General features: G+C 30.3%; 17 protein-coding genes across 24 annotated transcripts; 4 read left to right on the forward strand and 13 right to left on the reverse strand.

Annotated features, from left to right (window-relative positions):
• The first annotated feature begins 7,338 nt into the window (after positions 1 to 7,338).
• On the forward strand, positions 7,339 to 8,483 carry LOC114188743 (probable C-terminal domain small phosphatase). Its single transcript, XM_028077378.1, has one exon. It carries the CDS (start codon positions 7,474 to 7,476, stop codon positions 8,320 to 8,322), a length of 849 nt encoding a protein of 282 aa, XP_027933179.1. The 5' UTR covers positions 7,339 to 7,473; the 3' UTR covers positions 8,323 to 8,483.
• A 4,266-nt stretch (positions 8,484 to 12,749) lies between these two features.
• On the reverse strand, positions 12,750 to 13,557 carry LOC114188780. Its single transcript, XM_028077420.1, has one exon. The coding sequence runs from the start codon at positions 13,391 to 13,393 to the stop codon at positions 13,067 to 13,069; it is 327 nt and encodes a 108-aa protein (XP_027933221.1). The 5' UTR covers positions 13,394 to 13,557; the 3' UTR covers positions 12,750 to 13,066.
• A 3,620-nt stretch (positions 13,558 to 17,177) lies between these two features.
• LOC114188233 lies at positions 17,178 to 21,073 on the forward strand. Its single transcript, XM_028076800.1, has 5 exons — positions 17,178 to 17,533; positions 17,878 to 18,813; positions 18,996 to 19,196; positions 19,593 to 19,788; positions 20,674 to 21,073. Exons 1-5 carry the CDS (start codon positions 17,414 to 17,416, stop codon positions 20,853 to 20,855), a joined length of 1,635 nt encoding a protein of 544 aa, XP_027932601.1. The 5' UTR covers positions 17,178 to 17,413; the 3' UTR covers positions 20,856 to 21,073.
• Positions 21,074 to 23,892: 2,819 nt separating this feature from the next.
• Positions 23,893 to 27,260, reverse strand: LOC114188052. The gene is made up of 6 exons (XM_028076547.1): positions 26,397 to 27,260; positions 26,149 to 26,298; positions 25,856 to 26,062; positions 25,656 to 25,715; positions 24,832 to 25,355; positions 23,893 to 24,748 (listed from the first exon to the last, which is right to left on the reverse strand). Exons 1-6 carry the CDS (start codon positions 26,959 to 26,961, stop codon positions 24,077 to 24,079), a joined length of 2,178 nt encoding a protein of 725 aa, XP_027932348.1. The 5' UTR covers positions 26,962 to 27,260; the 3' UTR covers positions 23,893 to 24,076.
• Positions 27,261 to 28,305: 1,045 nt separating this feature from the next.
• Positions 28,306 to 30,334, forward strand: LOC114188062 (transmembrane protein 230). Of its 2 annotated transcripts, none has more exons than XM_028076561.1 (4): positions 28,306 to 28,524; positions 28,829 to 28,882; positions 28,979 to 29,265; positions 30,106 to 30,334. In XM_028076561.1, exons 3-4 carry the CDS (start codon positions 29,001 to 29,003, stop codon positions 30,183 to 30,185), a joined length of 345 nt encoding a protein of 114 aa, XP_027932362.1. In that variant the 5' UTR covers positions 28,306 to 28,524; positions 28,829 to 28,882; positions 28,979 to 29,000; the 3' UTR covers positions 30,186 to 30,334. The 2 variants fall into 2 exon arrangements, with proteins under 2 accessions (XP_027932362.1, XP_027932363.1); XM_028076562.1 differs by having other exon boundaries at positions 28,329 to 28,673; positions 30,106 to 30,313.
• A 7,355-nt stretch (positions 30,335 to 37,689) lies between these two features.
• On the forward strand, positions 37,690 to 40,731 carry LOC114188059 (heat stress transcription factor A-4a-like). Of its 3 annotated transcripts, none has more exons than XR_003605372.1 (3): positions 37,693 to 38,492; positions 38,632 to 39,650; positions 40,519 to 40,731. XR_003605372.1 is itself a non-coding variant. In XM_028076558.1 (2 exons), exons 1-2 carry the CDS (start codon positions 38,274 to 38,276, stop codon positions 39,571 to 39,573), a joined length of 1,161 nt encoding a protein of 386 aa, XP_027932359.1. In that variant the 5' UTR covers positions 37,690 to 38,273; the 3' UTR covers positions 39,574 to 39,729. The 3 variants fall into 3 exon arrangements, 1 of the variants encoding a protein (XP_027932359.1); XR_003605373.1 differs by having other exon boundaries at positions 38,632 to 39,646; XM_028076558.1 differs by lacking the exon at positions 40,519 to 40,731 and having other exon boundaries at positions 37,690 to 38,492; positions 38,632 to 39,729.
• A 4,793-nt stretch (positions 40,732 to 45,524) lies between these two features.
• On the reverse strand, positions 45,525 to 46,565 carry LOC114188610 (transcription repressor OFP3-like). The gene has a single exon (XM_028077180.1). It carries the CDS (start codon positions 46,563 to 46,565, stop codon positions 45,525 to 45,527), a length of 1,041 nt encoding a protein of 346 aa, XP_027932981.1.
• Positions 46,566 to 56,331: 9,766 nt separating this feature from the next.
• LOC114188053 (U-box domain-containing protein 17-like) lies at positions 56,332 to 59,138 on the reverse strand. Its single transcript, XM_028076548.1, has one exon. The coding sequence runs from the start codon at positions 58,715 to 58,717 to the stop codon at positions 56,567 to 56,569; it is 2,151 nt and encodes a 716-aa protein (XP_027932349.1). The 5' UTR covers positions 58,718 to 59,138; the 3' UTR covers positions 56,332 to 56,566.
• A 10,114-nt stretch (positions 59,139 to 69,252) lies between these two features.
• On the reverse strand, positions 69,253 to 70,412 carry LOC114188060 (fasciclin-like arabinogalactan protein 11). Its single transcript, XM_028076559.1, has one exon. The coding sequence runs from the start codon at positions 70,325 to 70,327 to the stop codon at positions 69,383 to 69,385; it is 945 nt and encodes a 314-aa protein (XP_027932360.1). The 5' UTR covers positions 70,328 to 70,412; the 3' UTR covers positions 69,253 to 69,382.
• A 1,693-nt stretch (positions 70,413 to 72,105) lies between these two features.
• Positions 72,106 to 73,353, reverse strand: LOC114188061 (fasciclin-like arabinogalactan protein 12). Its single transcript, XM_028076560.1, has one exon. It carries the CDS (start codon positions 73,205 to 73,207, stop codon positions 72,362 to 72,364), a length of 846 nt encoding a protein of 281 aa, XP_027932361.1. The 5' UTR covers positions 73,208 to 73,353; the 3' UTR covers positions 72,106 to 72,361.
• A 1,378-nt stretch (positions 73,354 to 74,731) lies between these two features.
• Positions 74,732 to 79,014, reverse strand: LOC114188054 (ankyrin repeat-containing protein At5g02620-like). Of its 2 annotated transcripts, none has more exons than XM_028076549.1 (6): positions 78,804 to 79,003; positions 78,557 to 78,625; positions 77,623 to 78,090; positions 77,378 to 77,470; positions 75,712 to 76,121; positions 74,732 to 75,563 (listed from the first exon to the last, which is right to left on the reverse strand). In XM_028076549.1, the coding sequence occupies exons 1-6, from the start codon at positions 78,856 to 78,858 to the stop codon at positions 74,871 to 74,873; spliced, it is 1,788 nt and encodes a 595-aa protein (XP_027932350.1). In that variant the 5' UTR covers positions 78,859 to 79,003; the 3' UTR covers positions 74,732 to 74,870. The 2 variants fall into 2 exon arrangements, with proteins under 2 accessions (XP_027932350.1, XP_027932351.1); XM_028076550.1 differs by having other exon boundaries at positions 75,460 to 75,586; positions 78,804 to 79,014.
• A 3,267-nt stretch (positions 79,015 to 82,281) lies between these two features.
• Positions 82,282 to 85,901, reverse strand: LOC114188058. Of its 2 annotated transcripts, none has more exons than XM_028076557.1 (6): positions 85,773 to 85,901; positions 85,480 to 85,563; positions 84,890 to 85,360; positions 84,698 to 84,790; positions 83,261 to 83,670; positions 82,282 to 83,083 (listed from the first exon to the last, which is right to left on the reverse strand). In XM_028076557.1, exons 1-6 carry the CDS (start codon positions 85,825 to 85,827, stop codon positions 82,697 to 82,699), a joined length of 1,500 nt encoding a protein of 499 aa, XP_027932358.1. In that variant the 5' UTR covers positions 85,828 to 85,901; the 3' UTR covers positions 82,282 to 82,696. The 2 variants fall into 2 exon arrangements, with proteins under 2 accessions (XP_027932358.1, XP_027932357.1); XM_028076556.1 differs by having other exon boundaries at positions 85,764 to 85,901.
• A 2,567-nt stretch (positions 85,902 to 88,468) lies between these two features.
• On the reverse strand, positions 88,469 to 93,279 carry LOC114188056. Its single transcript, XM_028076551.1, has 6 exons — positions 92,968 to 93,279; positions 92,727 to 92,786; positions 91,598 to 92,065; positions 91,399 to 91,491; positions 89,717 to 90,129; positions 88,469 to 89,375 (listed from the first exon to the last, which is right to left on the reverse strand). The coding sequence occupies exons 1-6, from the start codon at positions 93,044 to 93,046 to the stop codon at positions 88,692 to 88,694; spliced, it is 1,797 nt and encodes a 598-aa protein (XP_027932352.1). The 5' UTR covers positions 93,047 to 93,279; the 3' UTR covers positions 88,469 to 88,691.
• Positions 93,280 to 95,054: 1,775 nt separating this feature from the next.
• LOC114188057 lies at positions 95,055 to 97,853 on the reverse strand. 3 transcript variants are annotated; one of them, XM_028076555.1, is made up of 7 exons: positions 97,737 to 97,853; positions 97,495 to 97,599; positions 96,654 to 97,121; positions 96,426 to 96,518; positions 95,816 to 96,228; positions 95,490 to 95,737; positions 95,118 to 95,415 (listed from the first exon to the last, which is right to left on the reverse strand). In XM_028076555.1, exons 1-7 carry the CDS (start codon positions 97,792 to 97,794, stop codon positions 95,382 to 95,384), a joined length of 1,419 nt encoding a protein of 472 aa, XP_027932356.1. In that variant the 5' UTR covers positions 97,795 to 97,853; the 3' UTR covers positions 95,118 to 95,381. The 3 variants fall into 3 exon arrangements, with proteins under 3 accessions (XP_027932354.1, XP_027932353.1, XP_027932356.1); XM_028076553.1 differs by having other exon boundaries at positions 95,055 to 95,737; positions 97,495 to 97,575; XM_028076552.1 differs by having other exon boundaries at positions 95,055 to 95,737.
• Positions 97,854 to 100,004: 2,151 nt separating this feature from the next.
• LOC114188611 lies at positions 100,005 to 109,819 on the reverse strand. The gene is made up of 4 exons (XM_028077181.1): positions 109,409 to 109,819; positions 108,853 to 109,192; positions 100,201 to 100,325; positions 100,005 to 100,121 (listed from the first exon to the last, which is right to left on the reverse strand). The coding sequence occupies exons 1-4, from the start codon at positions 109,817 to 109,819 to the stop codon at positions 100,005 to 100,007; spliced, it is 993 nt and encodes a 330-aa protein (XP_027932982.1).
• A 176-nt stretch (positions 109,820 to 109,995) lies between these two features.
• Positions 109,996 to 110,619, reverse strand: LOC114188612. The gene has a single exon (XM_028077182.1). It carries the CDS (start codon positions 110,617 to 110,619, stop codon positions 109,996 to 109,998), a length of 624 nt encoding a protein of 207 aa, XP_027932983.1.
• A 5,088-nt stretch (positions 110,620 to 115,707) lies between these two features.
• On the reverse strand, positions 115,708 to 122,048 carry LOC114186591 (protein STICHEL-like 3). The gene is made up of 6 exons (XM_028074543.1): positions 118,968 to 122,048; positions 118,615 to 118,834; positions 117,804 to 118,352; positions 116,493 to 117,072; positions 116,259 to 116,322; positions 115,708 to 116,052 (listed from the first exon to the last, which is right to left on the reverse strand). The coding sequence occupies exons 1-6, from the start codon at positions 121,038 to 121,040 to the stop codon at positions 115,960 to 115,962; spliced, it is 3,579 nt and encodes a 1,192-aa protein (XP_027930344.1). The 5' UTR covers positions 121,041 to 122,048; the 3' UTR covers positions 115,708 to 115,959.
• Between the last annotated feature and the right edge of the window lie 5,031 nt (positions 122,049 to 127,079).

Consider the following 127,079-nt stretch of genomic DNA (forward strand, 5'->3'; position numbering starts at 1 on the left):
AATGTAATTAAATTAGTCATTACATTTTTACCGTGGTAAGGACGAAAATAATTATTACTAAGTGTTTTATTACATTTGATGTGTAAATAGAAATAAGTTTTTCATTTTTTTTCATTTCTATTATCAGTAATATTTACTATATTAAATGCAAATAAATTAATATTTACTATATTATAAAACTGAATTAATATTTAGTACTTACTGCATTAAATAGAAATAAATTAAAACATTCTAAAATTGAAAATGAGATTATTTAATTAGTCTATCCTCCTTGTACAACTGGGAGAATGTTTTATTAACACTTTATTTCTTAAACTTACTTCCTCTGTTATTGTTTATTTGAAATTACATTTTCTTTAAAGTGAATTACATATACTGTGAAATTGTGAAATTAGTTCAAATAAAGTTATTCATATCTTTTTTTGTAAGTGTCTCTGTGTTAGTGTTTGTTTGACTGGTTTAGTTTTGTTTCCCGTTTTATCATGTAATATATGTGTTTTGATTCTCGTTATACTATTATTATTTAGAGGCAATTTGTGTCATATATGTGCACCGACTTAAAGAAAAGGTAGGACTTTCTAAATGCTTTGAGAACCTTGGTTTTTTAGTACCTTCGAGAAGGACATTCTTGTACATACCTCTAACCATAAAAAGTGCATTATAAGATTAATATTAGTTATTTATTTTTATGTACGATCTCATTTTTTTTTATCTCTTTTTCTTTCTTCAAACCATTCACTGTGTTCGAGTGTTATATAGATGTTCACAGTCACCTAAATTAACTTTTATTTTTTTCTAGTTTATAGTATTGTAACAAAATATATATATATATATATATATATATATATATATATATAACATGAATTAGATGAAATTAGATTTTTTTTTAAATTTTACTATTAACTAAAGGTTTAGTTTATACCGTGTGTATTATGTATACAACCTTTTATGTCATTTGAGTAATTTGATTTCTGGGAACTTTACAGATAAATTTAGAAGTATATATTATGAAATACAAGAGTAATTCTGGAAACCTTACATTTGTTACGACATTATGAAACAAAAATTATGACTAATCCAATTTTATCAATTTTTAATCTCATCATGATAAGGTTAATTTGTTTATGGTCTAGTAAAAAATAGTCTCTTATTTAAGATTCCTTCATAAAAAAAATCTTTTCTATCTTCTATATGAGTTAGTAATTCTAGTAGAAGTAAAAATGACTTCACAAAGTTTGACAAAAAGTATCTTCAACTAATGTGTAACATTATATCCTGATATTACACTTCTTAAAAGCATAGTTCTCATACAATAAATAAAATTCATCGTCCAAATTCCATCCTATTTCACTTATTTTCATACTCTTAGAAACATCATTGTTTCATATAATACAATTTTTCTAATTAGTTATTCACAATTCAAACTTCAATTCACCGATAGAAAATGACAAACCAGCTCCATGAGTTTTCTCTGGAAAGACACTCACTCAACAACTTCAATTTAACAATTTTTAACAGATTTATTTTCTCACAAAATATCATGACTAGACCAACAAAAATTCACTTAAAGCATATTTGAATTACATGCATAACTATACATTCCTCGTGCAAACCAGGAAGTAAAATACCTCAAAAAGAATAAAAAAGGAACTTGCTCTATTCTTCACTTTGATAAGATAAATGTGCAAAGTGAACGGTCCTATAATTCTTTATCATTAAAAAGATGAAGATTGTGGTCACAAATCTAGAAAGAAGGTAAATAGAAAACTTTAAAAAAAAGTCTAGAGAGATAATAATTTTTATAAAATAAATTTTAATTAATAAAAAATCTAGAAAGATGGTGTTTAATTAAATTGAGAAGGATTTTGGATAAAAATTTTAATATATTAATTATGAAAGTATGTAAAAAATTCAATAATTAATCGATGATTCTGATTAAACATATTTTTAATATATAATCATGTTTTATTACGTCTATAATGTTAAAACACATTTAATTATGGATTTCTTTTTTCTCAAAAGGTATGTTATTTTTTAGAAATATAATTTATTTTTAACAAAAAAGTAATTTAATGTGTTTTAACTTAGTACTATATTACTCCAACCCGTGGTAGTATGCACGTGAACTTGTGAACTTATTCTAACCTTACCAATCAATAAACTTCTTTTCCAACCTTACCAATCAGTAAAATTCATCTTGAATAGTGATCTATTCTCGTGACTGATTATTATGAATGTTATTATTACTTCTTTTGAAAGCTAAACTTTACTCACAAACTAATCCTGAAGGATATTTTAATAAAAAAATATTGAGAGTTGCAGATGAAATTTTGTTTGTCACTTGATTAATAAAACCACCAGATTAAATAGAGGATAAAAGGTTGTTTCATTGTAAAAAAAAAAATAGTTTGTTCATAGGATATGGAGGATGAATTAAGTATATAAGCACTGTGAAAGCTGAGCTTTATGTAACCAAAATTGACAAGGAAAATGTTTCTAGTATATGCAAAACATTTTTAGGACTATTTGTTTTCATTACAAAATATGTAAAAACACTTATAAGTTTTAAAGGTATTTTTTTTATTAAAGAATTTTCTACTTGACGGACTTATATTATAAATGTGAAATACTATTTATATAATTATCTGTATCAAAGTTTCTTGTTATAATGTGATTTAATTTAAAACACTTATACGTTTTAAAAGTATTCTTTATTTGACTGACTTATATCATAAATGTGAAATACTATTTATATAAATATCTGTGTCAAAGTTTCTTGTTATAATGTGATTAATTTAATTTTCTGAAATAAATATTTGCATTAAATATTTATTCATATGGTGTAATTGTGAAAACATGAGTGTAATTGTAAAAATGGGAATGTCACGTATATCTTGTAGAGTGAATTTTACTTTTATAATTTTTCAGTAGTATAACTTTAACAAAAAATACATTGATAGGTCATTTTATTCCTCCATATTTTAGTTAATATTTTTATTTAATTTTTTTATTTTATGTGAAATTTTATATTGTGCAGCAGTATATATCTTGAATGCTTTGCCTTGTGTTATTTAAATGTCAACATATAATTTTGTATGATTTGATAACTTTTTTAAAATATTGAGTTAAGTGAAAAGATAATAGAAATTCAAGATTTTGTATGATTTTAAGAAATATAATTATATAATAATTTATCACAATAAAGTTGTGTTATAAAAGAAGTGATAAATTTGTATAAATATATATCCACACAGAAGTGTAGATGATAAACTTAATGTACTATGTCTATATTTCATTAATTATTATTTGAAATAGTGTAATAAGTACACAGATTTCATCACAAATTCATATAACATCACTTGTTACTTGGTACAAAATAAATAAAAGAGTTATGATCTTCTTCTAGCAACATTCTATTATTATTCACTTAAAGCCAAAGCATATAACATTTTCTTTCACTCTTTCACATGAGCCTTATTTGAAACAATTTGTAGCCAGAAGCTGTATAAAATTTTGATAATAGACACCGTTTAACTCGTGTCATATTATAGGCCAAAAAAATCTAAAGGTGACTGATTTTTCAATTATCATCTTACAAGTGAGACAAAAAGTACAATACATGGATGTTCTAAGAACACGCTTACATATGTAGTTGCATTTTTAATAAATTAAAAAAAAAACTGAATATATAGCACATTGTTTTCCGAAAGAATAAATAATTAGTATACATTTTATTTTATTTTATTATGTTAAAATATCAGATATTTATAGTAAATATTAAATAAAATATGAATTTTTCAATAGTTATCTTCCTTCTCAAAAGTGTCTTACTCCAATGAATTAGTTGCTAGAGTGTAATATCGTAAATGAAAAACTGCTTAACCAAACGTGACTGAGTTGATGAAATAAAAAAGTAAAATTTGTTTTGTTTTAAAAAAGACGTGTTTTAGAGATGAGATAAAGGCATGATGGGAGCCGTTGGTTTCCAATCTTGAGTTTGGCTCTTGAACAAAGAGAAGAAGAAATTGTATTTTGAATTCAACGTGTCCACTGGTATATTCATTTGTTCCTCAATTACAACTATTACTACGTCACACAACACAACAACGTTAAATAATTGATTGTTTTTATTGTTGTTTTGTTCATCATGTGGTCTGGCGTCGCAGTGACTTATAACCAATTACAATCTCTGGTCTCTTTCATTGCTTTTTTTACTTTGACTCTTTGGACCAGTTAGTTTTTTTTTTTTAATTAATGAAAAGTATTCCACTGATGTGATTCTCCACTTCAGGTTTAACAATGTAATGGTGGGCTATTTTTTTCTCTTTGAAGGTTTAGGAATGACATAAAAATAATTTATTTATCATTGATTACACTAATGAGAACTAGCTGGGAATGCAGGCCCAGAAACATTATGTGTAACTTAACATGGACCCAGATCATAAAACATCCAAGCAAAACATTTTAGACATATTCATCATTTTTTTTTTCATTACACAATACCATATATCAAAAACCTACGACTCAGTGTAGATTTGTCAAACGAAACATGTATTATTAATTAATTAAGACATTTTGAACCTACATAAATAGTAGGCCGAAATGTACTAAAAGAAATATTATTTAATAAAGTAATAGTAAAGTAATAAAAAATATATATACATCACTCGACTTAATTTCTTATGATACAGTAATATTTATCAATGTTTAATTTATAAAATAATAATATTTTTATGATAAAAATAATTTATATTTTTTATATTAACAATTTTAATGTATGAATTTAATTTGTATTTAAACAATAATAATTTTATTTATCATTGATAGAATAATCAGATTTCTCTTATTCTATCATGGCGTCCAACATTCCCTCTTGCATGTTCAGTGGTGTTTATATGTTTTCTCCTTTGTTTCTCCCTTATATATTTCTTATTCTTGTTCCTGTAAACACACATCAATAATATTTTCCCTTCCTCTTTGTGCTCCATACGTTTGCTTTCTTCTTCTCCCTTCTCTTTATCACACATATATTTGCGTTTTGCTGTTTGATGGCATATTGCAGAAATCTCAATAATTATACTTTTAAAAATTTACACTTTTCAATATGGATACATCATTTATCATTATATCCTATTATTATTGATAAGTTTGGAGTAAACTAAGATATTCATATTAAGATTTAATTCATAATGATTTTGTGTGAATTTTTGAAATAAGTGCTTAAATATTAAAATAAAGAAAATATATATATGATTATTATAAGAAATATAAATGGTAATAGATTAAGATTATCAGAAACTGTGGTCTATAAGTGACAAGCTATCAAAAAACTTGTTTTAAACCGGAGTTTCATAAACTACAAATTTATAACCATCAACTACATCTTAAAATAACCGTCATCTATTACATTTGTGTCCATTAATTATTATATTTTTGTCATAACCAATGTGATAATTATATCAATGACTTTTCATATATATATATATATATATATATATATATATATATATATATATATATATATATATATATAATTCATGTCCTTCAAATAATTATATGCATTAATTAACCATTAATATAAAAATTTATATTTTTGTTTAATTTAAAACATAAAAGAGAAGAAGAAAATACCACTTTATTAACAAGAAAATTAAACAATAATAAGATTAATAAAACACTTTAACTAAAATGAGTGAAAATACACTTTTATATTCATAATTAAAAATAATTTTTTCATCATAACAGTTATTGAAATAAAGAATAATTAAAAAAATAATTTGTACAATATTATTTTTATTAAACAAATAATTTTTATATTATAAATAGTTAATTAAATTTAAAAAAGTACGGTTAGAAGTCCTTTATCTATAATAATCTATAAAGATGATTTTTTTTTGTGTCTACATTTAAAAATATCAATTTTACCCTTTAAAATATAATGATTTATAAAATTTTTGAAAATTGATCGTTATTTTTATAAACTTTTTATAACACCATCTATTTCTATTTTTTTTTTTCTATTTATCAACAATTATTCTCTTAACTTTTCTGATATATTTCACATTTTTTAATAAATATAATTTATTTATATATTAACTTAATAACATTACATTATTATCATTTACTGATATAATATCACACAAATTTAAAAAATTTATTTTTTTACACCAGTTATGGTATAAAGTTATTAATGTTAAATGAAACGGAAACAATGTCTAACTTTCTTATTATAATCAATCCAACTCAAGAAATTTATCTTAATCAATACTAAATAAAAAATTATATTTTTTGTTCTCATTAATAATATTCACTGTATAATTCTATCAAATCAACGTTCCCCGTGTAAATATACTAACATTTTCAACTTTTACGTGTATCATAATTAAAGTAACGGTTAATTATGTTTTTTTTCTTATGAATTTTGAAGTTACTTTATTTCAAAAGTTTTAACCAATTTAGTCCTTCCTACTTTGAAATATGTGAATTTAATTATTTTAATTAAATTTTGTTAAGTTAATTTGACGTTTTAAGTGCGTTTCATAATAATATTTAACTTAACATTAAAGCAAAAATGTGTCAAATAATATAAACAAATCAAATACAATCATCAAATGTTTTTCATAATAGTATTTGACTTAACATTAAAGCAAAAATGTGTCAAATAATATAAATAACTCAAATATAATCATAAAATGTGTACCAAAAATCAAATAAACTTAACAAAAATTTGATTAAAAGGATTGAATCCACGTATTTCAAAAGATAAAAGACTAAATTGATCCAAAGTTTTGAAATAGATTACTTTTAAAATTCACTGAAACTTAAGAGACATAAAAACATATCTAACCCTAAGAATAATCTTCCCTAATATATATATATATATATATATATATATATATATAGAAACATAGCAAATTCTTTATTTTCTATAATGAGTCTTACCTTATATTCTTATATTGTAATCTTCTGATAGAAACTTTTTATTTTTCACCCTTTTACCTTCTATGTATTCAATTGAAGAACTATAGGCTCATCATCATCAAATTAGATAACTTAATCTTTCTAATTTTAAATAAAAAAATATATATACAGTCCCACTAATAATTTCAATTGTTTTCTAAAATTACATTTTCTGGGTGTGTAAATAACAATTTCATTAATAACAAAACCAATTCTTACACTCTTAGAATTTTCTTCCTATATTTTTATTAATCTAAAATAAAAAACAAAATTAAGGAAGTTTCGGAATCTGAAGTAAAGATAAACACAGCAAAGAAACAACATGAGTAACAAACCAAAAGGCAAAAATTCGAAACAAGAAAACAATAAGATAGCTTCGGTTCCGAAGCTGCTCGTTACCGTTGCACCGTACCTAGAGTTTAAAATTGGCCCCAATTCAACACAGACACAATCACAAACGCATCATTCTCTGCGTTTATCTCTCTTTCTCTGATATCCAAAAAAATTCCAAAAATGGTATCAAAGGTGAAGAGAGGACCAGTGAAGTCCATCAAGGACCTTCGTAACAACAACAACCGTCGTTGGCGCCGGAAAACTCCCATAAAAAATGTGGTGGCGGCATCCTCCGCTGCCCTGGCTTCCATCCGCCGCCGTATCACAAAACTCTTCTCAAAGATCGCGCGCATCAGCACCACCCACAAGAAAAAAGCAACCTCTTACAAGATCCTCAAAAAGACAACAACAACAACAGAAGAACACGAAGAACAACTCGATGCCATTCGCCGCACCCTGGTTTTCGACGACGCCACCGCCACACCACTCCTCCCTCCCTCCCTCTCCGTCCGAAAAACCGTGTTCCTTGACCTTGACGAAACGCTAGTCCACTCCCACCCCTCGCCGCCACCGGAGAACTTTGATTTCGTTGTCCGGCCGGTCATCGACGGCCAGCCCATGGACTTCTATGTCGTCAAGCGCCCCGGCGTCGACGAGTTCCTTGAGACCCTCGCCTCTAAGTACGAGATTGTCGTTTTCACGGCGGCGCTAAGGGAGTACGCGTCCATGGTGCTGGACCGGCTTGACCAGAACCGGTACATCTCGCACCGGCTCTACCGCGATTCATGCCGCCACATAGACGGGAAGCTGGTGAAGGACCTTAAAGAAACTGGTCGCGATCTCAAACGGGTGGTTATAGTGGATGATAACCCGAGTTCCTTTTCGAACCAACCCGAGAATGCGATTCTGATTCGGCCCTTCGTGGATGATATTTTCGACCGGGAACTTTGGAAATTGAGAAGCTTTTTTGATGGGTGTGATTGCTGTGATGACATGAGAGATGCTGTTAAGCGCTATCAGCAACGTTAGATTTCTTGGAATATTATTTGCATTTTGTTATTTTATTTATTCCCTTCCCTGTGTGAGTTGAACTGAGTGGTTTGTTCAATGTATGGTGAGAAGGGAGGGGAAATGCTGTGTATTACTAATTCTTAAGTTAACTTTAATTGATGCGTTGGTTATTGGTTCTTTCTCTGTCACTATGTTTCTAGTAATGGCTAAAATGGCTTCAATGAGGATTTGCAGCAAATGATAATCCTCTAATGTAAGAATCCTACAATCATGGTTGCATTCTTTGACTTCTATGAACATTTTAGGACAAGGAGGGAAATTTATTTAAACTTGAATTGAACAGATACTTTTGAACTTTTGCTTTTAAGAGTTAAACTTCTCTCTCATTTTTCTACCTTGTTCTCTTTAATCAAACAAATGGAATTGAACTATCTCATATGTTTTTTTTTTCTTTTCTGTATATTCTTTTCTTCTCATCCAAATATGTATCCTTTTCTGTGTATTCTTTTCCACACAAACTCTTAATAGAATTCCCCACCCTTTTCGTTTAGATTGCACTGGTTAGAGATTGATTGTATGCAAGACTGCTGCGAGGCCATGGTCGATGAAAACGCAATATCTAAGCTGTCACATAACGCTACAACAGTTTTGGCCCAAGGAAGGACTCAGAAAACGAAAAATGGTTCATGAATACCTACAATAATTATCAACACTTGAGATGAAGTGTATCTGTATCCATTTTTCTAATTCGTAATTATCACGAAGTTTTTCTTAAATAAAAAGGATCTTCCAAACTGATTAGATATGATTTCAACGCTCATTCTTGCATAATAATATCCTAGGAGGTCAATACAAAATTTCTCTCTAATTAATACAAAGCATATCAAAATTAACTCAATCAAAACTTTCACTAACTCATTCTTCAATATACCTTTTAAAAAGTTTTCAAAATTATATTTTTAAATTCGTTTTACAAAATTTGTTTTCGAAGTTTTTTTTTTTAAATATACATTTTAAAGTTTTAGATTTTTTACAAACTTTTTTGTCAACTTTCAAAAAATATAACTTTATTTTTTAAAGTATTATTTTTATGGATATCCATAAAAAAATGCTTGGATTGATTTTTATTAAATAGATTAAATTTTTAATTAACCAAAATGTATTAATGAATTTTTATATCTAATCCATTATAATTCGAAATAAAACTATATGTTCTATCCAACGTCGGCCTTACTGTAATTGAAGCTCACATTTTTTCACACACGAAACTTTCGTTTTCTCTTTTCATTTTTGAGATTGAACTTGTTGAGGAGCTCTAGGCCACCGCTTTTATATCTGGGCACTCTCTGCTGCTAGAAAGAGAAATTGCGTCTACAAAAAATTTGGTATATTCTTTTGCCACCACATTTTCTACCAGTGCTGGCTGATCCTTATTTAACACACACTATTGAGGTATTTCTGAAAATGAAAGATGCAGATGCATGTGAAGAAGTTAACTTGACATCTCTGCACAATTTGTAACAGATTAACGTAACACTAATTGTCATGAACAAACTGGGTTTTGAAGTTCTGATGATTCCTTCTCAACTACCACAACGTAATAAAAACTCTTTATTTTCCTTCAAAGCTTGTTTCTTTTCTACGTATTCGTGTTAATCTTGGTCAATCTATCAAATATTGAAAGTCCAGATTTCAGGCACCATATAAATGGACTAGCATAAACCTCTTTAGCTTACAATCCTTAAAGGGATTCTACTCTGCAAGTCTTCTTCCACAGCCCCTACAATCTTTTCTTCAACAGGTGCTATCCCAACTCTGCCATATAAGTTCATTTCTAATCCCATCATATCTAGTACGTTCATTCATTAAACGCAACATCTTTACCTTTACTGCGTTATTGAATTTATTCTTTTATTGGCTTATCCCAGTCTAACATTCAATTTTATAAGTTTGAGCAGTAGCAGTTATCATAAGCGTAACCCATTCTTAATTTGAATGTTCAAAATATTGTTTATTTTGGACTCGCATCTTATCACAACTGAGGACAAATCTCGTGTTACCGTTAACATGGCTATCACTCGAGCGTGCAGAGGGGCAAATGCTGTTCTGATGCAGGTGACCAGTGAGATGAAGACACTTGGTCCTCCCACGATTCTGGTCATGAGATTGTATTATTGGTGTCTGCGTGAAGGCGAGGGTGTTCTAATGCTAGTGTTTCATGAATCTGTTATATTCTCACTTTGATGACTGCTTTTTTTATTCAACCATGGTTTTGTTCATCATCTTAGCTTCAATTTTTATTTCAAAATATTATTACATTTATTTTTTCTTGTTGCTGCCTTGGTTGATTTACCTTACACGCATTGCTGGACCAAATTTTCTGATACACAACCATTGATTCTGTGAGATGGGGTTCTTTATTTCAGATGCTAACTCACACTATAAATAGCTATTTGTGTTTAGGAATGGTAGCATATCAAGTAACGTTAATTAAGAAACCCTCTTGGAGACACTACTACTTTGTCTATCTAGGGGATGAAATCTGCTTTTCGCAGGATAGTATAGCAGTGTCTCTACATCCATGTTTTCAGAAAGTATCTTCCTCGGAAACATACTTTCATAGATAATAACTTTAATTTCCAATCTTAGTGAGTTAAATATCGATATCTAGACTAAGTACTTGCAAATCTGTTTGAACAACATTACTATGTTATGTCCTAATTATAAAGATGAAACTGCTAGACATCTGATCACCGGTGTTTCTCTATTATCGAACTAGAAGAATAACCTCACTACAGTGGTTTGACAGAGACACGACGACAAATATGTAATACATTGATAAAAAGGAGTTAGAGTTTTAAGATCTAATATGTGAATTGTGATGATTAAATCATTAAAACAAGAATTGTCATGATCTTTGCTTCGCGCATTTTCAACTTCTTGGATTTCTTTTCTCTAGTTTCTTACATGCATTGCTGGGCCAATTTTTCCTGATATACTACCATTGGTTCTGCAAGACCCGGTTCCTTATTTCAGATGCCACCTCACACACCTCTGATAGTGCTATTGTGTTTAGAATGCTAGCTTGACAGGAAAAGTAAATTACACATCCCTGAGAGATGTTCTAAAACTTTAATATAGGGATGACATCCGTGTGGGTTTGGGTTGAATACTATAACAATGTCCCTACATTCTGTTTTCAGAAGCACCAAACCTCAGAACCATACCCTCATAAAGTCATTATAGGTTGTTTGTAGTATCTTAAACAGCCATGCTCAGACCAATTACTTGCAAATCTTTTTAACAGTTATTATTTTGTACCCATATTATAAAAGTGAAATTGCTAGACAGGCAACTGACAATGCTCTTTGACTGGAGATTTTGAAGAATGACCTTGCAATGACGTTGTGACATAGAAGTTAGTGTTTTCAATATAACATTTGAATTGTGAAACAGGAAATTGTTAAAACAAGATTTGCAAATTGTGATCAGAAAGTTGTACAGGGATGCATGTGTAATATTAGTTTTATTCTAAAATTAACATATTAAATATGGGCGAGTGTAAGATGACTGATTAGTAAAATCTGTACCTGCAGCCGCTGCCATAAAATTTTTGTTGATAAATAACCAAACCTGGATTTTGATTCAATTAGTGAGTATTTCCTCTTGTCCGTCATATAGGTATTTTTGAGGGAATCTGCTAGGCCTAAGTTTAATTGTCCTGCCTAGCGTCTTCCTTCTTTGCCATTGTTAGCCTTACCATACAATCTTTGATCACGTCCAACCTTCATTTTTACTGATGTCTAATTGACTCTCTTGGACTGTGTTTTATGTTTAATGCTCGAATCTGACATCCTCCCTCTCCTTTTAATTTCACATTGCTGTTTCTTGTGATTATAGCTGGATTGTTGTTATTTTGACTATTGTCACTCCATTAAGCTCTGTCTCAAATGCTGTCCAGCTTGGTTCCTAATCCTAGGCAGACCCAATCTTTTATATTTCTGTTGGAGATCTTACATCGACTAGATATAAGACGAATTTATAGTATATTAATGGGTACAAATCTTATCTTACAACTTGGTTTTGTAAATTATTGGAAGATTTGTTCACCTATTATTGAACTCTTATTGAACCATCATAAATGAGGGAGATATGTTGAAGGTCTAACAATAGATAAGCAAGTTTGTTAAGCTTAAAAGTCCACTTTTTAAGAAACTCAATTTCCATAGTACACTTCCACATTTAATCTCTTGTTTGAAGCTTTCATGTTGCTTTGGGGTATCTTAATTGATCTCTTAGGAATAAGTTTCCATTTTTTTCTCTTTTCACGTCCTTATTCTAATTATTATCAGAAGTATATCATTACAATGTACAGAGCTAAGTGTTTTATCTTTTGTATCACATCTTCACCTTAATATCAATATGATTTCGTTATTACTAGCACATTAAAGGAAAAATTGATGAACATTAATCTCATCGCACTGAAGCTTTTGAAATGTCAGTAGCTCGCCATAAAAAAAAAATCAGTTTAGAAGACAAAATTACTCGGCACAAGATCAAACGTAGTCCTCTCCTTCTGTTTCTCTATCCTAAACATGGTTCGAATCTGACAAATCATAGACCGAACGAACAAAACAACAACAATTACAATTACAACATCACCACCCTCCATCAACTCAGGATTTCATATGAATTGCAGCCCACATATTGCACTTTAGGGTGGCACAGATCCCGAAGAGAAAAAAGCAAAAGAGAATGGATCTCACCGGATCAAGGCGCAAGAGTAAACCTGTTGTGGCAACCTCCACGCCTCAGATTTGCTGAAACACATATCATCAAGGTCCTCACTGGTGCACCAGCTGCATTTTGAGTTCCGAGAGCACTGAGACTGCGCCACCAACTCTCCACAGTTGTTGGGGTGCTGAGTGTTCCTGGACTCCAACAGGTGCCGACTGGAACCATCCCCAGAAATTCTAGCGCGGTATCTGGAGAACCCGTGAGAGGATTCGCAGAGAGAAGCGTTAAGGAGAAGAAGAAGAAGAAGAAAGGTTAACACCAAAGTGAACGGCTGGTTGAGGGAGAACGCCATGGAGGAAATGTAAATCTCAAAGTTTTGAATTTGGTAAAGCTCTCAACAAGCATACAACGAAAAAATTAGAACTGAGTAGAAAAGGTTCTTTTATATTCGCATATTTGATTTTTTTTTTTTCAAAACGAATTTTTCTACCTCTTGGTAGATGTCGTAAATGTCGTTGAACACAAGAAACCTTGTTTCCATATAGCGACATTGTATCTGTTTTTTGTGATGATCACAAAATAGTTCATGAATTAGTTATTGGTATAAATGGCAAAACATAAACTAGGGGTGGCAAACGGGCCAGCCCGGCCCGTTTTGGCCCGGCCCGTATGTGACCCGTCAAAAAACGGGCCGGGACGGGCTGGCCCGTCAAACAGAAACGGGCCAATAGTCACAACCCGTCCCGTATAGGACGGGCTAACGGGCCGGGCCGGGCTGACCCGTCTAGTTTTTTTTTTTTTAATTAGTTTTCAAATTTTTTAATTTGTTTTATTTTTTAAATTTGTTTATATATACATATAAATTATTATTAAAGTCATAATTAATCAAATAAAATATTATTTTAACTTTTAATTGATTAGTTAATGTTTTTAATTAGATAAGTTAAAATAATTATTAAATTTACATATTAAATTATTCAATTATAACTAATAATTCAAACTTAATTTGTAGGTGTTAATGATTTAAATTACAATACTATTATATATTTATACATTTAAAATATATAATCTAAAAAGTTAATCTTTTTAATTATTTTTATTTTATTTTATTTTTATAAAACGGGCCAACGGGCCAGGACGGGCTGACCCGTACTTTGGCCCGTCAAGTTGACGGGCTGGACGGGACGGGTCAGAACGGGCTGACGGGTTGAAATCTTTAGCCCAACCCGTTCCTTTTAGCACGGGCTGACGGGCTGGCCCGTTGGGCCCAGCCCGTTTTGCCACCCCTAACATAAACCAAACTAAACTAAAGCGTTGGAATTTAAAATACATATCAATGTCTGAACATTTTTTATTTAATAATATATAAATATACCTCTGGTAATAATAGTTATAAAACTATTACTCTTTTTATTAATACATTCTATTTTCATTGTTTGTTTCATTATATTATAAAAATAATAATGCAAAAGATAAAAGGAAAAGGCATGTTTTTATTTTCACCAATTATTTTTGAAGTGGTATTACCATAACTCAGGAATTGTTACCAATTATTTCTGTAAAGTGTCATAATTTAATTCGAGCACTATTTGTATAAGCAAACATAGTTATCTTAAATGATTATGTTAATTAAATATTAGCTCATTAATAATTCACATATGCTTTTGTCAATGACACATTTTAGGCTATTTCTTCGTGCATTCCATTTTTTTTTAATGTTTAAAAACTATTAAAAATGTTAATATGAAAATGACATTTTCTTCACTCTCTTAGAGTGATAATATGAATTTGGTTTGTCAAAATAAATGTAGAGTGAACCAAGATATTGAACATGTTGGTAATGTTGGTATGTAAAAGTTCAATCCGCATAACTTGCAGTCTACGTAGGTTGGTCTGTGACTCGCATAAAAAATAAAAAACTTACACTTATGTATATTATTTACTTTACTTATGGACTTTTGCATGAACATTCCAAATTTTTGTTTGAGCGAAAAAGACAACTATTATATTTTTTTCAATGTACTAAAATTTGAAGAATACATCTTGTATGTCATGTATTGCAAAGTATGAATATAAACATTATGAAAATGTTGAATTATCAATTTATTATTTAATTTTCCAAAATATTTGTTTAATCTTGTGAACTTTTGTTAAATTTTTATTTTTTAATTTTTTGAACATTTAAAAGTTTACACATAACCAATTTAGAAATTGTGGGTTGTTATAACCGAAAACCTTCCTTAATAGGAAGAAAGATATAGAGTAAAGAGTTTGCCCTTAGTAAGAAGAAAGATATAGTGTAATAATAAATATTGTGTATTAATAATTGTGAATTCAAAAGAATTAAAAAATAAATAAATAAAATTTAAAAAAACCACAAAGTGACACGTGGTAGTTACTGTTTATGGACGTTAATGATTTAAATTGTGTTAGTACAAAATGACTCGATTAAACAAAATTGACGAAAATTTAGACTTATTTAAACACAAAACTAAAATTAAGACCTATTTAAAAAAAATTGACGAAAATTGAAAAAAAAAATATTTTAACCATTTGTTTTTCTATGTAAATACAACAAACACTCTCATAGTGAGGGAAATGTTTTTGTTTTTACCTGAATATTTATTGTTTAAATCAGACTATGAAGGTTCTATTTACATTCCATTTGTCTCGGTATAACTCCATTGAAATTTTTGCCAGAACAATTATTAATACACAATATTTATATTTTGAAAATAAATATTAATATTATGAACTTTGTTTCTATAAATATTTTTATGTTTACTGATATAATGAGATTTTCATGTGAATATAATATTTACTAGCCTTTATTGAAAAACAATATATACTCTTATAATTTAAGATTATATATATATATATATATATATATATATATATATATATTAATTTTAATTTATAAGTAACAATTTTTTTAAACAAAAATAATTATTTATAACAAAATAATTATCTACAAAATAAATAAAAAGTACTTATTATAAAATTTTAATTTTTTTATATAATAGTAATAATTTTCTTATTTTTATCATAAAATAAACACATAAATTATAAATTATGGTATATATGTTTTTACTAATATTTTAAAATAAATATAATATTTTATTTTTTTATTAAAAAATTCATTAGTTTTCGTAAAACATTTCTATTTTTATTATGAGGATAAAAACATTTCTTAACATAAATAATTTATTCACTTTGTCTGGTTTTTGTTCATATTGTTTGTTTATAAAACAGTGGTAGGGTGCTTTAACATTTTACAAATATTTTAGGATGCTTAATGTTTTCATGATCATTATATATATATATATATATATATATATATATATATATATATATATATATATATATATATATATATATTCTATTTTTTTATTACGATAGTCTCAGACTGTAAAAACACAAATTTTCAATTTCATATATTAATGATGAATTTTAACTAAAATCTTACTAATTAAATTAAATACATACGAGAGAGAAAAATAATAATCCCATCTAATGTGAGTTTAATCTGTCATTTTCAAACATTTTCCTTTTATAAAACTTATTTATAAATTGTTGTATCCATTTCAGACCACGTGTTTAGACAGTTTAGTTGTTGAGAAACTGGAGAATGCCTAAATTCCAGGAGTTTCAGAAAAAGGAAGTTGTTTCTTAACAACCTTCTTCCTCTCTCTATTACAACCTTGCACCCTGCAACATTTTCTTTTTCGGCCTTCGGTGTAGATTTTTGTTTTCTGTTAGAATTTAATTTTAATGTTTAATTACTATAATTTTAATTTAAACAATTGATTAAAGAATTTAAGATTTACGGTTTAAAAATTATGATTTCATGTATTCATTTGAATAACTTTCTGTTTTCATTTATTATCAATGTAAAATGGTTATTTAATTTTTATTAAAAGAAATTTCAAAAATAAATTATTATTATTTCTTTAAAAGGATTTTATTTTAGCACTTTATTTATTATTAAAATGGAGATCATTAAAACTGAAAAATGTAGGTGAGTACCTTTATTATATTTTAGTCTTTGAAATATAATTTTGATTTCTTAGACTTCAAAAGAAATACGTGGATAAAATAACAGTAACAACTAAAAACAAAAAATACAACGAGGATAGGGGGAGTTGGAAAATATAATAATCAGGGCAGCACGCAAGGGAGACGTACAACCTGGGGGGACTCTGTTTTGATCACACGCCATTGAAGCTCTAATTCCAATTCTATCATCAGCCCTTCTCCTTTGCTCTCAGATTTTCGTTCTTTTCCAATTCAGTGCAATTTTTTTTTCCGATAATAATTGCATATATTATACGCACATACATGCCCTAGTTTGGTGTTTGTTCTAGGTTTGCCAATGGAGGGCAAAATCTTGGATCATCAGAATCAGGTGCAAGCACAAGCTGTAGAAAATTTATCACAAGGGCTTTCTAGTTTCTCCGTTAGGGACCAGATATCCAATTCCGATTCTCCTCAGGTAAACTTTCTCCTTTCCTGACTAGATTATCCGCATGTGTTTTTGTTTAGGGAATTGGGAATTCCTGCGGCATTTCGGATTTTTTGTTGTCTCTGTATGTATGAAATCCGACCTTAAATACCTTTTTCTTTTTTGGATGGGGGTTGATGTGTTCATGTGGCATTTAAAAAGTGAGACTAGAAGAGAGAGAGAGAGGAATAAGGGAAATTATTCATGGATCATTTGCAAACATTAAATTGATATGTTACTTTGAAGTTAAAATTATATCGATTTTTCCTTTGAGTCTGGGTATAGTTTGGGTCTCCATGTTTGATTTTGTTTGTGGTGCTTAATATTATTGACAGGATGATGAGGTTGGTGGTAGGAGGAGGAATTGCGATACTAGAGAGTATTTTGATTCTTTTTCCTCTGATAGTACTAGTACTGGACGGTACTCTATAAATTCTACTAGATTGTATCCTGAATTCCCCGAAAAACAATTGGAAAACCATAACAAAGAGATGGAGTCTTCAGCTAATCTTCAGAAACAGGGAAGGTACTTCTATTACGATACTCCACTGCAGGAAGATACTGGAGTGTGGATACCAGTTTCAGTTCCACCTATGTTAGAAGATGATCATAAAGAGTGGGCCAAAGGTTTTCACTCAAACGGTGGCTATTTTCCTGATGAGGACTTGGGGTGGAATCAATATGTAGGAGATGAAAGGGAATTGACTATGTGGGATGTGCTAACAGAAATGTTACTTGTGGCTCGGGGAAAAGTGACTTCTTTGGCATCAGGAGATATTAATATGTGTAATTTTTCGTGGATATCCAGCCGCGTACTACTTGAACAAGCTTGGAGAGAGATGGCACAAACTCTCACAGAGGCCAATTTTGGTAATGTGAAGGAACTATTAGAAGCTGAGCCACCAAAATGGTTAGCTGATAGTGCTGCTGCTTCTTGTATGCTTTGTGGTGTGAGGTTTCACCCCATCTTGTGCTCTCGACATCACTGCCGGTTTTGTGGAGGAATTTTTTGTGGTGAGTGCTCTAAAGGGCGGAGCTTGTTGCCATCAAAATTCAGAGTCTCTGACCCCCAAAGAGTATGTGATGTATGCTGTGTCAGACTCGAGTCTGTACAGCCTTATTTGATGGATCATGTAAGCAATGCTGCTCAGTTGCCAACCCATGACCTGACAGATCTGAGCACTTTGAGATCTTGGGTTAATTTTCCTTGGGGGCAGTCCATGGAATATGAAATTTACAAGGCAACTAACACTATCAAGGCATATAATCAGGTATCGATTTCAATTGTTGAAGCAGCAAACATTTACGACTGGTGCTAACTATCACGGGCTTTACTTGCATAAAGAACTTTCTAATGCTGTTCTGAACTAGAAAATCCACTATTGTGAATGTGGAGATCTATTACATTATTTTGTGCTAAAACAAGTCTTTATTCAAAATTTCACTTTTGCAGATTGGTTTTCTAAAGCCCGAGAAGTCAATTCCAGATGTCATTCTAAGAAAAGCAAAAGGCCTTGCAATTATCACTGTGGTTAGAGTAGGAGTGGTGGTTACGTATAACATTGGAACAGGACTTGTGGTCGCAAGAAGGGAAGATGGTTCATGGTCTGCTCCATCTGCTGTGTCCACCTTTGGTGTAGGGTGGGGGGCTCAGGTGAAGTAACCATTCTGTAACAATATTGGCCAAACACTGCAATTACCAATGACTTTTCTTATGAATGACTATGGATCAATTGCCAAAATCTGTTACTATAGGCTGTGCATACTGTTTCCGGTCAACTGTAACACCATAACATTTATTTTGTTTAGACTCTAGAATTATATAGTAATATCCAGTAAAAAAAAAATAGTAATATCCAGTAAATTTATTGAACACAATAGCTAAATTTCCGCAAAGATATTATTCCATTTGACTCCTCAACTGTACCAAGCACTGACTCTGACTTCCTACTCCATACAAATGTTGGACATTTCAAGGTTTTGCTGATTTTTTTTTTTTTTTTTTATTTCTAGACATTCTGAAGTGTTGTCTTATTTTGTTTATGCACAGGTCGGAGGAGAGTTGACAGACTTCATTATTGTCTTGAGAACAAATGATGCTGTCAAGACATTCAGTGGCAATATGCATGTTTCACTTGGAGCTGGTTTGAGTGCTGCAGTAGGCATTGTTGGTAGATCAGTTGAAGCTGATGTTCGAGCTGGTGATGGTGGTTATGCTGCTTGTTATACCTACAGCTGCAGTAAAGGTATGTTATTTCTGATGACGTAGTGTTGTACTGAAAGCCTTGGTTCCTTTAGCGGTATTCAACTGGATCTTCTCTTTGGTTATTCTATGTAAAATATTTCTTAGTCTGGTGGTTCAACTTTCAATATAATCTTAGTGTCTTCCTATAGAACATACGATTCTTGTTTTCATCAACTACCTATGAATTTTTATATTTGAATTGGAATAGCTGTAAACTATATCAATGCTGCTGGTGAAAACTTTAGTTACTGAAGATGCTACCATTGCCGTAATTTTCTATGTATTGATTTGTAGATAAAATTCTTCGGTAGATATGTGTGCTGCTAATGTTCCACTCTTAAGTGAGCAATTAGGCAGAAAGTTTTCTTGAGGGTGGAAGAGGTGAGAGGAAAGCATAATCTGAGATTAACCCTGATTGCCAAATCCCATTTGTCATTAGCGTGCCCAACTTCTTAATTAATTGGTTGCTTTGCTACAGAAAACAGGAGAGCGAATCAACAAAGATTCCTCCCTTCTATTTTTCTTTCTTAACTCTTCACATTTTCTTTAGGTTTTTGTTACCACATGATGGCTAAAGTTGACTTCAGTATGAAACCCTTGGAAGGCTGATTGGGACCTGATTGTTTCTCACTTAACACGACCCACTGAAAATTGTACTTTAGCGATTACAAGCATGCTGCGAGTGAATCTCAAAAAACCATATTCGCTCATAAACTTCATAGATTGATGTTATGTAGTTAATATTAATGTAACCTTTATACCTAGAATCGGATGAACTTGATGATTCTCTGTTTCATTTGGAGGTTTTGCTTAGGTGACCTGACTGGAGTCTATTTTGTTTTAGTTTTATAGTATAGTGTTTGACCGACAATATTACTACATGCAGGTGCATTTGTTGGATGTTCACTTGAAGGGAGTATGGTGACTACTCGCACGCAAGAAAATTCCCGTTTCTATGGCAGCCAGTCTATAGCTGCAACAGAGATACTTGGCTCGTTGCCTAGGCCACCTGCTGCTGCCATTCTCTACCGTGCACTTGCTGATCTCTATTCCAAGGTTGATGGATGATTCAATGCTTCAACATCATTCCTTTCACCCACTGGACATTGCCATTAAGTACATATTTTGTACAGCTTCTAAGTCACACTCACTGTAAACCATCGCGTCATTATTTGTCTTGTAAATATATATACAGACGTTGATATTTTACACATTGTTGATCAAGATGGAGGGATTGGTGACCTGCTTTAAGGTTAATTTTATTTTGCTAGAATTGCCTTTGATGATTTTTTAGCCTCAACTTCCTCAACTATATTAATGTCCGTAAGAAAGGTTTATCAACTATATATATTTTTTATTTTAATTAACAATTGATAATATTTGGCTTTATACATTCAGTGGCATATTGAATTAAATTTCATAATGTAACCTATTCAATATTGACTTGATGATATTAATAAGTTTCAAGGTAATGTTACTTCTATATATATAAAGAATGACAATGATATACATTTATTTTCTTTTGAAAGTTACTTATCACACCATATATTTTATAAAACCATATGTTTTTGTTCTCTTATATCTAGATGGGGTGCATGAACAATTTTTCTGAAAAAAAAAAAACGCATTACTAGATGAAGAGTTTAACTAGACTAGATGACCAATTAAAAATATGGTTTAACTAGACTAGATGACCAATTAAAAATGTTTGGTTTGAATTCCTAAAAGCCCCATCATAGATGGCTAATTCTTGTAGGGTCTTTCTTCCTACACCTCCAAGCATTTCTTCTGCACCTCCAAAAAATCTTAAAATTCCCAAAATACCCTTTGACCATTTAAAGAAACGCACGGACATCACACCCCCAAAAATACTTCCGGATGTCGACTTCCGGAAGTCAAAATATATGACTTCCGGAAGTCAAAATATATGACTTCCGGAAGTCAAAAATCATCACCGGAAGTCGACTTCCGGAAGTCAAAAATCATCACCGGAAGTCGACTTCCGGAAATCAAAAATCATCACCGGAAGTCGACTTCCGTATATAAAAAAATATATATTTTATTTTATTTAATTTTTTAAAATACGTATACAAAATTATAAAACATTTAAATTTAAAAAATATTACTTTAAAAAATAAAAAAATAATAAATAATAAAATTACTAAATAAAAATTAAAAAACAAAATTAAAAAATAATTTAAATTCAAATAATAAAACTTTAAATAATTTTAAAATGAATATATATATATATATATATATATATATATATATATATAAAACGGAAGTCGGACTTCCGTATATATATACCAACGGAAGTCGACTTCCGATATTAAAAATTATAAAACATATATATTTTATAAAGTTTTATTATTATAATTTAAATTATTTTTGAATTTTATTTTTACTTTTACTTATTTTATTGATATTATTATAAATATTTTATTTACATATTTCATGTATATTATTTTATATTTTATTTAAATTTTTTAATTCTGTTTAAAATTTAAATATTTAATTTTAATCAAATTTTTAAAATTTTTTCAGTTATACATTTCTTATATTTTTAAATTTAAATTTATTTTATATAATTTATTAAAAATTTAATAAAAATAAAAAAGAATTAAAAAATTTATATTTGAAATAACATATATTAATAATCAAATTTAAAATAAATTATATATCACTAGAATTTGATTTTCAAAAATGTTTTTATTTTAAATTTGATTATTTATATATTATTTATTTATATTATTTCAAAATTTCTAAGAAAAAAAAAAAATATATATATATATATATATACACACGGAAGTCGGACATCCGTATATATATATATATAAAGGGAAGTCAAAATCCGTTTATATATATATACCGGAAGTCGACTTCCGTGTGTATATATATATATATATATATATATATATATATATATATATATATATATATATATATATATATATATATATATATATATATATTTTTATTTTCTTTTTCATTTTTTTAATTTTAAAGTTTTGTTATTTTAAACATTTTAAAACTTTTTCAATTATATATCTTTTTATATTTTTAAATTTAAATTTATTTTTTATAATTTATTAAAAGTTTAATAAAAATAAAAAATAATTAAAAAATCATATTTAAAATAATATATATAAATAATGAATTTAAAAAAAATATATATATATATATATATATATATATATATATATATTTTGTATATATATTTTCTTTTTTATTTTTTAATTTAAAGTTTTATTATTTTAAAATGAATTTAAATATTAAATAAAATTAAATGAAGTAGAATTTTTTTTATTTTTTTGTTTTTTTAATTTAAAGTTTAATATTATTTTAATTTTACTTATTTTTATTTTTATATTTATATTTATTTAATGTTTATATTTTTATTTTTATATTTATATTTATTTAATATTATTTAAAGTTAAAAAATAAAAAATACAAATTCTAAAATGAATTAAAAATGTTAAAAAAAATTTTTTTTTACCTTACGGAAGTCGAAGAATTTTTCTTTGACTTTCCGGAAGTCAAATATTTTTTAACTTCCGGAAGTCGACTTCCGAAAATTTTTTTTGACTTCCGGAAGTCGACTTCCGGTGATGATTTTTGACTTCCGGAGGTTATTTTTGACTTCCGAAAATCGACTTCCGGTGATATATTTTGACTTCCGGAAGTCGACATAATTTTGGGGGTGTGGTGTTTGTGGATTTTCTTAAATGGTCAAAGGGTTTTTTGGGAATTTAAAAAAAGTTTGGAGGTGTAGAAGAAATTTTGGAGGTGCAGGAAGAAAGACCCATTCTTGTATATCACGATAAAAGATTTTTTATTTTGGACTCAAATATAGCGACAATGATCTAATTTTTTAGAATGACAGTTGATTCTTTTAATGTTCTTGATTTCCTAAAAATAAAAATCTATTTTCTAGATTACCTTCAATAGTATTTATTGAAAATAGTGTTAATGCGATTAAAATAATAATTTTAAATAAAGTTGAATTAGTTGAAATTTATGTATATTTAAATTCATCAAGTATTACTATTATTATTCATATTTGAGTTTAGAGAAAATATAAAGTATGCTTTAATTCATGCACATCTATGTCCAATGGTGTTTATTTTAAATAATCCATACAAATATACAGTGCATGATTGATTACATCCTTGAAAAAGTAACGTGAATAATAAAATGTACACAACTAAAATAATTTACGGTTGAAGAAAAAAATATGAAGAAAATGGAAAAGGGTTGGGAGAGGGCACACAAAAATGATAGTGTTCAATTCAAATGTCCCATAGTTTCTTTTTCCTTTTGACCAACTTAAGCAGAAAGCGAGGAACTATCTTCTTAAGGTTCCTAATGACGCTACGAGTACATCCTTTGATGGCCATGAACAGAGGGAACTGCACCAATGCAAACATGCATACAGGGAAGAAAGCTGCACAATATGTCAAAATTGAAGTCCATGTCAAAGTTGAAGTCAATGTGTTCCCCTCTAACTTGAGGTTGATTAAAATTGTGGCGCTGAATGCCAGCATTGTTGTGGCCATGGAGAAGAACAACAAGGCAAAACCTGCCATTAATTTTCGAGGGAGAGACTTTCGAAAATCCCACATCTCGCAGGGTGATGTGAGGATGGAGAGGAACATAATCACAGAAGCCAGAGAACCTACAAGAGCCACAATATCCATGATTGTGAAGACCAAGAATATGGGGTGATTAAGGAATCTAGGGAAGCCACCGTCATCTGTGCCTCCAGGGACAGTGTATGCTGCTGCAAAGACAACGGTGGCAACAAGAACAGCTACTGCAGAACATGATTGAGCAGTTTCTTTTATCCATTCACGAGCATCCTTAAGGAGTGATGCATGCTTTTTCACAAAAAGTTGCTTTGCAGTTTGGTTCTTTTGGTTTTTGTGAACGGTATAATGATAAGGGAGTCTCTTTTCTATGCGCTGCATTATTATATATGATGAATGCAGACAGTAAATAATTGGAATATAATTTGTGATTATGACAAATTGAAAAGCATACTTACATCGAACCAATGCAACTCCTCTTGCAGCTGCATAGCATAACCAGGTTGGGAACCCCCTTGAAATTCTGCAGTGTAATGAAGGACAGTGTTATTGTCCTTGTCTATTTTTCCAGCAAGACTTCTCACCATTTTCAGTTTCTTTAAGATTCGATAGATTTCCTTCTGCCGGTGTTTGACGGCCATGTACAATATGTTTTGCTCGTCTTCACTAACATGCTCAATTGAATGAGGATGAAAATGAATTATTAATTCCACAATCTCTGTAATTCCATTGCAAGCTGCCATAAGCAAGGGGGTGTATGCAGTAGGTTTGCTTGCACCCTCTTGTTTCTTTTCTTCCTCTTGTTCACTTTTTTTCTCTTTGGGCGTTTCTTCATGTTGCGATCTCCCCATGGAAACTGTTTTATCCCTTGCTATGGCAGTATTTCGCCATGAATAGTCTTTTGGTGCTAGCAAGAACACTAGTTCCTTTGCTAAATTATGCATTTCCTTTTTCCTCCAAAGTTTATCAATCTCTTTCCATTCTGAACATCAACAAAGCAAACAATAAACACACCCCCATAAAAATTAAGTCTAAGCATATTGTATATAATTTTATCCATAAAAAATTTTACCAATACAAAAAAAAAATTCTTTCATAAATTAAAACTAACTCATGCATAAATTTAAAAATATAAAATTTAAATAAATTATGTAAGTTAACTTTTATAAATTAATTTTAACCTATACAAATATTTTAGTTTTTCTTTTAATAAAGTTTGTAAAACAGTTTTTCCAAACATGTTCTAAATAGTTTGTTTTTTGGGGAGAAATGTGTAGTGCACCTTTTGCTAGAAGCTTCCACATGGAATACCACAGCCATGAAAAAACTGCAGTTGACCAAGCTGCAAAAATTATATGGTATAGCAACAACATTAAATGAGTTTATCATTGTGTGCTCAAAACTTTCTTACAAAAACTAATCTTATATAGATATTTATCCAAAGATGTTATTTATATATGTTTTAACATATCAATTGGATACCTGAGAGATTCCTTTGAGTTGTAGGTGATTTCTTTTTCCCTTTCTTGTGATTTTCCAGTTTTTGTCCTTCTCTCATGCTCTCCTCATGCTGCGTTTGGGTTGAAGATGATTCATTTATGTTGTTTCTCCCACTTTCCAAATCTTCCCTTTTTGTATTGTACCCATTACTTTGAGAGTAGTATTTGTAATCTTGAAATTTAGGAAGCACTGTGTCACCATATTGCAACTATCAGCACATGCATGTCTGTAATTCAAAAGCTAAATTATATACATGGATGGAGAAGAAAACATACAAAGGTATGTTAAATTTTTGAAAGGACCCATTTGGGTTTGACTTTTAAAGGTGGAGGGCATCTTTGCCAGCAATTGGAGAGTTGTGAGATCATTGTCTTCTTTTTCATGAGCGAGGTAGTCATAGCGTTTCAGAAGCCATAAAGCTGTGCCTGCATTGAAAAAGCCATAACCATGTTACCAACTTCATTTTATGTGTGGACATGCATGAAATGATGAGAGAGATAGAGAGAGAGAGAGAGAGATGGACCAAAAAACTGATCAATGACAGTGGTGTGAAGAATGGACATCTTATCGTCGCGGTGAAAATGGATGTTGGGATCAAGTTGAAGATCTTGAAGGAAGAAGCTGAGCAAGTCTGTTTTTCCAAGAGCAGCTGCTCTGTAAACCGGTGTTTCTCCCAAATTGTTCCTCATCTCTATCAATGCCTGATACTGATCTGAACCTGCTTCCTCCTCGTGCTCCAGAATGCTCTTTGTCATCTCCACTTCCCCTGTGAAGGCCACTTCATGGAGTGGCGTGTTCCCCATGTCATCCTGCAACCTCAGCACACGCTTTATGTCGTCCTCACCCACCCACTCGATCATTTCCCTGTACATTTCTGGGTTCCCACAGTGTGCTGCGTAGTGAAAAGCTGTGCTGTGGTGCAAATCGATTCTCTTATCCAACAGATCCTTGTGTTTGCTGAAAAATTTCCTGAAACCTTCCCAGTCATATCTCTTCGCCAATATGTATGGCCTTTTCATTTTTTCTATGTGCAAGGCTACTTGCCTTGTCACCTCTAATTTCCTCCTCGCTGCCTGTTCCTCGTTCATCACTCACTCATCGATCCTTCACTTCATCCAACCATTGGTGTCTGTCTCCTTATATCATGGATAGGAATCCATTACGTATCCGTCGTAACCTAGAAGCCACCATTTTCAGCATATGTGCTTTGCTTAATTAATTCACAAAGTGAATAAGCTTGCAAGAATAACTAAAGTCAGAGGTTTCCCTTTGCTTTCCAACATTATGTATTCCCCTAATTGCTGGACTGGACTGGCTTTGTTAATACTCTCACATGCACAGAAAAGAAACAAAATATAATCTTCATATGTTGAGATTCTTCTTAGGGATGAACTTGTTACAAATTTGAGATCAACATATTTGTATTGTTTTCAGTCACTGTAATGAAATAAAGATTCATACACTGTCACGCAAGTACAGCTAGATCAACTCTATTTTTTTCTCCTTAAAAGACAAGTATATATTCGTTGGTTCTGCTACTTCAAGCCTGCTACAGCCGTTTCTGTCTTTTTGCTGCTTATCATTCTCATAATATTACATTATTAACAGAAAAACTTTCTTCCACCTTGTGTAAAGCAATAAGCATATCACAACAATGAACTTAAGTTATAACAGGGTACTTGTCTTGGTTGGCATTATTTTAATTACAAAAATGTCGCTTTTTGTTATCGTAGGTAAGTGATTTAATTTTGCAAATTAATTACCTGGTTAATTCCTGCTACACTTTCCTGTTTTTCATTACTTCTCAGTGGCATGCGATTTCACCTGTAACAAGTCTTGTCTCCACGAAACAATATGGTATATAGTAAGAAAAAGCGAGATAAGAGAAACAATGTATTTAATTTATTTTTAGTATAACTCCTGCATGATCATAGCCCTATGATCAAGACTGAATTTATTTGCCACTTATCAGTGCTAAAGTAAATACCAGTGAGTAAATTGATTTCTTCAACTTGGGAATAGTTTAAGCATATTTTGATCATAAAAGTGAAAACCACAAACTCGAAAGTTTAGGTAAATTAGTGAGAGTGTTATAAACTAGACCTGTAAAATCAAATTATAAACTCTTGACATTTTATTTGGTATAAAGAATTACATCAAAATATTATTAAAGAATATAATAATTCAACATTAGATTAAACTATTTAAAAATATTATGCTACAAATAATTTTTATATACTATTGTTTTTATCACTAGTTGATCACATTATATGTTATATTTAAATAGTTTTTATATTTTTATAATAGTAATATATTTTTGTCACCTATTCTTGGTTGATTATATTTATATTATTTTTTTACGTAAAAAAAAAGTTAATGGACTTAAAGTGAGGGAGGCCCAACGATTCCAAAATAGAACACAGGCAAAAAAAAAATACTAAAGCCCTAAGATGACCCAACCCACTAATTTGCAGTGATGGTGTCTGTGAAACGGCGAGACAAGAGAAAGGAAACACGGGAGAGCAATAAGATCGCTGGCTGTTCAGTAGAACGTGGAAAGGTAAAACGACGACCTGAGAAAGACACCGACCCGGATCTGTTCCTGCGATAGGAGAACGCTTGCAAGAGAGAATCACGGAATTGTAACCCTGGTGCGTTCTTATCTGAATCGACTCTAAACTCGTGCGAATTTGCTCGAGTTCACACCTACTTCCGAGTTAACTAGGTTTGAGGGCGTGGGAACGTAAATTCCTCCGAGTTTACGAGTTGACTCGCGATCTTGATAACCTGATAGCGACATGTGCATATTCTATAAACTGACGCTCAATTCTCTTGTGGTCATATAATTGAATATCTGAGTTTGTGTTGTTGAAAACTTGATTTTTTTGTATCTCTGTATTTCTGTTTTTTATGAATATTTTAGGGTGAAGTGATGAATCTTTTTTTCTTATGCAGTACAACCTTCCTTCACTCCAAGAACTTCAGTCTTCAAGAATCTGCCAATTAATTGCAAGTCTTTTCATCCCTTGTTGTGTTAAAGTTTCTGATTTTCTCATCAGATCCCAATCTAATATGGTTCTTTTTTATTGGGGTTAAAAATTTTAGGAGCAAATAGCTCTGGCAAGATATGGCTACTAGACGTGTTCGTTACTCCCCTCTTGCCACAGACGACAATGATGTTGCTATTAATAGATCATTTGACCCACGATTTGATTATACACCGAAGGCCTTGGATAAAGTTCCCTGGAAATCCATTGCCCTTGCACTCTTCTTGCTATTCCTTGGTACAGGACTTCTGTTTCTTTCATACTTTATCTTCACTGGTCATATGGGGGGAGAGCGTTCTCAAGCATATGGCCTTTTAGCCCTTGGCTTCCTTAGCTTTCTCCCAGGTATGTTGGATTCCTTGAATGAGTGATATGCATTATGTATGTTAAGTATCTTGTTTAATGAATATAAGAACAATAAAATTAATGGTTTTCACGACTCTTTGAGATTGCTGAGCTAATATCCTTTTGGACGAATTGGTTGTTAGTTATGCATTAGGAGCCGTAGAGATTTTTTAGCTCAAACTGCATTTGATCTTTACCCAGAGAAACACATAAAGCATGCCAATTTTGTCAGTGTTCAATTGAATTTGGTGAAACGGGGGGTACTGGATTCACTTCTTTATTAGCAGATAGATAGTTCACAAATCATAAACCTATACAATGAATCAGTTAAAAATGTTTCAAAGAAATGTGACATACCAATACTTACCTGATGAGAATATCATTGCATACAATACGAAGCATACTGGTATGATCCATATCAGCTGTCCTCTTTGCCTATGCCACCCCATAAAATATGCTACCTTCACATTAACGTGCCATTAATACTGTATTAACACAATTTCTTTAGCTAACACTTTTACTCGCTTATTAAAAAAGCACTTTAATGTTTAATTCAATGATGAGTTTAGAATAAGAGACGGGCATGGAATGGGTGGAGGTAAATGATTATTTTTATGTTTACAATTATGAATAAATGATTATTTCCATCTCATATATACGGAATGATGTTTCTTGCCGTAATTTTTAGCCTGTTTCATGTCTCACTTCTTTTGTCCATAGATGTTTCTTCAACTATAAATTTTAATTTAGTTTGTATCTACCATGACTATGCAGATATTAACATATCTGCTACGTGGATCTTTTGCTGGAAACATAATTTTTCTTGATTTCTGGAAACAGGTTTTTATGAGACTCGAATTGCATATTATGCATGGAGGGGTGCTCAAGGATACCGCTTTTCTGCCATCCCTGATTATTAGAGCATTACTGTAAAAGAGTAATAGAGTTATACCTCGAAAACTTTGTAATGATCAAATTTGGTTGCAACTTGTATGTTTGAATGACACAGATAGAATAAAATGATAGATGTAATCGTTTTGATAGAGAAGTAGTTAATCCAGTAACAAAATTTAGAGAAAAAAAAAAAATGCATATCACTTGAAATGATTTCAATCAAAGTTGTGACAATACTCCCTCAATCTACGGTTATTCTTTCTGCAGGTAAATGCGATTGAGGACACGTTTTAATAAACTTTTGTATAAAAAAAAATAGGAAGAAAAAATAAATTAATTTTCATGCATAAAGGTTTAAAACAAAGGTATGGGAAAGTAACGTAAAAGATTTTACAAATTATATTTTGAATTATTTAATTTTAATTTATAAGAGAATATTTTTTTCCCTATAAATTTTGATAGAGAATTTATTTAAACGGATCTAACGACTAACTATGGGACATAGATTGGGTGCCAAATAAAAAATGTGCACACGGGACTTGTGCCAAAAAAATAAAGTGGCATTTATCTCTCATTCTTTTTTTATAGTCTATTTAGCACAAATAGTTTTAACAATGTAATTTATTTAATACATGATAAAAGCGAAAAGATTAATCAACCTGGAATAATTGCAAATTGTGGATAGTCCAATTGAATAGTTCAATAAATAACTAAAATTCGTTATCGTGAGTGAAGTTTTAAAACATTTACTCTCTTTTCGATCTGCAGCTTCAACCATGGCATTATAACAATCACTTTCAATCATGCATTTCTTTTCTTTTTAAAACTTGCAGGGACTTAGATAAATAACGAACGTGCGGTGAGCTAATTTTGGATGGGGAAAATGTGAAATGAGAGTATTAAGATAATAGTTTCTGTAATCATTGTGGTTTAAATTCTTCTCGTGGACCCACACAGGGCACAATAATATTGCTTTTCTTTTTGTCTATGATTATTATTCTGTTAACAATTAAGAGAAGTTAACAAAGCCTTGATTTTGGAAGTTAAGAGAAGGAAGAAAGTCAACTGGTTGCATCTTTACTTGTGTAGATGGTTAATCTTTTTCTATGACAGTGTTATTATTTTTTAAGAACTTCCACGACAGTATTATTAAACATGGAAAACGCAAAAATTGGTCTTGCGTACCGTTTTAATGATCATTACAACCATCTTATCTTTACTTAAAATAAGAACAATTTTTTACAACCAATTTGGATTCTATGGTCTACACTGGAGATATATTAAAGCCAATAATTGTATTTAACGTATTTTTCTTTTTTAACTCAGACCTTCATCGGGAACACAAATTTATCTTTGAAACTATTTTTTATTTTCTTCGTTTTTAGAACTTATTTTCATCTCATAAATAACATCATTGTTCTAACATCGATTTTCTTGAGATAACATTGTTATGGTAAATTATCTCAAACCATACCGATGCAAGCCACGCGTTTCATTACTACCCAAACAAGCTTTTGCTGTAGAGAAACCTTTCAAACTTTCCGCGTTTTATCGTAGAACATGTGAATCCATCCGCGTAATTTTAATTTAATCACTAATTTTGAATTTCAGTTTTATACATATAATAATTGTATTAGCTATTTAAAATAGAATATATATTGCTATTAGTCTTCGTATGTAATGTAATATTCTCATATTTTATGATTGGTCCAAAATTAGAGTCCTGAATTGATTCAGCTGCATCCACAGGATCCTAACAACCACCATCTTCGCCCAAAGAAAATTCCAATTTGCAGTATCCAGAACCTAAATATAATAATCATGAAAAGCAATATAAGAATATTTAATGAAGAGACAGTGACAAGAAGAACCAGTGATATTGGACTAGCTTGAAGCGATGCTATTCATTTTTCATCATTTCTCAAGTGATTATAGATTGAGGGAAACAGATATGCAATTCTCTTTTTCTTTTTAAAGGATTTTGCTCATAATATGATAGTCGCTTAAGTAAAATTAGTAAAGCTATATGTATGATGTAAGTGAAATTAGTGAAGCTGTCAATGTTCTAGAATTTTGAAAAATCATGTAGATACGTAAAAGTGGTGATATGTCCAACAAAATGTGTGTTATTTAAGCAATATGAGAATATTCAAATGGTAGAAGTTCAAGTGTGAAAATTGGTGTTTAAATGATGAAGAAATAACTTTAATATTGCATATGGAGAGAGTATCTCGCTCATTCCACGTACATCAGTGTAATGTAATTTATAATTAAATAAGTTGATTATGTCTTTATTTATTTGGCAAACTTATTATTGTCTTTTACTAGTTTCAAAAGTAAATAAAAGTGTCGAATTCACGTATACCTAGTATAATACTAAAAATTACATTTACTAGGTATGAAATAAATGATAGTACATGAAGTGGAAATGAATAACAAAAACTTAAAAGATAAGTTAGATTTAAACATTACATTTTTTTTTTTAGAGTAAGAAACTAGTTAAATAGAAACACTCTAATATTGTTAGGATTAGATTCATCAAAAAGCTAAAAAATAAAGATTTTTCTCTTCTTCATTGTCATTAATCCTTATAGAACATATTTTACCATATTGAATTATAATTCTTTGTCAACTCAACAAATAATTTGCATTAAGCTTAACGATTTAAGTATGATTAATTGATAAGCCATTGTCTCAAACAAATGATTTATTGTCTTATCTTAGGTCAATCATTCATACGGATTTTTTAACCTCTTACAACTTCAACTTATTTATGCTTTATTACAATAAAAAATAAGCACAAAAATTATAAACACTAATAAAGAAGAATAATATAACATTTTATATATCCAAAATATAAAGAGAGTTCAGTTATTACATGCATCTAATCCCAATAAAATAGAATTTAGATACTCATAAAATTGAATAACATGAAATTTATACAAAAGATGATGAAGAAGAAATGGAGATAAAAGTCATGCATGGTGTTTCTATTACCTTTTTTTTTCATGTTCCTCCCTTATGATTTATCAATCCAATAAAAGAACATTTTATAAGGGATAATGATACTTTGACCCATTTTTGACCCAATCTTAAATTATCACATCATACCACTAAAGAAAATAAAAATAAAAATATTCAAGAGTGATTAGAGTGGTGAGTAAAAAATAATCAAAAAAAGTAGATCAAAATATTATTATCTTTTCATAAATAATTTGTTGAGTTAGAACTTGGGTTTGAGAGAAGGTCTCTAAGTAATTTTTTTATGTTTTTTGTCAATAAAACTTACTATGTTAAAATTAGCTCTCTAGCTCTCGCTGGATAAGACCATCACACTTTTTTGTCTAGAGATTACTTAACAAGTCATGTTATATAAGCAAAAGACTATCTTATACTACCTTTACTTTTTTCATGTTTTATTCTCCTAACTTTTCTTCTTTACTAAATCCTATAAAAGAGTTCTAAAAAAGTTAAATGTATTAATCAAATATTTTAACTAACCTTTTATTTTCTTATAGTTATAAAAGCTAAAGAAAAAATTATGAAAATTATTATAAATACATTCGAATATAATGATTATAAAATATGATATGGGTGAATAGAATTTAAACGAGTAAAGAATTTACAAATGAGGTAGTTAGTATACGTATCTCAAAAACTTCTAGAATCATAAATTAAGTTAACATTTATAATTTTTTAGTATAATTATTAATAATGACAAGATTGTTTGATGTCTTTTTCAATAATTGAAAGTTTAAAATTCTTAATATATATATATATATATATATATATATATATATATATATATATATATATTTATATCTTAGTATTCAGAGATTTATTTATTTGAAATTTGATGTCTTTCTATCATATCTAATAATCTAATTTTATTTAGGAGTTGAGGTCAAAAATAATTTAAATATTTCTTTTTTTTTCATCCTTTGATGTATTTTTTAAGGATAAAACAGTGACATAACACAAACTTCAAAACAGATAATACTTTTGATAGTCAATTTAAATATTTATTTTTTCTTCTACTCCTCTAAAACACATTTTAAGGACAAAATTATAATAAAGCACATGCTGCAAAATGTACAATAACTCAAAATGCACAATACCTCATTATCATTTATCAATTTATTCGATGTTCTTGTTATAGACTTTAAGCTATAAATATTATATAGAAGAGGAAGTTACATTTATTTTATCACATAAATATTGTGTGATATCACAACATATTATTTATTTACCGGTCATTTGAAAATTGATTTTTTTTTATTGAAATAGACTTTATTCTGGTGCTATACAATGTCATATTTTCTATTGCATTTACATATATATTATGGATATAGAATTGAATAAAGGGATTGATTTGTTTACACAATGCTCTTTAGATTGGTCAAATCCATCAATATATAGTGAGAAATACATTATTTGTTTATTTTGTTTCATCCACATCTGTTCATCATATATAATTGATCTTTGCATGCATGTTGATTATTACAAAATCTTCATTTATATACCCAGCCGATATATCATAAAATTAAAATGAATAAGCATAAACAATGCATGTGCTTTATATACAGTAGCAGTCCTTTTGCAATAAATTTGTTCTGTGCCATAATAAAGTCATAAAATACAACAACAATTTATAGATTGTACTATATATTCATAAATGGATAATGAATAGGTTTTCTATTCATACTTCTTTAGTAATTTATCTACTAATTGGGATACCCCAAATCCATGTGCCAAAGTTTGCCAAATATGAAATGATCCATAATAAATAATAAAATATTAAAAGGAATAATAGCATTTAAACTAATAATATTAATCATTTTAAAATAAATTCAGAATTTTAAAGAAGTTAAATGTAAAAAATATAATATCATAATCATAGTAGTTTTAGTTATAGTAATTTTTTAATTGCCACAATTTTTTGAACATGTTTAAACTGAAAAAAATGTATTATTAAAGCTGTAATAATTTATTTTGAATATACTTTATTGCGTTTTCTATTGTCGAATAATAAATATTTAAATGATTTTAAAATATTAAATATTTTAAATATGATCATATTCTGAAATTAATGCCATTTATTTTAATTATTTATTAGTGTTTTTATTTTTTAAAACTTATACTATAAATCATTTAAAAAAAATAGAACTTAAAAAGAAGAATATAATTATGTAAAACTGTAATATTATAATAATCACTACAGTTCATAGCATACATCACTTAATGATTTTAAAATTTCAAAACTTTATATTTTAGATCATTTTAAAAATGAATTCACGTCTACAAGAAAAAAACATAAATCACAATCATTATACTTATAGTAATTTTATAACTATAATTTTGTATTTTTTTATTAAAATATTTTTATTTGTATGTATATAACTCATAATTTATAATTTAGTTGTGGGATCTTAAATTTCATATTAGAAATTCTCATATTATATGATATTTTTCTTGTAAATTTGTAAAAAAGTTTGTTAGAATTTTTTTTCTGCATTTTTTCTAAAAATTTTAAGTGACAAATATTTTCTTCGTGGATAATTATTTCTTACGTAGAATTATTTCTTACAAAATTTATTGCAAAAATCATTTTATATAAAATATTTTTCAAAATCATTAGTAGCAATTTTTGTAATTTTTTTTATAACAAAATTTGTAAGTATTTTCTAAAAAAAAAAATTAGTAGGAAATATGAATTTTTTTAGTAGTGTTTTCTTTGATTGTATTTCATTAAAAAATATGTAAATAATTTCTCCTTAAAATGTTATGTCACTTGTAGCCATCCACTATTAAACTAAAATAAAAAAATTATTAAAACAAACCTCTCTTTATATATACAATATAAATTGCTTATTAGTTGAATTTTAAAAAATCCAATAATAATTAAAATATGTATTTTAAAAGTTGAAAATACTACTTAATTCAGATATGTAAATATCATATCACATAATTTATAATTATATCAAATATATTTTTTATTCCAACAAAAAAAAATTACACCACACTAAAAATCATAATTTTACTATTTTAAAAAAATTGTATTAAGTATTTTCATATGAGACTAATATTTATAATCAAGATGCACTTGAGTATCAAAACTACAATTTTAATTGCAACGAAAAAGGAACATCAAATTAGGATAGTTTTTCTATTACACTCATTCAACAAAATGTCTTCTACTTGATATTTTCATCTAAATGATTCAACTCATTATTAATAAAGTACAAATATCTTATTTAGTTGATAAATGGATGATGCAATCACTACATTGTACTTAATTCATGTCATATACTCACTTACACAAATACCTCTCACATAATTATACAAGTATTATTATTAATTACTAATAATTATTTAATTTTAGAACATTGTAATAAGATAATTTCATATTCACACCATTTCAAGTATTAAATAAACATAATTATGTTTTAAGTATAGAGATATTATATTTTATATTTTTTCAAATCAATTTTATTATGAATTTAAACAAGTTAAAAAAACGAGTTTAAAATTTTTGTTTAAATCCATTTAACATATAAAATCATAATTTGATAGAAAATATATTATTCTTCACTAATTAAGTTAATTAGAAATAATTATTTTATAATTATACTAATTAAATTTTTGTAATTAGAATTAACAAATATTATGTAATTATACATAGCATAATTATATATCTTAATTAGTGAAAAATAATATATTTTTTATTCTAACCTAATTTCATTAAATTAAATTATACGCCTACCACCTTTTGATTCACATATTTCAAATTACCTTCTATCCTTTTATAAAAGATGTAACACTTTTATACAATTTCACATGTTACACCTAACTTTCTCATTCAAGTTTGTAATTTTATACAGGTTACAATTAAATGTTATAATTCAAAAACACCTACAGGGTCAAATATATCTACCAATACTACCATCTCCTCGAAACTATTTTAAGTTTTTTATGTATACTATTAATTTCTTAAAATCTAAAGGTAAACTAAACTTAATTACCATTAATAACACACACTATATTAAGGAAAATAATTGGTTCTCTTACATTTTATATTTACTGATATGTAATGATTTTAAAATCTTAATTTTTTAATATAATGAGTATGATTTTCAGTTTTAGACTAGTCAGCATTCAAAAAAAGGGAAAAAAAAAAAGCTAACCATTCATGATTCTAATATATGGTACTTATTCATGAACTTCCAATCCATGTACGAGGTCAGGGCAACACAAATCCTGTGATCGATGGCCCAAAAACTCTTGAAATTAGCTTTTTAATTATTTATGGTGTAATTTTTAAGTGTTTATTCTTTGTCAAATTAAATTAACCAGAATAAATAAGGTTGAAAGAGAAAAGAACCCAAAGAAGAAAATTCAAAATTGTCTACTTCTTAGCCTGGAAGGATCCAAAATTATTTGGAAGCACGGATTGACCGAAAGACTTCTTTTCCTTGCACCTTCTCCACCAAAATGGTAATTTACTTAGTTTTTATGTCTTTCTAATTTAAAAATAGTAATTAAATAATTATATATTTACTTGAGGAGCAAGTTCTCTCTCTCTCTCTTTTATCTTTGTGAAATTATAGAAATTCCATTTTCCGTGGGAAATTCAAGTCATTAATATAGTTGAAAAACATGGTCAGAATTTAAGCTTTTGGCTACTATGGACAAAGATATGAACTTTCCATTTTGTGATAAGCTCTTCCCATGTTCATATTTGTTGTTGGGTCTGAGCATTTTAATCTGGACAAAGATTTCACCTTTGGGTTTGTAATTCATCGCCAGCTGTAGCTGGGGGAAGTGAAGGTAAGGCTGTGAACACTAATTTTCTCGAAGGAGTGTTTCTGAATTGAATTGTCAATTTGGGTCTCCCTTTTTTGGGAATTATCACTTTCAGTTAGCTGGGATTGGTGAAACCTAGCTAGAGAGGAGAGGCGGAGGACAAGGATGTATTTTTTTAGATACATGTGTGTGCTTTGTTTTGTAGTGGACGTATTTGTGAAAGGGTGAAAGGGTTTTTTTTTTTTTTTTTCTCAGTATACTGAACTGAAGGGTTTTTGTGGGTTCCCTTTGTTTTGAGATTTGTGTTTTGGATGATGGAGGAAGCTCAGGGCAATTCTAGTTCCTTGCCTCCTTTCCTCAGCAAGACTTATGACATGGTGGATGATCCTTCCACCAATTCCATTGTTTCCTGGAGTGTCACCAATAAGAGTTTCGTTGTTTGGAACCCACCAGAGTTTTCAAGGGATTTGTTACCCAGATTCTTTAAGCACAGTAACTTCTCCAGTTTTATCAGGCAACTCAACACTTATGTAAGTAAATTCAATCTTCTACGTGTTCATGGATTTGATGATTTTTTTCGATGTTATTATTATTATTATTACTATTTTCTAGTTTCTAGGTAAAGGGATTGGTTGTTTTGAACTATGTCATGGTTTTCTGTTTGATCAGGGGTTTAGAAAGATTGATCCTGAACTATGGGAATTTGCAAATGAGGGTTTTGTGAGAGGTCAGCCACATCTTTTGAAGAATATTCATAGGCGCAAACCAGTTCATAGCCATTCTTTGCAAAATACTCAGGGTCAGGGGTCTTCTTCACTGACTGAATCAGAAAGGCAGAGTTTCAAGGATGAGATAAGGAAGCTTAAAGATGAAAAAGATCAAATTCTTCGGGAGCTAGAGAGGCATGAACAGGAGTGGAAAATGTATGAGGTACAACTACAATATTCGAATGATCGATTGGAACAGTTGGAAAAGAAGCAAGAAAATTTGGTTTCTTCTGTTTCTGAAGTGCTGCAGAAACCTGGGATTGCCTTAAATCTCTTGCCACTGACAGAAAAAGGGGATAGAAAACGTAGGTTGCCAAGAAGTGGTATCTTCAGTGACGATGCTGGCATTGATGATCATATGGAAACTTCCTCTGTATTACCTGGGATAAATGCAGAGGGTGCCTCTATTTTCTCCCCAAACATGGAGCGATTTGATCTACTTGAGTCATCCATTATGTTTTGGGAGAATATTGCACATGATGTTCAAAGTCATGTGAACATGGATTTTGATGAAACCACAAGTTGTGCAGATAGTCCAGCTATATCTTCTGTGCAGCTAGAGGTTGAAGTTCAACCTAAGTCACCTGGAATGAACGTGGATTCTGAATCCGCTGTAGCTGCTGTTTCTGATCTTGATGCATCAAAAGAACCACCTGTGGGAACAGTTTCTGTGGCTGCTGGTGTTAATGATATATTCTGGGAACGTTTCTTGACAGAGAATCCTGGTTCTGAGAATCAGGAAGTGCATTCTGAAAGGAAAGATTCTGATGGCAGAAGTAATGCCAAGTTTTGGTGGAATATTAGGAATGTAAATAACCCTCCAGAACAGATGGGGCATTCTTAGTCAAGCAGAGCCAACTTAGTTGCAATGATTATTCCTTCTAGCTTGAGATGCCCTGCAATTTCATGTAATAAATGTAGGTATGAAATCTACTATGTATACATATGTCATTTTCTTGGTTAAATGGTTGAATCATCTATAGAATTTTGTTAATTATTATATTGTTCAATCAAGTCTCTTTTAGCTCTACCTTATTAAAACCTGTGCTGATGTGTGATTATGTTTTTTCCCCCCTGATTTATTTCCTTTTGTAACTTTTCCAATATTAAAACTGCCAAATATTAAAAATTTTCCCTCTTGATCTCTTACTGTCTTCTGCAGGGAGGTACCCAATATTAAAACTGCCAAATATTGATGTTTAAAAGAGGTCTATGATGGGATTTCCTTAAATCTTTAAAGTACATGGCTGCATATCCTGCTGATAAAAGCATATCTTATATCATTAAGTGCCTCTAGTTTTTGTTTGTGATTAAAGTCTGAAGTGTGGCAGTTCTTGTGCCTTGCTTTTGCTATGATCATGACTATTTTTTTAGATTATTTAGGGTTATGTTATCTCACTGTTAGAGTGAAAAAACTGTTGCTTTTGAATTTGCCAGATTTAAATGAAACCAGGTTTAAGAGTATCACATTTATAACAGATTAATGCAAATTGATATTTTTGTATTGGAAACAAAAAGTATTGTGAGTACACTTTTAATATCATCATTCAATAACTTTCAAAAGTCTTCTGATCAATTAATTTATTGACAGACTAATGCAGAAAGTATTTAGAAAGATATTATTGAAAATTATAATTTTTCTTGTTAGGGAAGAGAAGATGTAATGATTTATGGTTGTGGTGTATTTTTCTAGTTCTGTTTCCTTTATTCAACTATTTTCACATTTTTTTTTCTAATCTCACTACATAGACATAATGCAAGACTGATCAGTGACCACATATATTTCCAGGCTACAAGGAAAGAAGTTCTGGATAGATGGTGCAAGGTTGATCAATGTCCACACACAGTGATGACCAACTATGTGAATGATGTGAAATTAACTTCTAGACTTCTAGTCTATATTACATTTTCTGCACTGTGTTTGGAGTCTTAAAAATGTTGACTGATAGTTGTAACATACATTGACAATAAAAGATTTCAATGGATAGAATTGATGCTTGTATATAATCTAATTTATGTTTAATTTTTAAGTTGATTTTAACTTGTGAAGAAGTCAATTTTAATTTTGTTCATATTTCTCTCTTATAATAGTCATTATTAAGGAGTGTTTTATATGTATAATGAGGAACAGGAAATATTCTTGCTTCATACAGAATATCGTAGTTTACATATGACAGAGGGAGGATTGTTCAGATGTAAGGAATCTGTGATCTATTTCCGGTCATTTGTTTTGTATTTTTATATCAACTTTATCTTTTTCAAGGATTTTATACGACAATCTATTTATTTTTGTATCGAATCTGGATACATGTCAGCTATGCCAGTTGGCTTCTCTGTGTACAAGTTGTCCATCTTAATAATTTTTCTCAGAATAATAAAAGAAATTCAGATTTACAGACTTGTGAATTTAAGTTGTTGATTAACATGAATTTGATGAGTTTATATTGGTTTATACTTGAAGCGTCTCTGACATGTGATCTGTAAAACTTTGCTTAATTTCATAGAAGCAATATATGGTATGGGTGTTATTTGACTCTGAAGTGGTATACAGCTAATCATCTTTTTTGTATTTGATTATTCTAATGTTGCTGTTATTTTGCTTGGTGTTAAGACGGAATCTGAAATTGTTCTCAGCAACACCTCATTCATAAAAAGTTAAGTCAAATTAGAGGGTTCTGTTAACATTTCACCAAGTAATCTGTTTGGTGAAATTACAATTATTCTGTTTCTTTTCAATTTTGAGAAAGTTTGATATAAAAATAACAAATATGAAATAATTATGAAAATGTTTTTGCTTGCAACTTGTAAACGAGAAAAGGCAGAAGTTGCTCAGAAGTTGTAATCCAGTTCACTTTCAGAACCCACTGAAAATGAGTCTGAATGGAGTAGCGCTTTGGTCAAAGTCAAACTAAAACCTTAGATTTTGACCGAAGCATCATCCATCCACAACACAAATCATTGTGTTTGTAACTGTGATCCATTGCTAAATGTACATTTTGACTCTGCAAGTTAAAAAATCTCTTTATTCATTCCCTATTTCAACTTTATGCTTGTATCAATTGTTCTTAATATTTTATGATGAAATGGTTCAGTTTACGTGTTTTAATTGTGCACATGGAATGTTAAATATCTTTGTGAACATAGAATTGAGAAATAAAAGAGCATTACAAAAATGTTAAAGAAATCATCGTGGAATTATGATTAGTTAATCTTAAGCGATTTTTGGGTTGCTGACGGTGGAAGTTATTACGATAGACTTGCATAGACTTGCATGGTAAAGCATAAAAAGTCTTTCCAAACTAACTTAATCACATGCAAAATACATAATTTAGGAAAATGTGATAAATTCTTTATATACCTAAATGTGTCGTGCCTCATGCTGTTAACTCAACTATTTATTTAAAAGCAGTCACATATTGAATTCTATACCACTTAGTCATACAAAATCATTGATATATAGGAATAACTCAAGTCCAAAAATTAGTCTAAAGAATATATCAAAAGTCCAAATTAGTCTAAAGAATCAATTAAAAAAAAAAGTTAGACTAAAGAAGGTTAACTAAACTTTATAAAGTAGTATTTTGCCTGTATTTCTAATAAATATGGGCCATATTAACACTCCTATAGTCTCGTTCCTTTGTATCAAGTCATTATTTTGTTAAAGCTTCAAGAAAATCACTTCGAATCTTGCAAGGATGTATTAAGTCAAGAGTCAAATAGGGTATCAATTTTTTCTATTATTTATTCTTTTGTACATGTAGTTAGTCAAATTTTACATCACACCTTGCAACTAAAAGTTTTAACTTTATCGATGAGGATATGTAACTTTTAATGATTTCAAGCTAGTGCGTTACGTTTAATCCATTTGAAAAAACGTAAATAGTTTGATAAGATAATTGTGGAAGAAATTACGTAAGAATCCATTTTAATAGGATAGATGAAAGAGTTTATAATAATATTTTATTATTTTAAGTTCAATATATATTATAAGATTAATTTATTCTGTATTTATCTTAATTATTTTTTTTTTCATCATATAACTTGTTTTTAAGGTTGTGAGGTGATGACCTATTACTTTTATTTTTAAAACCACTATGTAGAAGATAATATAGAATATATCAAATTCACCTTTTCAAAATTTTTATTAGAATTCCTTTGAACTAAGTTGGACTTCTCTATAACTCCTAAATAACATTTTTCATATACTTTATAAATAAACACGATACCTGCGATGGATATTTTTTAAAATTTTCATTATTATGGGGTGAACTTAATTGGATAACTTTAATTACACTTACTGATTCACAATTAACTTTATATCTATTTTTTAAACTTTTAAATTGACTCTATTGTGGTTATTTATATTACCTTTTTATACTAGAAACTTCAATTTTTTTTTCAAATACAAGATATTTTATTGCGGAAGAATTTATGTAAGAATTTATTTTAAATAAGATAGATGAAAGGGTTTATAATAATAATTAATTACTTTAAGTTAAATATATATATATATATATATATATATATATATATATATATATATATATTTAAGATTAATTTATTCTTTATTTATCTTAATTGTTTTTTTAAATTTTCATCATTTAACATGTTTTTAAGGTTGTGAGGTGATGATCTATTTCTTTTATTTTTAAAACCACCATGTAGAGGATAGTACAGAATATATCAAATTTACCTAATCATCAAAATGTTGATTACAGTTCCTTTGAATAAAGTTGGACTTCTCTAACTCCTGAAATAAATTTTTTCATAAACCTCATGAATAAACATGATACCTTTTATACATCAATTTTTTTTAAAAATCATTATTTCTGATTGAACTTCTTGATTGCGTAACTTTAATTACACTTTATGCATTCACAATTAAGTTTATATCTATCTTTTAAACTTTTAAGATGACTCAATTATGGTTATTATATTACCTTTTATTTGCTACAAACATTATCATTTTTTAAAATATAACGTGCGTTTTAGATGGAAATAGTGATTCTTTTTAATCAATGGTTGAAATTTTAAAAACATCGTAATTTAGTATGAATGCATAAAGATTCTGTCACAATTATAACTATTAAATTACCAAACAATTTTCTTAACTTTCTTTTTTTCTTTTCTAAAATGCATCTTAGGATTTTGGAGTAGCTAAATGTTGATCTCAAACAATTTATCTAATGTCCTTATGCGTAATGTAATCTTAGTTGCTTTATAATTTTTTTTTATCAAAGGATCACTTTGTATTAACTTTTAAAATTAGTTTTTTGATTAATTAAGAAAATCATAATTAATATTGCAGTAACTTTTTTAGTTTTTGATTTGGTAGTGTTAGAAAAAAAAAATTGATTGCCAAAATGATTGAGATTTAGTTGACTTGAACTTAACAAAAATCAACACGATTACCCAATTTATGGTTTTGAATAAAAACGCTCTTTTAATAAGAGTTTATCTCTAAACCAAGTTAGAAAAGGAATAAAACAAAACTTAAATTTATTTATTTTAGATAAAAACCTATACTTTATTTAGTTGCCGTCTTATTTTTACTTTAAATTAAATTAATGATAAATTGCTTACTCAGTTTTTTAGACAAATTAATTTACGATTTCGATTAGTAATGGACATTAGGTCTATAAACTCTTTTAAATAGAGTTTATCTCTAAATCGAGTTAGAAAAGGAATGAAACGAAACTTAAATTTATTTATTTTAGATAAAAACCTAGATTTTATTTAGTTACCATCTTGTTGTACTTTAAATTAAATTAATGATAAATTGCTTACTCAGTTTTTGAGACAAATTAATTTATGGTTTAGATTAGTAACGGACATTAGGTCAGTAAACTCTACTCCTTGACATTGTGATTCCAAAAGAGACTTTAGAATAATCAGTTTATTCCATTACATTTTTATTTATTTTTATTTTAATCCCTAAAATTAATGAAATCTGAAAAAACAAATCTGACTATAATTTATCTCTCACTTAACCCAAAGAGTTACATGAAGGTATGATGTAAATTATAATGTCAATATATTTTCAAGAACTAAAATGATAAAAGCGATTAAATTCAAAAACCGGACTTAAACGAAACTAATGTCAAACTTTTTATTGAATGAAAAGACTAAAGTAACAGCAAGCCACAATTTCAAATAATGAGAGAATTTTGTTCAGTGAGGTTCGGGGACAGAGACACGTGATGGTGGATAAATATGCAGTTAAATGCTTGATAATATACGTGCCCATGTTCTAAGATAGCTGGTAAGGCTGTGATTTATACAGGGTTCATGAAAACAATGCAAAAGCGAAAGCTTTAATGATTTTGAAATTGGTTGATTCAATGGCATAAAGTTCTGACTCAATATCAAGGCGTTATGTATGTTTATTTCAGGTATTTATATGTATATGCCAAAGATTTATCACCAACTCAAAGCATGAAGTTGCTGAGAAAAAAACCAGCTGTAGCATGGTTCAAGAGGATAGCACTGAAGGTAATTTTTTTATCGACATATTTCAGTTGCATTGAAGATAATGAAACATAACTGCTTCTGATTTTAGCAGTTATCCCAAGTGCCATATTCTGGAAGTGCTGCGATTTGTGATGACGGGTTTTGTATCCTTAAGAGAGATAGTTTATGATCATGCACATTGCACAAAAAGACCTCCGATTAGTGGTAATTAAGAATTTATGGAAACACTATTACATTGAGAAAATATTGAGTTCCACGAAAAACTAGAGCATGGAAAGAACAACATGTACGCAATGGTCAAGCGTGTAAACTTGAGACAGGTTGTTATTCATAGTAACCACATTGCATATTTAGTTTAATACCCAAAATACCTTGGCTCATGTCAAACCATACCTTTCTGAACACTTTGATGATGAGATCATGATACTCATCTGCATTCAAAGTCAGATAACATGCCAAAAGATCTTCCATTTCTTCTGGCTGAATAATCTGATTCTCTATGATCATCTCAATCATTGAATCTCTGAAATCTTGCTTTGGATCTATTGAAGACTTAATCACAGCAAAGCTCTCTAATTCTGGTACCTCTACAATCTCCTCCTTTTCTTTCTTCATCTTTAGTTTTGCTTTCTTCACGTCTTCCAGGGCCTTTATTTTGCAAATTTCAACCTTAGAAACCATCCTTGGAGAATGTATTTTGACTCTAGAGCTCGGCTTTGGTTTCCTCCTCTGATGTTCTCTGTTGAGATTATGTGATTGCTTATTCCTGTTGGTCTTTACCTTCGTCTCCTCAGTTTGTTTCAAGTTCTGCCTCTCGGAACTGGTTTTCTTGTGAGACAGCTTTTCATTTTTCTCAAAATTTTCTATAACATTTCCAAGGATGGGATTCCTTGAAATTGCTGAAGATGAAAAAGCGTGTGTTCTTGGGGTGCAAATTGTTCTAGGTGATTCAAATTGCAACACATCTTTTTCCACTGCTTTACTGGATCCAAACTTAAGTTCCTCAACTTGTCTTTCAAGTGTCAAGAGTTGGTCTTGAAAAGCCTCTTTTGCTTTCCTCTCAAATCTCTTCCTTAAGTTTTCATATTCCTTCACTCTATTCGTTGAAACCTTCCCATCATCCAACAACTTTGTTTCTTTAGCATTCGTTGTAGCAGCAAAGCAACTTGAGGATGGAATCACACTCTCATCAATATCTTTATTCTTCTTATCCTCACAACTCTCTTCATTTAAAGGTTGTCTACAGAAATCACCATCTTCCTTTACACAACATCTATCGCCAATCTCACAGAAATATTGAGGTGAACTACTAGGCTTTGCCTTGTGCTTCATTTTGGCAGCACTTGGCTCCGAATTGATTCTCATATTCTTGAACTTGGAGAACCAAGAGAAAGGAGATGCATGAGAAATGAAGGAAGAGGAAGTTGAAGAATGATTTCTTCCTCCCCACTTCATTTGTTCTTCCTTGTGGTTTGGTTAAGGTTTGTAGTATTTTGGAGAAGATAGAATAGAAGAATGAAAAATGAAAAATGAAGTGGAAGATAATGTTGCTTAGTGGCATAAGATAACTCGTGAAACGTAGTGGGACGGTTAGGATGTTAAATAGGAACGTGGGTTTCCTACTGTTTTCTTGTGCAGTTTTTCAAAAGACACAACCACCTGATGCCTGTGACCATTACCAACTTTTGGTGCTTTTATAATTGCTATTCGTAACAAAAAGGGCACAGAAGATATGTTTATCTTAGACATACTCTCCCATGAATGGAATTCTTTTGTTAGTTAAAATTTATTATAAAATTATGTCTCTTACATCCTTTTTAATTAACTTATTTCATGTTTTTTAACTTTTAATAAGTTTTAACCAATAATAAAAAATTTCATACAAGTGTTTTCGTACTAATTTTAATTATATTTAGAATTTTACTTAAATAATTTGTATAATCTTATCAGACAGAATTTTAATTTTGTTTACTAAAAAGTATCAAGGAAATTTTATCTAACAAAAGAAAAAGTTAAAAACAATTTGAAATACGATTAATAATACAAGTATCAATTAAAAATCTCACATTAAATATAAATAACAAAGTTAAATGACATGTAAAAAAATCTTAAAAGAATATTAAACTTTAATATTTTTTGTTAATGACAGTGTCAAGTCTTTTGTACAGCTAACTTGACGAATCTCTCGGTATATCATTTTAAAGAAGTTTCTAACGTATACTTATTTAAGTAATATTTTTAAATGAGAAAGACAAACATTCTTTTATAAATAAACAAATAAACTAAGCATAAATTTATTTGTAAATATTTTTCTGAATTTATTTAACTAGTAATTTTTAATTAATTTTTTAGTTTTCTTTTAAAAATACTTAAAGAAGCATATAAAGTGTTTTTTAACTTATGCCATAACCAGATTTGCGGGATTTTAGGTCACTTATATTAAAAGCTGGTTAGTGTTGAGTGACCCACAGCTAAAGGTAGAAGTAGTCCTTAGTAGTAGGGGCTACCCCGAAAGAAATTAAATTGTACGTTGACCCGGGTTGTCCTTTAAATTTCACCGATCAGAGATTCAATTGATACATGAGAAAAAAAAATTCTAAGATCTAATTAATATAATTAATAGCAATCATCGAACTTCACTGACAAAAACGACTGAAATTTAGCCCAATACACCAAAAGCTAAGTCTTTTAGTTAAGACCGAAGGTTAATCTTTTCTTCATTCACATTTGCATTCGCGTGTAAAATGACATACACGAAGAAGGGTGTAAAATTTCAAAGCTTCCTTATTGCTGATTGAAATATTAGCCAAAAGTTAATCTTTCATCATTCACATATAACATACATGTGTAAAATGGGTGTTGCTTTTGAAGGTCTAAATTATGACGGTCAGATCGCTGGTCTACAGCTAAGGCTCTTGTTCATTTATTTAAGTGTTGGCTTTATCAGGTTTTATAGAGGGGGTTTCATTGGAGAGAACAACACCAATGAGATCTGAGCCTAACCACATAAGACACTGACACCACTCTCAACCCAAAACCTTAAGGCTATGGGTTTATGGGCCTTGATCCTTATATGGTGCTCTACTTTCTCAATTCTGATCAATGTGGAACTTAGACTCACACTTGAATTCTTAACAGGCTTCACATTGAATGGTGAGATAATGGTAATGAGTGGGAACTGCCAAATTTCAATCACTGTTGAAATTGATGGATCGATCATCACTAATCATAGTTATGTCTTTCTTTGAAATTTCCTTCCCTTCCTCATCAAACCATTTATTAAAACACCTTTTAACTAGTAAATGCATAATTCGATCCTTAAAGAGAAACAAACACCAAAGGAACATTAACTTCCAGCTAAATTTATGAACATGTTCAAGTTTATAGATCCTGAACGTGTATTTAGCAGCTCAAAAAATTTGACGCAAGTCTTTTATGTGTGATACAGAATGTAAGGAAAAGTGATAAAGATAAAGGTTAAAAGCCATGGGAAATGTTTTTCTTTCCCTTTACATGTAATGTTCTTGTTCTTTTCTAATGATTCAATGAAACATTATGTTGTATTAAGTATAAGGTAGTTTTTCTGAAAGATAGTTGTTATCATTATCGTTCTGCTTTTTGTAATTTATTTCCAACTGCTTATTACAGCATTCGTTTTGGTCTGAAAATCACCAAGTCAATGTGATCAGAAAAGTTCGTTTGTCTTTCATGCAGGTGCTGATTTCACATGTTTTTGTTGCAAGTGGTCACTGCATGCACTGCACTGCAGTTCTGAGAAGTAATTAAGAATTTTTGGACTAGCAAGTGAAGTAAATGTATAAGAAGTTGGTTTGCTGCCATTATCTGTGATGGCTGGTAAGGAAATGCATAAATTTCCACTCTATAGTTTTTGTTTATTTTTCTTTCTTCTAAACTTGCGAATATATGAATTTGACAAAGGGGTCGAAGACTCCGTCCAACTTTAGACGAAAGTTGCAGCATCATAAATAAGAAGACGTTACTTACAAGAAAAACACTCGTAGATATTAGTTTTGATACGAAGGAGATAGGAGATTCAACATCAATAGGTTAACAATAAGCTTATATAAAAGATCAATTACCACTTCCAATATAAAATTTTAAAACAAATGAATTTTTTTATTTATATATTGATCTTCTTACCTAGTTTGTTGTAGACCTTACGTTAACTAAAGATGCAATGATTTCATAATATATAAATAGGTGTAAACTTTATTTTGTAAATCAGTTATGTAAGGTTGAGTTAGACTTTAAATTCACTTCTTAACACGTTATTAAAGTTATAGTTTAGATTTTATCTTAGTGAAATTTGTTATTTGTTGCACATATCATGTCACCTACTATTAACAGTTATCAGACTACTTACTTATTAATATCAAAACTGACTTCTTCATCTAGTTTCAGTACTCAATGCTGAACCGGAACTAGAACTGGAAGATTCCCCTGAACTTTTCCTGCGAACATCTTCGCTTAAGATCAAGTCACGAATGTTATCAAGCTTCAACTTACTATTACTTGCAGAATTACTAACTGCAGTAACAGTTGCACTCCAACTTTCCGGAAGAGATGATAATAAAATTAATGCTTTCACCTCATCATCAAATGTTATCTGCACTGATGTCAACTGCACAATAATTGTATTGAATTCACTAATATGATTAGTAATCGAGTTACCTTCACCCATTTTTAGGTTGACTAGTCTGCGAATCAAATACACTTTATTGGCTGCAGATGACTTCTCATACATATTTGACAATGCCTTCATCAAATCTACGGTTGTGTTCTCGTTCATGATGTTGAACGCAACATTCTTGGCTAATGTCAACCGGATCACACCGAGTGTCTGCCGATCTAACAAATCCCATTCCGCCTGCTCCATGTCAGTTGGCTTCTGCCCTATTAAGGGTAGATACAACTTCTTCTGATACAGGTAGTCCTCTATCTGCATCTTCCAGAACCCGAAGTCACTGCCATCAATGCCTTTGACCAAAGCTCCTGCTGCCTTTGACCAAAGCTTCTGCTGCCTTTGACCAAAGCTTCTGCTGCCTTTGACGAAAGCTCCCACTACTTCTCTAAACTGAGATCCCCAAGAAGAAAAAAATAGAAACCAAATCTTTTCTGATGTGGAAGATCAGACAATGCTGCAACCACAGAGCATACTAAGAAAAATGGCTCTTGATACCAATTGTTAGGAACAAGGCAATAAAGGAAAGAATAAAGGAGAGAAAAATAGACACAGAGAATTTAACGTGGTTCGGCTACAATGTGTATGCCTACGTCCACGACTACACTAGGAAGTATTTGTATTTTTGGTGTATCTTAAAGCTTTACATAAAGTCTCTTATATAGTAAAATAGAGAACCACAATTCACTATTCTAAGCGATGTGGGACTAAATCAAGCACCATAATTCTAACACTTATTAATATCAAGACTGACTCTCGATATGCATATGTCTCAGTCTCAGCATGAGGTAGTGTGTTTGAAATCTCACGTTGACTAGAAATAAGACGATTTCATAATATATAAGTTAGTGTAAACCTCACCACCTTACAAGTTAGTGAGTTACCACATTTTTCAGGTAATATGAAATATGAAATTTCAAAGTCATATTAAATTCTTAACCGATATGTTTAGAAACAAAAATGAGTAACACTATAAGAAAATACTTTATTAAAAACTAACTCTAGTGACTAAAAAGTTATTAAAATCATTATAATAACCAATTTAGATATGAATTTGTAAAATAAAAAAGTATTGGTTACTAAAATAGTCACTATTATGAATAAAATATTACAATTGATCTTTAAATTGATTTTCAAATTTACTTACCAAGAATTTAACTACCAAAAGAAATTAGTCACTAAACATTAACTACCAAAGTTCTTGCCACCAAAAGAAGTTTTTAAGTTAGTCTCTAATTAATTAGTGATTAATTTAGCAATCAATTATATTTTTTTATTCATAAAGTGACTATTTTAGTAACTTATATATATATTTTTTTGTAAGTTGGTATCTAAATCGATTACTACATTAACTAATAACTCTTGGTCGCTAAAATTTGTTGTTAATGAAACATTTCACCTGAGTGTAATAAGAAAATCGAGGCTCAATTGAACGCTAAAAATCCCAAAATATCATATTTCTGAGTTCCAAAATTAGGTATTTATAATCTTAATCATATTTACGTTATGCATATTAAAAAAATTGTTAATTTGCTAAAATTAGTAATACTCAATTATGAATCATATAAATGTAAGTAAAAATTATGGCAGTTATAGATCACTCAATAACTTCTCATTAACTACTACTATATTTTTAAATATGAATTTTTAAAAATATTTTTTTCTGAATAAAATTAATTAATAAAATAAAGATAAAAAATTATATTTCAGATATAAATTAAAAGTGTCAAAGCACTAAAATAATATAATTTATACAATTTATTGATCTGGTAAAAAAATTACATTTCCAAATATGACTTTTGTTATTTTTAATATTCATGTTCAAATCGTATATTAAACATAATTTCAAATTTTGATAATTTAAAAATAAAGTTATATTTGTGAGTAAGATTTTAGTATATATAATTTAATCTAAACTAAAATCATGTTTATAAGTATGACTTTCCTTATTTGTTGGTGGTAGTTAATATGTGCCACTCGTCGTGGAAATTTAACAGTTGAGAAGCCTGCATCCAAAGAAATATTTAGATATTTGCGGGATTGAGGTAATCTTGTGTTAGATAACTTCCATACAAATTCCCACTCAAGTGATCGAGGTGCTAATTTCGTGTCAAACTGAAACTAAGTCATTGTTCAAATGAGATTCTAGAGAGAAAAAAGACAAGATTAATACTTTAAATTACGTTAAAATAATTATTCCAAAACTATTCCCAAACTTCTTTAAATAGAAAATGGCAACAAATTAGAAATAAAACTACTTTTAAAAAAGAAAATAAAGGTTCACTGAATGTTATTAAGAGGAATTAATCATGAGAATAGATGTGATGATGAATATGTGGAGGGCTAAAAACATTATCTTACCCGCTCAAGAATTAAAAAATAAAATAAAAAGTCTGTTCGTAAACAATTGCCATTTCAAATACACATACCAATTAGTGTAAAGGAATTATGAAAATAAGTTTCAAAAAGAAAGCCCAATAGCTATCAATTGCTTTCACATTTGCAAGGCTTCTTGGGCCTCAAACAAGCTTTTCAATATGCAGATAACACTTGGAATATATCTACCGTGCAAATTCACAATTAATCGTCCTATGTTTAATTTAGTATTTCTGGAAACAGTTGTGCCACACTTTCGGTTTTTTTTTCTTCTTCTTGTGCATTCATATCGTGTCCCTGTATTAGGCAGTTTATGTTCTTTTACACGTTTGTCTTAATCATGGATTCTTATTCTATTTCAGAAGAATTGATTACTAATCTTGCTCTTTTGAAAACAGAATATAAGCTCTCGTTTCAAACTGCATATTCCGTTCAAGAGTTATTTCCCTCATATGCTGCACAATCAAATTATTACAATTTTATTTATATTAATATACATAGATTAACGGACATTTTCGTGTTTGAGTCATCTAATATTAAAATGATTCTTAATTTACCGTTAATCATATTTATTAATAATAGAAAGCGTTTTAAAGATAAAAATATATTATTAAAATGTTAAGTTAATTAAAAATTTATTTATATTTCAAGTTTGTAACATGCTGTAAAATATAAATGTTCACAACTATAATAACTTGTAACATAAGATATGATATGCATGGATATTTAAATGTATGAAAAAAAAAACGTAGAAGTAATATACCAAACAAATAAGCTTATTATTAATACGTGATAATCATTTTATATGCGATTGAAATATTCAAATAGTAGTTCTCAATAGCATAAAAGTTAAAATGCATGAACAAATTGACTTTTAGGCAACATTTTATAACAACAACTACTATTTATAAAATGTGGGAAGAGAGCACATTAAAATGGAGTACATAAATATCTTAAAATTAGGGACAATATGGATTTGATTTGACTGATGCTCATAAGTCTGTAAAAATAAATGTGAAACGGATTGAGCCTGCTGAAGTTCAGTCCGCTGGCCTGAAAAAAAAAAAAACTTGCATTTCTGAATATCAATTACTTTCTTTTTGGATTTCTTAATGATCATTCCAACTTCTTATATGTTTGAAAATAATAAGTATTATATATTTTTGAATGTGCTAAAATTTGAATAATATATTGTGTATGTCAAAAGTATAAATATGAAAATGAATATGATAAAAATGTTAAATTATCAATTTATCATCCAACTCTTCAAAAATTTTGTTTAATTTTGTAAATTTGTTAAAGTTTTCTAATTTGTTAAACATTAAAAGTTTTATTATAAGATTTTTTTAAAATAAAGGTAGACTGGCCCGCTGATCCATGAACCCACACTTATACAGAGCAAACCAGACTTTTCGACTCGCGGTGAGAATGTGAAACGGACTAACTTGACCTGCATTTTATGGACCAAACACAAATTGAACCTAAATGGGTCCAAATAACTTACCTTAACACCCTATCTAAAATTTTAATTTAAGTGATATCCATATGTAATTTAATATATATTATATTACATTAAATTAATTATCATATAGACAATCACCCATCATATCCATCCATCATTTCAGTTAAATGCAAGCTATACAAAATCCCATAACATAAAGCTACATAGTTATATTAATTAAATCTCATATAACTTCTCCATATAATATATATATATATATATATATATATATATATATAATATTATCACATATATGGTGAAAAAAAATTTTAATATTGCATGATTTAAATGGTGTAAAAAAATATTACAAGTGAAGTATACTTTAAAATGCATCTCTTACAACTTTACTATATCTTTGTGTTCACAATCACATCCCTCTTATGAACCTTTTATAAATTTTTTTCTCAATGATTCTTCTACGGAACTATGGATCCAATCACATTCTTGTGAATGAAGATTTAATGTAAATTTCTTATCTCTTATTAAATCAATCAAATTATATCTTAAAAGAATCTATTGCTTACTTATTTTTACTGTAATAAATAATTGATATTAACTTTTATTCTCTTGCCCATTTTTAAAAATTTCTTTCTTTCTACTTTTTCTTCGTGGAAACTGTAAATAACTTTACACACTACAAAGAAATATAGCCAACTTTCATCGCAATACATTTTTACTTAATTTTTCAACCTAGCTGAACAAGAATCATCTTGTGATTAGAACGGGGGGAAATTCACATTACTACGTTAAATGTTATCATTAAAAATAGAGTTTTTTTAACAGCATTTAAAATTTGTGTTAAAGATTAGCATAGAGTTCTAAGATTAAACTCTAATTTGGATTAAAAAGAACTCTAAGAAAAGTCCATTTTCATGGGTGGAAGCAACCCTTTGGAGCTGGTTCTTAGTCTAACAAAATGATGGAGCAACAAAGGTAATAATGGGTTGGGATGAATAAAGCAATTGAAAATGAATTATACAATGTCACCATTAACAACCCTCTTTCTCCAACTGTACCATATTATTCAACCCCAACTACCACCATGTCTCTGATTATAAGTTTCTGACGGAAACTCCAATTATTTTTCATTTTCGTGTCCTCTGTGCCTCCTCCACTTTCTTTCCCATTCATTTAGTCTTCAATATTAAATACTCATCTCGTGAACCCATGCCCCACCTTACCTCATCCTCGAAAAAACATTTATCTCATCGATACTGTGTCTGTAATGGAATTTACCCTTACCATTCACTCCTCTTCATTTTCAACCTTAGATCAAATAATTACTAAGTGAAATTAATATATTTTAAATTAATTTTAATTATAGTTTTTTTATTAAGACTTGTCTACATATAGCTGACGTTCTTAGTCAAACACTCGCTGCCCAAAAAAACAATGGTAGAAACAAGCTACAACAGAGTCATTACCACCGAGTCATGCATTGAATGTTTAAATCAAAGGGTTATGAATTTTCTTCTTGTTTGTTGAAAATATCTATGATGTAAGATACACGTAAAAGGAAGATAAAATATAAGGAATTTTCTTAAGAAAAATACCAGGCTTGAGAGTAGAGTGACGTTTCAAACACCTTATTCTTCACATGGAAAATTCTACTGAATTCAATACTTTTTCTTCATCGTTGGTAAGCGATCTTATACTAATTTTTGAAAGAAAAACATATATTTGTAGTGCAAATAGTTGAAAGGAATAAAATAAAATAGTGATTTTTGGCATTGAAAATAAAAGTAAAAAGAATGTGATAAAGTTTTTTTACGCAGTGGAGGAAAGGCGGTTGGGTGATGAGGGTGATGATTATGGAACTGAAGAATAAGGATGAGTGTGATGACAATCCTGCACCACTGAAAGGGGTCAATTACTTTAATTTGGAGAATAATATCCATGTTTGAAATAATATGTACCTCCTAGCATTGTCTTGAGGATCTTCATAAAATTAATCCAAAAGAAAAAGCCTCGTACCTTTTCACGATCCAATTGCTTCTGAGACCACGTATGGATAGAGAGTCGAGGTACAGAGCATCTCATCTCTGTGTGATCCACCTTCCTTCTAACTTTATGCCAAGAAAAAGTGTATCAATCACAAAAAGGATAGAACATTCACCGCTAACATGGTCTAGTCTAGATTCTTCTTGGAACAGATTTAGTGGACTGTGCTAACTTAACTTCACAATTCAGAATCGCGCATGCTGCACGTTTCAGCTATTCCCACATAATATCCAGCTAGACGCAACTCACTCTGAACACCCCCTTCTTTGACTGGGGAACAGATTCAATTTACGAAAACACACGTTAAACAAAATCTCACCACCCACAAAAACACACAAATATTGTACTTGTTCACACTATGCTTCAACGTAACAGTTTTTTTAATTCAATACTCACAAATCACTAGGCTGGTCCAACCGCTAGACTTTTGGAGATAAAAGAATCAAGTCATGTAGTAAGAAGTTGGTACATTGTTTGTGAATTTGTGGTAAAAAGTAATAACGCAATTACATCATCGATTAGGAGAATAAGTAGAAAAGAAATGGGAGGGGTGGCACTGAACAAATATGATATCAGAAATGGTTCCTGTCTCTTTTGTTGAGCATTCTCTGTTCTTACATAATTTAACTCATTACATATGTGTTGAGGCTAACTGCTCCACAACACTTGTGGATCTCTTAGATACAAGATATTGCTATAATTTCTTATGACTTTAAATTTCAATGAAAGAATCTGTAAAGACTTACAACAAAAATTGGGAACTTAGTAAACACAGGAGTTTTACCACTATAAAACAGAAATGGACATTGGTACTGAAACATCACCGGCAAAGCTGGTATCCCTGGCTGCAGTTGAATTGCCAGCAAACGCGTAGCCTACACCTAATCCACCGTAAGGTAAAGATGCATGCTCACATCTTTGAAACACTCTCGCAAGTGAAGCTGCTTTTCTTCTTGCACGTTTTGTCCCGGTAAAAAGAAGGGTTTGAAGTAACCCAGCCAAAGCTGGCGCCTTCACAACTCTTTCTGTTGCAGCTGAACCTCCACTCCGGCATAACTCGAGCAATGCTGCAACGGCGTTCTCTTTACCTCTCGGCGTTCCACATCGCATCATTCCGATCAAACCGGCAACTGCTGCTTCCTCATTTACCACTGCTTTGGCCCCAATAGGCTGCCGGACGATCAACACCAGAGCACCGGCTGCTTCTTCTGCAACTCCTTCATTCCCCAAAGCACCTACAAGTGCTGTCACTGCCCCGGCTTCGATCATTCTAGCACAATTCTCAGGGTGTGTGGAAAGATTGAACAGAGCTGTCACAGCATCCTTCTTTCCTCTTGGAGTCCCCTCTTGCAACAGCCCTGCCAGGGCCTCAACTGCTCCCATCTCATCTGCAATTATTTTCTTATAGTCATGGACGGCCGATAGGCTGAACAACGTTGCAGCAGCATTTTCCCTTGCCTCTGTGGTGTGTCCAAATCTCAACACATCAACAATTGATCCTAGACACCCTTCCTCGTCCATGATCCTACTTTTGTTCTTGTCAAAAATGGACAAATTGAGCAGTGCAGTCACGGAATTTTCCTGAGCGACAGCATTGGGAGATGAAAGTAAATTCCTAAGATAGGGAATCGCCCCTGCTTCTGCAATGAAGGCGCGGTTTTCCTTTCCCGTTTTTGCAAGCAACCTAATCTCCCGAGCAGCCACAGTCTTCCCAGCCTGAGACCCACCAGCAAGCTGTTGAATAAGAAGCTTCGCTGTGGCTCGGTTGGCTTCAAGGGCGGCTTTGGTGGGACAAGCTGTTGTAAAACCTTCACCCATCGCATCCATCACCTCCGATGGATCGAGAGGAACTCCATGTGCGGTGCACCACTGCACAATCAAATTCCTCAGAGCACGGTTCGGAACAAGGCGAGTGTGTGCAAGCATTTGACCTGTTTTGGGGCAAGTAGTGTGCCCTTCTTCCATCCACCTTGAAATGGAACTCCTGTCATATGTTTGACCAGTGGAAATAATTACAGGATCTCTCATCAAATCCAACGAAATTGGACAGGAGAAGTCCTTAGGAACAGTATAAAACGTTTCTGCAATTTCCCGAGTAATCAACCTCTTCTTAGGCTTCTTCCGACTCCCGTTCTCTAGACCAAGTTCATCCTCCTCAAAGCCAAAAAGCAAAAACCTGCAATACCTAGTCATAGCCACCAACCCATTAAGCACAGAAATAGTAGGCTCAATGTCACCCTCGTGATTAACAATCTGCTCCTCCAAGGCCTCAATTTCAGTCCTACAACTATCTGCATCCGCAATCTGCAACTTGTCAACATAGAAAGATCTCAATTCAGCAGAATCCGGAATCCTTCCATTCTCAAACTCCTCAAGAAAGGAAAAAAAACGAATCCTGAGAGCATCGTCCTTCATATCTATAAAAAGCTTAGCTCTCCTCGACTGGTTCTGCAAGAGCTGAACCTGTTCCCTAATATCCTTACTCAACAACACATCCTTAACGGGGAAAACATCCAAAAGGGTCGAAATCTCCTGGTTCAAATCGTGGAAGTGACCAGAGATGGAATGGTTCTGAAGCAAGAGCCACAACTTACTCGATTGGGCGCAGTAATCGAGGAGAATCTTGGAGCGGTAGAGCAAGAGGTAAAGCTCCTTGAGACAAAGCACCGCCGTGGGTGGAAGACACGAAGAACCTGAATCGGAATCACGCAAATACTCCAAAAGCAACTGGAAAGCCTCGACTCTTCGGATCAGAGACCGCGAGTTTTTGCGCTGGAAGAAGATGCAACGGTTCGAAAAACACGACACAATCTCGCGGGCAACAGAGAGAAGGGTCTGAACCAAAGCGACGTCACTTAAGTCAACTGGGGCAAGAAACGCGTCCAACGTCGGCGACCTCCTCCGCCTGAGTGACGAGAAAATTGCTCCTGAAGCCATTGAAGAAGTTCTAGGGTTTCCACGTTAAAACACAGTCGAGGAATTCAATACGTTGCTGTCTTCGATACCCTGATGGCAATTTTAAGAACCCAGAAAGCGCTTAAGGTGAAATATAAGAACTAGCGGAAGTTTCAGATCTGGGGAGGGGGAGAGAATAAATTTTCCGGGAAAAGAAACTCTAGCTTGGCAAAGAGAGAAAGAAAGAAAGAAAGAAAGAGTATGAAGCAGTTGTTGTTTTGGGTGGGGTTTTGAATGTTGAAAGGGTTAAGAAATAAGAAGATGCAATGGGGATGGAGAAATAAAAAATGGAGGAAATCCGCGTATGAGTTAGAGAAGAAAAGAAAGAAGGAGTGAATTTGCTAAGACTTTGTTTGTGTGTTCGTTTTTCCTTAATTCTTTTCTTATTTTTCAATCCCGTAGGAGTTTCGATGCAGCCTGCGTGACAAGGACTTTCCTAAGTTTGACGGATTGATCATGCAGATTCTAGTCCATTCGTTTTTTTTTATTTTTCGTATTTTTATTTTGGATTTGCTTTGCTTTGCAGCGAGACAGGGAAAGAGTAAAGGAAAGGGTTAAAGATAGGTAGATAGATAGATGGGTTCGGCTTGTCAACCCAAAAAAGAAGGGTTCCACTTTTGTACGAAATTACGATTCTGGTCATCTTGGCATGGTCTGAGAAAGACAGTGCTGTTCTTTTCATACAGGGCTTAAACGGTAATTGACGAAGATGTTTTGAGTCTTTGTGTGTTGTTTTGGCTTTGACTTTGTGGGTGGAACAGTGCGTCTGATTCCAGGTACTGCCTTTGATGCCCTTCGTCCGTTTTTGCTTTCTTCGGCCATGATTTCAAATTTGCCTAAAGTCCACACTGTTTGCACTTCCTCGATATCTGTGCATCATGTCTCTTTTTCCCCTCACAATACAAGAAAATAGAAACCATTCGTAGATGCATTTGCTACCGTTTTCAGGTCTTTCATTAGTACTTCCTTTGCTTTAATTCGAAAATGGGTACAGGATCATTTATCATCGTCTAATTTTTTTAGTTTCTTGCACATATATTTCCCGAATCGGTAATGATCCATTCACATTTTCTTTTCTATAACAACATTTACCTGGATGTATAGAAATAGGTATAAATTTCATTATTATTGTGAAAATGTCAACAATGGAATAAAAAATCGACACTTCTAACAATATATAGTAATAATTCTCATTATTAGATTTGTTATTTTCCACTAATGTATTGATTTATCAAAATCGAACTAGGTCGGCCGGTTCAATTGGCTGAACCAAAAACTGACCCAGGATTTGGTCCAAATCTTTTAAAAGATGGAATTTCAACCAAATTGAATTAAAATTAATCAAATCGATTATGATTGGAAAAACATTTGTTTAGTTATTAATTTGTTAAGAAATTTGTAGTCATTAGATTTGTTTACTTTGATATAAGTTAAATTTCATTAGGTAAAGTTTTATAAGTTGGTTTGAAGAGATGGGGAAGGAGAGTTGACTTGGGAAAAGCGATGGGAGCAGTGTTAATGCTTAGCTGTAATTTGAAAGCAAACGCGGAGTTAGGGTCTTTTGACTAACCAGAGAAGCACTGTAACGAGGCAGCAGTAGGCACCACACCAAACGCCAAGTTCGCTGCTCACACACATTTTCCAACCACACAAAAAGCCTGACGCCACATAACTGCTTCTTCAAACAAATGCTAGTTTCTTTCTCAAAAGCACTTTTCATAAATTCATATCATTTTTTTTGTTTAAAATGCATTAAAGGAATTACTTTCTAGAAATAATTAAAGATAGTTGCAGCAATGATTAAATTAAAAAAAGTAAGCTAACACGTAACATTATCAAATAATACACATGAATTTGGTTCACGTAACTTCACTAAATATACAATTTTAATCTTATAAAAATTTAATATCGTATTTACTTATTCAATTTTTCAAACTTTAAAGCTTTTTTTAAACATTAAAATTAATTGTTAAAAAAATATAGATTTTTTATGTTAATATGTATTTTTTATGTTAATAAATAACTAAATTATTATCAGTGATAAAAATATTAACATTTTTGTTGTTAAGATAAGAGAACATAGTAATAAAGAACTAAAATTAGTTAGTTTTAAATATTAAAAAACCAATATATAATTAATCTTTTGTGATCATAAAGTTGCACATTTACAACCGATAATGAATTTAAGTTAATATAATATTTATTGGATAAAAAATGGTAGAAATAATTTATAACATTTTCACAATTTTTTTAATTACTAATATATGTTATTAATGTTGTAACATCGTGTGATTAGTTACGTTAATAATTAAACATTTAATTTCAAGAAAAGAAGTAAACAAAATATAAACATTTAATCTCATTATTTTATTTTGTCGATTTCTATTAAGATGATCATCTTACAACATTGTTTATTTTAATGTATAATATATGATGATTATTTTTTGTGATCAGAATCACACAAAACAAAACAAGAAAAACTAGTTCTTAAAAGAACTTTTTTACGTATTATATATTCCAATCATTCGGATTTTATTTTTCAAAGATCTGTGTTGAGTTAGACTTTTAGATTTACATTTGTATATTCTCTTCACTAGGACGTTGCTATAACAAAATTATAGAAACTCACTAATAAGATAAATTTTTATAACCTACCAAATCTTTTTCTTCACATGACAAACTATGTTATAAGAACACTCGTAGACTCTCCCTACATGTTATTTTCTTTATTTGAGTTCAATATCAATACAGTCATAATCATATTTGTCAAAATCTTTAATTCAACATAAAACTTAAACATCACCATACAATTTTCATTTCTGAAAATAATTATGTACCTAACACATCACATGTTATATCACAATCATAATATCATATAATCTCATTTATATACAATTCATCTCAATTCAATTACCAATACTATATCTCAATCATCATTTAGTAACATCCAACACAATATATCGATACAAATATAATCATTTAGTGAAAGACAAACAAATTTTAACATTTATAAACATTTGAAACATGTTTTTCAGAATTCAGAAAATACTCTTTTGCATTTAGCTCATCTAGTAAATCATATGTTGCAATTTGTCCAACCACCACTCTATTTGCCTAGCCAAAGGCATCAATGCAAAAAGAAATTTAGTTGCTCAATGAACAAAATACTTGTCCAATAACTATATCACTAGGAGCTTTTCATAAAAACCATTCATTCAATGAAAAACAACTCACATAGTAATCAAAATTCTCTCAAATTTTCAATCAATAACCGAATCACCCAAAGTTTTTATTTATACAATTTGTTCAATGAATTTTGTTTGCTTAACACCTAAACCTTATCTGGTTCGATGAAGTTCATGCAGCGATGGTTTTAATTTTAATGTTATGATAAATTATTGGTTGTATGCAAGTAACGGAATGTTATGATTTGAGAAGAATTTGTGGTTAAATTATATGTAAATGAATGTTACTAAATTCATTGGAATTAATTTTAAATGAATTAGTGAGTTTTAGGTGGCTTAACAGTTGTTCAATTTTTTGCATTTAAACAAATAATACAATCTTATTATAAAAAATTATAATAAAAATTTATTATGATATTTTAATAAATATAAATATATGATAATTATAATAGTATTAAAACTAAAAATGACACTTTTACTAAATTTTTAATATTTAATCTTATATTTAAATATAATAAATAATTTGATTAAGTTTAAACATTTTTAATTGATGAAAACTAAATAACTAATTGATTTTCAATCTTTTACTAGTTGTAATTATTTGTTTTATACCCTGCCAAACACATATTTTTGGGAAAAGTCAAAAGCTAAAAAGAAGCCATGTGTCATACGGTCAATCCAGGACTTATTCGAAAGTTGAAGGATCATGCCATGCTTACGTAGGATTCCTTTGACCTTCGCCAAACATGTTTTTGATTTTGAGCGAGTGAATCACGCCAACGCTATCCCTTGCCGCTTATTACACGCTCTCGGTTGTTACCGGTCATTAATTTCAACAAAATATTTTTCACAAATATGATTTTTCAACAAAATCACTTTAAATTGTTTTACCAAACACCCCTTTTAAAAAGCGCTTTTATATTTGTTCCTCTTCTCCCTCCCCTTCCTTTTCAATGCAGATATATTTCCTGTCAAACATTATATCGTAACTTATTTACATGTCCTTTCCTATTCAATATCCAAAAATCACGTGCATTCCATACAAAAAATGTGCCAATTTCTTCACACGGTACACTTTGGGGTTTCTTTCTCTTTTTAATATCCACATATCACATGCATTCTATTGTATAATTTAAGTCAAGTCAACACCACTTACTATAAGCATTAAGCAATCTTCTTGCATATTTAAAATATGTTTCTAAACTTCATAAATAGTTTTGGTTCTAGATTTTAATTTTCTAAATGAATAACTTCAATATATGTTATTAAGCATTTTATGATAAAAATTTATTTCTCTAGGTACTCATTCCCTTAATATTGTCTCAGGTACTTTAAGAATTACTTAAATTTATTTATGGTTCTAAAATTATCCCAAAAAAAATAGTTTCTTTTTTTTTCAACTGTTTGTTATTTTGTTTCGTATTCTTTAAATTTTAAATATTTTATGGAATTTTTTATTTAAATATTGTCATTAACAAAGATTTCACTTCAAAGAAATTAGAAATGTTCACTTGGATAAAGCCTTTAATTATAAAAATAAAAATCGTCTCAACAAATTAACTTCCATTAAAAGTTATCAACTTTATGACATCTCTTAATATAATAAAACCATTATTTGAGTGATGATATTTGTGGCACTAAAAATTGGGTTCTTCATTATAGTTAAAAAATTAAAATGTTTTTACAAGCAAATAAAAATTACACCAATGACATCCTATTAATTAACTAGGAGAGACATGACAATGATGCTACAATTAAATGCGTTAGCTTAGCATTACCAGTTTGTTTCCTTAAGGAACTTAACATGAACATAAGTAGCAGAAAAGTGTGTTGAAATAAAAAAAAAAACCAGAAATATTTTTAGAAACTGAAAAAAGGTTCAAGATATTCTAAAAATAATTTATTCTAATACATTCATCTCCACTTAATTTATTAAAATAAAATATTTTTAAAATAAATATATTATGAGAAAATAAAATTAACTTGAATGCATACCTACAGTAATTAATTGAATAGACAGGAATTGAATGGAAATGTCCTTCTATATGTCAAAATTAAAGAGATGTATACGTAAAAATAAAATAAAAAATAAAATATAGAATTGGTGTTTAGAATCTTTCTTGATACTGATTTAAACCCTGTTTTTATTCTAAACTTTTCTACTTAATTCCAAATTTGGTACGTATAGATAACCTTGTATCACAAATAAAATAAATTTGAACATAATATTTCAATCCCTATCCTACTACTTTCACTCACTTCAACCACAGGAAGATGAGTGCATATCCATGCACCAGGTTTTGCCAAGCGTCAAACGCTGGAAGGTTGAAGTGTCTCTGTTATTTTTTGTTAATTTTATTTTATGAAAAAAAAGACATAAACATCAAAAAGCATGCATGCTGTGGCATGGTTTGACGAACTCAGTGCCCTTTGAGCAAAGGCACCAAAGATTCATTCTGTGGCCTAAGAAAATCACCGACCATGGAAATTTTCAAATTCTTAAGATCACACACATTTTTCTTTCCTTATGGTGAAGGGAAGCAAGGAAAAAGTCCAATTAATATTTAATATCACTGCTCCTAGACTCTACACAACAAACAAATAAATCAATTGCTCACTCCTTCTAATTAACGTAGATAAGGAGAACGAATAAACTATAACATAGAAACCTATTATATTATATCACCTATTGACATTTCTAGCTAAACAATCGGTCAGGCGGTCCAAGAATAAACGGTCGAAGGTCGCCGCTACAGGCGGACAATTCCTTAAATTGTTGATGTGATAATTTTTCCGAAGTGATTTAAGGGAGTTCACGATCGAACGGTTTCCACCATTCATTCTAGTGAAATTTTATCATCATAACACAATTATGAGGACCTCCGTTAGGACGCACAACTCTCCGGTCGGCGGCTACACCAAAACTAAATCAGTAAGGTAAAAGTAAATTAAGGTAATATAAGTCAATAATCAAATTTAAAAAGTAATTGGGACATGATTAAGAAAACTCTAAACACGACCCATGTAAAAAACTATAAATAAGAGCCAAGGTAACTAAAAGAAATGGAACGGGAGAAAGAATGAGAGAATGGACTGTTAAAATTTGTACAAAGAGACTTTAAAAACAAGTTGAGTGTTGAAGATAGGTGTTTGGTCCGTATACCCGAAACATCTATAATTATCGATATTATTTTACCTGTTTTCATTAAAGTTAAATAAATGTGTAAAATAACAAATAATTTATCTCATTTGAAACGTGTGTAGCTATAAAACATTAAATGTTGCCTTTTCAAGAACTTAAAAGTATGTTTGCCCTTTTGCTCTTTAAATATTTATTTCAATTATACAAATTAAGGGAAGGTGTTTTATAGATAGAAAATAAACAATATGCATATACTGGGATGATGCTCATTGAATTAATATTTCTCACAAATTGGATTGAAATTATTGATCTCAAACAACGAATTTTAAAAGCTAATTTAGATTAGATTCACACTTTGAAACTGTATTTACTGTGCTTGATAAACTACTTAAAATATTAAAATAATTGACTTAAGTCAATTTAAAAAATGCCAAAAAAATTCAATCTAAATTAGTCTGAAATTGGATTGAATCAAATTTATACTACATTAATGAGTTAGTGTTACAATAAAACCAGGTTGGTTGAATTTGTACCTTTTTCCCAAGACCAATGGAATCACTTATCGGAATCAGAAAAAGCATGAAGCCGATTGTTGTTGATAACAGGATAAAATAGACCTTGTCCAGGAGCATTTTTGAGATATTTCAAGATACGAAGAGCAGCTTGTAGATGTGGTTGGCGTGATTGAGACATATGTTGGCTGACTTGTTGAACAACAAAGGATATGTCCGGACGGGTATTAGTCAAATATATCAGCTTTCCAATTAATCTTCGAAAACTGGTGGGATCATCCAAAAGATCACCCGTGTCAGGATTTAATTTGACAGTAGGAGTGGAAGGAGTGTCAACTGGTTTGCAAGCAGTAAGGCCAAACTCAGAAAGAATTTCAAGACAATACTTTCTTTGGTTTAACACAAGGCCACGATGGGAACGAGCAACCTCAAATCCTAAGAAGTATTTAAGTTCACCGATATCTTTGATACGAAAGTGATGATGAAGATACTGCTTGACTTCAATGATGAAAGTTAAATCATTTCCTGTTAAGACAACGTCATCGACATAAACCAAAAGAGCTGTGAAAGATTGGTTTTGGCGATGAGTAAAAAGAGAATGATCAGCAGTGCTTTGGATGAAACCAAAAGCAACTAAAGCATCAGTAAGCTTAGCATTCCACTGTCGACTGGCTTGACGCAATCCATATAACGATTTGTGTAATCTACAAACCATTTTGGAAGATGAATCTTGAAAACCAGGAGGAGGGCGCATATAAACTTCTTCATGAAGATCCCCATGTAAGAAGGCATTATCTACATCTAGTTGGTGTAGAAACCATCCAGAGGAGACAGCTATGGCAAGAAGAAATCTAACGGTTGTTAATTTCACAACAGGGGAAAAAGTCTCAAAAAAATCCACCCCTCTGTTTGTGTGAAACCCTGTGCTACCAGCCTTGCTTTATGGCGTTCAATTGAACCATTAGCACGAAATTTTGTTCTGTAAACCCATTTACATCCCACAACCTTTTTATCTGGAGGAAGTTCCACCAAAGACCACGTACAATTCTGTTGAAGAGCTTGTAATTCGGCCAACATAGCTTTCCTCCAACATTCAAGTTTACTTGCTTCTTTGTAGGTGGTGGGATCATTTGTACCAGAAAGTGAAAGACAAAAAGAAGTGTGAGTATTGGAGCAGTTGGAATAAGATAAATAAGAATCCATGGGATATAAAATATTAGTGTTAGAAGAAACATGATGACAGTGGTAATCAGCTAAATAAGATGGTGGCTTTCTTACTCTCGTAAGAGGTCTTACAGCAGTATCAGTGACTTGAATTTGATCATTTTGCAAAAAAGTATGGTTTTCTATGGAAGGAGGAGATTCATGTGTTTGTGCAGCAGGTATGGATGAAAAAATAGGCGTATCATATTGTATCAAATTGTCAAAGAATTGTTCCGTGGGAATGATGTTGATGTTGTCAGAAGTTGACAAAACATGATCAGTGGCATAGGGAAAATGCATCTCATAAAAAATTACATTGCGAGAAACAAAACAAGATTTGTGAATGAGATTATACAAAACAAAACCTTTGGTGCCGGTTTTAAAGCCTAAAAAAATGCATTTGGAAGCACGTTTATCAAGCTTGGTTCGTGTAGCAGTAAGCGTGGAAGCATATGCTAAACAACCAAACACGCGTAACATGTTTAAATCAGGAGGACTGCCATAAAGGAGTTCGTAAGGGGATTTATTTTTCAAAAAAGGAGTTGGAAGTCTGTTAATAAGATGAGTGGCGTGTTGGACAGCAAAGCTCCAAAAACAAGAAGGTAATTTGGCTTGAAAAAGCAAAGCACGACCAACATTGAGTAGGTGTTGATGTTTCCTTTCTACAATGGCATTTTGTTGAGGGGTTTCAACACAAGAAACTTCATGGAGAATACTTTTATGTGAAAAGAACTCATGGAGAAAAAACTCTTTCTCATTATCAGACCTTAATCTTTTGAGCTTAACATCAAATTGGTTTTCTATTAAGGTTACAAAAGAAGGAAGAAGAGTTTTGACCATAGATTTGTCTTTTAAAAAATCAAATTGATAAAAAAACTAGCTTTTTCCCCGCAACATGTCGAATGAATATACTAAAATATTAGCTTGAAGTTACATAGCTAGTATATTATCCACTAAAATTGAGTTTTGACATTGAAAACATCGATCTTTAAAAATAATATGAATTCGGCGGCTATATCGTAGTAGATCAAACGGTAGAGGACTACTGGGCCAAAAGCCCAGAACCGAAACATAATGGAATGAGCTAAGTTACGAGTTATAGATTAATATTTGAGTATTTGATATTAATATTTAGAATTTGAAGACATTTTAATCAGAATTATATGCGAAAAAATATGCTTCTAAAAATAAATATTTAGGAAGTGTTAAGTAGGTCAAATTCATACATTAAAATTGGCCAGGCTAGTAAATAAGAGCTGCCAAAACTCCTCTTTAATTTTTTGTTAATTACTTGGACCTTTATTGTCTTGAATTAAATTTTTAATGTTGAGCTAAACTTACATGTTAGAAGTAACAAAAAGTGAAATTTGAAGGATATTTGCCAAGAATTATAAATATATTAAAGTTTAAACATCAGCGAAATATTAGCGCATAGTTTCTTTTATTAATTTGTTAGTGCATAATTTTGGTAATACTGTAAATTATAATTTAATTATTTAACAATTATGAATTGTTATGTATGATAAGATTATTAGTTTTGATAATATTTACTTTAAAAATCTTATTTATGATTTTTAATTGGCTGATAGTATAATTTTTTATTGACAAAAACATCCTGAATAATTAAAAAATATATATCAATGTTACATGTGATTATTATTATACTAATAAAAAAATATTATTATAAAATATTTCAATGAAAGAGAAAGGGAAAATTATGTGAGTCCACTCCGGCCTTAATTAGGAAGGATTAGATTGGACCAACGTGAGTTGTGGAACTTAATGGACCTACTGTGGTGTATGAAAAATATGGGCCTAGTGATGTGCGGTACTGTAATTAAGTTAATAAATGCTCGGTTTTAGTAATAAATTAATAATGTTGTTAATTTCGTGTGATATATAATTCAAAAATTTCAACTGTAAATAATTTCATTCATGGGATTAGGTCAACCCATTACATTTTATTATTGGACAAAACTTATCCGGAGTAGCACGTTGTTGTCATATTAAATTTAGAACTTTATTTTATTTCCATTTTATTAAATAATTATAAATGACAGAGGTAAAATTTTAAATATAATTGAAGAAGAATAGTCATTCTACTGTATATTTAAAAGCTTTCAAGAAATTATCATCACATCATTGACATATATAAGTACCATTTCGTTATCAAGTTTGAGTAAGAGTATTTTAGATAATCTTTTATATAAAAATAAAATAAAATTTGTATAACTTACGCATGAACTAAAACTAATTTTTTTAGAGGAATTAAGTAATAAACTAATTTTAATTTGTAAAAGAAACTCGTTTTATTTTATTTATAAGTTTTATTTCCTAAAGTATTCATAAGAAATTAAAAAATGCTAATCGTGACTTACTTCTGCTAACAGAATTTTTTTTTATTAAAGGTATTTTTTATATATAATTTTAAGTTTTTTTTTGAGAAGCAGTGAATTTGAAAAAAACATTGGGTGATGGGAAAAGAAATTGAGCGTGTATGCGTTTAAATCCAATGCTACATGCAAACAATTAAAGAAGAAGATCAATCACTCACAAAACTCAAAACAGCACAACTGAAGCACTCACCCTTCTCACCCTCTCCACATCACATCATGGCTTCACCCATCAAAGCAATCCCAGCAACAATAGCCACAAATATTCCCTTCGCACCAAACTTCAAACTCATGCAAACGGCAGAAGAAGCTTCAGCGGGCAAGTCCTTGTTGTCACCATTATCACTATCGTCACCGCCAGCACCATCACCGGCCTTCGTTTTATCAGTCTTCGGCGATGCTCCTTTAGCCTTGGACGGCGCCGGCGCCGGAGCCTCACTGGGAAGCACGAGGTCGAGAGGGAGAAGCACCTTGTCGACCTGGTATATGGCAAGCTTGTTGTCCGTGTAAACAGTTCCAGTAACGGAGGCGTTGACGGCGCCGGTGGCCATGCTGACCTGGTTACCTCCGAAGGTGGTGACGTTGAGCTGCAACCGTTTGGGGTCGTCGCCGGCCTGAGTCTGAACGGGGTTGGTGAGGGTGTCGAAGTTTGAGATCGAAATGAAGGAAGAGAGCGTGTGGAATTGCAAGAGTTCTACTTTTTGTCTGTCGCTGAGAGAGTTGAGGAAACCAGCTTTGAGTTTTGAGAAGGCACTGTCTTCTGGGGCGAAGAGAGTTAAGCCTCCTGAGCCTGAGGTTAGAAGCTGTGAGTTGAGCTGGTTGATGAGTTGGGTGGTTTTGAGGAGCCTAATGAGGACGGAGAATCGCTTGGCTTTTCTGAGGATTTGGACTATGTCAATGGAGGGTGCTTTGGGGACAGTGGGAGTGGGGGCTCCACTTGGCGTCACGGGGACTAAGGGTACGGTGTTGAATCCAGGGGCTGGAGCAGTGGCTGGTGGAGAGGGTGGTGTGAATGCTGGTGGTGATGGTTGCGGTGGAGATGGGGTTGATGAAACTGGGGCTTGAACCGGCGAGAGTTGGGCTGAAATGGTGTGGAAGAAGACAAGCGCTAGAACTAGTAAAATAGAGACTGAGAAGAGAGATTGGTGTGTCTTCATTTTAGGGTTGTGAAGTGGGAGCTTACGTGAGGGGGTGGGTATTGAGGGTGGTGCTACTTGTGAGTGTAGTGTTGTGAGGAGAAAGAGTGGTAAGAGGTTGGGTTTTATTGTGGAACTGGGAGAAGGATTTGTGTATAGATAAGTGTGTAGGGTTAAAGGAAAGGTGAGTTGCATCTTTCTTATGCTATGATGGAAATTGAAAGGTGGTGCATCTTGTTTGAGGCAGAAAGTGATAAAGGAATAGGTGGCGAAAATGCATTGAAATGTGGACGTATGGAAGTATCTGTGTTGCAATCAAAAGTATCTGTGCTGGAAAAGGGGCTATTATGGTGTGTGATCTGTTTAGAGGTTGAGTTATAGCATCCATGATCATGAATCAGGATGAAAAGGTTTTGGTACAAGGACTGGGGAGCTGAGAATCACACTTGAAAGTTGAAACCTACCATACTTTTATGTTCTAGATACACCTTCCTTTTGGTGTCCCATCTCCACCATTTTTACATTTCATAATATGCAGATTTTACTGTTTTATTGGGCCAAATGCAACTCAACATTAGTTTTAGTAGTCTTTAAAATGTTGTCATTTTCTTTCAGGTAGGCTTTGTTTTCGGTGCTATATCACAACAACATTTTAAAAAAAGTAAAAGGAAATGGAGGGTATGGTCTCTATCAATGAAAACTTGTATCACATAAAAATAAACGAAAAATAATAAAAATACTGTAAAAGGATAGGGAAGTTATTGTCGTTAAATATCCGTTAAAGTGTGCTGAATGCAATTTTAGAAAGAAAAAAAAAATCCATTGCATCTTTTACTTCCATTTTACTTTTGAAAAAAAGGTACAAACTATACTTAAACACGCACAAAATAAAATGAAAAGGAAGTTTCATTTTTATTGATATTGCTGTTAAAAATTACAGAAAAAGGTTATCCCACTTTAATCATATACCAATCAAATTTTTTGAAAAAAAAAGTAAGGCAATTCTAACAAGAATTGATGAAAAAATTTATTATTTTTTAACCAGAAAAGTGTGGGTTCATAGAGAGGTAATGCGAGATGAAATTCTAAATATTTCTTGTTTATTTTCCCTCATCATAATACCATATTATGATTATTTTTCCTCATCTACAGTTGACGTAAAATTTTCAATTGAGATGAAATCCTAACCCCAACTCTTGTTCAAGTGTGAATACATATATTGCAATTCTCATTGAATGTAAGCATTTTATTTATAAATACTTTGCTCGTCCAATGTTTTCACAAATAACACTAATTTATTAAATATTTTGAGAAAAACTATTTGAAAAAACAGTATTTGAGAAAATCAACACCAATTAACCATGATAAAACTTATATAATAAACCATAATATCATCTTCGACATAAAAATTTAAAATAATATATTTATGTCTCTTTTATTTATTTATATATTTCTTATTTTGTTTATTATATCAAATTTATTGATTTAACTTGTTTAACTGAAATTAACCACTACTTTTTTATATTCAAATTTTTTAAAAATTAGTTTTCATTTGAATTATTACAAAATCAATTATAGACAAGAGTTTAAAAAATTTTAACTAATTAATGGAATAACAAGTATTTTTTTTGTGTGGAAACCTATAGTTACTAATAAATTTTATTTATCGTTGTGAAGTATACGATTTGAATTTTATATGTAACTTACTTTTGTCAGTCTGACTCTAACTTTATAAATAAAGAATATTATTATTATTTTTTTTATTAATCTGCTTCATCTGTAGTCGCTGATGTAAAATGAAAAGCAAAACAAAATTAAAATTTCTAAACTCCATATAGGCAAAACAGAAAAAAATCGTAACTAAATGTCTTTACTTAAAAACAGTATTTCTACTTCAGAGTCTTTTTCCCATTAACGAGACCCAGACGTTTGCAATTCAAAGATATGAAAACAGTACTGTTCCCGGGATAAACAGAGCAACCCAAGACAAAATCATGAAGAAAATTCCACAGAAAGGAAAAAGCTTGTTTTGAAAACAAATGGGTGTTCCTCATATCATATGGAGATTGTTACTGCAGCGACTAAAGCAAGACCGAGGGAGTGAAAAATTGTTCCGCGAATGGTAATTAAGTTGATGGCATTGGCACCTGAAGTGGCCCTGTTTGTTTTTCCCTTATCATCATCTTCTGCAGATGAGTTATCTTTATCAGCTTTAGGCGCATTTGCCAAAGTGGGAGCAGGGGCTGGAGGCTTAGGCTTTGAGAAATCCAAAGGAACAAGCACCTTGTCCACGTGATAAATGGCAAGTGTCTTATCAGTGTAAACAATGCCTGTGAGAGTAGCATTCACCACCCCAGTCGAAATATTCACACTATTCCCATATGCAGTCACATTAATTTGATACCCATTGGGGCTATCACTGGCCAGTGTCATCACTGGGTTGCTAAGGGAATCAAAGTTAGAGCTTGAGACATAAAACGGAAGAATGTGGAACTGTATCAATGCTTTCTGTTGGCGATCATCAAGAGAGTTGAAGTAACCTGCTTTGAGTTGTGCGAAGGCACCATCATCAGGTGCAAGAAAGGTTAAACCTCCTCCTGATTTCGTAGTCACCAACTGTGCGTTCACTTGGTTGATGATTTGTGTGGTTTTGAGCAAGCGGATTAGCGTGTTGAACGATTTGGCCTTCCTTAGAATCTTGATAATGTCTTGATTAGAAGAAGAATCAGACAAGGGTGATTGGGGTAAAGAAGGGACCAATGGTTTTGCTGGAGCTGTAGCTGGAGCTGGTGTGGCACGAACAGGTTTAGGGGCTGCAGCAGGTGACTGGGCCAAAGTGGGGGTAGAAAATATGAAAACCAAAAGTAGTAGATGGAAATAGAAGATGATTTGCTTCTTCATGTCCTTTTTGGCAATTGAAAGTTGTAGATAGATTGGTTGCTTTTGGAAATGTGCAAATTTGCGATTAACAGGTTGTTGTTATTACAATGATTGTTGGAATGTTAATGGAACATGGTGGTTTTATAGAGAATGGCATAAATGATTGGTTGTTAAAATGTGGAGTTATGAAAATAAGGTATAGTGGTCGGAGATTAAGGTGGTATGTCAAGCCTGATAAGGTGACAGAAGGGATTTCGCTGTTGTTGCGGCTGCCTCTTGCTTAGAAGTGCAGAAAGAAAAGGATCGAGAGCTTGGTTGTAAGAAGATAAAAGGTATATCAGACTTTAATATTTCATACAGATGTCAAATCACTTCTGTAACAAAAAAAGCATATTGGAATTTTTCTTGAAATATCTTTATATTAATTTTCTGTTGTTTAGGCATGACCACATTTCTGTGTAGATTGTCTGTACGTTCCAGAATTTCCTAAGCCCCAACTTTTGCCATTTGTGGATGTGAATATATCATTCATTCACTCATTCTTTGACATACTATCCTCTGTTTTGCATTTTTTTTTCAATCCTACAAATTAATATTTCATTATCGTAAAATATTTTATATAAAAAATGTGTAATGAATATTATCTAGGAAGATTTGTGTTAAAATACTTTATATTTTTTTCTAATAAATTTTAAGAGATTATATAATTTTAAAAAATGCTTAAAATTTTGATTTTTCTTACATTTTGATTTAATTAAGTGTTTGTAATATATAATCTTTGTAAAATTACACTCAAAGAAAATTTATGATTTTGATTTTAACTTCTTTCAAAAAAAAATTGCGAAAACGTAGAAAACGTTACTAACAATATTTTTCATATTTTAGTAACTTCTTTTAATATTACTAAATATTATATGAGGTGATTCTAGATTTCCATAAATATAAAAGAACAGTATTTATTTATTAGAATCATTAAGTAGGAGAGGTGATTTTAGAGATGTGAACAGGACGAGGAGAGTACGGTAGTAGCTCTTTCGTACCCTAATTGCTGGATAAATATCCGTCTTATATTTATATTTATATTTGTCGAATATCCATTATGTGGGTACTCGCATAATTTTTTAATATTACTGATACCCACAAGTATTGACAAAAAAAATAAAAATAAATATTTAACAACATATTTTGATCTTAAGTTCAAATAAAATACAATACATAACATTTATAAATTTCAAACAAAGTTCAAATAACTCATTTAATAGTGTTGAATGAATATTTACAAAGAAATACTTTTTTTAAACTAATTGATAAAAAATAACTTATTCAAAATCAATATGTTAATATTTTAATCATATTTTTTCATTTTCTTTATTTAAATTAGAGTACAGCGGATACGAATATTCACTAGTAATATTATGATACCTGTACCCGTCCTGTTAATATGCAGGTATAAAAGGTATCCGGTACCCATTATCCGCAGATATCCATTTATAATATTCATTTTTTACCGGTTGCGAGTTTTATCCGAGATAACCACGGATACTATTTTTTTTTTTTACATTCCTGGATGATTTCATGCTCTTCAAATTTCAAATTATGAGCAGACAAAAAATAGAATCTGAAAAGAAAACAAATGACAGGGACAGTTAAAATGTAAAGCAGTATTTTGGTTTCATATTTTGGTTTATTGAACGACATTCAAGCCTTTTTTCTTTGCGAATGTGAGGAAGAAATGGCACATCTTGCTGATTGGCCTTAAGATTGTTGCCCTGTCCGTTGGAGCATCCTCCAAATAAGATAGCACTGAGCACGCAATGCCAATCCATCGGTTATAATCAAGTGTAAGATGCACAAGCAATATCGTTAAACCAAGTCCACAAATGAAATAAAGGATCCAGCTGGATAAGAATTCAAAGACCAACACGGAACCGGAAATTACAGCAGTGAACATGATTGCAAGAGAGCCGAAAAGTGTCACATTCCCAAATACCAACTTCGTTTGCTGCATCCGGACACACTCTTCCTTTGGTTTTGCCCAAGATGCAGGAAGAATAACCGAAGCGTAGAAGAACATAGACGAAACACATAAACATGATCCAAATGCAATCGACAGAAAGAAAAACGTATACCATATTTTCCTTCCGAAAAAAGGAGTTTTTGTACCATCGATGTTCTCAATAGGAACGGTCATACCTCCGGTGATCCCTAGGCTGATAACCAGAGTTGCTACCACTAATAATGTGTTTGCCTTACCTTGCAGTTCTGATAATGATTCTTTGTGCAACTCTTTGTGTGTCTGGTAGAACAATTCTTTAGGAGTCAAACCATCTTTGTTTCTCATTCTTTTCGTTGCAGGTGGAACTATTTTCTCCACGGCCTGTGTTTGGTTAAAACTGAAGACTGTTATTATAACGAATATAAACAACGTAAGTTCCCAAGTAATTATAACAAAAAATATTATAAATGCATTAAGGAGGGTGTAAGAAAGACAACAAGTAAGGAGGAAAACCATTAATTAATGGTACCTGAAACCATCTCTCCTCACTACTCATTACAACATGGTTTGTTGATAATCCGGGTTTTTCTTGAGGTTGTCCCATTTTTCCAGCCAAGTGAAGAACAGTGTTAAGATGAGAATCAACCAGTTTTGTCATAATATTCTTTGCAGCCCGGTTGCTTAATATTAGTTTGTATACAGATTTTTGTCGATGTAGAATAGCAATATGAAGTAAGCTTTGGTTGCTGGAATTCACTTCAAATAGCAAATCAGGATGGTACTCTAAAAGAAGTTCTAAAATATCAGTGTTTCCTGATTTTGCTGCATCGAACATTGCTTTTGACAATTGTGCATGCTTGATACTATCTCTCTGCTTTTCCATTGCATCAAACACCGAATCTACAATGTCTCCATACCCAATAATTTCCTCGCAAAGGGCTGCCATTGAATTTAAATTGTTAGTTCCATTGATCTCTTGCATGATATTTAGTGAAATAAATTAATTACTACACAAATATCAAATCAGTGCCCCGTAGCCCATTTTAATTATTACATAGATATATGATTAATTACTATGAGTTTCAAACTATATAGGAAGAGAGTGTTATTGAGTTTATTAAAGATTAACAAAAGTCAAATCATTCTATTTATTTGGAGAAAAGAAAAAAACATTTACTAAAAGAGATATTTAAATAATAATCAATTTTAGTAACAAAAAATATGTTTAAAAATAAATTTAAAGACCAATATTTTAATTATAAACTAATTTATTTGATAATCAAAATTTTGATAATTAATCTTAATAACCAAGAAATCAATTTATAATATAAATTATATTAATTATTAATGTAGAGATCAATTATAATTTTTTATTCATAATATAAACAATTTTAGTTATCAATAATTTTGAATTTATAAATTAATATCTAAATTAATCATTATAATAATTAATTAATTTTAGTCACAAAAATTAGTTATTATTTAATTTTTTTTATAATGATTTAATTAAATACACACCGTAAACTTAGACTGTCATTTTTATTGGTTTAAGATGTTAAATTGTTTAATCCTTTTATTATAAGAAATTTATATCTCAGGAATTTTCATTTTATATCATATTGTCAGGTTTTGGTTGAGTGCAGAAATTAAAGAATTCTGCGCTTGCCGTATATAATGCAGTTACTTATAAAAAACATTCATCGTTAATTTAGTTATTACCGAGGAATATATGTCGTTGTTAATTATTAACATACTTTTTTTGAATCTATTGATATTTTTTACAAATAAACAAGGTACTAGACAAACAAGGAGATACTGACGGATTTTTCGTAGGTATTCCGAGAAACACTCATTACCTGCAAATATCACTAATTACTGATATATATGACTCGTTACTAACAGAAACCTGCTGTTAGTAATACGGAATTTTTTTGTTGTGTCGATAGAAAAAATTTCAGAGGAGGCAACAATTATAGGTTATTTGAAACTTTACACTTTGCTTTCTTCATAGAAAAGGAAAGAGAAAAAAAAAATAAAAATTCCTCTCTCTTTTACTCCTATGATAACGAAATTTGATATAACACGTTAAGTTATACAGGTTTATAAAATGAACTACTTTTTATTAAGACCAACTTTCCAGTGTAGATTTTTGAACTAGAAAAACCAATTAGTGTCTAAGGATTATGAGAACTCACAAAATTGAGCAAGCATTTGCAAAGCCGTCAACCCCTCCTCGTTTTCAGCAGTAACTAGTTTCAATTCGCTATTCAATAATTTTGATGCCACGGCTGTCATATGCCGAGAGTCAAGAGAAGAAAAGCGTAAGAGAAAAATGGCATCATAACATATTACTGTTAAATATGCGAAAGAAATGTGCTTGAGCAAGAAAAAGAACATGAACGTGCAGTGGCTATGAAAAAAGAGATGTGCATGAGCTTACTGTAAAGTTTGTTGTTGATGGTCGAAAAAAATAGTTTCTTAATGTCTTGGAAGGGTATCTTGTTGTTGTGGTGTGGGTCCTCTAAAGTCTTTCCAAATAAGAAGTCTGTGATCAGAATGTGACCTGCAGAAGATGCTAATTGAATTGGAAGCATACCGTTTTCATCCCTAATCCATAGCAACATAGGGTTCTTGCGTAAAAGAATTTTAGCAATTTCCACATTTCCAGTTATCGCAGCCAAACAAAGGGCTGTGTTCCTTTCTGCCTTGCAACTTTCCAAATCTTTGATATCCATACGTTTCACCACATTTTCTACAAATCTAGTTTGTTCCATGCTCACTGCAACGTGCAGGGCCGTTATTCCAACACCGTTTAACGGAATTAGCCACCAATGATTTATGGGATAGGATGAAGCCTCATCCCAATCTCCAGAAGCTGCTGCTATATATATTTGCCTTTTCTGCGTTTCTGCATATCATGTCTTTATGTAATCAAATTTCTTTCACAACTTTGCTATACCTTCAATAATTCTAGATAACATGAATTACATAGACACACACGTGTGTCTATGTTTATGTTTTACATTCCTAATATATGTCGTAACGTTATTTAGTATAAGTATTATGTAATCGTTAATATAAAATGTATATGCCTTTGCCCACTAAAATTTTCCAACTTTTTAAAATCAAACAATGAAATGTATTAAAAGTTTGGTCGATAAGATACAATTTTGGATGGTCATGAGATTTCAATGTATAGATTGGTTATACTCAAATTTAGATTATTTAAAGCCATTTATCATTAGATAAAATTTATGCTACTTCCTGCCTCTTCAAAGAATAGGATACATTATTGATAGCAAAGTAAATTTGAGAATTAGTTATAAAAAGTATAAGGAAATATAAAAGAACAACATAAATCAATTAAATCATACTGTCCAGCTCTGGTAAACTTCTTACGCCTGGCACTGTCTGATGGACAACAATATTCAGTTCTCTACCATCTGTAGATTTGAATTTATATATCAAAGGATATGTCATTATGATCTTCTATATCAGACTGAAATATTAATAATGCAGGAATAAACTAAACAAAAAAAAAACTTTGAGTTCATGATTAATTTAGAAAATCTAGAGTTGAAAGAACGAAGAAGGTGATTTATAAGTTAGAAGTAAGCATACCTTGAGGCTTGGTAGTTGCATTTGAGTCTGATATTTGCGGTGTAATTTTCATCATTCTGATCCCAGCTGCTGGAAATAGAGATTTGAGTTTGATGGATGGAGAGAAGAATGAAAAAAAGAAATGGCATTGTATAGCTCCTTCTTCTGTTGACTTTTGAATTCTAATTATAATGCCAAATCTCCTTTCTTCAACAACTGTCATATATTACATATTCAACCAGGCTGTTTGTTGCAGTTTAACATCAACACAATATTCCCTCCATCTTTAAATTCTTTTTTTTTTTTCATAACAATCTTTAAATTAATTAAATTAAGTCACCAAGACAACTAAACAAATATTATACTACCAATAATTGAAAGTCTGAAACGTGTTTTAAAATTTAAATGGTCTTAGTATGCATGTTTGAATCATACTTTAAATCAAACAAAAAATGCTTTCATACATATGTTGCCTGTACTTGTGGGCGATTTCTTTTTATCCCGGATCCTCTGCATAGTTTATCATACTGCAGGAATCTCAGTACTCAAAATACAATTTTGGTTTTATTAAAAAAGTCATAAATAATTAGATATATATCAGAGTGTTATTATATGAATGTCTAGATCATAAATGAAACATGGGTGATGCAGGAATAAACTAAATGAAAAAATTACTTAAAATAATAGATGTTATTTATACAACTACGAAATTTAGAAAGTAAATACTTTCTTTAAGATTGGTTTTATTGTTATGCATAACAGAAGTACAAAACTTCAAACTGTGCTGGCACGCATTAATGCACAATATTTATTAGTTCAAAATATTAACAAGTCATAATTTAGCACTAAACATTACTTCCCGGCTATACTGTGGCTAGCTGGTTAACAGTAGAATAATTTTGAGAATTAAAATAATATATATATATATATATATATAAATTAAGTATAAATTTTAATGTTTAATCTTTATTAGAATTTATTATTTCCAGTCATAAAAATAAAAATAAAATAGCGTAAACCAGTTTTCTTTTACTATAATACACTTCACTGATTAACAAATGATATGAATAATATATTTTATAAAGATGAGAAATAAAATAAGAAGGCTTAGAAGAGTCGCTAACATCTTGTTTACATATTATAAAACTCATGTTGACTTTGAATTTTAGTGCTAAGGTCTCACATAATATTTGTTGAATCTTTAAATTAATTGTTTTTTATTATGTTTTGTTTCTTTATTCTAAGCATGTGATGCATTTAAGTGTAATTAATTCGATAAACAATTTGAAATAGTTTTAATAATAACTAAAAAGTATTTTAAATTTACTATACATTTCAACTATCGGCAGGCGCATTGGTCGATGTAACGTGAACTAGAGAATGAAGATATAGTTTAATTTCAAACTGCTCTGATCTTAGGACTTGAAACATAAAATTGTCTTACTAGAAATTATAAATAATTAGATGGAAAGTAGTTGGATTAAAATGCACGCACCAATGTAGTTTATTTTTTTACTTTAGGCTTAACAATATATTGTTTATCCTTACATTTATAACAATGATTTAATATTTTATTTTTATTTCATGTGATTAAAAAGAGTTAATGTGATTTTTTGTTGTTTTGTTTATAGGATTGTACAATAAATATATAATTATACTAAGAGATGTAGTTAAGATCGATCTACTAAAAATGACCATATTAACTTTAGATTTTTATTATAAATAATTATTTGAATTAAAAAATATAAAATAGTAAAAATAATTATTTTAATTTATAAAATAATTAAATTTAGTTAACCTTACTTGGTTTGTTTTATTAGCTTCTGTTATTTCTCATTTTAATCCTCTGCCTTAGCTTTTATGTATGGGTTTTTTACGAAATTAGGTTAATTTAGTTTTGAAATTACAAATTTGGGTCTGATTTTAAAATTATTATCGAAATGGCTAAGTCATGTCTCAGTGGGCATGACTTATTTTAAAGAAGTCGTGAAATGTATGCATGATGATTGACATTAAGTCATGAAATGTATGCATAATAATGATTGACATTATTATTATGTTTTATTTTTATTTTTTATTATAGTTTTTTATCTATTTTAGGTTTTATATACTAAAATTGAAAAATATAAATATTTTATTTACGTATTTAAATTTTACAAATAAATGAAAATATAAAAAATTAATAAAAATATCGATAGAATTTGATTATCAAAGTTATTATCAAGAGAAAATATTTATAAAATTGATTACTCTAATACTAAATCAAATACAAAGTTACAGGTCTAATCCAATTGAAGACATTCGCCCAATGAATCGAAAATTTCAAAAAATCTATAAATAAAGGGTTTGTCAGAAGTAAGAAACAACCCTTCTGAAAAATAAACACAGCTTTTGGAGAAAATCACTTTTGGGAAAGAGAGAGAAAAATAATTTCCTCTGGAAGAACGACACGTGATCTAAAAGGAGAGAAGGTAGAGACACATTCTGAGGACTAGAGACATTTATTTTTATTGTTATTCTAGTATTTAGTGTAGCTAACTCCCTTATTCATGAGGATTGAGTGTAATGTATTCTTAACTCTTTTGAGAATTTTATTATTCAATGTAACTCTTTTCTGTCACTCTTTTGTTCTATTCTTATTTTAACTGCATATTATAGATTGATCGCATGTGTGAGAGTACCTACTGATTGAAACATTTGAAAAATCTCATTAGGATAACAACTAATATATCTCAAACGCTAGATATAGATGTGGAACATTCAATCATTCATAAACTCATATTCTTGACTACTAATACAAACTTATAATAAAAATAAGGACTTGGTCCAAAAGGTGTGAAGGTTAGAGAATGAATTAGAAGTATATTGTTCGATTTTTTTTGCTTTGAATTGAATTATGAAACTCAATCTCAATGAAGTCTTTATGATATATTATTGCACACTACATGTTTGATAAAAATACAAAAATTATTTTATTTTATTTTATGAGATTTGTTATCTAATTGAGTTATGAATTGTAAGTGTTACATAAGTTTCTTAAGAAACGATACTTAGACTTTTTACTTTATTATTATTTATGTGATTTGATATATTTTTGAATTTCATAACAATGCACGACTTTTAACTTTTGAAGATAAAGTCTATGAAGGATAGCACAACTTCTTTAACAACATTGAAGTGAGATTGGTCAAAGGTGATTTTTGTGAAAATTAAGTTTTGTGTGATTTGTTTTTTCGATTCCAAAAGTCATATTTAGTGTAATAATTAAGTATAATACTCAAGAATGATGGTAATATTTATCATCAAATAATCATTTAAATATGTTATTGAATTTTCTTAGTAACAATTTTATAAATAATTTTATTACTTTAAAAATATTTCTAAAATTTATTACCTTTAATGAAATGTTACTAGTAATATTTTTCACATTTAGTTATTTTTTTAACATTACTAAATATGATATATGGTGATTCTAAATTTGCATAAATATGATAGAGCACTATTTATTTATTAGAATGTTCTTCAAATGTCCACCATCAACAGGCAAATAATAGAATCTGAAGAAAACAAATGACAGGGCCAGTCTCAAAATAAGAAAAGTGGTGCAAACTCTTCATCTTGTATTTAAGCTTTTTTTCTTAGCACTTGTGTGGAAGGGATGATCTATCTTGGAGATTGCCCATAACGTTGTTGCTCTCGTCGTTGGAAATCTTTCAAATAAGATAGCACTGAGCCCGCAATGCCAATCCATCGGTAATAATCAAGTGTAAGATGAACAACGAATACCATAAAACCAAGTCCACAAATGAAATAAAGGATCCAACTGGATAAGAATTCAAAGATCAACACTGAAGCGGAAATTAGAGCAGGAAACATGAGTCCAAGAGAGGCGAAAAGTGACACATTCCCAAATATCAACTTTGTTTGCCGCAACCGGACAGACTCTTCCTCTGCTTTTGCCCAACATACGGGAAGAATAACCGAAGCGTAGAAGAACATAGACGAAACACATAAACATGTTCCAAATGCAATCGACACAAACAAAAACGTATACCATGTCTTCCTTGAAAAAAAGGAGTATTTCTACTATGGATATTCTCAATAGGAATGGTCATACCTCCGGTGATCCCTAGGCTGATAATCAGAGTTGCTACCACTAACAATGTGTTTGCCGTAGCTTGCAGTCCTGATATTGATTCCTTGTGCAAACTTTCGTGTGTCTCATAGAACAATTCTTTAGGAGTCAAACCAACTTTGTTTCTCATTGTTTTCATTGCAGGTGGAACTATTTTCTCCACATCCTGTTTGGTGAAAACTCAACACTATTAGTATAATGAGGAAGATAAAGAACATAAGCAGCAGCGAAGTAATCATAAAAAAGAAACATTATTATTAATGCATTAAGATAAGTGGAAAAAATACAACAAGTAAAGATTATTCATACAAAAAAGGCTAACCGTGCAGACAAGCATACGTACCTGAAACCATTTCTCCTCCTTACTCATTAGAACATGGTTTGCTGAAAATCCGGGTTTTGTTTGAGGTTGTCCCATCTTTCCAGCTAAGTGAAGAACAGTGTTATCCTCAGAATCAACCAGTTTTATCAGAATATTCTTTGCAGTTCTTTTGCTTAATATTAGTTTGTACACAGATTTTTGTCGATGTAGAATAGCAATGTGAAGTATGCTTTGGTTTCTGGAATTCACTTCAAATAGCAAATCAGGATGGTACTCTAAAAGAAGTTCTAAAATATCAATGTTTCCTGATTTTGCTGCATCGAACATTGCTTTTGACAATTGTGCATGCTTGATACTATCTCTCTGCTTTTCCATGGCATCAAACACGGAATCTACAATGTCTCCATAGCGAATAGTTTCCTCGCAAAGGGCTGCCATTGAGTTTATATTATGAGTCCCATTCATCACTTACATGATATTATTGAAATAAATTAATTACTACACAAATATCAAATGAGTGCCCCCATAGCCCATTTTAATTATTATTGTTATATGATTCTTATTGAGATGATTTGTAGGGGTTACATCAATTATTGCGTAATATAGGTTAAATGAGTTAAATTATTATCAAATCCTAAAATTTCAGATTTTTTTTCTTACTATCAAACTTTATTCAATCCAATAAAATTATATATTAAACCTTTTTATATTAATGCGTAAATATACCCAAGTCATATACGGCCGAAGCACAATACGATATAATTAGTCTTACGAAAAGCTACGAGGGAGAAGACTGCAATGATTTACGGTGCAGGAAGTAAAACAGTTTTCAAACCAAGTCAAGTTTGAGTGATAGTCTGGGGTTACTTTCAACCAAATTGAGTGCATATTTATTTTCACTTTCAACATTCTCATAATCAATTTTTAAAATTAATTTATGTTAATAAATTGTTTGAAGTCATTTAAAATCAATTTTTAAAATCAATTGCAAATGACAAATTCACGTCAAAATAGAAACAACTTGTTTTAGTTTCTCCATTAATCAAAATTAATTTTTTCCTGTAAAAAATAAAATGAATTCTCCCAAAGAGTCAAGTTTCACTAGGTGGCATTGAGACAAATTATGTCAAGTTTAACTAACTCGAGTTGGATCTAGGAATGGAATCTTTGTCATGTCAAACTATGGTAGGTGGTGAAGCTGAATTGAATATATATCTGAACCCAAAACTCTTACTTTTTATGAAGAATTTGAAATTTTTTAACTATAATAATCTAATTAATCTATTAAAATTTTAATTTCAGTTTGATTACCTTATTCGAAATACAAATTTTATTTAAAAAAATTTAAATTCATCAAATAAATAAATTATTTTCAATGGTCTCTTAATTTGGGAACTCACAATAAATAAATAAATTACATAGTAAGAAATATATGATGTAAGGAATATCGGAACTCACAAAATTGAGCAAGCATTTGCAAAGCCGTCAACCCTTCTTCGTTTTCAACAGTAACAAGTTTGGATTCCATATTCAATAATTCTGATGTCACGGCTGTCATACGCCCAGAGTGAAATGAAGAAAAGCGTAAGAGAAAAATGGCATTATAAAGATAAAAAAAATGTGGTTGAGCAAGAAACAGCGTGAGCTTACTGTAAATCTTGTTGTTGATAGTCAAGAAAAATAGCTTGACAATGTCTGGGAAGGGTAGCTTGTGATGTGGGTCCTCTGAAGTCTTTTCAAATAAGAATTTTGTCATCGGAATGTGACCTTCAGAAGATGCTATTTGAATTGGAAGCATATGGTTTTGGTCGTCTCTAATCCACAGCAGCCATGGATTCTTGCAAAACAAAATTTTAGCAATTTCAACATTTCCACTCATCGCAGCCAAACAAAAGGCCGTCTTCCCTTCTGTCTTGTAATTTTCCAAATCTTCTTTGTCCATACAATGCATCAACTTTTCTACAAAACTAGTTTGTTCCATGCTCACTGCAACGTGTAAGGCTGTTATTCCAACACCGTTTAATGGAATTCGCCACCAATAAGGATGAATTTTATAGTAGGACGAAGCCTCCCTCCAATTTCCAGAAGCTGCTGTTATATACATTTGCCTTTTCTGCGTTTCTGCATATCAATCAACTTTCTTTCACAACCTTCAATATATATATATATTCAGTATGATGGATAACAATTAAATCACTCTGAAATGGAAGAACAGCAAATAAACCAATTCAAAATCATACTGTCCGGCTCTGGTAAACTTCTTTCGAGTGGCAGTAATTGTGAATCTTCTGTGTGATGGATAACAATACTCAGTTCTCTACCATCTGTAAATGCATTTATCAAAGGATAGTCATAATGCAGGAATAAACTAAATAAGAAAAGTTGAAAAAGAAAGAAGCAATAAAGTGCAATGTTATTTATGCGACTATGAACTGAAATTTAGAAAGGTAAAAAGATATTTTGATTACTAAATTTTCACAACTTTCTCTTAGGATTTAGAGTTTATTAGGGTTTAAGTTAGAACCATGCATACTATGAGGCTGGGTAATTGCATCTGAGTTTGATATTTGCGGCGAAACTTTCATCATTCTGATTCCGGCTACTGGAAATAGAGAGCAGCAAATTTTGTAAAAATGAAAGAAAAGAAGTTGGGTAAGGTTTAACATGCATGGTGATCCATTATATAGCTCTTTCTTCTTGACTTTGAATTCTACTGCCAAATCTCCTTTCTTCAAGGAGGTGTCATATCCCTACCCTAGATACATATTCAGCCAGACTGTTCTGTTGCACGTTTTCACATCCACACAATATTCCCTCCATCTTTAAATTCTTTTTTTTTTCTTACAGTCTTTAAATTAATCTAACTCAAGTCACCAATACAACTAAACAAATATTAGCATCAATACTCTAACAACAATTGAAAGTTTGAAACGTGTTTTAAAATTTAAATGGCCTAGTAAGCGTATCTAAATAGTACATTAACAATCAAACCAAAAATACCTTTCACACATATGTAGATACATAACATGTGGTGCCACTTCTTTTTATCCCGAGATGTTTTCTTTCTTTATTCTTACATGCGATGCATGTAAGTGTAATTAAATTGAGAAACAATTTGAAGAATTTTAATAATAATAAAAAAAATAGAATTACTACAGTTGAGCTATGAACATGCTAATTGTCTAAGTGAATGAAACGATAAAATGTGGGCTAGAAAATCGAGATACAGATCATCTGCAGTTTATTATACTGCACGAATCTCAGTTCTAAAAATATAAATTTTGTTTTATCAGATTTTATAAACGTTTAGGTACGAACAGCGAAAGCCATTGGATCAAACTGCTATGAATGCAGTTTACTTCATGCAAAAGAACTTCACAGATAAAAACGCAGGTAAAGAATAAAGGGGCAACAATTATCATGGATCCAAATTCACAATCAGGATAAAATATCTAAGGGTATAAGTTTCGTATATATGGACTAAAAATGAGAAAATTAAACAACAAAAAATAAGATTTTTATATTTATTGTTTTAAGGTTTTAGATTGAAAATAGAATTTGAGTTGATATAATTGGTTTAAATGAGCCATAACATCGAAAGTCTTTTTAATTAAAGGTTTAATATGAAAATATTAATGTGAAGAAATTAAGAATGTCAAAAAAATTCCTATGTAGGTATCGACAGATAAAATCCACATTAGGTAAAAATGGATATTGTAAATGATATTTGCAGATAACGGGTAACAGGTACCAGTATTTTTTTATAACACATGTTAACGGGACGGGTATGAGTATCTAAGTATCCGTATCCGTAGATACCCGTATCCACTATACTCTAATTTAAATTATTTAAAAAAAAATTATTTGAACATTAACACATTGATCTTTAATGAGTTATTTTTTATTAATTTGTTTTAAAAAACTTTGAATTCTTTGTAAATTGTCATTCAACACTATTTAAATGGATTATTTATACTTTATTTGAAATTTATAAATGTCATGCATTGTATTATTATATTTTAATTTTAATTTATGGTTAAAATATGTTGTTAAATATTAATTTTTGTTTATAAATATCCCGGGTACATATGTATATTAAAAAGATATACGGGTACCTACATAACGGATACTCGTACAGATATAGATACAGGTACGAGAGAGATGTTTATCTAGTGGGTAGTGCATGGGGGACTTAGTATCGTACCGTACTCGCCCCCCGTTAACATCCCTAGAAAAAATTGACATTGGCGATAAATAAATGTGAGTCCAAGTCTTGTATTGAGTAAAAATAAAAAAGTTGAGTAATAAAATATAAACTCATAAATTTATTATTTTAAGATTTTGAATATTTTTATAAATTGAACTCATATCTAATTAATGTTGTTTCTAGCCAGTTATCTTCCCTAATATTTTAATATATATATATATATATATATATATATATATATATATATATATATATATATATAAACCTTGAATTTTAAAGGAAAAGGATGATGAGGTTTCAGACTAGGAATGACAACAGGTCGGGTCGGATGCTTACCCGCAACCCGACCCGCAAAAAAAAATTCGCTCGCTACTCGCCCGTTTACCGCCGGGTATCCACTTAAAAAATACTCGCGGGTACCCGTGGATACCCAATTCCTACAAATATTTAAAAAAATATATTTTTTATAAATTTTTTAATATAAAATTATAAAAATAAAATAAAATAAAAATTAAATTAAATTATAATTATAATTATAATTTTAATTAAATTTGACATAATAAAATATACTATTAATTTTAATTTTAATTAAATTTAACTTAATAAAATATAAATTAAATTTTAATTTTTTGCAGGTAACGGGTACCCGTGGGTACAATTAATATGATACTCGCACCTGACCCGTTTATAAACGGGTATTAAAATACCTACTACCCGCTATCCGCAGATAATAAATACGAGCGAGTACTAACTATCCGTCGCGACACAAATATCCGTAGACGCGAGTATTTTTGTCATCTTTGTGTGAGACCAAGTTCTTAATTCTTGTCCATTTCTTTATCTTTTATTATACACTTTCTTCGATGACGTTAATTAATTTATCAATAGTTACCTTGTTTGATTGATGCACAATCAAGAAATGCATGAAATAGATAAAAGTTACGTTCTTTTCCTCTTCCTCGCGGGTAAAGCATGAATGATCAAGATCTAGTGCTTGACAGATAATGCTTTTCTGATATTTCTTTTTCACAAATGGCAACAGGCTGTTTATTATTTGAGGAAGATGTACATATGAAAATTTAAAAGGCATACAATAGATTCACTCTGACACACACAAAAAAGAAAAGAAATAACACGACATCCTTTAATGTAAAACATTCTTAAAGATAAAAGTGTTGTTGCTAACTTGCCATCTTATAAAACACTCAACACTTGGGCACAATCATATGTACTTAGTTATCCCAACTAGTTTAAGCCCCTTTTATTCCCCAATGGATGATGGGATTTATAGATCTTGATGATTGGCCCAAACAATCTTTCGAACTTCACTGGAGCAACCTTGGACAAAGTTAGCACCAAGTACGAGATATATTTAGTCCACAGAGCATGATCAAGTGTAAAATGCAAAATGAACACGAGAACACCAACTCCAAAGGTGAAATAAGGACCCCAACTTGATAAGAATTCGAAGATCAATGTGGCACTGGCAATAGAAGCAAACAACATGAATCCAGCGGAGATAAAGAGTGTGACACTACCAAATCTGACCTTATTTTCTTGTAAGCGAATAGACTCATCTTGTGGTTCCACATTTGAAGGAAGAATAGCTGAAGCATAGAACAACATAGATGCAGCGCAGAAACTTGTTTCCAGCCCTACTGATATAAAAAAGATGGTGTACCATGTTTTCTTCCGAAAAATTGGAGTAAGTGTACTATCAATATCATTAAGAGGAATGGTTATAGCAACCGAAATTCCTAAGGTGATGATAAGAGTTGCCACCACTATTAAAGTATTTGCCAGAGCCTTCAGTTCAGATGAAGATTCTCTGTGCAACTCTTTGTGTGACTCATGAAATAATTCTATAGGAGTCCAACCATCTTTATTTCTCTTTGTTTTCAATGAAGGTGGAGCTATTTTCTGCACCTCCTGTTTCGTTAGAAATGAAACTAAAATATTATTAAAATGGCAAAAGAAGTGGAAAATTACTTGTAAAAGTAATAATAAAGTGTTCATGTAGAAAATCTAGGAAGATAATTGATTTTTCTGGAGAATATCAAGTGTTTGATAAAAATATATATATATTGTAGAGATGAGATATTTTAAAATAAATTGAATTTTCACAGTTTTTTTATAATCTATAAAAGAAGAGATATCATTATAGCTGGTTTTGTTTTTACCATAAACAGATTATAAGGAACTGGTATAGGTAGAAAGAAAAATATTAAATAGATAAACATGGCTGTAATGGAAAAATGCCACATATATACCTGAAACCATGTCTCCTCAGTACGCATTTGAACATAGTTTGTTGATAATCCGAATTTATGTTCTGGTTCATCCAACTTTGCAGCTAAATGAAGAACATTGTTACCTTTAAAATCAACCAATTGTACCATCAGATTCTTGAAATCCCCCTGCTTTAATATTAATTTGTATACAGCTTCTTGTCGATGTAGAATAGCTATGTGGAGTAAGTTTCTTTGCTTGGTGGAATCCACTTCAAATAACAAATCTGGATAATACTTGAAAATAAATTTTAAAATCATAATGTTTCCATATTTTGCAGCATCGAACATTGCTGCTGACAATTTTGCATAGCTGAGAGATTCTTTCTCTTTTTCCATTCCCTTAAACAACGATCTTACAATATCTTCATCACCAATAGCTTCCTGGGACCAAGCTATCATTGAGTTGAAATCAGTGATGTACGCATACATAGTACACACAAGAATCTAGTTAAACAAAGTAATTATAGTACACACAAGTTGATAGATATCTATACCAACTACAATTAGTATGAAGATTTTTCAAAATTATGTTTCAATGTGTTGGTCTTATATATAAAGTTACGAAACATTAATGCTTTTTAATTAGAGTAAGTCTATTTTGTAATAGATAAATAAAAATATCAATGGACAATTTCATCTGCGAATAAATAAGTAATAGATCACATTAGTTTTTTTTTTTTTTTCATTTTGACGTCTTATCACCAACAAACAAAAATATTAAATGTGTTTCTTAAAAAAAGTATGTGTTGATCTAGAAGATTAAAATACTTCGTTTGTAGGTTTAATATGTTTCTGGTTTTTATTTTTGTACGAAAATATCAAATTTGCACCGTAAGTTTTTACTCAAGTGGGTCTCCATCTTTTAAGATGCGATATAATTTGGTTATAACGTTAAGATTAAATCATTCTAGAATTTTCCATTTTTTGTAGTAAAAAGTCTGCTCATTTTTATTTGATTCAATTAAGTCTATATTTTAAAAATTTCGTTGCAATCAAGTTCTTTCCGTTAGTAGTATAATAACGGTGTTAACTATGTGTCACGTGTCAGCATATGATTTTTTTTACTTTTTTAATTAAAATAAATAAATAATTGCCACGTGTCAATCTGATATTGTGCCACGTGACAGAGAGAGTGTGATATGATAGTAGCAATGTCATGTGTCACTATTAGATGTGAAAAGTCTCAATGTAATCTCTATATTTGTTATTTTGTCTCAATTTAGTCCAAATATTTTTAAAATTGAATCAATTATATTCCTATATCAAATTTAATTTTTATATAAATTTTACAATAGTATTTTTATTATAATGAATATTTTAACAAAATTAAGTTTATTTAAATGTATATTTTATTTTAAATATTTATATATATATATATATATATAATTTATAGACAAATGATAGAATTGATTTAAAAATAACAAATTTATAAATATATTTATTTTAAATTGTTTTAAAATTTTATATTTAAATTTATAAAATTTTTATTTAAATTTAAAAGATGACACATCATATTATAAAAGATAATTGTCAAAATTTAATAGTTAAAATATGATTTTGAGTTTTATAAATAAATCTCCAAACACAACATGATTGTTGCAGTCCTGATAGCAGCATTTCTGAACATGAATATTAAGTTGGTAAAGATTAATAGAACTCACAAATTTGGGCAAGCATTTGCAGAGCTGTGAATCCCCCTTCGTTTTCCATGGTGGCCAATTTAGGATAGCGATCCAACAATTTTGATGCTATGGCTGTGATGCCCAGTGTCAAATGAAGAAGACTATTGTTAAATATGCTTGAGATACAAATAATCAGAATAGATTTTATCACATTAAGGAAATATGGACGAGAAATTACTGTGAATATTGTTGTCGATGGTGAAGAAAAATAAGTTGGCAATGTCTTGGAAGGGTATACTGTTGTGAAGGTCTGGTGGAAGAGCTTGAAATAAAAATTCTGCCATTGAAATGTGGCCTGCAGAAGATGCTAATTGAATTGGCAGCATATTGTTTTGGCCTCTAATCCACGCCAACCTTCGATTCTTGCGTAAAAGAATTCCAGCAATTTTCACATTTCCAGTCATGGCAGCCAAAGAAAAGGCTGTGTTTCCATCTACCATGGGAATTTCCAAATCATGCATGTTCATACAATTCACCATCTTTTCTGCAAAACTGGTTTTTCTCATGCTTACTGCAACATGAAGGGCTGTCATTCCACGATCATTTAGTGGGATTCGCCACCATTGAGGATGAATTCTGGAATAGGATGAAGCCTCATTCCAATTTCCAGAAGCTGCTGCTATATGTATTTGCCTTCTATCACTTTCTGCATCTCATGTACTTCATACAATCAATTTTTTTTCTTTTCACATCTCTCTACATTACACAAATATTTTACTAAATATCACAATTTTTAAATAAAATATATATAACTATTTACTGCCTTTATCAATATGTTTTACACTATAGTAATATACAGTCAAGCTATTTAATAAGTTTTATTTAATCGTTAATATCATATATCTCAACACGACAGAGTTTAACACATTGGTAATGCTGTTTAGGTTCGAGTATAACTAACATTACTCGAATTTAGATGATTCCCAAACATTTTTCATTAGGATACATCTAGTAAAATACAAAATTCATGATATGAAAACTATAAGTAAATGTAAATACTGACATTAATGACCCGTTACAAACTCATGAGAAATTATCATTTACAGGTTCATTCTTTTAATGGCTTAAATTAGATTCTAATTTCATAAGATTTACATGTCGTCTTGACATTGAATGTGCATAAAATAGAGAAAAGAAATAAATTCATGATATATAATGAATAAATTCTATACGTCGTCACTACAATGAGTATGGTTGACCTAAATTAAATATAAGAATAAGGTCTTTTCTTTTTTTTCCTATAGACCTAAACTAATTAGTATTAAAAAAAATTTAAAACTCCATTTTCTTTGAGACCTGAATTTTACCTTCTTGGACCTGGAGCCGGCCTCGTTCTTGGCTTACGATAATACCCACTTGAGTAAAATCTGTAGATTCATTTACCAAAGGAAGTGTTTTTATCAGAATTGAAAGATGGTAGAGCAGTGTTTTTATACAACTACTGAACTAAAAAAGGTAAATGCGTTGTTCATTATTGAATTCATGCATATGGATTTAACAAAAACTAGAGTACAATAAATCTCAGTAATAATTTAGAGTTAAACATACTCTCGGCCTTGGTAATGTCATCTGCAGCTGGCAAGATACTTGCGTCTGAGTCTGCCATAATTCCGTTTAAGCTATTCATGTAGCAGGGATGAATCTGTTGGTTACTTCAGCTACTTTTCACAATTCAGATTCCGGCCACCGCAAATAGGGACGGTGGACGGTGATCTTCATCGTTTAGTATAGTGCGAGAACTTTCTTCTCAAAACATCAATTTCATGGCCACTGGAGATTCCTATGATGATAATCCAAACCTTTTACACTGTTCTCTTACGCCATTTTTTCTTCTTCAATCTCTAAATCAATTTAACTTGACCCACCCAACACAACTAAACAAAAGTTACTAATATTTTAATAAGAGTTGAAAGTCTGAAAGGTGCTTTTAAATTTAAATGGCCTTACTATTATTTCTTTTTTTTTTTCTTACAAAAAAACAGTAAGTCCTCGAAAATTGATTTTAATAATGAGTAAAGAAAATGACTTCCAAACTAGGTTGTTCATAATTGATGTGATGCGACTCTTTTACTATTCCTATGTTTTGTTTTGTTGTATTTTAGCATGTGCGGACTAAATCCAGAGACAATTTTAAATGGATTTTATTAATAATAAAATGGAGCAAGTTCAAGATGTAAAGAACTACGATGCCAATTAGAGTGCCAAGATCCAGATGCTCTATGGTTTACTTTTCCAAGTAGCATTAAACCTAACCCTTAAAATATAAAACGTGTTATTATTAAAATTAAATTTAGCTTTCATTTAGTCCTTGTAGTTATTCAAAATCTGGCTTTCAACTTTCATATTTAAATATAGTTCATTTGAGTTCCTATATATACGTATATTTTGGTCCCTTTTGCAAGTGGATGTTATGTTTTATTTTTTCTAGTTTTATTCTTTAGATATATAAAAACTAAAAAATTAAAAATAATATTTATATATACAGAAAATAAATAATTTTTTGAATATAAATAAAAAATATATAATTTATTCAATTATAGAAACTAAAAGAATAATTTAACCTAAATATTATATTATACATTTAGAAAACATATTGTTTGGATCACATTTCAATATTTTCAGAACTACCTTTAACCCAAAAATAACTAAAATATATATCTTTCAACTTGAGACGTGAGGTCATCACTTACAAAAAAAATTATGCATACAACTCAAGAGCAGTTGGGTCAAACTGTGCTACGTGCAGTTTTAAAGTACAGATCATCCATATTATGGGAAGGTATTTTGGATTTAGATTCTTCAGTTTAATTTTATACTAGCACCAATCATACTCTTTGCCTTTAAAATATCAAATTTATTTAATAAAATTACTAATAATTAGTTACAACAACCGAAAGCCATTGGATTTTTTACCATAAATAAATAAAAAATGAAAGCCATGAGATTTGCAACCAATAGATGCAGTTTATTTTTTAACAGCTGTGCAGTGGTCGAGCATGCTTAATATATTTTAAATATTTTTATAAAGTAAATGAAATAGATGTTAAAATAAGTTTTAACCGTGAGCCAACCTATTTGTATATATTTTATATTTTATAATTTTTAAATAAAATTATAAAAAGATATCTGTGGATATTTTTAAATGGATATTCGACGAGTAAATAGACGGAGAGCAGATGATTTTTTTTTTTGTTTACAGATTGAGTTGTGGATAAATATTATCCGTGTCGGATCTGATCCGTTATCATTTTTAGAACCAATCCATATGAATCAAATTGTCTCACTTTGACATCCTTAATTTTGTATTCCATAAGATGTAATCCAAACTTAAGAGAATAATTGTTAAAAGTTTAAGTATGAATCTAAATTTCATATTAGATATCATGAAAATATTAAATAATATACAAAAAAGATAAACTACAAATTTATTATATTAAGAGTCAATAATCATATTAATGTCTAATATAATGTTAATTAATTTGTGAATTTTCCTAATAAATTGGTGTGAAGACCTAAAACAATAAACTTGATAAAGTTAAAATTTACAATGATTTAATAGAAAAACATTGTATCTACGAGCAATTCAATTGATAAAAAATGTAAATGTTAAAATTTAAAAGACATACACAGAACTCTTGAGCGCACAATCTTATATATTAGTTTATTCCAACTAATTTACGCTCTTGCGGATTGTCCATAACAATCTTGGCAGCTTGTGTTGAAGTACCCTGCAAAAGGATGGCACGAAGTGCCGAACAACTCGACTCCACAAACTATAGTCAAGGGTAAAATGCACCACGAATACCAAAGAACCAAGTCCAAAGGTGAAGAAAGGGCCCCACTTGGGTAAGAAGTCAATGATCAACGTCGCACACGAAACAACAGCAATGAACATGCATCCAGCAGACACAAAAAGTGACACGCTGCCAAAAATAATCTTTTTTTCTTGTAAGTGGATATACTCATCTTTTGGTTCCAGATCTGAAGGGAAAATAGCTGAAGCATAGAACAACATGGATGAAGCACAAAAACATGTTTCAAACCCAACTGATAAAAAAAATATGGTATACCATGTCTTCTTCCCAAATATTGGAGTAGTTGTACTATCAACATCCTTAACAGGAATGGTTACAGCTATGCTTATCCCCATGGTGATCACAAGAGTTGCCACCACTATTAGAGTATTCGCCAAACCTTTCACTGCACAAACAGATTCTTTGTGCAACTCTTTGTGTGACCAATAAAATAATTCTTTAGGAGTCACACCATATTTATTTCTCATTGCTTTCATTGCAGGTGGAACTATTTTCTCTACTTCCTGATACCAAGACTAAAACAGTAAGTAATATTTAATATTTTTTCGTACTTCGAAAAATAAGACATATCTTGTTTTTACCTGAAACCATATTTCTTCACTACGCATAAAAACATGCTTTGTGGATAATCCGAATCTTTCTTCAGGTTGAGCCATTTTTCCAGCCAAGTGAAGAACATTGTTACCCTCAAAATCAACCAACTGCATCATCACATTCTTGGAATCCCCCTGGTTTAATATTAGTCTGTATACACTTTCTTGTCGAAATAGAATAGCAATGTGAAGCAAGTTTCTTTGCTCCCTGGAATCCACTTCAAATAGCAAATATGGATAGTACTTGAAAAGAAATTCTAAAATCACAATGTTTCCTGATTTTGCTGCATCGAACATCGCTTTTGACAGTTGTGCATTGTTTAGAGACTCATTCTCTTCTTCCATCCCCTTAAACAACGAACTTACAATATCTTCATAACCAATAGTTTCCTTGAACAAGGCTACCATGGAGTTGAAGCAATCGGTCATGTACAAATACATGAATAATTTTTTATGAGCTTAAATGAAGTAACTACACACACAATGCGAAAATGTTGCGTTCAATGTATTGTACTTTTTTTCCAATTTTTAGTTTGGAAAGTGTCAACTTCCGTTTAATGCTTTCAAACGAAAAATGAAAAACCCTGAGAGAACTCACAAAATTGAGCAAGCATTTGCAAAGGAATGAATCCCCCGTTGTTTTCTTTGGCAACCAATTTTGGATAGCGCTCCAACAATTTTGATGCTACGGCTGTAGTGCACAGTACCAAATCAAGGAACAATCGTTAAAGATTCAAAAATATTTTTAAAACATGAATATAAATAGTCTCATCACTCTTTTCTAGTAGTTATTGTTGTGCCAAAAAAAAAACGTGGGTGAGCTTACAGTAAATGTTGTTGTTGAGGGCGAAGAAAAATAGGTTTACGATGTCTTCGAAGGGTATAGTGTCGTGTAGGTCCTCCCCTGGAGCTTGAAATAAGAATTCTGTCATTTGAATGTGGCCAGCAGAAGATGCTAATTGAATTGGAAGCATATGGTTTTGGTCTCTAATCCATAGCAACATAGGGTTCTTGCGTAAAAGAATTTCAGCAATTTCCACATTTCCAGTTATCGCAGCCAAACAAAGGGCTGTGTTCCCTTCTGCCTTGCAACTTTCCAAATCTTCCATTTTCATACATTTCACCACCTTTTCTACAAAACTAGTTTTTCTCATGCTCACTGCCACGTGTAGGGCTGTAATTCCACCATCGTTTAATGGAATTCGCCACCAATGAGGATGAATTTTAAAATAGGATGAAGCCTCACTCCAATTTCCGGAAGCTGCTGCTATATATATTTCCCTTCTATCACTTTCTGCATCTCACGCACTTCATACAATCAATTTTTTTTTTCACAACTTTCACTAACCTTTGTGCATTAATATATAGGTTTCGAATATTTTAAGTAAAACCGTGAAAATAATTTTCAATATTAATTTAAATACATGTTGGATGAGGATGACATCTTAGTAATAACACATTTCTTATACTGTATGGTTCAAAGACAAAGCGAGAGGATAAATAATTACCTAGACAAAATTAAAAACTAAAATGTTATTATCTCCTCTGGTCTTCTTTTTTTCTTTGTGATAAAATATTTATTGGATATGTAAATTAAAATTGTCTGAAGGTTGTGACAAAAGAATTAAATAATTAAAGTGTAAGTAAAAAGCAATTAAAAGCCATACTGTGTAGCTCCGAAACAGTGGTTGGGAGTGGCAGTGGTTGTAGCTCTGCTTCACCCACATCAATACCCACCACTCTGCTACCTGTACATGCATTTACCACAAAACCTATCTCTTCATCGATTCAGTGTTATTAATATTCATACAATACAGCTACTGAAACATCATTGAATTTATACATAAACACACAATCATATCAACATATTTTTATACAAATATATTATCAAATTTAACACTAAACGTACTCTGAGGTTTCAGAATATCGTCTGCGCCTGAGAAGGTAATTGCATCTGAGTCTGACATAGCTCCAGTGTTTTCCTTCTTCTATTTCTGAGAATTTTCTTAGTTGCTGTGTGCTTCAATTTGGAGGCCAAGAAAAGTAACAAAGACAACCAATTCCTTATATGAAAGAAAAGTGGCCTCAAAGCACTAAGAATTAGTTACTAATATTTCGTATATTTTATTTAAAAGTTAGAGTATAATGATTTAAAGGTATACTAAATATTATCATATTTTAAAAGAAAGGAGATTAAAGATATAAGAAAAGTATCTCGATCGAAGTCGACATTGTGCTGTTAAAAGTATGAGTGATGATAATACATAATGGAAAAGTTAGAATGTGTATTATATTAAGGTGAATGACTCTTTTGTTAAAAGTATGAGTGATAATGCATAATTAATAAGAATGGAGAATATGTCGTAGTATGTGATGATAAGATTCTCAGATCATTTTTCTGAATTACGATGACAAGTGTCTACTCAAATATTTAAGTTAAGTTGTTACATGTTCCAAATGAGCCATAAAGATACTCATGGAGCGTATACAACAAAATGCAAATGATGCCAAAAAGAAAGATGACATTTAATTAATTAAAATAATAACGTAACGCTGAACCTTGGGAGTGTCATGTGCAGCTGACAAAATAATTACATCTGGCAAGATGATCCCCGTGCACCTTATAATTTTTTTTCTACACATTTCCTTCACTTAATAAAAAATATTAATCCTTTTACTTTCTTTCTTTATACTAAATTATTTTATATTTTATAATTTTATTAACTAAGCTGAAAAGAATCAAATGTACGAAACAAATTACACATATCTTCTCATTTCTACACTCTTTCCATACGCCATCAATATATTTTTTCTTTTCGTACATGTACAAGATCAAAACAAAGTATATCGAGAAAATTAGAATTTTCAAAATATTGTGTTGAACTATTGTTGGTGTTTTGTTCTCATTGTTTAGATTGTATTCTTATGTATTTTATGTCTGATATCTTTGGTATGTGTTTGAAAGAAAAATAGAATCGTCATCAATACATAATAAAATTGATATAACATCATTTCTTTTGATAAAATATAAGAAGTTTAAAAATTCACACCTACGGCAGAAGACCCATTGGACTTGATACTAAACAGAAGTTCGGTTGGATTAGAGAGTGGGAATTTCTATCTGCACCCACTGCAAATATTCTAAAATTCTAACTATTAGTTACCGAGTATGCCCTCCATAGATATTTCAGATTGTACGATTCATTATATAAGAGTTTATATTTTGAATTGGACGATCTGAAATGAAAAATTACATTTTGAATTTTATATTTCATAATACAAATTTACAATATTGATGTAAAATTTTAAATTTATAGCGGTGTATTTTTAAAATATGATATAATTTGGTTATTTTTCATTAATATTGCACTGACAACATTAAAAATATGTTACGTGACAACACTATACATCATTGTCTTAATTTAATGTAGTTACTGTATTTGTTATATTTATTCAATTCAGTTTCAATTTGTTTTAGATGTGATAATTTTGTTCCTTTCCAAATTCAAACAAAAACTATTTTTTATATAAATTTTATATTGATATTTTTATTTAAATTTACATTTTTATTAGAATTATTTTTAAGTATAATTATATGTCTAAAAATTAAGAAGACACAAATGAAAAAATATATATGTTGATGGAACTAAACAACTATTTAAGTAATTTTATAAATATTAATCTTTGAGACAGTACAAATGTTTTGAAGAGGAGTAAAAAAAAATTTAACCAGCGATTAAATGCAGTATTGAACAAAAGGTTATTATATTAAACCTTAAACAAATATAATTATTTTTTTCAATTGTAAGACAATAAATGATGGTCTTAGTACTTTTTCTTGGTAAAACAATTATAGATTCACGAATAAAAGTAATCACACAAGATATTTGTAATTTAAAACTATCTGGCAAACTTTCCATCTTGCTAATGAGCCAAAAGCCTGAGCACAAAAATATTACATATTAGTTTATTCCAACTCTTTAGAGCTTAATTTGTTTTGAAACCGTGTGTTGAATATAAGAATTTTGCCTTCTGCTGAAGAGTTCCGAAGCCGAAGAAGGTAAACACTGAGGAAGCAGAGTGAGCCCATAGATTATACTCTAGTGTGGGATGCACAATCAATGTGATACAACCGAGTCCACCATCAATCAAATAAAACATCCAATTGGGTAAGAAGTCAAATATCAATGTCACCCGAAACAATGGCAATGAACATGAATGCAAGAGAGTTAAAAAGTGCCACCTCGAGGGAAGAAGAATAATTGAAGAATAGAACAAAAGGGTGTATTCCCATCTGCCATGTGAATTTCCAGATCTTGGATGTTCATAAAAGTTATGAGCTTTTGTAGAGAAGTGGTTTTTGCCATGATTACAGCAGTGTGTAGGGCTGTAATGCCACTATCAGTGATTGGAATTCGCCACCAATAACCATGCAAAGAGGATGCACCCTCACTCCAATTTCCTGAAGCTGCCTCATATATTTTCCTTTTATCTCTTCCTGCATTTATACATTCAAATTTCTAATCTTTAGGCACATATATTAAATATCAACTCTAAAAAGCATTACTTACCATTTCCGATCAACATTTTTAAACAATCAATATCATCCAAATTCTTTTAGAGGGTAAATTTTTTTTTTGGTATTTAATACTAAAAGAATTTATCTCGTATTAAAGTTTATATGATAAATTTTTATTCAAATTTTATGAATCCTCTATAACATTTTTATGTGTTAAATAAGTTTTTTAACCATTAACTTTCAACAAAAACCAAAATTAATCTTTCTACAAAATTCTTAGTCAATTTAATCTATCGACTTTAAAAATAAGTAAATTTAATACTCACAATGAGATGACGTTAAAATATTGTTGTTACTTGTTAACAATATCGACACAACAAATGATTTTTTCACTTTTGTCTGCCTCTTTCCTTTTTACATATGATAGTGTCCAATAATAATAGACAAATACTAACAATAGTTTAATATCATTTTATCTCGAGAATTAAATTCATTCGTTTTTAAATTTAAAGTTTGAGTATTAAATTGATTCAAAATTTTAAAAATATTAATTTTAATATTGAATAAAAGTTAAAAAACTAAAATTATAATTAACATTTTTTTATTTATGTACATAAATATTATTTTCATCAAATACTTTCATTTACATATGTGACACTTTTATATTATTCAAAGTTATCTTAACCATCAAATTTTATCTTTCAAATTTATATGTTTGTCTGTATATAAATAATCATTTTCTATTATTATTCTTATTACTATTATTATTATATTATGAAAATAGTATTTTTTGTTTTTATTTGGCTTTTGTATGTACGACATTTTATAATTTATTTTCTCTTTAAATTTTATTTTTAATATTAACATTTTTATATTAGGGATGACAAATGATGTCACCCTGTCTACAAAAATCAGTTCCATTATTTATTGTACATACATGAAAAATTATTTTTGGGTACTTTTATGCTCACGGATATCCATATGATTTCGTACATATTTTTATATATTTTTTTTAAATGTAAATAAATATATTTAAAAATAAATCTTTAAAATATAAAATTAAATAAAAATAAGAATTTTAAGAATTTTTTAAATCAAATTACTCACTAAAATATTAATACAATATAAATTTGAATAATTTGCACCAAAATATAAATTTTAAATAACTATTTTTTTGTAAAATTAGATTAATTTTATAGGCCTAAATTAAAAATAAAAATATATGAGGTCAATTTAAAATAATTATTCAATAATTAATATTTCTTTTACTGCTAACTTTATTTTGACTACTTGATTATTTGAAAAAAAAAATCATTAATAATTATTATTCAAGAAAAAATATAAAAAAAATGATTATAACTAGATAGCGGAATATTCACAAGTTGGATAACATGTACTCACCATCCATACACAAAATAAATAATTAAGTACTCATTCTCTAATATTCATTCATTAAAGATAAAAATATTTATTTAGTATTAATAACGGATTTTACTCTCGGGGTATATGCGAATCCTTGGTTATAATCAATGTTTAGTAACATAACTTTTTTTATAAAACATTTAAATTTAAACTATAAAGTCTTAATCTAAAAGTCTTCTAAAAGATTATAGATGTTATGAATTAATGATTGTCCATTGATTCGATACATTTACTCATATAATTAATTAGTCTTTATGGTAAATATTTGTATTAACTAAGTTGATTTATTTCCTTTATGGATTACATATTGTATCTATAAATAGGACTCTTCCTATCAATAATAATACACAGATCAGTTGCTCCCTATTCTCTCATTCTCTATTCTCTGTTGTTTATTCTCTATTATCTTCTCTGTTGTTTCTTCTCTATTATCTTCTCTGTTATTCCCTTTATTTCATAACACGTTATCAGCACGATGCTCCAACCAATTGAGGACTAGTGGAAGCTTTTTCTCCATAACGAGAGTGTTATGCGTGTCTCAATCCAGGCTCTTTCTAATCCTTTCTTAAATTATAATTTTACCTTATATTCTTCCTCTTGTGATAAGAATTATTTAACTTTATCAATTTTCATCTTCGTCTTATTATTTTTATTTTTATTTTGATGGTGATTATTATTATTAATATAATTATTTTATGTGCTAGTTCTAAACACATGAAATGTTGCAAAATTTGGATTTGTGACCTTTGATATTACAAGGAAGAATTCCTTATATTGGATTTTAAATGTTGAAATATATTTAGATGCAATGGATATTGGGATACCATTAAATATAGAAATAAAGCATCTAAGCAACATGACAAAAATATTGTGAAAAGAGATTTCACAAATATTGTGAATTTATTTCATACCTATGTATGGCTGGCTGGACAAAGCAATAAAACTTTTGATGAAAAATCATGAGATCCGCCTAATATGCTCCATTCCCAGAAGTGAATACAGCAATCAATATTATGAATTTATTTCATGCCTTTGTATGGCTGAACAAATCAATGAGCTTTTGACCTCAAGAAAATCATGAAACCTGTCCAAATTGGTTCTGCTTCATTTCCAGAAGTGAATGCAGCAACATTTTATTTATATTTTCATGATCGTGATCATGATCTTGATTTTGGACATGGTTATAAAGAAAATTTCAAAGACATATTTTGTCACCAGAAGTAGCATAATAATGTGAAAAAAAGGAAAAGGAAAATGTGAAAATATTGACAAAAAGATGAAAGTATATATTATCATTACGGTGGTAAAGGCCATTTGAGTTGTACTTATTGTACACCAAAGCATCTTACAAATAATGAGAAGAACATAGAAACACAATTTGCTTATGAAGATGGTGATTCTGATTATGGCCATATGGATGCTACTCATCTTGATATTGTTATTTTCTTTGCTAAAGCAAATGGAAGCATTGATCACCTCATTGATTATGAGAGTGTTAAAAAAAAATCTCATATTGATATTTACGTTTATATGAAAAACGAATGTTTGCACTAGTACCAAAAGAATATGCCTTATTGATTGTGCAACAACTTATACAATTCTCAAAAGTAATAAATTTTTCTCTTGTTTGATAATGTGAGACATCGATGTTAATATTATTTATAGTACTACAAATATATTTGAAGACTCTAAAAGAGCTACTATACTTCTACCAAGAAGTTGAATAGAAACTTATTAAGTTTCAATGATATTTGTCTAAATGGATATTATATTGAGACAAACAATGAAAAAGATATGAAATATCTTTATATCTCTATGATTGAGTTGAAAAAGAAAGTGTATTGGAGAAATTATCAACATTCTCTTATAGTTTGTACTACAAGTTTATTAGTACAATTTAAATGCATGTCATGATAAACCAGAAGTTTACAAATCAAAATGATTGCCTTGTTTGACATGATCAGTTATTATGATGCGAAAAAAAAAGGGGTTGAAAAACTCATGTGAACACGTTTGAAGCGTGGTAGATCTATTTGTCCCAAAGATAAAAACTCTTGAATGAGAAAGGGGGTTAATATGCAAAATAACCTAATCGAAAAGGTTGAAATCCCAAAAGATTCATTTGACATAATTAATGGTTCGGTTCCAGAAGAACCTCAGGTACCTGAAATGGTTGAAAATGATGAGATCTCAATAAATTATGTCATGAATCATATAATATGAAACTAAAATGAAGTTAACATTGACGAAACTTTTACTTATAACATAGCGATGAATGTTATGAATGACAATGAGGATCAATAAGTAATGATCATTGAAGATTGTCGGCAAAGAAAAGATTGGCCAAAATGAAAATATGCAAAGAAGCATAATTATATTTGTTTGCTAAATGAAAGGTTTTTGGACGTATAGTTCGCACTCCTGAAGTTGTCAAACCCATTGGGTACATATGGATTTTTACGCAAAAATCAAATTAAAAATGATAAAATTGTTAGATACAAAGCATAATTGGTTGCTCAAGGTTATTCACAAAACATTGTATTGATTAGTGAAAAAACATGTTCACTAGTATTGGATGCAACAACATTGCAATATTCGATTATCCTAGTTGCACAACAAGGTTTGCATTTACATCTAATGGATGATGTTACAACCTATTCGTACAGTTCTTTTGAGAATCATATTTATATGAAAATCCTTGAAGGATTTTATTTGCCCAACAAGACAAATTCTAAAGAGGGATATTCAATAAAATTGAACATGCTCTTTTATTGATTAAAGAGATCAAGACGTGTATGGCATAACCGTCTTTTTGAATACTTATTAAAAAAAAGGATATAAAAATGATCCTATTTGTTCTTGTATTTATATGAAAAGATCCAAATAATGAATTTGCCATAATTATTGTTTATGTAGATGACATAAACATCGTTGGAATTCCTAATGAGCTCACAAAGGCAATTGATTACTCAAAGAAATAATTTGAGATGAATGATCTTTGAAGGGCAAAGTCTTATTTAAAATTAGAAATTGAGTATTTAAATAAAGGTGTTTTTATACGTCAAGAAGCTTATATAATTAAGGTGCTTAAAATGTTCTAAATGGACAAGTCATGTCCATTATGCACTCCAATAGTTGTGAGGTCGTTAGATGTTGATAAAGACTCTTCTTAGACCTCAAGAAAATGATGAAGATCTTCTTGGTCTAGAAGCACCATATCTTAGTGTCATAGAAACACTAATGTATCTTGCTAATTATATTCGATCTAATATTGCATTTGTTGTAAATTTGTTAAGCAAGATATAGTTCTCCAACTACAAGAAGAAAATGGTTTGGAGTAAAACATATACTTCGTTACTTTAATGGTACTACGAATATGAGCTTATTCCATCTAAATGATTCAGATTCAGACCAATGGGTTATGGATATGCATGTTATTTTACATTTTCTTACAATGTCACAATGGTTGATCACAAACAAGATGTTTGTTCACATGTGGTAGCACAATGGTTTCATGAAGGTATATGAAACAAACCATAGTAGCAACATCGTCTAATCATACAAAATTACGAGAAAAGTTGTGAATATGTTTGGTTAAGGTTTATAATTCAACATGTGCAAGAAATTTGTGATTATCCCCGAGAAAGATGGAATCAATAACCATATATGAAGACAATAGTGTATTGTTCAATTGAAAAGATGATATAGATATCCAAAAATTCGTTCATCTGAAAATATGACAAGTCTATTTGTAAAGTTTTTGCCAAGAAAAACTTTTGAGCAAATGACTCACAAATTCGGACTCTGTCACCTTAATGATGTAAGTTTACATGAAGGGGAGAAATAGAATATGTAATGAACAATATTGTATTAAAGAATACAGAATGTTGTACTCTTTTTCCTTCACTAGGTTTTTTATCCAAAGGGTTTTTTCCTAGTAAGGTTTTAACGAGTCACATTCTTTATCAATGGACACTCTAGGGGGAGTGTTATGAATTAATGATTGTCCATTGATTTGATACATTTACTCATATAATTAATTAGTCTTTATGGTAAATATTTGTATTAACTAAGTTGATTTATTTCCTTTATGGATTACATATTGTATCTATAAATAGGACTCTTCCTATCAATAATAATACACAGATCAGTTGCTCCCTATTCTCTCATTCTCTATTCTCTGTTGTTTATTCTCTATTATCTTCTCTGTTGTTTCTTCTCTATTACCTTTTATGTTATTCCCTTTATTTCATAACAATATAGAAATTTTACAGAAAAAAAGTCATTTAACTGAATACATTTCTACTTTGACTTATCTTCTGATATATTAAATATTAATATAATATTCTAGAAAATTTATTTCAATTCACGGCCTTTATATTAGAATATTAAATAACATTATATCAATTTTTCATTTCTAAAATAAAATAAGACTAAGAAAAATGTGTACTTTTTATTTATTTTTTTGTTAAGTGCAAATAATTGATGACATGTGAGAAGCTGATATAATAAAAAATGTTTTTTTAATGTAAAATGTCTTTCGCATACCATTTTTTTGTTTAAAAGAATTAAATCATGAAAAATATAGTAAAACTTGTTAGATTAAATACAATTTTGGTCTGTGTGATGAAATTTGAATAGGTTTCTAGCTAGATGGTTTCAATAGAATTAACCACACAAATTAATTCATTTTGAAATATCTTTTTAATTACATAAAATATATGTCAACAACGTATTCCTTTAAACAATAAGACACTTTATAAAATAGATAAATATAAGTACACATACAAACAATTATAAATTCACCATATTTCACTAATTTGATATAATACTGGTCATAGAAACAAGAGAATAACTTCGTCGTTAAATTGAATTAATAGACTGTAGATAATAATCTTAACTACTCTTATTCTTTCATTTTGATATAGACCTTATACTTTTGACTAACATATTCAACTAATATTATTATAATACTAATTTATTGATTAAACCAATAAAAGAGGACATCCATTAAAGCAAAAATATGTGTAACTTAAAATAATAAAATATTTCTAGGCAAGTAATTTTCTGATTACAAAATAATATAAAGAAAAATTAAACATAAATATATAGAAAATCTGTTTATGTATTTGAAATTATAACTATAAAATATAATAAATACATATCACGCAATTTTAAATAATAAAAATATATTAGTTGTGCAAAGGATGTGAGTGAAGAATTAAATAATTGAAAAGCAAAAAGTGTGGAAAGAAAACAATTAGAAATCATACTGAGTCTAATTTCTCCTCTATCTGCTACTGAGTCTGACATAGCTCTGTCTTTCTTTTCTATTTCTGCTAATTTTCTTTTCTTAATTGCTGATTCATGAAGTGACTCAGTTTCCTTTTATTTGAGCAAAAGAAGCAGTACAAGCCAAGCAATTCCATAAATAAAGTTAAAAAGAAAACTTAAAAAGAACAAAGAGTACGGAAAACATGCACTCAAAGTATTAAATAATACTTAATATACCTTTTTTTTTTTAAATTATACTTACTTAAAATATATAAATTTTTATATATTTACAATGTAATAATGAACTAAACTGGTTGATTTTATTGAGTTGATCTCATTCATTTTCATCATTATTGTAAATTAACTTTTCTTACTTTTCTATATCTTTGATCTACTTAATTCTATATATCTTTCATCTTCCTCCTTTTGTTTATATTTGTTAACTACATTTCAATTATTTTAAAACATTATACCCTAAAGTTTATTGGCATAAAATTTAATTATAATATAAGGCATATATTTAAAATATTTAAATTTTACAATTTTTATTTATGTTAAATAATTGTTTATGCTCTGTATAAACTCTAAAACACCAATTATTTCATTAAAAAAACATTATCTTTAAGTAATCGTATCATCACTCATCATCTATTTTTAAGAGTAATTTTTAAAGCAATGTGACAATCGTAGAAAAGAAAGAAAAAAAAAGGTAAAAGTAAAAAATATATAAATTTATTTGATTCTCTCATTGCACTTATTAAAGACCTCGAAAAACACGTTTAGTTGTATATTGGAACAAAGAGCAAGAAAAGAAGCACCCGTAGATGGGCTTACTATTGGGCCTTTTTCAAACAGTAAAATACTTTATTAATATATTGATGAAAGGTAACAATATATGTATATTTGTGAAGCTTATTTAATAAATTTGTTAAAATGTTTGAAAGGGAAAAAAAAATTACTCAAAGAGGACCCATAATTATTTTTACTTACTATAATATAAAGGTGTTTTATTTTTCGTTTTTTATGGTTTTTCGTTTTATTAAAAAAATGTATAAAATTAAGAAGACTGAAATTGAAAAAAAAAAAACCTTATTGGAACTAGACAACTATTTAAGTAATTTGATAAAATATTAATCCTTAAGGCGGAGTACAGACGCTTTGAAGAGGAGTAAAAAAAATTAACACGCAATTAAATACAGCAGTGAGAGAAAAGTTATTAAATTAAACCATAACCATATAATTTCTCAGAAATCATGAAATTAAGGTTAAATTTTTATAATTTTTTTTTAAAATTACAAGCCACTATCTTAGCAATGAGATCAACCTATCACTAGCAATAATCTGGTAACCGATCTGAGGCAATTGATGTTAACCTTACCATTCACCATTTCAAAGGCATATATCTAAGAGTGTATATAAAAAATTAAGAGAGGTACATAAATTTTTTTAGTATATCTGGTATCCGTTTTGTGATGAGAAGAATAAAGCTATATAATAGATTCACATACAACAGGAATCACAGAACCTGAGCACAAAATATTATAACCCTAGTTAAATAAATCCTGTATACGATGAAGGCAAAAGTAAAACCCTGCGGTCACAGATCGATTCCGTAGTTTATAGTCAAGTGTAGGATGCACCAAGAATGGGATACAACCAAATAGAGCAAGGACACAAAAGATCCAATGGGGTAAGAAATCGAAGATGAGGATGGTACAGGAAATAATGGCAGTGAACATGAATCCAAGAGAGGCAAAAAGTGTCATATTCCCAAATATAAACTTTGTTCGCACCAACTGTATATGCTCACCTCCTGAAGGAAGAATAATTGATGAATAGAACATCAACGATGAACCACACAAGTATGTTCCAACTGAAACTGACACTAAAAACAACGCATACCATGTCTTCTTGGAAAAAATTGGAGTAATTGTGCTATCGATATCATGGACGGGAATGGTTATAGTTGCGGTGATCCCTAGGGTGATGATAAGAGTTACCACCAATAGTAAAGTATTTGCCGAACTTTTCACCCCAGATACAGATTTTTTGTGCAACTCCTCGTTACACAAATAAAATACTTCTTCAGGAGTACAACCCTCATTATTTCTCATTCTTTTTATTGCAGGTGGAACTATTTTCTCCACTGCCTGTTTCGTTGGAGGTAAAAACTAAAACATGAGTACGTAGGGAGATGAATAGAATAAAAAGTAATGAAGCAATTTTAAGAACAATAATAATATTTTAATATATTTTGCACTCAAAAAGAAAAAAAAGAAAAAAGGGACACAAGACATGAAAATAACACAATTGCAGTAAACAACGTTTCTGTTTTAGGAAAATGCTAATCAAGTAGATTTATATACCTGAAAGAATGCCTGGCGACGCATTATAATACGGTCTGTTGGTGATCCAATTGTTGGTTTAGGTACCGGCTTTGCAGCTAAGTGAAGAACGTTGTTACCCTCAAAATCAACTAATTGTGTCATCACATTCTTAGAATCTCCCTTGCTTAATATTAGTCGGTATATAGCTCTTTGCTGATATAGAATAGCAATGTGAAGTAAACTTCTCTGTTCTGAATTCACTTCAAATAGCAAATCTGGATGGTACTCAAGAAGGATTTCTAATATCATAATGTTTCCAGATTTTGCTGCATCAAACATCGCTTTGGACAATTGTACATAGTTCAGAGACTCTTTCACTTCTTCCATTCCCTTAAACATCGAACTCACTATATCTCGATGCTCAATAATTTCCTCGGACAAGGCTACCATTGAGTTTAAATAATTAGTAGTTGAATATGTGTAGGGTATACAAGAGGGACAAAGGACTACAAACTGATACAGTAGTTGATTAATTTTCATTTTAATAATTGCAAGTAAATGAAGTTTTTTAGAGTTATGAGTACTCACAAGATTGAGCAAGGATTTGCAAAGGTGTCGATTGCTTTTCATTTTCTACCGTAACCAATTTGGGATAGCGATCCAACAACTCTGATGCCACAGCTGTAAATGCCCAGAAGAAGATTAGGCATGAGAAAAATGGAAACAAAAAGCTTTGGATTGTGAAGGTGGATGAGCATATTGTAAATGTTGTTGGTGATGGTAAAGAAAAATAAGTTGACGATATCTTTGAAGCTTAGATTGTTGTGTAGGTCCTCCGAAGTTTGTTGAAATAGGAATTCTGTGATTGGAATGTGGCCTGCAGAAGATGCTAATTGAATGGGCAGCATATCTTTTTGGCCTCTAATCCATGGCAACCTTGGATTCTTGTCCAACAAAATTTTTGCAATTTCGACGTTGCCGGTTATCGCAGCCAAACAAAAAGGTGTATTCCCATCTGCCATGCGAATTTCCAAATCTTGCATTTTCATACAATTCACCAGATTTTCCACAAAACTGGTTTTGCCCATGCTTACTGCAACATGAAGGGCTGTGATTCCACGAGCACTCAATGCAATTTGCCACCAATGAGGATGAATTCGGAAACAGGATGAAGCCTCACTCCAATTTCCTGAAGCTGCTGTCACATATATTTTCCTTTTATGGCTTCCTGCATTTCTCGTGCACTTCATACAATCAAAATTCCAAGTCTTTAGAGGTGTATTTATTTACATTCAAATTAAAAGAATTTGTAAAATAGTATTATGATTTCCAATCAATATTATCCAAATTCTTTCACAAGGTAGACGAAATTCATTGGTATTCAGTACTAAAAGAGTTTATATTTCGTATTCAAAATTATATATAATCAACTATTTTTTTATTGAATTTTTGAGAATCTTGTATAACTTTTTTATTTATATGTATAAATATTATTTTTCGTTGAAATATATAAGACTTTTATATACTTTCATTCACAGCTTCTTAATCTTAAATATAATAGCCATCAAACTCTATCGTTCAAATTCGAAAGTTTTTTTTTTCTAAACAAATAACTATTTTTTATTATTCTTCTACATAATTATTAGGTTAAATCTATTCATTCCTATTTATTTTCGCAGAAAAATCGAATAGGTCCACTTTTTTATTTGTCTTGATATTTATTTGAGAAATTTATTATAATCAGGTGTTTTTCATTAACAATGTACATATGTCGTATGTCAAAACTCATGATTTTTTTTTATTTTTTTAATATTTTAATATTTTATAATTAAAAAAAGTCAATTGTCAAATTGATATTGATATTGTACCACGGTACAAAGACAATGTGACGTGACAATGACAATAACATATCACTATTGAATGTGAAAATTCTTAATTTAAACATTGTATTTGTTATTTTATCTCAAATTGGTCTCAATTCTTTTAGAATCGGAACAATTTTATTTGTATTTAAATTAAGACTAAATTTAATTTTATATAAATTTTACAATAATATATTTATTAGAATTCATATTTTTAACCAAGTTAAGTTTATTTAAATTTATATTTTACATTAAAATTTATTTAAATTTTATTTTAAATATATATATATATATATATATATATATATAATTTATAGATAAAGGTTAGAGTTGCTTTAAAAATAACAACATTATAAATTTAAATATAAAATTTTAAAACAATTTTATAACAATTTAGATGAATATATTCATTTAAAATTTTACATTTCAATGTATAATCTTGTTATTTTTAAACCATTAAAAGAGGACATCAATTAAAGCAAAAATATGTGTAACTTAAAATAATAAATATTTGTAGGCAAAAGAATTTCCTGATTTATAAAATAATATAGAGAAAAAGTAAACATAAATAGAAAAAAGTGTTTACTTATTTGAAATCATAACTATAAAATACAATAGATACATGGCATGCAATTATGAATAATAAAAATATATTATTTGTGTAAAGGTTGTGAGTAAAGAATTAAATAATTGAAAAGAAAGCAATAAAAAATCATACTGTGTAACTCCCCCAGCGATTGTAGTTGAGTTTGACCAACATCAATACTCACTTCTTCTCTATCTGCATATGCATTACCAAAACCATATCTCTTCATCAATTTCATCTTTATTCATATAATCATATCAGCGTATTTTTATACAAATATGTGATCGCATTTAACACTAAACGTACTTTGAGGTTTCAGAATATCATCTGCGTTAAAGGTAATTGCTTCTGACTCTGACATACCTCCTGCTTTTTCCTTCTTCTATTTCTCAGGAATTCCTTAGTTCCTCTGTGAACTTCCTCAATTCCTCAATTTCCATTTATTTTGAGAAAAAAGACACAGTACAAGCCAAGCAATTCCATAAAGTTAAAAAAAGAATAAGTATCCAGGGAAAACAGTGCACTCAAAGTATTAAAGAATACTTCATATACCTTTTTTCAAATTATAATTATTTAAAATATTAAATATTGATATATTTACATGTAATAATGAACTAAACTAGTTGATTTTGTTCAGTGTCATCTTTATTGTAAATTACCTACCTTATTTTACTTCTTTCCTATATCTTTTATCTACTTAATTCTATCATCTTTCTCCTTTTATTTATATTTTTTTATTACATTTCAATCCTTTTAAAACATTATATATTAAAGTTTATTTGGCATAAAATTTTATTATAATAAGGCTTGTATTTAAAATATTTATATTTTACGATTTTTATATATGTTAAATTATTGTTTATGCTCTATCAAACACAAAAACGTCAATTACTTTAATGATATTTTAATGTAATCGCTTATCATCTATTGTTAAGAGTAATTTTTTAAAAGCAATGTGGTAATTGCAAAAAAGAAATAAATACATAAATTTATTTGTTTCTCTCATTACATTTACTACACACCCTTCAAAATCACATTCAATTTTATCAAGGTAGGAACGACCAGCAAGAAAGGAACAACTGTGCAGAGCTGTAGAAGAATACTAAATAAATAGCAAGAATAAATAAATAAATATATATATATATATATATATATATATATATATAAAGAGAAAATCTGATATTAGTAATTATTCGTAAAATACATTGTTAAAAAGGGACAATGAACAAGTATTATTAGATATTAAAACAATATCATATTTTAGAAAAATTATTAATTTAAACAAGTTGTATAAAATTGATATAACATCATTTATGTTGATAAAAAATAAGGAGTTTAAAAAATAACACCTACGAGAAAACCCATTGGGCTTGCTACATGAAGTTCGGAGGTATTTCTTTATAGGGTTAAATATACTTTTGTCCCTCAAGTTTTAGTGAAATTTGGAATTGGTCCCTCTTTAAAATTTTTGACCAATTTAGTCCTTCATTTTTATAAATGCGTGAATTTAGTCTTTTTAACCAATTTTTGTTAAGTTTATATGACGTTTCAAACGTATTTCATGATAGTATTTGAATTGTTTACATCGTTTGATCCGTTTTGGCTTAGATATTAACTCAAATATTATTATAAAACGCGTTTGAAACTTTAAATAAACTTAACAAAATTTGATTAAAATGACTAAATTCATGCATCTCTAAAGATGAAGGACTAAATTGGTCAAAAATTTCAATGAGAGACTAATTTCAAATTTCGTTAAAACTTGAGGACCAAAAACATATTTAACCCTTCTTTCTATATACCCTATCACTTATTTTTTCACTTCCAGAATTAACTAGTTCCCCCTCTTACGAAAAACATTTTCTGGGAAGGTGTTTGATGGATGAGAGCTGAAATTTTAGCCGAAATTTGATCCAGCCCAACATGGCTTGTGAAAATATGATGGTGACTAACCAGGATTAATAATTCTAATTTCATTTTTTCTAATTAGCTCTTTTAATTTTAAAATTAGCCAAATTTTCTGCTACCATCAGTTTTCTTCTACTTAACATTTTAAAACTCTTATTTTTCATACTCAAAATCTTAAAAAGTTGAAAACTGTTAAACTGTCTTCTGTTCTAAACTTTGCGGACGAAAACATCAAATCTTACAAAACAAAATAAATCTCTAATTTTCCTTTTAAAACCTTAATCAAAACATATTCAAAACATTTAATATTTCCCAAAATTTCACCAAACTTTTTACTTACAAAATTAGGAAAGTAAAACAAGTATTTGAATTTTGAAAATATAAAGATATTAATAAAATGACCAGATTTATATAATTGTAAAAATGAAAGGACTTGATTAAGTAAAAAAAATAAAATCGCACATAAACAAAAATATAAAGGTTAAAAGAAGAATTACGCGTGAAACTTTCATTTTGTCTTTACATAAAAATTAAATATCATATATATGGTAATTTTAAAAATAATGAATAAATAAAAATTAACTTAAATTCATAAATGTAATGTACAGATCTCATAATTTATCTAATCTTTGAACTAAAACAAGAGACATATTCCTCTTGTATGTTACAATTATACTTTATGTTCTGTGACAAAATTTGACGTTCGAATTTAGAAGCCCAAAAAAATTACTAGTTTAAGTAAGTGGCTTTATAGATTGCATATAATATGGCATCAAAGCCTATTAAACATTAGAAAAAATTGCTAAAAAAATTGTGGTTATCACAAGGTATTATTAAGGCATCTTGTAAAATTATTTAATACCTCTCCTTTAGTTTAGAATGAGCTTTCCGGAATCTATTTTAAAATTAAAATGAACTATCCAGAATGTATAATAATATACTCTTATATAACCTAGGGTTAGAGAATAGAATACCTAAACACTTTATAAAAGTAGAAAAAGAAAAGGTGGATGGTTAACATTCCAACTTCTTTAGTACACCAAATATCAAGTATTACTTTTATAAAATTACAATAAAAATATTATCTATTAGTACAAATTTCATATCCAGTCTAATTTTGGAAAATTTATAAATAGATAAATAGAAGACTTAAGACGGTTAAAAAGATATTTCTTAATTTTCTAATTTCTAATTCTTCTGGAAATCTTTGAAGACAAAGGAACATTTTGGAAGTTGAAAACAACATTATTCTTTTTTAGGTCTAGAGTAACAAACTCATGTATTTATGGAGGTTGACAAAATATATCTTAACTCTTTTATAATTAATTAGATATGATATTAGAACCTAAATTACAATAGATAACTAATTGATTATACATATACAATAATTATTGCATTTTTAACATTTGAAATTAAAACTTAATGCGAATTTTTAATAAAAAATGTCTAAGACTTTAGAGTTTTTATTAAAGTTTAAACTTTACATAATTGTGTGAATGGTAGAATCAATAATTATAAATATAGTGTTTTAATATTAATTTCATATATGAAATCCAACACCAAAAAATACCTTTACCACATATTTTAATTTCATAGATTTAATTAGCTTTCTTTAATTTCAAATTATTTATAGACAAAAAATCAATACTTTTCATTATTTTAAAGTTTTTTTGACCTTAATTAGTAAATAATCATAAATTTTCTAAATAACGTGAATCTTTGTGAGAAAACCATATATGGATTATCCACTTATTTTTTGGCGACATTAAAAAGTGTAACTTCAATTAATTTCATACTATTTATGCTTACGCTTAGAAATGTTTTTATGACACATAAACAATCAATCACCTTCTCTAAGTGCACTTTACAGGAATTTGATCCATTTTTACTGCATGGGAGCATGGCGACAAGTGATAGAGGTCCAAAAGAAAAGACACCGCCCAAAATCCAAATTTAACCAATAGTAACTAAAACTTGTAATCTGAAGCTGAGTTAAAATTTGCATCAAATTTATGCTAAGGAAAAATATACAACATCTTATCACTAAAATGAGATTTACTAGTTTTACTACTTTCCTACATTTTCTTCATCTGATATATATAACTACATGCTTTTATTGAATTAAATGAAAAGAAGAATAGAAAAGGCTTGACCCTATAACACTTCAGGAAAAAGCCTAAATACAGGCAATACAAATGGGTATTGAATGAACCCACAACATTCCAACATGCAAACTACCTCGGAGATTTTGTAGACAGACATTTCCCACATGAGACCAGATTCAGCAGTGCACGTGGTTTTCGGCTACGAATTTTCAACCGTGACAGCTGCCAAAGCAATCAATTAAATACATCAATAATAATGTACTGCTGTGTGTAATAATGAAAATTTGAATAAATTGCCACACTAACGTCACATGTAAACCATGAAAGTAACACCAAGAATCTAATAAATATCACATCCCCTATAATGCAGAAGCAACATAATGCATGCCCTTGATGAATAGTTTACAAAAGTCAATAAAATGAACTACCTTTCGCCGAGTTGCTCTTGATGCTTTCCAGCATAGCAAGCTTCTTGATCTTGGCTCCAGTCTCCTGAGGAGTAAATGATTTTCAAACTTATTGTCAGTTATGAGTTATAACAGAGACATTAACATGTCACTGAAACAAGATAACACCAAATTCCAAAGCTTAATAATTCAAAACATCCACGTTAACAATCTCTATCACCATAAAAAAGTGAAAATGGTGGAATGGCAACTTACAAATTCTCTTGTTCAAGCTTCTCAGCAATAGAAACTGCTTTACGTTTTGACCACCCACTTCTCTGGCCTTCTGCTTGCTGGATTACATGGGCAAGAGATACTTTGCTTCTTACAAGACTTCGACTTTGATTTTGCTCCATAAGCTTTCTTTGCTCTAACTGCGACTTAACAATTGGCTTGTTTTGGGAAACTGATGTTTGTCCTATAATACTTGTACCTTCTAATTTTCTATAAGATGTTCCATGACCATCTACCTGCTGCTCATTTCTCTTGTGCTCCACTTGAGAAGATGCTTCTTCTACAATTTCACCCCTTCTCTTTTCAACAGAATCAGTTAATGTTGGATGAGGTAGAGAACCAACACCATTAAAGTCTCTGATCTGAGACAGAATATTATTGGTAGCAGGCAATGTAGGAGGTTGATGAACAGCAGAGCCAGCATCTTTGTTTGACTCACATCTAATTTCTATTGTTACAGAAGATCCGAGGACAGATTCAAATGCTTGTAAGATTTGGCCTGTGAACTTCTCGGCAGTAGATTTGGTCAAATGAGAACTAAACATTAGCTGCACAGTTGGAGCTGTAACATAAACCATAAAATATAGATTAATAATGAATGTTGAAGAGTAAAGTAAAAATTAAGAAACAGAGGCACTATCATAACAGCATTAAGAAAGATACAAAAGGTCAACTGTTAAAATGGAATAAATACTATTAACAAGATATATCATCAAAGATGCACAAGCACAGACTGAAGTAAAAGCATTTCAAAGACGAAGTTCATAGTAACTTTTAGTACGGTAGTATTTGCCGCAGACTAACCTCTCTTAACTTTATTATACGTTCTAGAACAGACATTGATGCCAGAACCAATTTTTCAATCTACTATAATAGTAATAGTAATACAAGACCATCAGGTTGACAACAGTATATTGAGAATAATCACATGCAAAGTCAATTCATTCCGTAATTATTCCCAACCTGGAATTCATGTAAAACATATGCATTGTTAACACTTATTATGACACCACCAAAGGCGAGCATCAAAGATTTGTCAGCCATTTTAACTTTATGATAAAAAATAACAACATTAAGAATTCGCACACATAAGAAATTTCAGGCCTTTGGCATGAGACTACGGCTAGATATATGAAGACTAATTTATCCCCTAGTTCTCCTAGATCATTTAAAAATTATGAATATTAAATTAACACAGAGAATGCCATTTTTAAGGGGAAGATTTTAATCATATCAATACAAAATATTATTAGATGTGTTGTTGAGTAAGCATTGTGCAGACTTGACACTCACCTGCCCCAAAACTAACAGAGATCAGCTTGCCTTCTTTAAACATAAACTCCTTCAGCCCAGTAACTTGTATTCTCTCAAGCACCTCTAACCATATCTCTCCAATTTCTCTCCGTCCTTTACCCAAAATCTGCCTCTCATTCATCTTAATCTTATCAGTGGCTTGCAAATGAGTATGTTGAGGAGTAAAACCAGACACACTATGTCGCTTTTTCTCAGAACCAAGACCCCTTGTCATACCATCTGCTGAGCTTCCAGCATGGAAATTTTCATTTCTAGCATCCATTGATAATCGTCTAGTTTTGTTAGGAATGTCAACAGGGTTACCATTCAGTCTAGCTGCTTCTCTCGCATCTGTATCTTTTAGAGCGAACGGACTATGGTTGAAACTATTATCAGATGATGTTGGTAACACATATTGCTGGTCCGGAGCAAGCTGAAGTAAGGCAGCTGTCAGCCATGTTAGCTTGTCATTGGACATCCTCAATTGCTTCTCAGCCTCAGATAAAGTTTTCAGAGCTTGGCGCAGCTTTTCCATGTCTTCTTTGGACACTGAAACGGAAATTTGTATCATCAATTTTTGGAAGTACAACAAAGAAAAACATGATCACTAATATGAAACCAGAGCAAGACCCTCCAGCCTGCACTAAGACAAAACTGTATACTCAAGGAATTAGGCATATAAAATATTTATCATGACAGACAATTCTGGTGTAAAAAAGATGTCTATCTGCAATGTATGCGTGTTTACAAAATGATGAGGCTTAAATCAATAACTAGATGCTGTCTACAAATATGAGATTATTCTACTCACATGGTTGTCTCCGGAAGAACTTCCTTCTTCGCCTTTCTTTTGTGAAATCATAGGTGCCGGCAAGTATATCTGTAATTACTGTAGCAAGTTGTGACATTAAAGCCAATGGCTCCACACCAGTTTCCATTATCACTCTTAAATTCTTTACTGTGTTAACTGTGTCTGCAGATAATGCCAAATCAAGCAGATCCACCAATTTTTCATCAGAGATTAGCCCTACCTGAACAAAGGATTTAACTTCAGAGCAATTCATGCATGTCAAATTAACACAATTAACTCAAGTTTACAGTAGAAATAGAATCCAGTGTAAGAAGCAGTCATGACAGAAACACACTAACACATAAACAGCTTACCAGTTCCTGAACAAGAGGAACGGATATTCTCTGTCCAAGTAAACTAAGTTGTTCAAGGGTCATCTCAGCATCCCTCATAGACCCATCCGACCTTGATGCAATCAGTTTCAGGGCATCCTTCTCAATTTCTAGACCTTCTTTGGTTGCAATCCACTGCAGAGTATGTATAATATCCGCATCCTTCAGCTTTGGGAAAAAGAATTTTTGACACCTGGATATTATTATATGAGGCAAGACATCAAGACTAGAACTGACAAGGATAAAAACGACGCGTCTAGGTGCTCGGTCAATGACCTTCGATATAGCATTCCAACAATCTGTTGACAGAGTATCACAGTCATCAAAAATAAACACTCTGTAATGTGATGGAAGCTGAGAAACAATCATATTGTCGAGCAGGTCCATGATGCTCTCAAAGTCAAAATTGCTAACAGGACCTACTTCCTTTATGTTTCTACTCTTGCCCATATCATGCGCTATGCAATAATTGCAAAATCCACAAGGTTTTGGGTGTTCTGAAGAATTACAATTCAGAGCTCTGGCAAATATGCGAGCACAAGAAGTTTTTCCAGTGCCATGGGGACCATAGAACACGTACAACAATCCAACCTTTCTCTTCATTACTGCATTAGAAAGAGCTTGTGCCACTAAATTTTGCCCAACCATATCTCTAAAGGTTCGAGGCATGTACTTTTGTGTTAAACTTTGGTGTCGACTGTGGCGATTCCCTCTCAACTTACGCTGATCACCAGATCTAGCTTCGGAAGCGAGATCAGAATCAACATCACGCTTGAATAAGTTATCACCAAAAAGACCTAGTTCCCCAGAATAGTCATGATCCCAACAAGCATTTTCAGTGCTTGCATGAGATACGGATGCCTCAACTAGCAAGGGCAGTGCCTCTGCTTCAGACTTGGTATATGAGCTTGAATGCTCAGATGCCACAGGCATCTCAGAAATATGTCTTCCATTGTCACCAAATGTTCCTTTCTTCAACCTAGTGTCTGATAAACCACAAGACAAACTTCTTCCAGCCATGTCAAGGAATGTTTTACCCCTATGATGAATTCTGGACCAATTCCATGGAATGCCACACCCATTTTTCGGAGCCCTAGTAACATTATCATCTGCAAACTCATCGGCCTCCTCAAAGTGATATTTCTGGTGGGCTGAAGCCTGAGCTATTGAGTTGGAAGCCACAGAAAGTTCATTCTCAGCTCCAATTTCTCTTGATGTTGTGGCAACACGAGTTCTTCGGGCACTTCGAAACTTACGCCTTTTACCCCTATTTATTCCACTGCCACTACTGCGCACCCGGGAATCTGCCTCCTCGATAATTTTCTCCTGTCTAGGAAACCTTCCACGAAAATGGATATTTGTTGATGCTAGATCATCACTATCCAAAGGAACATCATTGAGCTGCTCAGAAAGGGTCTTCACTTGAGAATCTCGAACATTCTTCCCCCTCTGTTTGCTCTTTCTATCTTTAGACTCCGAATGCCTGGAAATAACATCTTCAGCCAAACTTTTCCCAGCTTGATTGAGAGGGTCCTCTTGATTAACATCCAAAAAGTCAGGCTTTTCATTTCTCCTACCAGATTCCTCTCTCCCAACCCTCCTGCCATCTCCCACTCCACTCCTGCTGCTACGTTCACTAGGTGCCGTTATCCCATCATTACCCCTACCAGTCTCACCTGGGGCAACTCTTGATGAAGCTATACTCACCAAGGGTGGTGAAGTTCCAGATAATCTTCTCCCTTCCTTCCTTCTCTCAACACCTACAGACCTTCTTCCCCCCTGAGACGCCGCATCATTTTCAACTCTTTTGAAAAGCATGTCAACCACAGAGGGCGAGTGCCATGATGGAGGACTTGCAGAAGGGTCTCGAAGAGACCGCGATCTCTGCAGCACAACAAGGTCTCTCATGATTGACCTATCAGCCAGAATGGGGCTGTTCTTGTGCATATGGTTCTTCAGATGAATGCAATTTGTCAAATGGATGTGGTTGCGAAGATGATCACTAATATCACCATTGGCATCTTTAAGCACCCTACTACGGACAGCCCTAGTCATGATCAGAACACCAGCCGTTCTAACACCAGAAACCCTTCTAAATTAATAAAACAAATCAGAAAAACGCTCATTTTTGTCTATAACAGTGTCAAGCTTTTCACTGTTATAGAATAAAAAAGGAAAACTAAAAAAAATGCTCAAACTTCAACACCCATTAATCACCCCGGAAATGCCAAAATAAGGCTGGAATTCAAACTCCCTAAAAAGGGAAACAGCGACTCCCATGGTCAATTATCCCATGAACACAAAAAACCAACACTAAGACCCACCAAGATTCGACCCAGTAACAAAAAAATACCCTTCAAGAAGAATCTCCAACAACCAAAATCCCCACCACATACTCCATAAACATAGCCCAACATTCAACCAAACCCATTGAATTAACTAAAGAACCAAAAGGAAGGAACTTTGCAGACCACACAAATAGTGATGGTACCCCAACAGCTTCAAACGCCAGAAGGCACAATTTTTAAGCTAACCAAGCAAAAAAGAAGAGAAGAAGCAAACACCCCATTAACTCAAAGCTCCACACAAGTGCACTGACTGACTCACTCAAGATACCAACAACGTTATCCCGGAGAGTGTGACAAAATGAGAGGGAGTTAATGAAGCAGAGGCGTAAAGAACATGATGTAACATTTCTTCCAAAAGGGGGGAGCAAAAAGAGAGAGAGAAATAAAGAAGGTATGAGCGAAAAAAGTAGAAGGCAAACACCTCAAACGCCTGAATCAGAAAAAGGAAGGCGACCCGTTTGGATTATTAAGCCTCAGATCTCTCAGCAAGCTTCACATGCACTTCACGAGAGCGAGAAAACGATAGTCCCAACTCCAACCAACCAACCCATGACTAGAAGAGAGAGAAAAACGAACAGTACAAAGCTTGAATTAGCAGGGAAGAGAAAGTGAGAAAGAGAGAGAAGGGGGTGAGAGTATGGGGTTGTAAGATCCGTTCTAGGCACACTCTCAGACACAATTCTGGGAACAGAGGACACACTGCCAATAAAGCGGTGTGTCCATTAGCTAAGCATGCAAATAGGATTATATATATTTTCCAATTATTTTTAAATAATAAAATGGGGTCGTTGAATATTTTTGACTGCTTATTCATCTCAAAAGAAAATAATAGTTGGATTCTTGCTGATTTTGAATTATGAGGGGACCAACAAAACCCGTTCCGTTGAAATTCCATTCCCTTGTTTGCTTTCACTTCAACATTTTTCTTATACTCATTTTCATAGTAGACTTCATTGCATTTCAAATTAATTTAAATATAATAAATAATCAATTCTTTATGATTAAATCACAGTGCAAAACTATTCAGTGTATAGCCATAAATATTTTATATTTATATAACAATATATATGTTACTGTTAAATATATGAGTATCGAAGTATGTTAAAATTGTTCTAGTTTATTGTAATTAATATTTTAAAATTCGAATTATGAGTATCGAAATATGTTAAATGTTAGAAAACAATTTCATCATTCATAATAATTCTACTTTACTTGAATAAAATTATTTTATACAAACATGTCATCCGTTAAAAAATAAAGAAAAGAAGAAAAATACTGTACCTAGATGCCGCCTTAAAAAAGTTTTAAAAATTGGGATCAATTAGAATCGTGACATTACCTAACATGCAGATAACTATTACTACAAAGTAGTGAAGATTGGGAAGAAATTGATTTCAAATCATAAATAGTATTAATGCATCTGTGCCCCCCAAATAAAAAAAGTGATGTATGAAAAGGATTATTATGGATTTTGAATGCTCATAGTTGTTGTATGGCTTAACTCCCTGTCCAAACAATGTACACAGAAACCAACATGTCATACCATGAAATGTCTTTAGTTGTTTTTTTCTCCTTGGCCAATTTCCATGAATGAATTATTGGTTGGTGTCTCTCTGAAAACTATGCAAAGAGTTTGCATTAACTGCACTTCGTCACTACCCGTAACAAAAAAAATTAAGTAGTTGTTTATCACAATATCAACTTTCAACAGGAATAATTTAACTTGTTCTAATATCTTCTTATTATTTTTATATCATTTATGCTATTTATATTTTAAGATGTTTATTATTTGTATTTTTATCCAACTACACTTCTTACGAGATAATTGGATATTTTGTGAAAACAAAAATTGTAAGAAAATATTGTATTAATCCCGTTTGTATGGGAAAACAAAAAACCTGTTCCGTCATTTCTTTCTTATTAGAAATCATAGATCTCCTTGTACCGTTATACGTTATACGCATTGGATACTTTCTCTGCACATGTCATTTTGTCGCATTTCAAGTCTTAATAATATAAAATACACATGGAATCATTTTTATTTAGGAAGATAAATTTCTTTTATTCTAACACACAGTTGTCAGCATGAAGTGGATGTTAATATCATAAATAAATGTGAGATTAGGGGGCTGTTTGGTTTTGAAGTCCTGTTGTGTCTTGAAATGAAGGTACAATTTTAACACGTTACATCTATACTATTTTAGTAGTTGTCAAACATTGGTATAACATCGGACAAGTACTAAGGAACATATTTGAAAATACTAATTTAGGCGATATTTTCCTTTTTTATTTCAAGGAGGAACATCGTTTTTCTTTCTTCTCTATCTTTTAACACGGATAACTTACATGGATATGAAACAACGCAGTGATTTTTTTTATAGTTAAATTTATAAAAGTATATTAATTGAGGTTTTTGGAAGATAATTAATAATTATCCTTTACCCTAGATTATATATTTTCAATGAATGAAGGGATGGGGCATGAAAATAAGTTAGTATATAATACATATATGGAGTGGTTTTTAAAAAAACATATAGCCCAACGTTTCTATCTTTTTTTTTTTTATGTATGCATACATGTTTCATGCTTCATGAACGGTGGAGAAATACAATAAAAGAAATTGTATCTATTTCATTTAATTAACAAAACTGTGGTAGTATAAAAAGTGTGTGCTAGAAATTATTTCAGTCTTATAGAGTCCTTTTTTTTCCTTTTTTTTTTGTTAAATTCAACTTCGTTGTTACTTTTGAAAATTGTTTCTTTTTTCACTTTTATAGTGGAACAACCAACTTTTTTTTTTTTTCTTAACAGTATTTTTAGTATAAATTAACCATATTTAAGTTTTACTTCAATTTCATTATTAGATTAAGATCTTGGTGCATAAACAAAAACTAACATTTGATTTGCTAAAATCGAATTCGATTATCATCTTCAACAGTTAACTCATTGATGTTTTAAAGTTCGGAAATTCATAATGAAGAATTGCAGATCAGATTCAATGAAAATATAAATTCCTACATTTTGTAAAGTGAATGTTAAATATAAATTCCTACATTTAAACAAAGTAATAAACTAAAACCAATAAATATACATGATGAATTAAAGAAATTCAAATATTAAAAAATTGACCTTATTATTCATTTAAAATTAATATCAAAGTTTATTTTAATTAATTTTATTACTTTCTAAATATGCTAATTAATTATTCTTTCCTGCTAATTAATATTAAGGGTACTAAACAATCAATTTAGTGATCATTCATTTGACCTATTTGTAATTAAATTCATTCAATCCATGTATAAAAAAATATGTAAAAAAGAATAAGACATATCAGATCAAATTTATTCCTGTAATTTCATTAATGATTATTGATATATTATTTCTTAAAATTCAATAGATAATCTTTTAAATACATTACTCGTCAAAACTAACTCAACCAATTTTTTTACAATTGTTTTTCTTGATTCGTTAATATTTTTTTAAAACACATTTTTAAATATGTTTTACAAAAATCATTTTAGAACAAATAATTTTGAATTTCTTTTAGTTTTGTTGAATATTATTTTTGTGATTGATTAGAAATCGGTGTATGATCGGAAAAGTTATTAACGAATGGATTGAAATGGATTTTTATTAACTGAATTTTATTGGATGATACTTTTAATTATATTTTTAATTAATCGAAATGGGTTCATATATTTGTCTTATTATAATTTAAGATAAAAAAATTTCATTCAAAATCTGACATCTTCCATTAACACTGCTCTGTCTATTTCATTCAGTGCAAAAATTGTAACATCTTTAGAATTTTTGGAGTCCATCTGTCTCCTAAAAACATTAGGAAATTTGACAAATTTTTTCTATAAATTAGGTCTTTTAAAAAAAAATCATTTCTAATAATGAGAGTTATCCGAATAAAAAATGAGTATAAATTTAAGCTTATAAATCAATTTTTGTAATATTAAGTTATACTTAAAATATATCTTTCAATATATATGATATTAGAATAATTAATTAATTTATCTTAACAAAAAATATTAACGGTTAAGCTAAACTTAAAATTTATTTTTTATTATAAATTATTTTTTTCTTATACAATTAAATTATTATGTCAAACTTAATCAAATATATCTTTCTTTTTCTCTTCTTCAAGTTATTTAAATCTTTCTTTTATAATTTTTTTAATTTTCCTTTTTCTCTTTTATCGTATTTGTAGATTGAACTATTTAAGATATCTCTTATCCTTCTGAATTTCCCTCAATCCTTGAATTGCTTCCTCTTTCGTTTTTCAGATCAACATGGCACATGGGTTGTGAAATCTTATCATGCGTGTAGCAATGGACATTTTGAACAAATTCAGAAACTTTCTGTGCAAATCTTCTCCATGAAAGAAAATCCTCATAGGTCACCCTCAGTTTCCATTGCGTTTCATCAAAATCATCTGAAAATTCAGCTCTTTTCGTTTTATGTCCTCTCAAAACTAAATCACCAAATATAAATAAGGCGTGACTGTCCCAATTTAACGTTATTCAGAGAGAGAATAGAATAAGTGAGAAATAACTTGGATTCTGAATAGCCTCGAAAAATATTTGAGTGTACACGCACTTGTCAACACCGTCCATCGATTGTCATTCAACGAATTGATGGTGGTGCTGGTGGCTGATGTTTCTGAAGGAGCATGATTGTCAGCATGCTAAAAAACAAAATCAGTTAATTGCTTAATTATTAACAAAATTTGTGTGACTAATACTTCAAACATCATGAATGTATAGGAAAATTAAAATGACGATACAATAACATAACTTTAATTTCGTGTAATGTTCACATGGGTCTTCATATTTTTTTTAAACTTATATTTCGATCTCCATTAACTAACAACTAACATTTGGAAAATTAATAATTTGCTGATGAAAAAAAAAACTTAATTTAACATAAAAGTGTCACTTTATTTAGTTGTAACTTCTTATGACACTATATTCATAAATAGATAGAGTTGTCAAAACGGGTAATCTGTCCTGACCCGACTCGATCCACCACGGGTTGATGATTTAGTAAGTCAATCAAATTCGGCTCACTTTTTAGCGAGCCAAAGAAATTCGAATCCAGCCCGACTCACCACGGGTTGGCGGGGTTAAACAGGTTGGCTCACGGGTTCACTTAATTAAAAAAATTTATTTTTTTATTTTTTTCAGTCAAATCTAAATTGTAATTCTAATTAAAATCTAAATAAACTTTAATACAATTCAAATACAGACCAAAATAAAAAAAAAAATACAAATTATTTATGTGTTGGATAAAAAAACAACATAACATGACCCAAATATAAAACCCAACTTAATAAAAATAAATAAAAACACATGTGTGACCCTTTTATCTGCGGATTGGTGAGCCAACCCGGCTCACCACGGGTTCAACCCAGATGAGCCAGGTTCTAAATGAGTCGGATCAAAAATCAACCCGTATTGAAATTTGTAAAAGAATTTCAACCCAACCTGGTCCAAACTCGTTGTGAGCCGGATTGACTCGCAAGTTCCAACCCATTTTGACAGCTCTATTCATAGAGAATATTTATGTTTTAATTTAGTTGTAACACATTTATGTTTTAATTTATGTTTTAATTCATGGAGAATGTTAGTTTATATGTCGAATTGTCTTTTCTTAACAATATTAGTATTATAATATTTATTATTTGACTATCAGATAAGTTAACATTAATATTTATATATTTTTTTACAGTTTCAATGTA

Source organism: Vigna unguiculata, chromosome 6, assembly GCF_004118075.2.
Source record: "Vigna unguiculata cultivar IT97K-499-35 chromosome 6, ASM411807v1, whole genome shotgun sequence".
NCBI classification, from domain to species: Eukaryota; Viridiplantae; Streptophyta; class Magnoliopsida; order Fabales; family Fabaceae; genus Vigna; species Vigna unguiculata.

Coding starts and splice junctions, on each gene's coding strand:
- LOC114188058 (XM_028076556.1), bottom strand. CDS start 85,827: ATGATGAAAGTTTCGCCGCAAATATCAAACTCAGATGCAATTACCCAG. Junction 85,361..85,479: donor AAGTTTACCAGAGCCGGACA/GTATGATTTTGA, acceptor ATTGATATGCAG/AAACGCAGAAAAGGCAAATG. Junction 83,671..84,697: donor GCAAATGCTTGCTCAATTTT/GTGAGTTCCGAT, acceptor ACTCAATGGCAG/CCCTTTGCGAGGAAACTATT.
- LOC114188059 (XM_028076558.1), top strand. CDS start 38,274: ATGATGGAGGAAGCTCAGGGCAATTCTAGTTCCTTGCCTCCTTTCCTC. Junction 38,493..38,631: donor TCAGGCAACTCAACACTTAT/GTAAGTAAATTC, acceptor CTGTTTGATCAG/GGGTTTAGAAAGATTGATCC.
- LOC114188743 (XM_028077378.1), top strand. CDS start 7,474: ATGGTATCAAAGGTGAAGAGAGGACCAGTGAAGTCCATCAAGGACCTT.
- LOC114188610 (XM_028077180.1), bottom strand. CDS start 46,565: ATGAGAATCAATTCGGAGCCAAGTGCTGCCAAAATGAAGCACAAGGCA.
- LOC114188062 (XM_028076561.1), top strand. CDS start 29,001: ATGGCTACTAGACGTGTTCGTTACTCCCCTCTTGCCACAGACGACAAT. Junction 29,266..30,105: donor CTTCCTTAGCTTTCTCCCAG/GTATGTTGGATT, acceptor TTCTGGAAACAG/GTTTTTATGAGACTCGAATT.
- LOC114188233 (XM_028076800.1), top strand. CDS start 17,414: ATGGAGGGCAAAATCTTGGATCATCAGAATCAGGTGCAAGCACAAGCT. Junction 17,534..17,877: donor CCAATTCCGATTCTCCTCAG/GTAAACTTTCTC, acceptor TATTATTGACAG/GATGATGAGGTTGGTGGTAG. Junction 19,197..19,592: donor GTGTAGGGTGGGGGGCTCAG/GTGAAGTAACCA, acceptor GTTTATGCACAG/GTCGGAGGAGAGTTGACAGA.
- LOC114188060 (XM_028076559.1), bottom strand. CDS start 70,327: ATGAAGACACACCAATCTCTCTTCTCAGTCTCTATTTTACTAGTTCTA.
- LOC114188780 (XM_028077420.1), bottom strand. CDS start 13,393: ATGGCGTTCTCCCTCAACCAGCCGTTCACTTTGGTGTTAACCTTTCTT.
- LOC114188611 (XM_028077181.1), bottom strand. CDS start 109,819: ATGGTAGCCTTGTCCGAGGAAATTATTGAGCATCGAGATATAGTGAGT. Junction 100,326..108,852: donor AATTATTCTTCCTTCAGGAG/GTGAGCATATAC, acceptor GTATAAATGCAG/GAAGAGATAAAAGGAAAATA. Junction 100,122..100,200: donor TTACAGCCCTACACACTGCT/GTAATCATGGCA, acceptor TTCACATGGCAG/ATGGGAATACACCCTTTTGT.
- LOC114188061 (XM_028076560.1), bottom strand. CDS start 73,207: ATGAAGAAGCAAATCATCTTCTATTTCCATCTACTACTTTTGGTTTTC.
- LOC114186591 (XM_028074543.1), bottom strand. CDS start 121,040: ATGACTAGGGCTGTCCGTAGTAGGGTGCTTAAAGATGCCAATGGTGAT. Junction 118,353..118,614: donor GTTCTTCCGGAGACAACCAT/GTGAGTAGAATA, acceptor TTTCCGTTTCAG/TGTCCAAAGAAGACATGGAA. Junction 117,073..117,803: donor CTCTGTTAGTTTTGGGGCAG/GTGAGTGTCAAG, acceptor TTTATGTTACAG/CTCCAACTGTGCAGCTAATG.
- LOC114188057 (XM_028076552.1), bottom strand. CDS start 97,794: ATGTCAGACTCAGATGCAATTACCTTCTCAGGCGCAGACGATATTCTG. Junction 97,600..97,736: donor CGATATTCTGAAACCTCAGA/GTACGTTTAGTG, acceptor ATGAAGAGATAG/GTTTTGTGGTAAATGCATGT. Junction 95,738..95,815: donor GTGAAGAAATATGGTTTCAG/GTAAAAACAAGA, acceptor TCTTGGTATCAG/GAAGTAGAGAAAATAGTTCC.
- LOC114188052 (XM_028076547.1), bottom strand. CDS start 26,961: ATGAACGAGGAACAGGCAGCGAGGAGGAAATTAGAGGTGACAAGGCAA. Junction 26,299..26,396: donor TGTCATTGATCAGTTTTTTG/GTCCATCTCTCT, acceptor TTTTCAATGCAG/GCACAGCTTTATGGCTTCTG. Junction 26,063..26,148: donor CAAAAATTTAACATACCTTT/GTATGTTTTCTT, acceptor ATGGTGACACAG/TGCTTCCTAAATTTCAAGAT.
- LOC114188054 (XM_028076549.1), bottom strand. CDS start 78,858: ATGATGAAAATTACACCGCAAATATCAGACTCAAATGCAACTACCAAG. Junction 78,091..78,556: donor AAGTTTACCAGAGCTGGACA/GTATGATTTAAT, acceptor CATGATATGCAG/AAACGCAGAAAAGGCAAATA. Junction 75,564..75,711: donor GTGAGGAGAGATGGTTTCAG/GTACCATTAATT, acceptor AACCAAACACAG/GCCGTGGAGAAAATAGTTCC.
- LOC114188612 (XM_028077182.1), bottom strand. CDS start 110,619: ATGAAGTGCACGAGAAATGCAGGAAGCCATAAAAGGAAAATATATGTG.
- LOC114188056 (XM_028076551.1), bottom strand. CDS start 93,046: ATGAATAGCTTAAACGGAATTATGGCAGACTCAGACGCAAGTATCTTG. Junction 92,066..92,726: donor CCGGCTCCAGGTCCAAGAAG/GTAAAATTCAGG, acceptor CATGAGATGCAG/AAAGTGATAGAAGGCAAATA. Junction 90,130..91,398: donor GCAAATGCTTGCCCAAATTT/GTGAGTTCTATT, acceptor ACTCAATGATAG/CTTGGTCCCAGGAAGCTATT.
- LOC114188053 (XM_028076548.1), bottom strand. CDS start 58,717: ATGGCTTCAGGAGCAATTTTCTCGTCACTCAGGCGGAGGAGGTCGCCG.